The following is a 144,179-nucleotide window of genomic DNA, read 5'->3' as shown; positions in this document are numbered from 1 at the left end:
GCTGAAGATTGAGTTCAATCACCAACAGCCAATTATTTAAACAATCAGGACTATGCAATAAAACTTGGATTAAAAATCTGAAACCACAAAGCCAAGGAAGTTTCTGGATTGCAGGGGGTGTGGTATTTGACCTTCCATTCACATACAATAAAACCCAGTCACCTCTTTCTGACTTTCAAGACCCTTTGTGATCTGGCCTCTGTCTACTTATCGAACCATATAAATACCACACCCTCTTACTCATTAAGTCCTTGCCTCGTGGCCTGCTTTCTGGCTGTCTGTTTATTAAATCCAGAAAGCTTTTCCTTGCCTTGGGCTTTATACTTAATTCTCCCTTGGCTTGACATTTTCAACCCTGGTCTAAACAGGCAAATCTGAGCTATTATTCAGAATTTCGCTCCAAGACTCCTTCCTGGACCACCCAACTAGGGGTAGAGATCCACTATCAAAGCAGGCTGTTCTAATTCTCTGAATTCCTTATCAGCACCTGGCACATTTCATGTGTATTTATCTGTTTATTGTCTGACTATGCCCACTAGAATGTTAGCTCCATGAGAAATGGGACCTTGCCTGTCTCATCCATCATTCCATTCCCAGGGCCCATAACAGGGTCTGGCCCACTTGGCCAACTAATGAGCATTTGAAGATGCGTAGTTGAAGGAAACTTTCTTCATCCAGGAGGTAAAAGACGAGGGCTTCACCATGGCTGAATTGCTTGAGCAAATAACAACAGAGACCACAATTGCTCCCTGCTCATTCTGTGCTATCGCATCTGACTGGTGATAGGGATTCATATCAGGAATGAAACTATTTGAAGGATTTGCCCCGTGAAAAAGGCTGGTCATTAGAGCATCAGCAAATATGAACAATTTCTATAAAACCAAACGGGAGGGCCAGTATCAAACAAGGTTGTTGGCAGGTTTCCTTGTTCAGTGCAGGGCTTTTACTGCTGTTCCCATGAAAACCATTATTCTGCCAGGCAGTCGGCCTCCTGTCTCCTTGAGCACTAATTGCTCTGCTTGGTTAGGCAATTTAGGCAAATGCACCACTCTCAAACAACAAGGCATAGGGAATGGGAGAGAGGAGGTCTGGCATTTCAAAAGTACAATGCATTCTGATAAAAAGAAACCACAGAAAATTATTCCAAGGCAAGTGAATGCTTCTACGTGGGAATGAATGCCTCAGCTGAGACCAGGAAGGGGCTCCAGCCTTTGGCCTCCATGTTCTCCAGGAAGCCCAGAGTCCTATGGCCCCTGTGGGAAATAGAGAATTATGGCATTTCTTGAATCTGGCATCTGAAATAGCAAAAGCTTTCCCCTAAACAGACAGACTTTGATTGCCATCCCCTGGGTCTGCTGACTGTTTAAAAGCCAAGATTCAATTCTGTGTGGTTTCCAGCCCTAGCCGGTTTGGCTCAATGGATAGAGTGTCGGCCTGGGGACTGAAGTGTCCTGGGTTTGATTCCGATCAAGGGCACATGCCAGGGTTGTGGGCTCGATCCCCAGTAGGGGACGTGCAGGAGACAGCCAATCAATGATTCCCTCTCATCAATGATGTTTCTATCTCTCTCTCCCTCTCCCTTCCTCTCTGAAATATATATATATATATATATATATATATATATATATATATATATATATAGTGTGTGTGGTTTCCATATAATCATGGCCAGCTAGTGCCAACAATGAACTCCGCATATTTTGTCTCTGCCCTAAATCAATTCATCTCACAAGAGGCATCTCAAATTTCCAAAGGGAAATCCATACACAGTGTGTAGTTAAAGCCCTTAAATGGCCATAGCCTTTTATCCAATAATTCTACAACCAGAAATTCACACTGAAAGAAGCAATAAGGAATGCAGACAAGGATTTATTTTCAGAAATGTTCAAAATCCTGTAACATTATGAACAAGTGAATGCCCATCAATAGGGAAATAGTAAAGAAAAATTATTAAATGTGCTACGAGGGAATGTTATGTAGTCGTTAAAAATTATTTTTACAGGAATCTTTTAAAAGCACACTTGTGCTTTAAAGAATGCCACCATCCTTTCTAAGGTTCAGAGAAATACCAGTTAATCCCAAAGAATGTCTGGATTCCCTCATATCTTTTCTTTTTCTTTTCTTTTTTGAAATCAGAGATGTTGATACACCATGGCATTAAAACCCAAAGAAGTTAGTTGGAGAGTAGTGTGATCCTTATGTAAATCTATACACACACACACACACACACACACACACACAACTCTCCTGTCCTTGGAAGAGAGGAAGTGTGGTAGAGTCAGACTTTTGAATGTTTCTTCCTGCCATCTGCTGAATCTACACTTTTAAGCTATTTTTTGAGCAGCTGCCAGACAGCTGTTTCAGCCTCCTGAGATAGGCAGAGTGTGAAGAAATGAAAAAAGAATAAAAACTCGACTCACCCTCCAGAGTTATGCTAGTGAACTGTATGGAGACAATCATATTAATTTCCTTAGACAGAGGCCCACCCGGTTGGATAAATGTTTCAGTAAATCAGCTCGGTAGTTGGCCCTCTAGAGTCTATGGGTTTGGCTGACTTGAATTGCAGGCCCAGGAAAGGGGAGGGTGGGCAGGGTGTCAGGTAGGAGCCATGTGGATGGAGGATTAGCAGAAGCCTGGAGGATGAAGGATTTTGAGAGAGAGAGAGCAAAAAGATCTCATCGATCTCCCCAAAAGCCACCAGAGAAACCTGTTGTTCAAGCAAAGCTAAATTTACTAGACTTCCTGGAGTAAAGGAGAACAATGTTTGACAGAGCTTAGCAAGTGTCTCAAAATGGGGAAACCGGAGACACATATGTATGGAGTTTTGAAGCATAGGTGATTTTAAGATGGGTCTTGCAAGGTGGGGAACTGGTTGGGACTGGCAGAATTTATAGGCTAAACATTGTGTTTGGTGGGGGCAGTGAGGTGAGGATTTTTTGTTTTGTTTTGTTTTGTTTTATTTTCATTCTCACCTGAGAATATTTTTTCTGTTGACTTCTAGAGCAAGTGGAAGGGAAAGAGGAGAGAGAGAAAGAAAGAGAGAAACATTGGCCTAAGAGAGACACATCAATTGGTTATCTCCCACACGTGCCCCGACCAGAGCTGGGGAACCTGAAACTGAGGTACATGCCCTTGACCGGAAATCGAACCGAGACCCTTCAGTCCAAGGGTTGATGCTCTAACCACTTAGCCAAACTGGCCAGGATGAGGTGAGAGATTTTGAAGAGAGCCCTGGAGAGCAAGCCACCTAGTGGTTCACAGTCTTGTCTTCCAGAAGCAAGAGTTTCTGGAGCCTGTAGCTAAGAGCTCTGTTGCTGTGTTTTGTTTGTTTGTTTCACTGGATTGTTCTCGGTTGTTGTTTCACACAAAGACAAGAAGGTATATCTGACCCCAGGTAACACAGGGACAGGAAAATAGGTTTGATCTCAGTACTGCTTAGCAGAGACAGGGATTGATAGTGGTTTCAGTCCATACAGGAATTTAATGCGATTCCTGGCTGTGTAAGTGACCTCCTCTCCTATCTCCCTGAAAAGCTTTGGTAAAATCTACCTGCTCACTCATGCTCAGCAAAACACTTCCTTCAGTGGCTCCAAGAAAATGTGATGTCCTGTTCCCGGCTGGTGTGATGGTCAGAGGTTGCCTTTTTAACCCTTGCTTTTGTCAGGATGCACTGTGTCTTCCATCACCATATGCCCAGTGCCTAATACGATACTCAACATACACAGAAAATCAATGAGTAGAGAGGAAAACATATAAGGATGTGCTGGGCATTTACAAGTGATACCAACAGTAAGAATGCAAAGATAGTAATACTTGCTACCTTTCAAGTAGTGAGAGAGGACTGAAGAGCTTACAATCATCATTGATCCCAGGCAGAATGAGGATGAAGAAAGGCAGTAAGGTAAGAACAAGCAGGGTTTGTCCCTGGAACATTAAGTCCATTCTCAACTAAGTGAAGAGGTTATGCTGCAGAAATAAGAATTCTTGGAGCATGAAGCTAGACCTAAGGGCTCTGGAAACCAGACATATGGATATAAACTGAGAGTTTTTGAATAGCCAGATAAGAGGAATTTCTTTTAAGAAAGCATGTCTAGCTATTATTCAGCTTGGAACAGAGAGGAAAGAGGAAGAAGCCAATTAGAAGGCTGTTGCACAAGGTAAATAAATCTTGGATAAGGGCATTCACAAAGTTCATGGAAAAGGGAATCTAGATACCAGACATGAAACAGAGGCTCACAAGCTACAGCACTGGAAGCAGACCAAATAGGAGTTGTCAGACATAATGAGGAGTCTAAGAGAACTGCAAATTCCCAAGCCTCTTGAGTGGGAACATAATGATACCTTTGGGAATCGGGAACATGGCACACAATGGGAGAGAGGAAGGATACGCAGAGTTTGGGGCAGGTTGGGTTTCTTCAAACATGGGGATATCTAAGTTATGCCTCCGGAAGGCATTTGAAAATATGGGGGTGATGCTCTGGTGAAATGACAGAAGAGAGATTAAAACAACCACAACATCTCAAGTGCGTCCCACAGACCAGATATTGTGCTGATGCCCACAAGTGAGATCTCTGTCAGCCTCGCGATGGCAGGAAGAGCAGGTGGACACAGTCCTTCCTGGGAGAAAAACTGTACATTCACACACATGCGAAGAGTGAAGGATGCGTGAAAGTATGTTTACCCTTCTCCTAAGGGCATCTTCAGTCTCTGGACAATGGGGCTCCCATGACCTCAGGATGTGTTCCTGGGGACCATCTCATTCCCCCTCTTTCTGCCCTTCTCATTTTACTTGAGACAGACAGTGTGCCCCAACATTTGCTCTGGGACCCATGTCCCTAATTCCATCTTGGAGTTGGGGTTCTCATCTGTCTCTCATAGGAGTAGATAGAAGTCTTCCAGACTCTTCAACGTGAAGCAGTGACAACATAAGCAAAAACCTTTCTCTGGCTAATCTCAAAGGATTCTTAGCATAATTTCATGCTTTAATATGATTTTGAAATACCCTCTTCTTCATAAAGGGCAAGGGGGATAGATGGGAGACAGTACAAAAAGTTGGGACTAGGAAATTTGTTTTTCCATTCATGAAAACATTATTCCCTAAAATGACTTACTTTTTTACCAAGGCCTGTTGTTATTGTTATTGTTGTTGTTAATCCTCACTTGACGATATTTTCCTATTGATTTTTAGAGAGAGGGAAAGACAGACAGAAACATTGTTGTGAGAGAAACGCATCGATTGGTTGCCTCCTGCAGGAGCCCCAACCAGGGCCTGGGCCGGGGAGGAACCTACAACCAAGGTACATACGCTTGACCGGAATTAAACCCAGGACCCTTGGGTCCTCAAGCCAACGCTCTATCCACTGAGCCACACCGGTGAGGGCCAAGGCCTTTCTTAAGGGTCTCAAATTTCATTCTAAAAAGAAAGCACTTGATCAAGTTAGAGAGGGAGAAAGAGAGAAATTCGCAGGGCAAAGGAAGCAAAACTGGTCAGGAAAAGGCAATGTGCTGGAGGGGTAATTTAGCAGAAGCCCTGGGGAATAAAGCACATGAAAAGCAGACCTGACAGTGAGAGAGATGGTGACCTTCATAAGAGGCGTGTCAGCAGAAACAGGTCGATTCAAATCACCCAAAAAGCCTCCCGTCTGAGCCTGTGGCTTCCTTGACCTAGCTTGCCCAACTTCTCATATGATCATACAGCAGATTCCCCAGATTTTATTGGCTAACTCAAGAAATCAGAATAACACTTTATGTGAGTAATAAAGCTGTGGGTTTGGTGGAACTTGTGATCATTCAAAAACCACATATTTTAACACGTGCACAGAAAATTCACTTTTAAGAAGCACTTGTGGTCAGTGTTCTGCTCTCTGTCACATGGTGGTTCCAGGCGGAGTTTCTTCACCGAGGAAACCTTGGTTTTTGTTGTTGTTTTTTTAATTAAATCTTTATTGTTCAAATTATTACAGTTGTTCCTCTTTTTTCCCCAAATAGCTCCCCTCCACCCGGTTCCCACCCCACCCTCTGCCCTTACCCCCCCACCCCCCACTGTCCTCATCCATAGGTGTACGATTTTTTTCCAGTCTCTTCCCACACCCCCCACACTCCTTCCCCCCCACTCGAGAATTGTCAGTCCACTCCCTTTCTGTGCCCCTGATTCTATTATATTCACCAGTTTATTCTGTTCATCAGATTATTTATTCACTTGATTTTTTAGATTCACATGTTGATAGATATGTATTTGTTGTAAATAATTTTTATCTTTACCTTTTTCTTCTTTTTCCTCTTCTTAAAGGATACCTTTCAGCATTTCATATAATACTGGTTTGGTGATGATGAACTCCTTTAGCTTTTTCTTATCTGTGAAGCTCTTTATCTGACCTTCAATTCTGAATGATAGCTTTGCTGGGTAAAGTAATCTTGGTTGTAGGTTCTTGCTATTCATCATTTTGAATATTTCTTGCCACTCCCTTCTGGCCTGAATAGTTTCTATTGAGAAATCAGCTGACAATCTTATGGGTATTCCCTTGTAGGTAACTAACTAAGGGAGTACCCATAAGATTGGTTTTTGTTCTTAAGGCCACCAACAGATTGGATGACTGTAGATATCAACCACATCTCCAAAATACTTTCACAGCAACCTCTGGGTCAATGTTTGATTAAGTAGCTGCTACTATAGCCTAGCCAAATTGGACATATAAAACTAACTGTCACAATGTGATAATTCTACAGGTCCACAATAGCATTATAGTTTCAGTATCAGCAAAGACTGTATCAGATGGGAGAGTATGTTATCAAGATATGAATAGCATGGCTCCTGCTTTGCAAGTAAAGATCAACTAAGTATAGAGACTGACAGTCATGGAAAATTGCATAAATATATATGTGCTGTAATCACACAAGCCATAGAGAGATACCCTGTAGGTCTGAAACCCAATGCCAGTTGATTCATTAATTTTAACCCTTTTATATATTTTTATTGTCAAAGGTCTTCACCATTTTTTCAAGCAAACCATGCCACATTAATAAAAGGCATTAATTATCTTAGCTGAAAAAGTCTCAGATTATACAGACTTTAATTTTATGCAGGTTCATTTTCTGTTGTCAAAGTATAAGATTATTTTTTAACTTGACAGCATTATATAAGTTAATTACAAATCAAATTCAGATTCATCAACTTATTGAATATGCTTCCCTAATGGTTCTACCATATAAAAGTGCTAAAATTAAGGAAATAAAAAAGAAATGAAGGATAAGGAAGTTGCTAGAATGATTAGAATAACTTTTCTTCTAGTTGCCATATTTCTTTTACATCCTAGTTTCACTTCTTTTTTATTCCCTTATATCTGAAAAAAGAAATTTAGAAAACTAGAACTATCAAAATCAAATATCTTATTTTGAGCTTTCCAATGGTTAATCTTATATGTCATCTTGGCTAAGCTTTGGTGCCCAGTTGTTAGGTCAAACACCAGTCTAGACGTTGCTGTGAAGGTATTTATGGATGTGGTTAATTTTTACATCAACAAACTGAGTACAGAAGATTACTTTCCATAATATGATGGCCCATATCCAATCAGTTGGAGGTTCCCAGTAGAGGAAGTAATTCTCAAGTCTGTGACATAGAATTTTTGCCTACTTCTTAGATACTGCCCTTCAGAATTCAGACTCAAGACGGCAGCATAAACTCTTACTCGAGTTTCCAGCCTACCTGTCTGTCCTACCAATATTAGAATTGCCAATCCCAGGAATCATGTAAGCCAGTTTCAGTCAATTGATCAATCAATAGATAAGTAGATTCTAGATAGATAAATATATATCTATGTACATGTATATATATGTGTGTATATATATGTATACAGAAATATATAGACAGAGATATACTGATTCTCTGAACTAATACAAACCTTCTTCCTTAAATTGCTCACATTTTAGACAAGAAATACAACTATTGTAACAAAAAAGTCAGTTTATATACTTGTTTTTATCATAAATTAAATAATTTATTTCAGTGGTATGAGGTCCTTTAAGTTGTAACCTGAAAGATTTAAAATGTATTTATTTTACTTTCACTTTGTTCTGCCACTTCAGGAACCCACATACCTGCTCATTCACAGACTGTGATTGGCAAAACTGAATACACTCTTTCTCCTTCCAAACACTGCTTTCTATTCCCCAAGGCTTGTGGGCTCTACATGGATGCCAGGTGTTCAACATGGAACCTGCATGCCTATGCCTGGGAGGATAAGAACTGGCCATGATGTGACTAGGAAACCCAAACAATGTGGTATCTTGGGGTTGGCCAGTGTGACTGCTAAGGGTCATTCTAATATGATGCTTTCTTAGTGTCTCCTCCCCTGGAGCCATTTGGTCATCTGACATTTACCTAATTAGCAGTCTGAGAATTGTGGTGGATAAGGAATGGACGAAAGCAAAGCACACATTTAATTATGTGACCATTGGTCTCTTATGAGACTGCTTTATTGATAAGGTTTTACTAAAATGAGTAAGATTTGTCCTGTTGCTAAGGCAACCTGCCTACAGGAATAACCAATCTATACATCATTCCAGCAAGTGGTCCTTGCAATTTAATAAAGGGAAAACTAAATGTAGCTATAGAACCACATCAGAGAGAACAAAGGAAACTGAAATACAAAAGGGAAAAAGATTATATGTGACTGGTGGGTGTTGGGTTCAACATTAGAGTTAAACATGTTATCTTCCCAGAAGAAAGCCAAATCTATAAGAAATACAAAAGATATGTGGCCTCGACCCTCCATTTGCTCTTTTGTTCTCCTAGGAAACTTTTCCCTTAGATATGCACATGACTCTCTCACTCCCATATCCTCCAGATCCTATCACAGACCCCTTCCCTGGCCACCATTCATAAAACAGCCTCTCCCCATCACCACCACTGCCCTTCTCCATCACTTTAACCTATCTTACTTTTTTCTGGAGCATTTATTACCATATAATATTAAGCATGCATTTCTTTCTTTATTCCCAGCCTCTACTGTTAGAAGGGAAGCGCCTTCGGAGCAGATGATATGAGCTTGTTCACTGCCTGTCATCAGCACCTTGAAGGGTACTTTGTTTCTTGTACAGCAAATTAATATTTGTTAATAAATAAAGTTATGTTCCCCAAAACCCAGTTAGGGAGATAAAACTAAGACATAGTCCATTCAATTAAACAGTTTTGGACAAAAAGACAAGAAAGCTGTTAACAAGGAATAAATCTGACAGGAAGAAAATGGTGTTACACAAGCCAGGTATCATCTGAGAATTTTGGACTCAACTGTCACATGCCATGTTTGGCCCTCCAAAGAAAAATATGCTTCGTTAAGAACCGAGGTTAAGGTCTGGAAATTTGGAACCACAAACAATCCTACATCTGTGAGTGTGTGTGTGTGTGTGTGAGAGAGAGAGAGAGAGAGCGAGAGAGAGAGAGAGAGAGAGAGAGAGAGACTCACATCAGAAAATACCTTCCAGCACTTAGAGTATAATTCCAACAGGAATTGATTTGTTATTCAGTGAACAAAGAGAAAGTCAATATCTTCTTATTGCTAATAAAACCTTGAATAAGCTACTGATTTGGAACTGGGGACATATCAAAGTGAGGAACTGACAAAGATTTTATTCTTAGATTCTAGAGAATATTAGGGGAGGGTTTTCAGAGGAGGTATCCCTGCTTTATTTCCTTTGTTGAGGCACCACCATGCTGCTCTTTAAACATGGATGCCTGTGGCTTCGGAAGCCAACCAAATTAGATGGTTCTTATTGTGAGAAATTACATTATTTGCATTTGTTAGTTGCTAACAATGGCAAATTGGCTATGTAAGCAGAAAATGGGTTTGGTCAAGGATAATAGGTAGCTCTCAGAATCTTCAGATGAGTCAGGAAATAGGTTTATAGGTTGGCAATGCAACCAAGCACAAAACCTAAGTTACACCACCCTGTGACCCACAGGCTGCCGACATTGTCCCAAAGCAAGGCCCCCACACAGCAGCTCACACCTCTAAGGCCAGCCATGCTCTCCACCTCTGCTCTCTCAGTTGCCAGCTACTTAATCAAGCCAGCATGAACACCACACTCACGGCCCCCACTTCACTTGGCTGTTCTTTCTAAATCCAAGCCCAGCACTAGTGCATCCCACTGTACTGTCTAGGGCACATCCCCATAGGTTTGCTGCAAAGGATACCGCCATGCTGAGCCACTCCGATGCAAAGGGGAAAAGAAAAAAATCTGTAATGTCGACCTTGTCTTTAAAATGTTGTCCATCGTTGATTCTGGAAGGTTTTATTTTTTAAATATTCTATTAAAATATTATTTATCGTGATTGCTGAGTTTTTGTTGCTCCCTTAAATGTTCCCCCTGAGTTGAGTACCTTACGCTCCTCGCCTTGGTGCCAGTCCCAACAAAGGAAGCTGGACTGAAAGGTGACGTGGAACACAGAACAATGGCTCTCGGAGACCCCACATTCTCCCCATGAATGTGTTGCCTTATATGGCAAAAAAGGACTTTGTATATTTGAACAAAAATCTTGGATGGGCAAGTTCTCCTGGATGATCCCGGTGGGCCTTATCTAACCATGAGATTGTTTAGGAGGGTCAGAGTAAAGAGAAGATGTGACGATAGAAGCAGAGGACAGAGAGAGAGATTGGAAGATTCCATATGGCTGGCTTTGAAGACCGAGGATGGGGCCTCGAGGTAAGGAATATAGACAGTCTCTAAAAGCTAAAAAGAAAAAAAAAGCAAGGAAATGGATTCGAATTTCCAGAAGGACTGCAGCCTTGCCGGCACTTTGATTTTGAACCTAGAGAGCCTAATCTAAGACCTGTAAGAGAATAAATTTGTATTCTTTCAGCTGCTGAGTTGGAGGTAATTTTTAAACAACAGCAATGGAAACCTAACACAGGGTGCTCTCCAGACATCACAAGGTGTTCAAAATGCATGACGCATCAAACAGGATGACAGGTGCCCGACCCCTGAAAATTTTACATTTTTAACCTATTCTTTCACATTTTTACTCAAACTTCAACACTGACATATGGCTGTGGTTCTTATAAGCGGGCTACAGGCAAATAGTAGTTGTCAGGTAAAATGATGAATTCTCCACTTGGCATCTAAGCATCGGTTCACTAGGAGTCTGAGTCGCGTGTGCAGATCTGTTCAGTTTTCCTAGGTGGATCCGCAGAGGTTTTGTCTCTACTGCGTTCCAAACATTCAAGACCAAAACACGGAACCCGACCCTCCGTTTCCTCCCAAGAACAATAGCCACAGCATGGCAGAGTAGTTTTTCTCATGCTTTTTCTTTAAAGAAAATAATGACTTTATATTATTATTAAAAATGGTTTTACCCTGCTCTAATATAAGTCTCCTTATTGGAATAATAACAATAAAACCTACTCTAACTGCTTGCCTTGTGCTTTGTTTTCCATGAAAACCTAAAGTATTGTAACATTATACAAGATAATTTCCCTGTTTCTTAGAAAACAAAATGTGTTCTTCACCCCAGGATAAAGAAGAATCCACTGTGTTTTCAGCAATTAACTGAAGGTCATATTCTGCATTTAAGAGATAAATATGCTATCTAAGGATACCAGACTCTGTTCCAAAATTTGTTTGTGGGTCAGTCACTTGGAATTCATTTTGTCATAGCAACAGTATGATTGTTAACATGTAACAACCATTGCAGTCTCATTATAACAACACAGAGCAAGTTTTGTCTTTGTAGAAGTTGGTACATGAGATGAGTTCCCTCTCACTGAGGGCTGCCCTTTGTTCAGAAGGTCATTTGAAGAGCACATGCCATGATGTGCTCTAAAGAAATAAACAGAATTGTATGACCAAGTGGGCTGAGCGAGGTGAATCCAGGGTCAGGGCTATGGAAGGAAGTTTCTCTTAATGTCTAATGAGAGAGGATAGGAAAGGACAAATATCTTCTGGGGACAAATTTTCTATAAGTTTAATATATTTTACTAATGCTTTTGGCATGGGTGAGTTATTGGGGGCGGGAAGGGGGACCAGGATAGCAGGTATTATGCGCCCTTTCAAGCCTGACAAAGGGCAACAGCAGATCACGTGGCCATCACCACACTGCAGGGTGACATTCTTTCATAGCCACGTTCAGTCAGGACAGATGAGAGCCTCAGTTCTGGGCTCCGCATCCCACCTGAAATCTGCTTCTCATCCTTGAGACCTGAGCCCCAACCTCTTCCTTTGTTTTTATCATCTCAAGTAAAGGCGCTCATTGGGGGCTGGGGTAGTGGGTGGGGAGGAATAAACCTAAAGCCTAGTGGCTTTACTAGAAAGACTGGTGAACGTACACACACAGCACCTCCTCCCGACGTAACTCTGCACTGTCAGTGCTGGAGCACAGCTTCATAGAACTCTACTCCAGGGGACAGAATGCTAATGGTGGCCCAGAGTTGTGCAAAGAGGAATGAAAAGAAATGAACATTGGAGGTGGGTGGGAGGATGGGAAGAGATCAACCAAAGAATTTATATGCATATATGCATAACCCATGCATACAATAGGGTGGTGAAGGCCTGGGGCAGGTTATAAGGGATCAATGGGAGAAAAAAGGGGGACATATGTAATACTTTCAACAATAAAGATTTTTTTAAAAATAAAAAATAAAAATTCTGAAAGTAAAAAAAAAAGAAATGAACATTTTATTTTCTCTTGAGGAAATGTGAGCATATTGTGTGTGAAAAGGGCAAGTAAACAAAAACTTGAAAATTGTTCCATCCTCAGTCCCCAGCCAAGAAAATACTACAGGGCTGCAGGGCTCCCTGGGGGCTGGGCCGTCCCAGTCTTAGCCACCTGTGTTCTCATGGCCCCACACTGAGTCTAGAACAGCCCAACTTGTCAGCAGGTCTTGTTAATACTACCTTTGAACCTTATCCTAAATGCACCCCCTGCTCTCCATCTCCACTATTACCACCAAATCCAAGTCACCAACCCCTGACACCTAGACCAGTGACTTCCAAACTTTTGGGTCACACATTCAATAAAATAGCTTGAGCACACATCCTCCTATTACACATGTTGGCTTATTTATGAATGATATGTGGATTATGTTGTCCATATATTATGCGTGTTATAATATAGAAACAACGTTTTAAAGAAAATTTTAAATATATATGAACATGCGCACATATACATGTATACATATATGTGTACACAGTATATACATATATACATGCACACACACACCCCTAATGTTTTTTTCTCCATGCTAAGAGATTATCCTGCATACTCTCTGGGCTGTGTGTACTCGTATTGGGGCCATTGGCCTAGCCTACTATAATTCCCTCCTGACTGATCTCCCTATTCCCACTCTTGTTTCCTATAATCCATTTTCCACAGAAAAATTAAATTAGGTCATGCCATTCTTCTGCTGAAATCTCTCTAATGCCTTTTCATTGTACTTAAAATTTCGATTTCTTCCCCTGCCCTGCACAGTTGTCCTTGACCCACTTAAACCCGTCCCACTTCTCTGAACCTCTCCCTCTTGAGTTTTGTGACAAGAAATTTCCTTTTATTCCTCCAACACGCCAGGTCCATTCCTAGCTTGGGGCCTTTGAGTCAACTCTTCAATGCTCTTTCCTAGGTCTTCACAAGTCTCAATCCTTCTGCTCATACAAACCTTGGAGAAGTGGGTCCTCCCTAAAGGGGCTCGCTCTAGACCCCTCCAGTAAGGTGTTGACCTGGTCACTGCATAGCCCATCACCTTGGGGGAATCCTCAGCCTGGCACCTGCCTGCCATGTGGTGTTCATGAGGGTGTGCATGTCCATATGTGTTTGTCCACTTGTGTATTGTCAAATTAGAGCAGAGAACATATCTATTGCGTTGACTATGGCTTTTGACTCAGAGCAAGCCTTCCCTGAATATTTGCTAAAATATGGGAATTAATTCATTCATTAATAGAAATTTGATGCAATCTTGATTTGAAGTCAGTTGAATTGAGCAGAGTAGAGTTTTATGAAGCTCATTTTTACTTAATTCCTTCTTGAAAACAATCTACAAGGAGTAATGTAGGTGGCTTTGTAAAAATAGCCTGACAGAGGCTCAGATTTCTTTGAAATACCTACAAGCAAAGGAGTGTGAGGCTAACAAGAGAATCACAGATTTCCAAAAATAAAGAACCCTTTAAAAATAGGCAACCCGCCATGCTTTGTAAGGGAGCTCTAAAACCCCATTACTGAGCCTTTCTAGGAAACCTCGGTGATGTGTGTGTGTGTGTGTGTGTGTGTGTGTGCGCGTGCGTGTGCGCGCGCGCGTTATTCAACCATCTCTAATTGGCAGTGCTCTTAAGGGGCCTTAAACAAATAACAGGCCTTATCTGATTTGAACTTGATCCAAAAGTTGTCATTTGAAGGGGATAATGCTCTAGTGACAGATATCACATGGGGAAAGGAATGTTGAACTTGTCTCTGCTATTTCAACAAGATATTTAAGGGTGGGGGTGGGGGGTAGTTAACTGATGTGCTTATTGGAAAAAATTAAGTTTTGAGAGAACTAGCCACAGAATCCAGATAAATTGTTAAAAATAAATTGTCAAAGACATAAATATTCTGAGAGAGTCTAATGTCTGACTCTATGTCATTATTTTGCAAACAGAATTCCCATTCGAAAACATAAATTGTGCTTGGCATGGAGTAGAATTAGAATTGAATGTCATAATCAGCTGTAAGCAAAATTGTGTATTAGGAAGAGTTTGAGGTTCATGTTCCTAACCTAATTATTTCTCTCTCTCTCTCTCTCTCTCTCTCTCTCTCTCTCTCTCCTCATTTAATATTTTTAAAAAATTAGCCCTGGCCAGTGTTGTTCAGTTGGTTGAGCATCGTAACCATGTACCAAGGGGTGACCAGTTTGATTCTATTCAAGGCACATAGCAAGGTTGCCGGCTCAATCCCTGGTGGGAAGTGTGTGGGAGGCAGCAGGTCAGTATTTTGCTCATGGATGTTTCTCACTCTCCAAAAAAAAAAAAAAAAAAAAATCAATTAGAAATATTTTTTGAAAAACCAGGAAAGTGTGTGAAATGATTTATTAACATTTTAATATGAACTTACATCAGTGCCCTAACTCTTGCAAAACATTTTGTCTTTCTGGCAAAGGCATTTTGATATCGAGCATGGAGTTAAAGATGTTATTTTGGAGTTAGAACCCTGACTCTTTCCTGAATTCACACCATTTGAGTAACCATGTACTCGTCCTAAGGGTGGCATTTTGGAAGAACAGCTTTCCACATCCACAAGAGAGTTTTGCCCTTGCCATCCAGTTGGATGGAACTATTAACAGAAACACAGACTCAGGAACTTCCACCCGTCGTCTGGAAACACAAACACACCCACACCCTCATCCACCTTCTTTTGACTAACAGTGCAGATAATGGTGCTGAATTCGGTATCGATTTCTTAATTATTCCTTCTGACTGTGCTTCAGTGAAAACAAAGACATTTTTATCCCCTTTGCTTTCCCACATTTCCCTTCAAAAAGAGATTCTGTCAGAAACTATTATGACTTGTTAGAAGGAAATCTAGTGCTTTGCAGCAAGCTAGGTGCTACTCAGAACACAGCCTCAGAAGAGCTTCTTGTTCAAGGAACTGGCATCTTAAAGAAGCAGCTGAGACAGAACTAGGTAGACCCAACTGAACAAAAAGATAGAGGAAAAGAACAGAATTTTGAAATAGATCCACAGCCTGCCTCTCACAATCTACAAACTCACCCCCCTGTCATTGTCCTCTGCTACTGTGCAGAGCTGCTTGCAGGCAGAGGGTCTTCAGCTTTGGGTTGTTTCAGGCCTACAAATGAGCTCCCTAACTCTCCTGTCCCCTGCTATACCTTTAGCCAAGACTCTGCTTTTTATTTTTGTTTTTGTAACTCCGGCACCCACCCCCAACATCTGTCACAGTGTCAATGCCTGGTGAGGGTTGGACAAAGGAATGGAAGCTGATTGGTCCAGGCTGAGCCAATTAGAGCCCTTCCCTTAAATTTTAGAATTTGAAACTACACACAATTGTTACTTGTTACACAGTACAGCTACAAGATGTACACCAATAGCTGCCAGAAGATTTAGTGGTCACCATGTGAAAGAAGACAGTCTCAGTGAAATAGGCCAACACAGAGAGAGTAACAGAAATGAGAAAAGAAAAGTCCTGGTGAGATTTGTGCCTTCTATCCAGTTGTGTCCACATCCTTGCTCTTCCTTTAGCCTCACAGGTCTTTTAGGACATCCCCATTTTTGCCCAAGCTGTGACTAAGTTCCATTTCTATAATTTGCCATGAACAGGATTATAAATACTCTAGTGTGTGTTCTGTCTTCTCCATCGTATCATAAAGGTCTGGAGGATAAGAGGGTTGTTTTCAAATCCTCCATGATACATACTATGGCATTTGGTACACTAAAGGCATTCAGGCAACATATTGATGCTTTCCAAAATATGTGCTCAGGGTCTCTCAGTGTCATGTTGGAGCAAGACAGATGTAAGAAGTAATTAGATAGGCTTGGAGCTGGCAGCGTTGAACAACCAAACTGGAGTAAAGATTCCTGTAGTGGCCAGTTCATGGTAGCCACTTCCTCCAATGATCTCCACTTCCAGATTTTCATATATTTTATAGTCCCTTCCTACATTGTACCAGGGTTGGTCTATGTGACAATGTACAGCAGAAGTGATGGGTTGGCTGTCACTTCTAATATTCTTTAACAAAAGACTGCAACTTCCATTTAAGTACTCTCTGGCTCACTGGTCCACTTTCTGGGATATCGCTGGCTCTGTGGAAAGCCAGTGTGGGGCCTGCTGACATCACATGGGTGAGCTTGGACATGGATCCTTTCACCCCAGTCACATCCTGAGACAACTACAGCCCTGGCCAATATCATAGCTACAACCTCCTGAGCATCCCTGAGCCAGAACCCCTGAGCTAAGCCACTCCCAGGTTTTTTACCCTCATAAACTGTGAAATCATAAATGATTTTTATTGTAAACAGCTAGGTTTAGGAGTAGTTAATACCTAATACAGCTTCCATGGTTTCAACAGTCCAGAGGGGTCCAAGATGATAATTCAGTATCTAAGGATTTCATTGCCCCAGTTGTCAGGATTGACACAGGAAGCCAGAAAGTAAAAACAAAACAAAACACAACCAAATAGAGAGTTGAGTTGATGGGAGCCAGAGGTCTTGGAGATGAGTGCAAATGGAAAGAAATCTCACTGTCATTTTTGCTATGAGCCAAACAAGTTTTTTGAAACCAATAAATTGATAATACCAAAGTGAGAAAGAGAACTCATCTCTTAGTGGCTCAAAATGGCCCTAGAAGGGCATGAGCAATCAGAATATAGAAAATGCTTCCTCTCACAATGAGAATGGTTTTCTCATTAAACTTTGTATTAAAGATGTGTGACTTCGTGCCTCCCAGAAACCATAGCAGAAAGTTACAACTTATGATCAGTGTGTCATTTACTGATAGGGCAGAAGATGTGGACCTTCAAGGCTACTCTTTGGCATTTTTTCAGGAATTGACATTTTCTACCTCTCTAGCATTTGTCACCCTCCTAACCTCACCAATCCCATATATCCTCAGCACAGACACTTCACTCTCATTAGTATATCAACACATTTCCTCTCGTGTTTTCCAGGCCTAGACACCCATTTCCTCTTTCTTGACTTCTTCAAACTTTACTCCTTGTCTTAGACTCAGTTTAAGCCTCTTTTCAACCGTGAGATTTTTGGCCAAGTCCATGCTGGTCTTTAAGTCTCTAGCATTTAGAATGTGAACAACAGAATTTGATGCTTGGTTACATGTTGTATTGTTGACTTTTCCCCAAATGTTTTGCCTTCTTCCAAGACTGAAAGATACAGTTCTTTGGTAGTGTCAAGGTCCATATCCAATCACATGTCAAAATCACCACTGATGCCTTTTAAAAGGCTTCTTTAAAAATGCAGATTTCAAGTCCCCATGTCATATTTATTGACTACAAATTTGGAAGAGTGAAATCCAGGAGAATATCAAGTTAACAAGCTCCCCAGATCAGTATGTTAAGCTAAACCTGCACAGTTCCACAGAATTATTCTGGAAACATCATTAAATAGTCAAGAATAATTTTGGATAAACTGAAATGACTCTTCTAATCTGTCCCATTGGTCTTACTTAGAAGTGATAGTAGATTCTGCAGAAACAGGAACATAGATCTAATCAACTGGAGCTCATTGTAAAAAAACAATTTGGTCATTCCTTGCATAGTTAGAATTAAATTCTTTACACATTCAGGGCATAGGGATGGATAGATATGTGATAAAGCAAGTATAGTGAAATGTTAATTGTACAGTCTAGCTGATAGGTGTATAGATGCTTACTTGAAAGTTTTTTAAATTTTCTGTTTGAAATTTCTCATAATAAAATGTTGAAAAAGTAAAAAATAAATTCCTACACATTCAGAACATCTGGCCTACCCAAATTTAGTCTCACTGGATTAGATTTTTCCTTCCTTCTTTCCTTTATTATTCTCACTCTTGATTATGATCACTAAAAATAATCTTAAAAGAAGGAGCATTGGTCATCAAGAGTATATCTCCTTGATATGAGCTTAGTTAAATATTTAATGAAGAAAACATTTTAATCTTGCAAACCATCAACTTTGACATGAGCTATACATGCTGCTTTTGATGCTTTATTATAACAGCCAATCTACATAAAATAATTCCATACTAAAGGAAAAAATTATTTTAAGTATTTTGAGTTCAATGAAAGATGTGACACAGTAAAGAATATATGAATTATTCAAGTTGTTCAATGCTATTTTAGCATCAGCATCCCCCAAAATAATAAGCTAAAACAACAGTAGATATATTTTAATAGACAATTACATTTAATATGATATAAGATTTACATATAGATCTAAGACTGAATATTTTCTATTTCCAGAACAATAAGTATGTCCAATGGGCCTAAAATAGACAGTCCAAGAATTCAAAAACTTTCAAAATATAACTACTGCATGACATCTGATTAGCTTGGAGGCCCATTCAAAAAATGAGTGAAGCCCAGCTGGTGTTGCTCAGTGGCTGAGCATTGACCTATGAACCAGGAGGTCACGGTTTGATTCCCAGTCAGGGCAGGTTTGATTCCCAGTTGGAGTTGTGGGCTCAGTCCCCAGTAGGGGGGTGTGCAGGAGGCAGCTGATCAATGATCATTGATATTTCTATCATTCCCTCTGTCTTCATCTCTGAAATCAATAAAAAATATATTTTTAAAAAAACTAGTGAAGATGTGAAGGGATTCTCTGGAGACTTTAGCAAATTCTGTAGCCGTATCCTCTCTTGATTATATTAATGATTCGCTCATATTAACGACCATATTACAATAGTAAAGAATCAAATATGTACTCCCAACTAAAATGTTAGTGGTTATATTTTAACTTCACAATATGGTTTTAACAAAACGTATATATGCTAACAAGTGTCTACTCTAAAATGAGTCTAATGCTAAATATTCACCAGTTGAGTGCTTTCCTTCCAACAAACTAAGTTATACACGATTCCTCTCACAGACCTCTTACTTTCTTGCCTCCATATTTCTAGCCTTTTTGTTTCCCCTCCCTAATACCTGGAAACCCTTGTACTTCATCTCCACCAACACTTTTTGTACCCAGCCCAGTGATTGCTCCCTGTGAAGCCTTCCAGACCATTCACAGCAGAGCCACTTCCACTCCTGCAGGTCATTGATACACATGCTCTACAATGCTTACTTGGCAATGAATGAGAATTTCTTTCTCTTGTATATTTTCTAATTCATCACTTATTTAGTATTTGTCTTGTTGATTGTTTGGGAATCCTTTGAGAGAAGACTATCTTACATTTCTTTGTGAGCCCAACAAGGTCTTACAACTGGGAGAAAAATAATTTGCTGCTTGATCATTTGTTTATTTATGGGAAAAAGGATAGAAGAGAGAGAGACATAAAAATAAAAGCTAATATGTATGGCTTACTGTCTGCCAGGTACTTACTCTTCATGCTATGGTTTGCATATCATCTCATCTTCTCAATATCCTATGAAATAGATTCCCTTATCATTCTCTTCCTTTTACAAAAGAAAGCATGTTCTCTAAGGAAAATGTGCTTCCCAAGCATCACTAAACCCTCCCCCATCCCACTCACCCCTAGGGTTGAGTTCACAATTGCCCTGGGCTTCTGATGTATTTCCTGCGATGCTGTCCTACCTGAAAATCTGGTTGAACTGAAAATGGTCTTATCAGCCTTGTTTCTGAGCCATGGGGCACACACAAGCAGCTGGGGCCTACTTGTTCCCATTTAAAGATTTATGGTCAGAGACAATAAAAATATCAATGTTAACAATAGGTAGGCAAACAAATTCAACTTTTAAGAGAATGAAATATAATATATATAATATTTTTGTATAAGACAAAACACGTCAAATTACTGAACCCAAATTCCAGAATAACCTCAACTTTTTTTAAAAAGCATACATTTATTTGATTGACAAATAATGTGTATTTTCTGTAGTAACTGATATAAAAATGAGAAACTCCAAAGCAATCACAACTTTTGTTAGTCTGGTTTGGGGCCACAGCCTAAAAATTCACCCAAGGAGCTTAGACTATTCTAAAAAGCATAATAATGACCATTAACCATTTCCATCTTAAAAGCAGAGCTATTTAAGGCTTTAGAAAGCTGAATAAGAAAGTGAAGCTCAATTGTCGCCACAAACAAATGGTTACAAGAAGGGTCTCTAAAAAATAAACTGCTTTAAGTGGATTGATCTCTCCAGTCCTCCTTTAGGGAATAACTAGGACATTCATAACTTATACAGAAATTAATTGTGAAACAATGCATCCAGGAATTTTCCTAGATTCACATAAAAAATTAACATTAATAACAATAGTGTTCCCTTGTACAGCACCTGCCTCTGATCAGCCCAGTTAATTAAAGCTTACACAGTGGCTTTAGCCAGAGGCAATCCTTTGAATCATATTCCCTACCCTTGTCCTCTGTGCTCAAAGATGTTGTGCTGCCAGTTTTGTTTCCCTGATGAACTGAAGTGGTTGAACTGAAGAATACAAAGCAAGCGCCCTCACCCTGGCATTTTCCCTTACAGCTGTCCTCCGATGAAAATGTAACCACTCTCTCAGTCTGGCTTAAAAGAAATTAAGAACTAATAAAAGCACAGATTAATAGGAATATTTGTTGAAGTGACAATTTAGAGAGGGATCTTGGGAAATAATTTTAGAGCCAAAATTTTAGCTTATGCTTAAATAATACATTATGTTGTTGCAGTTTCATAATGGTTAAGTGGAGGAAGGGAGGGAGGGAGGGAGGGAGGGAGGGAGGGAGGAACAGTAAGGATTTCTGTTGACCTGAATTCCCAAACTTTGTTCTCATATGATTGTAGTCAACACTTCAGGGCAGCAGGCCTCTGAAGCCAATTCTGTCTCTGATATTTAAGGAGAAAGTAAAAAAGATCATGTCTACAACAGAACCTAAGAACTTTAAAAAGAGGGTAGAAAGGGAGAGATAGATCAACCATATACCTAAGAGGAACCAAGTTAGAGATACTTGTATGGCACCAATGAGGTTGGTATAATTTCCAGTCTTCTAGTCGAGAAGACTAAACAATAGCCATGGTAAATTGACCCCTGAAGGCATCACTATATCATCCCCCAGTACTGTGAACTGACTTAAATCAACTCAATTGCTCAGCTGCTACCAGGTTCTTTCAGCTAAAGTTAAGCAGTACTTCGGTAATTGTTATTTTACAAACACTCAGATACCCTAGACTGGGACACAAGGTAGTATTATGCTTCCTGGCACACACGTGGTGGGGTGAGTCATGTGATCAGTTCTAGCTGATGAATTGTGAGTTGATTAATCAGCAGGGTGCTACCTGCCAGGGCTCTTTCACATATATGCCCGAAGCAGTCATGCTTCATCAACCTGGGTCATGACCATTCTCACAGCTTGAAAAAAATAACAAGTAGGGACTGACTCTAGATTTATATTCTTTATTCTGAGCATTCAGATAAAACAAAATAACACACAACACTTCTATAAAGTCTACCTAGCAAATATTTTCAATTACCTATAACAGAAATAAAGCCCAGAATGTTAAAAAACTAGCCAAATCAGATGTAACACATTTCATTTGCTAAATGTCCTCTATTTAACCTCTAGGAGATGATCTCTGTGACTAACCACTCTGTATGATTTAACAAGCTTAGTGATCTATTCGTCTAGCCCACGTAAGATCTGAGGCTGCAGATTCGAAAGCGGGTATGGAGGGGGGATGGCTAAAAGAGGTCTAATTTTAGCAGAAAGAAGTGAGAGATCACAATGTGCCAGCATGAATGAGAGAGAAAAACTCTTCTTAAAAACAGACCCCAGGATTTAGGAACAAAAAAACCTGGCAGCAGCCCGGAGCCATTTAGTGAAGGATCCATTGGACCTAGAAAGAGCGTCAGCAGAGGCTCTCGGCACAGAAATGCGTTAGATCTCTTAGGTTTCTCAGAACAAGCCTGAGTTATCAGCATGGCATGCCATCTTACAAAATGCTCAATAAGCGGGGGAAGTATGTTCCGGAGTTGTAAAGATAATTAAATGTGTGTTTTAATGCTTACCAGGGTAAGGTCCCTCAAGACTTCACTTAACGGGAAGCCCCTCATTCCCCAACTATGCCAAATAAATGAAGTGTTAGAATATTATTAAATTAATTTTATGCTAATTAGTATACTGAGAAATCAGAACTCCTTTTACTCTTTTTTGGGTTTTTTTCCTCAAGGGTTACAAAGATTGAGAAAACCTTAACACCAAAGGCAACAACCTGCTCAATTCATCACGCCCTTGGTGGTCCTGCCAACAGCCCACAGGAGATGATTTGAAAGAGGAGCATCATAGGCAGGATTTTCCTCATCCTAGAATTTGGAAAATTTAGCTGGCAAGCTCTGTAAAAGAGGTCTGATCCTGCCTAAGGAATAGGAGAGAAACGTGTAATGATAAAGCATTTCACTCATCAGTTCGCATTATGAGGTCATTCAGAGAGTATTCAGGCCCTGGCTGGTATTCCTCAATGGTTAGAGTGTCAGCCCGAGGACCAAAGGACCGTGAGTTCAATTCCTGGGCAAGGGCGTGTACCTCAGTTGCAGTTCAAGCCCTGGCCACGATTCCTGGCCCCAGTTGGAGACAACCAGTCCATGTTTCTTTCTCTCTCTCCCTCTCTCTCTCTCTTTCTCTCTCTTTTCTTCTCCCTCCCTTTCACTCTCTCTAAAAAAAATAATCAATTGAAAAATATATCTTCTGGTGAGAATTTTTTTAAAAAGATAGTATTCAGATATCAGAGTCAAGTTTTAAAAAGTCACTTTAAAAACTTCAGCCTTAAGAATAACTTCCTTTTCTAAGTGAAAGTTAAGCCAATTTATGTGACCCTACAAGTTTGCAGATGACCTAACCCCTTTCAAAGGAGAATATGAAATCATTTTTTTGGCACATATACATCTCCACCACCCCCAGCCCTGAGTGTCCTCAGCCAAGAATTAGATCCAGGAACTGATTTGATAACCATCTCTGCGTATCATAGACACTGGTGTCTTAGGTAAGTACTTCATATTCCCCCGGGGACTCTATTGGAATGAAGAAACTGGGTAACTAAAGGGCACAGCAATAAAACAGAATGTTTCTCATCTCCAGGCTCCTGATATTTCTCCAGTAAACCCAGATGCTAGAAAAACAATGCTCCATGTTTCCAAGCTTCAAACTCAGAGGAGAATAGGAGTGAAAATCAGATACGAACCTTGTGTACAGATGGGGATTTTCCTACAGTCCTTCTACTCGAGCTTGGGCTCTTCCCCATACTGTCATTCCCCAACATGCTGCTGTCAAGTCCCTTCTACAGCAATGGGTTTGACATGGCATGCAATATTGGGGATTCTTCTATGCAACCAAAAGCTCTGGTCACCAGGAATACGCCAGTGGATAAGCTCCACATCATCTTTGCCCTCAGAGAGCAGAGAAATTGAGCAAGGAAAGAGCAAATCACAAAATGTGAAATGTGCTCTGACAAGAGTAATATGGGGTCCTGTGGGAGTTTATAGGAGGAGCTGCGAAGAAGGGTAAGTGGGAGACAGCCGCTAAAGGAGGGAGCTGGGCAGGACTTACAGGAAAGTGAAACTGCAGAGAACTTGTGATGAGAAAGTGGCTGGGCATTGGCAGCAATGAAAGAGGTGAGTTCCCTTCAAGTTGATCCAAAGAGAAGGAGGAACTTTGAAGGGTTATCAGTGTGCAGCGTCATCAGCAGGGCTGTGTTGGGGAAGCTACCTCTGTCTGCAGCTTTTAATGAGTCTGGAAAGCCTTAAAAGAGGAGACTTATTAGAAGGCAGTGGACTCTCTCATAGAAGATCCTCATAGCATCAGAGCGATGGGGAAACACACCCTGGGTAATATGCTGACTTCTCCTGAATTCGGCTCCGTGGTGAGGGATCTGGTGTATATCTATTAGGCAGGAGTGTCAACCTGACATTCCTGCAGGTCAAACCTAGTGGTAACTGAATTTCCTTGGCCTGAGCAGTGATTATTGTAATAAACTTTGATGTATTTTTTAAAGCAAGACTTGTCTTCTCTACCACTCTCTATGGTAACTGTGGACATTTGCGTTTGTGAACCTCTGAGATAAAACAGGAAACTCTTTTTACATTTCATCTATGAAATCATCATCCATTTGGGCATTTGGGCCATCATTTTATGAATGACCTTAGTGAGAGCCAGGCAGATATTTGGGGTTCAAAAAGTATTAGATATTATTGCTATCCCCATGGAGGGTTTACCTTTTGTGGAAAAAGAATAAAAAGATAACCAGCAACAGATTTGGATATACATTTTGAAAATAAAGTTATACATTGAAAAAAGGCTCAACATCTTATTCATTAGGGAAAAGCAAATGACAACCACAATGAAACACCACTTCACTCCAGCTAGAATGGCTATCCGCAGAAAAGGGATCACAAGTATTGAGGAGGAGAATGTGCAAATGCTGGCACCCTCACACACTGCTGTGGGATGCAGCAAAGTGCAGCCACTTTGCAAAACAATTTGGCTGCTGCTTGCAAAGTTGCACATGAAGTTACCATATGACCCAATGATTCCCTCTTAGGAAATTATCCAAGAGAAATAAAAACCTATGTCCATGTGAATGTTCATAGCAGTTTATCCGTAATAGCCAAAAGAATGGAGCCAATCCAAATGGCCACTCACTGGTAAATGAACAAGCAATCATGAAATATGCATGCAGTGGAATACTATTCTGCAAGTGATACATCAGTACATACCACAACATGGGCAACCTTCAAAATACATGTTAAGTGAAAGGAGCAGTCAGAAAAGACCACATATGATATGATTCCATTTATATGCAAAGTCTAGAAAATGCAAACTTGTAGCATAGAAAGATCATTGATTAGTTGCCTGGGGCCGGAGATAGGAACAGGGAGTGACTACAAATGGACACATAGCATGTTATAGAGATAACAGAAATGTTCTAAAATTGGGTTGTGCTGATGGTCACAAAACTCTGCAAACTCACTAAAAATGATTTAATTATATACTTAAAATGAGTGAATTTCATAGAATATAAGTTAAACCTCAATAAAGCTATATAAAATGATAATCACATATTAACAAACATAGTAAATGTCAAATCAATGGTTTAAAAATGGCCTTCAAACTCTTTTTTTGTTGTTGTTAATCCTCACCCAAGGATATTTTTCCATTGATTTTTAGAAAGTGGAAGGGAGGTGGAGAGAAAGAGAGAGAAAGAAACATCCATGTGAGAGAGACACATCAATTGGTTGCCTCCCATGCATGCCCTGAACGGGACCAGGGACCAAGCCTGCAACTGAGGTATGTGCCCTTGCCCAGAATCGAACCTGGGACCCATCAGTCCACAGGCTGACACTCTATCCACTGAATCAAACCAGGGCTGGTCTTCAGACTTTTAATATCATATTATCATGCACCCCTCTCATTAAAAATACAAATGGTCATTTTTAATATACCATGCATTTAGTTCTTTACAAATAAAATAAACTAATGTGTTAGTATGTTATATAAAGCATAAGATATACCCGAAAACAAAAAAATGCATAAATAGATATTTTAATATAAAACTATTGATTTGATCACACAGTTTTTAAAATAAAGGAATCAAGGGGTTAGAATTAGTGAACAAAATGAATCCAAGAGTAATAAACATGTAATGTGGGGAGCTGCCAAAATAGACTGAGGGTTCTGTTATGGACAAGACCACCCATGCATAATAAACCCTTGGAATATTCATCAATTTGAAAATCATGTCCAAAGAGATGCTGTGTTTGCCTCTTGAACAATGGAACATCCATCAAAATAAGCCCAGCTGTTCGGAGGATGGCAAATACTCAGAACCATAGGGCTGCACACGTCATTAATAATGAATGTCTAAGAGGAGAGTTTAAAAGAAGGGGACAGACGGAGAAGCTGGAGGAAGGATTAATATGAAGAGGAAGCTTTCTACACAGTGTGAACTTTTTAAAAAATATATTTTTATTGATTTCAGAGAGGAAGGGAGAGGAAGAGAGAGAGATAGAAACATCAGTGATGAGAGAATCATTGATTGGCGGCTTCCTGCATGCCCCACACTGGGGATCAAGCCTGAAACCCCCGGCACGTGCTCTGACGGGGAATCGAACCGTGACCTCCTGGTTCATAGGTGGACGCTCAACCACTGAGCCATGCCAGCTGGGCTACACAATGTGAACTTTTGCTTCCAGGTGGGATGGATTTAGTCACATCACTCTGTCTAACGATCTATTATGACCTAAGAGTTAATTCTAGGAAAGACTGTGCCAGGTTTATGGAGTTATAACAGCTATTAAATCTTTAAGTAAGTTTGCTACATCCATTGTGTTTATCCTTTACCTTTTTCCTTAGTGTTTAACATTGCAAAAATAATGATATCTGTTGGCTTTGATGTTTACAATGTGATACTTGCTGCAAGTTTCAAATAATAAATGAATATAACTAAAGCAGAGCTCTTACTAGTGAGTTGTGAGAACCAGTTAAAGTTGGATAAGGAATTAAGGAGCCGATCCCAAAGAGCATTCATACAAAATTATGGAGTTTGGGCTTTTTCTAAGTAGCCATCATAGAGGCCACTAGATGTTTTTGAGCACAGAACAGTCTGAACTGTGTGGCTTTTGAAAAAATTAAACAAGTGCCACACAGGATGGACAGCTCTGTGGAGAGATGAGAGGCAGTATTCTAAGTGATTAGAATTCTAACAATACACAGCCCAGTATAGGCTGGAACTGAGAGCATAGACTAAGATAATGGCAATGAGAATAGCAGGAAGAGAACAGCACAAAGTGAGAATTTCTAGATAGTGATGGTGATATAGAGTTTATAAATCTTGGTGCCTAAAACTCTCCAACACCAGGCCAGAGGGCAAGTTCAACTGAAGTGCACAAAGGTCATCTACAAGCTAATGCTCCACCGGGTTTCTCTGGGCTAGATGTGTGGTCTGGGACACTTTGGAGCAGGCCCAAGACCAGGACCTGCTCTATCTTTTTAAGTTTAAAATGTATCTACATTTCCTGTTCTGCTTCATTGCTTCTCAACAGCACTCTTAAAGAGGCAGAGGAAAGTGTGGAAAGACCTGTCATCAATAATTTTTAAGTAGTAAATAAGAAAGGAGGACTTCCTCTCTATCCTCAAATATGAGTAATTTTATAATGAGGATTCAAGAAAAAATTAAAAGATCCATAGACCCTTTATCCAGTGACTTGGACGTGAGTGTGTTGTGATTTACAATGATCTTCAGCCACTCTGGGAAAAACAAGATTATGTTATTTTGGTGATCCTGTTATCTACATATCTGTATGTGCATGGAGGCTATAGCCAAGGGACCAAAATAGATACAATAACCCCTACATCTTGTAGAAAATTTTAAAAAGCTAGTTGTCTTCCCATGTATTCCTATTTTCACTATAGAATCATTCTTGGGGAAATTTACTTGGAAATCTGTCCTAATATTCCTTTTTTTTTTTTTTGCATACATAAAAACTCAAAGATTTGGATTTTGTTAGTTAACATAAAGTTAATGTTTCTATATTATCTGGTAATATAATTCAAATGTTTAAGATAAAATTATCTACCAGATTCATTCTTCCACCTTCCAACATCATTGTATTTTCAGGTTGGTTAATGATGGTCACTCAGTCAAATTTTAGAGCTTGGCTTCCTTGATCTGAGTAGGCATCGTTACCAAACTTTTGGCTTCCTATAGAGTCTATCTAAAGATAACAATCATAAAAGTCACCTTCATCATTCACTTCCATTAATGAAGTGTCTCTTTGTTGGTCTAAGAAACATTTTCCCACTTGGAAGACCAACAGAAGAAACCACATCTTCTGGTTATTAATCAGGTCATTATTTGATCTCCCTGGTTTGGAATGGGTAAAGCAACCCTTTTTGATCAATGTAGAACCTTTATTGCTGCAAAAAGTTTTGAGCATTTGGTACATGGCCAGATGAAGTCAACACTTGTTTAACATTTTTTATCTTAAAATAATTCTTGGCATGCAAGCTTGTATATCATCATTACATAGAGGACTGTCCTGTCTTTTAAAAGATGCATCCTAAAGTACTTATGAGTCAAGGCTTATGATGTCTGCAACTTGTTTTCAAAAGGCTTAAGAAGAGAGACATGGAAAGATAGATCAATGGATGGATGCATGCATGTACGGATGGATGGATAGAATGAAATGGGTAAAGAGATGGAGAGATAGACAGAGGGACAAGAGATGTTTAGAAAGATGGATAAATGGATGGAAAGATAGATGAGATTAGGGAAATGTTAACTATTTGTTGAATTTATCTGGGTGGATAGATAGGTGTTTATTGAACTATTCTTCCAACTCTTCTGTATCTTGCAACTTTTCATTACAAAAGTTGCAAGAAAAGTAATCTATATAAATCAAACAAAGACCTGCTTCTCAGTCCTAGAGTCTTTTCTTCCAAAAATCCCTATGCTTTCCCTCCTTTTCACCTACTGCTGCCCTATTCTTCTCTTCCCAGACAGCAGGGAAGAAAAAGTAGTTTCCAACCTTCTCAGTGGGAACTTTTGGAAAGCTTCTCTTTATGAGGAAACAGAACTGGACTATCTAAGATGAAACTTTTACTAATAATTAACCATGATTCTTATTAAAATGTAGACCCCCTTTTGTATGTGTTACCATTTGGAATGTCCATGATGCTCCTCTCTTACTCTTTAGTGCTGAGTCTAGGACTCAGCCAGCCTTTCCCTCTTTATACGAAGGCACATGGGCACGTACACACACACACACACACACACACACACACACACACTCCCTTCCTCCCTCAACACTGAATCAAAGCCCAGCTGGCCCTATTAAAATCAGTGGGGTGATGAAGCAAACCACGCAGGTACACTAACAGTGGACCCTTGGAAGGAATTGAGAACTCATTGATATCTCCCCAGGAAAAAGATAAAGTAAAATTGTGTCATTTTCAGACACTCACATAATTAAATTCATATAAAATTAAAACCAAAATGAAATATTCCTCTTCCTGTTCAAAGTAGTTCCCTTAAGTAGTCCATGTACAACTGGCTGCTTCTTCAGCACATTACTAAGTGATTTAAAAGATTTATTTTAACACAAATCACAGTTTTGGTGATTATTATGTCAGCATTAAGCATCTAACACACGGCCTCAGAAGGAAGCTGATGGTTGCTGGGCAGAGGGAAAGAACAGAATCATCTTGTTTGCCAAAGGCAGTACAATGGGACTCATTCCTTGAGTCAGCTTGCAGCATGCATGTGTGTCTTTAACTCATGAAATATTAAGAGAGCAGCCTTTTCAGGAAGTGAGAGTCTGAACTTGAGAGACATATAATCTCATTGAGAATGACAACTGCCACGTTCCTAAACCACAAGTATTCATTTTCATAATTTGCAATAATCAGCCACATGCATGCCAAAGCAGTCTCCACCAAACTAACAGCAGCAGACCCGTCTTCTGCCCCACAGCCTTTCCTACTAAACCCAGATCCATAATCAAATGCTAAGAAAATAGATGCCCTAAACCCTGTAACAACAATATGAATGCAAAGGATAAGGAAGTAAAGTTCACCCCCAGCAGATATGTGTAAATCAAGTTTGCATATGGAAATTGAGGTGGCTTTGCTTCCTTGCACAACAATATGGTAAAACAAAAGTTAACAGACCTGGCCCTGTGGCTCACTCAGTTGGTTGGGCATCATCCCTGCAGGGAAGTGTTGCTGCATTGATCGCCAATGTTTCTCTCTCTCCCCCTCTCACCTTCTTCTCTCTCTAAAAATCAGTAATATATACTAGTATATAAATTTTTTTTACGTTGACAAGCTCTTTGAACCTGAGTTCCACTAGCAGATAGGAGACCATCAATGGCATGCTAGTCTCAGACCTGGCCCAAAGAGGAGGTGGAGGTGAAGTAAGATGGTAAAGGAACAAAGGGTTTAGAGCAGGAGTGAGCAAAGTCTTGCTGGAAAGGGTCAAGTAGTATACTTTTAGGCTCGATGGGCCATTTGGTTGCTGTTGCAACTACCCAGCTCTGCCTTTGCAATATGAAAGCAGCCACAGGCAACCTGTAAGTAAAGGGGCATGACCATGTCAGGATAAAACTGTATTTATAGGCAGGCAATGAAACTTAAATGCTAGGTAATTTTTTACGTGTCACAAAATAGTATTCACTTTTAACCATTTATAAATATGTAAACCATTGTCTGCTCATCAGCAGTGCAATATCAGGCAACAGGCCAGACCTGGCCCCAGGAACATAGTTTGTGACTTCTGATTCACACAGCATTAAATTTCAAACTCAAGCAGCATCAAAATCACCTGGAGGATGGAAAAAAAAAAGCACTGATCTTGGGCCCCACCCCAGAGTTCCTGATTCCTAAAACAAAAACTACTCAAAGTTCTAATGTGCATTTAAAACCAATTTATTTTAAAGGGATTTTTGGCTGTTGTCTGCCTTTCATATGGTGGTGGCCCTTGGATATTGAGAAAAAAGTAAATATGCTTTCCAGTACCTCATATTGTTTGGTCCAGGTTAGAGCCGTTTCCTTAGTCCAAGGAAAGATTTCATTAAAAACAGCTTGCACTGTGTAAACATAAATGCACAGCGTTTCCTTCAGAATGTATTCACTCTGACACAGAAGCATGAAATAGCATATTCACAGTGCTCTGCACAAACACACATGAGCTTTCAGTCAAACACACCAGCGGATGGGGCACCCATTATCAATCGTAAGAGTGGTAAAATTCCAGGTCGAGGATATTAACTCTTTCCCTCCATCTGAGTAGCACTTTTTTAGCTGGGAGCAGATCATAAAGGAGTGAATTAGAAAGAGGTTAACCTGAAAGAGTTCATTTCCCTCCAGGCCCTGTCAGTCCCTAAAACTGCAGAATTCTTTGGAATTAAAAATACTTCATCTAATAGGAGAGCAGATACCACAATGGACTACACAAGCAGCCAGGCTTTCCACATGAGCTAATGTAATGTTCCCGGGGACTTGGTTTCACGAGGCGGGTGTGTAACATTTCTAAGGAACCGCCCCAGTTCTGATTGTGTCACACCAGTGTGTGTACTGTTCGCATGTGGCAATGGCAATCTCAAGTGTTGCTTGTCACCACTCAGCTCCTAATCCTTCACTTCCATTCAAGAGCTGTTTAGTAGAAACTCTCTTATCTTTCCACTTGCAAGCTTCTCAAAGAAACATGATCAGAGCAAACATGACTTCAATGAAGGTGGTTGTGTTTTGGGGTTTTGAGGGTTGTCGGAGGTTTTCTGGCAGTTTCTTATTTCTAAACTGTCTTGCTCTCTGTTTGGTGTCACTCGAGATCTTCCAGGGATGTGGTCGTTTTGTTTCAGAAGTCACATAGATGATGGGTGTAGCTTGGTCTCTAATTCAATCTCCAGTGGAAATTATCCCCTCTGTGAATCTCCAAACAGATGGGCTGAAGTCTCTGGATTAGTTCAATTCATCAGTTTATTCTTAGGAAGTATTCAACCTAGCAAGCAGGCGTCTTTAATACCGTTATTACTGAATAATATGCAAAATACTGCCCTGTTAAACATTTTATCTTAGGCTACCTCAGACCTGTAATTAATCTATGACCTCTATTACAATCCTTTAGATACATTTTGCATGTTCATGCAACTGAATAAACATTCAATGTATGCTAATATAGGGTCAACTTAATAGACTGCCGCCCATCAGCCATCTGTGCCATATTGCCATCATTCTTCCTGACATGTAGGAATTACAACTCAACCAGGGGTTCCAGAAATGAATCTAAGAGGTTAATTTTTCATATTTTACTGCCTATAAATTTTATATAAAAGGACATTGCGGCCTAGAGAATTTAACTAACTTGCACAATTGAACAATAGTTGCAAGAATTATAACCCAGTTCACACTCTCACTCTGCTTATTTGATCAAATTGAAGAACCATATGGAATATTCAGCCAGATTTCATGTAGGTGGGGGATGTGAGAGAGTGGGGAGTAAATTCTAGTCCTGGGGAGAGAGGGAATATAGATACAGATATAGATATAGATATAGATATAGAAGATATATAGATAGATATAGATATAGATATAGATATATAGATAGATATAGGTAGATATAGATATAGATAGATAGATAGATAGATAGATAGATATAGATATTATTATAAATAGTATGAAACAAATTATAAAAGTTAAAGGATGGTGAAAATTATGCATATCTCATAGAATGCAGAAAGATGAAACAAAATTACATTCTATATGAAAATAAGGCCAAAATTTTTTCTAAAGGGAGAAAAAAGAACTAAGAACAAGAAATTAGTCATATGCTAGTTATATTTATACAACGATATTTAGACTTTTAAAAAAATCCAACCCCATTTTTGTTTTTATTGCAAAACAATATGTGTCCCAGAGTATGTACTCAATAAATGTTTGTTGAATTGAATTTAAATTACTGTAGTTTGGCAAGATTATTTATTTTTCACAGTGCTCTGAGGGGAAAAAATCATTAAATGGATTTTTAGCCAGCCTTTCATAAATGTCTCCACAGTGCGGCCCCAGTTGATGTTTTTCTTTTGCAAGATTATGTTTTGCTTTTTATCTGTTATAACTCCCTTCTCTGCTCTTGTACTAAAACTGAAAGTAAGAGAGAACTGCTTGGTTACTATTGTCAAATTTCAAAGATTTCAGCAAACACATTAACTGTCTTGAAGCCAGTATCTTCAAGGAGCCAGCGGAACCCTGACTTTTATTAACATAATATTTCTGTTGCTGTTCCATTTAAGCACTTGTCAAAGAGAAGAACAGAACTTTTTCTTGGTCTTCAATTCCATGTTTGCATTTATTTGGAGTTTGCAAATGCTTTGTACATTGTTATAAACAAGAGAAATCTTTGGGGAACTTTAGTACTTTAATTGAACAAATCATTGCAATAACATCTTTCAATGCTGAGTAGATATAAAGATCCATTTAAGATCCTAACAACCTTGAAATCTTTTTAAATGCGGTGTTAAATGCCCTTGAAAAGTTTACATCAGTAAGTCAAACTTCATGAACTCACCCCTTTTCCAAATAAAGGACTGTTGTCTCCAAGGGCTTAGACTATGTCTCTGAACTCCTTCTCACCCACCTTTCACAAAATTATAACTAACCTACACTATTTCACCTTTGGAAGAGGTTTTCTTCAGCTTTCTTCTTTAGACCTGTCATGTGATCAGTGGGGGGAGAGTAGCTGAAGTGATAACTGTCCCTTTTAGGGCAATTTTCCATTTAGTTAAATGCATAGCACTTGTTACCTCTGCCACACACACAATGTGCATAATAATTAAAGTTTAAAATGGGTAGGAGAGGCCATCTGATCCCACCTTCTAAATTTACTGACAAGAAAATTGTGGCCCAGAGAGATTAAAATTCTCTCCTGAGAGGAAGGAAAGAGCCAGAATTAGAAATGAAATTTAATGACTCCCAGATGATTCTTTCCTCCACTATAGCATCATATTGTGCTTCTGCATTGTCATTAACTTTTTGTTCACCTATGTCTCATCTTGCCTACAAAGTTGTCTTTAGTTCCAAAACTATCCAATGAGCATCATCTCTGTTCTAGGTGTCATCCTAGATGTTGCAAGTAAAAGATAAGTGACACCTACCCTTCCCCCATGAATCTGATGCTTTTGTGGAAACCCAAAATGTTGAAGAAAATCAGGAATCAATACTGATGTTAGTTCATGTGTTTATTTGCCAAATATGTATAATCTCCTTTTCAAATATGTGTTATTTTACTTCTTTTTCCTGTCCCAGGCATTGTTCTAGGTACAACAATGAATAAAAATAATAAAATTCTTGCTCTTGTAGAGGTAACATTCAATTGAGAGGATAAGCAGAAAAATTAACAAGTATATGCCAGTTGATGAAAAGTGCTATATAGACAAACAAAGGGTAAGGGGGAAAAAAATGATGAGGGCACTGTTACAGCTGGGCCAGAAAGGCCTTTCTGATAAGGTGATCTTGACCTTTGAACCAAGACTCGAAGTAAATGAAACCAACCCAACTGCTCAGCTCATTTCCAGTGGGCCTGTCATAAGTGCTGAGAGTTGGGAATGAAAAGATGTGAGAATAAGTGCTCTAGGAAATTAGATTCCTTTGGCTTGATTCTAGGTTTAGTCTTTTGAAATTATTACTGAGATGAAATTCACATAACATAGAATTAACTATGTTAATGTGTACAATTGAGTGGTATTTTGTACATTCACAATGTTGTGCAACCACCACTTATACCCAGTTCTAAAAAATCATCACCACCCCAAAAGAAACCCCACACCCAGTAGCAGTCACCCTATTCCCACCTCCCACAACATCACCACTGGTAACCACTGACATGCCTTTTGTTTCAATGGATTTATCTACTCTGAATATTTCATATAAATGAAATCAAACAATATGTGAAACCTTTTGTGTTGGATTTCTTTCACTTTCAAAGTTCATTAACATTGTGGCAAATAGCAGTACTTCATTCTTTTTATGGTTGAATAATAGTCTATTGTTTGTAAAAACCTCAGTTTATTGATTCATTCATTGATCAACATTGGCCCGTTTCCACCTTTTGACTATTGTGAATAAATGTCCCTATGGATATTTATACAATTGCTTGAGGATCTGTTTTCAAACTTAATTTTTCTTAATCCCCTTCTAAATCTGTTCACAAGTCATATTTGAAACTTTGAAAAATGTTTCAAATGACCCCACAGTGATAAAGAGCCAAATTTACTTAAGCCCTTAAATGATGCCTGGCACATCAAAAGCCTTCAACAAATGGTAGTTGTTATTATCAATAACAATTAAAAGAACACTATAATAGCACACAGCTAAATGCAAACTTCATAGAGCATTGGTCCAATCTGGAGGGCAGGACTGAGCAGAGGACCAGATCCTTACGAGGAACCAAGCATTTCACAGCCTGTCCTAAACTCTTCATCTCCTCAGAACACTTCCCAGTGGTTGGAGAAAATGGCTGGAATTGTTCCCAGCATTCATGTCTTTTATCTGCCCTGCTATAAAATATTCACTAGTCCTCAGATTTGACAGTGGACTTGCTCCGGGTTTTGCCCTGAAGTTACACAAACCTTGTTGTGAAAAGCAAATGGAAAGAGATTGTTGGTTTCTGATTATGTACTTGGCATTAAACGAATCTCTAATTTATTTATTTAACATACAACTGCTGACATCACTGCCTGAAGCAATGTCAAGCAGGTCTGATCCCAGCTTGTTTGCCACCCAAAGTCAACACCATTTCAATGAATTGTGACAATAAAAATTTCATTTTTATCTGGAGCCAAATATTTGATCCTTGGTGATCATTCACAGTGTTAGGGTTTTAGAGATGTACTGACCTAGAGCTTAGGAGAAATTGAGATATTCCTCTTCTTTCTGTGACTTGTTCTGTGACCTCTGAGAGCACACTCCCTGCATTATTCTACTTCCCCATGACATTAAGTTTATTTTATCTGACCCTATGTACCTCTCCAAAGGTGGTAAGACTTATCCTATGTTTATGTTTACTTAATCTGATCAATTCCATCCAAGTGGCTATGAGTTGTACAAGAAACTGCTTAATGAAGGCCATATTTAGATTTCTAATGTCAATATGCCTTTTTTATTTCAGCTAAAGCTTTCCTCATGTATTATAATATTAATCATGTAGGCAAGAGAGAATTGTGACAACTGAACTAACTCTGCAATTTGCCGAGCCAATGCCAGTTCAATATTAAGGGCCAGTTGTCAGAAATACATGTCTTCCTCAAGTAAATAAAACCATTCCTTTCACAATCACCCAGAACTTTGTTCATATACTTTCACTTAGGGCTCCTCAACTTACAGAAACAAATTCTAGCCATTTGTAGTCACTGTATGGCTGTCCACCTTCTCAATGCCTCAGTCTGCAGACAAAGGAAGGTTTCATAGAACTCGCCCCAAACGTTAAAACAGAACGATAGCCACAAGGGTCCTTCACTATCTCAGAGCTCAGTGACCCAACTGAGGGATCATCACAGTTTAGGCCAAAGTCCAAACCAAACAAATACCATTATAAGCAAAATTTCTCTATAAGAAAAATATTTCCAAACCTTGACACCTTGTTGCCATTGACTCAGTAAACTATGCCATGCAGACAACCAGGAGGCCTCTGAGACACTGAGTCTGTGAAGCCCCAACCTCCCCCTTCCAACCAGAGGTCTTTCAGAGCAAAGATGTGTACCGCTGGTGCCTGTTAATTAATGTTATAATGCTGAATGCATATGGAAATGAGTAGGTGACATGTTAGTTGCTGAGCAAATATGTGCAATAACACCCGCCCCCCTTCCTAGAACTTGAAAATTCAAGGAACAGGCAGCTGTCAGCATTGCCAAGAGACTATCAGAAATATTTCAACCCTTTATTTGAAAATATTGAATAGATTGTTCTGAGGGAAAAGACCAATCATTTTGTAAGAAGAAGCCATTTTCGTTTATTTCAAACCTATCCCACTGTCCGTGTGATTGTCCAAACTATAAATTGTTTCAGGGAAAACACTGTCTTAGTCATTTATATAACTGCACCAGCTAGCACAGCACCTTGTTCTATATTCATTTCTAAAACTGTTCTGTTATTGTTAAACTAAATCTTTAAGGGGCTGATCATGAAATAAGTAAGTAAAAATAATTACCTCCTGCCCTAGCCAGTTTGGCTCAGTGGATAGAGCGTTGACCTGTGGACTGAGGGGTCCTGGGTTCAATTCTTGTCAAGGGCATGTACCTTGGTTGCAGGCACATTCCCAGTGGGAGGTGTGCAGGAGGCAGCTGATAGATGTTTCTAACTCTCTATCCCTCTCCCTTCCTCTCTGTAAAACAAAATCAATAAAATATTTTTTTTTTAAGTAATTACCTCCTGACTAAGAATTTTGCACAGAAGCAACCACAGTCCCACTGAATCTTGTTGAAGGCACTCCTTCCCATCTGGAGTAAGTGGAATGGAGAGGGCCTGGGAGATTTTGGCCACTTTCATTTAGAAAGGCCAAAGTTTTTTTTTCAAGTTCAGTTTCCATGTTGTGCAAACTCAGAGACATGATGTCCTGTATTGGCTTCTCAGTGGAATTGAGGTTTCTCAATGTAATTGCAGTGCTCTCCCTTGAAATAAATATAATCACATTTCCCTAACTGCAAGAGATCTGCTTGGAATCTTTCTAGGCTAGGATTTCTGAGGCAGAGGATGTTGCCTACAGACATACTTTCAGATACCAATCCACCCCTTCAGCCATTCGGGTTAGTATATCTGACTGACCTTAAGGTAGCCCAGTCCCTCTGGACCTACTGAGAATGGGTAAGGCCTACAGAGAAAAAGCATAGGCTGAACCCACACCAGCAATACCAAGAAGGGAAGGAGAAGTGGGGGAACTCCTTTGAAAGTGTGCTGCTATGTTTCCATAAATATAAGGAAAGAAGGAAGGAAGGAAGGAAGGAAGGAAGGAAGGAAGGAAGGAAGGAAGGAAAGAAGAGGAGTGTTAATAGATCTGGTGCTCATTGAACTGTCATAAATAAGGCAAGGCGGGCTATACTTACTTAAAATTTCTGAGAAGGGTTTATTGACACATGGATGACATGGCATGGGTATAGGGACATTTGCTTTAACAATGTTTGACCTGCTCAGCTGGCGTGGCTCAGTGGTTGAGCATCAACCTATGAACCAGGTCATGATTCGATTCCCAGTCGGGGCACATGCCCAGGTTGTGGGCTCGATCTCCAGTGGCAGGTGTGCAGGAGGCAGTCAATCAATGATTCTCTCTCATCATTGATGTTTCTATCTCTCTCTCTCCTTCCCTTCCTCTCTGAAATCAATAAAAAATATATATATATTTTTAAAAAACAACATCTGACCAAAATTTGACAGTTCCTAAAGAGGACAATGATTAAATAAATTATACCAGGTATTCCTTAAAAGCACGAGATAACTCAACATGCCCTCGGTACGGTGTGATCTCTAAGTTATATTGTTGAGTGTAAGAAAACTGTGATGCATTTCAACCTGCACAGTATCAACCCAAGGTCCCGAGGGTGCGAGCATCTCAGTCAAGGAAGAAAAGATTACATTGTCTCTTCTATGACTCCCTACAATCCCATGGCTCTTCTGCCCCACCCTCCAGCACAGCAAGGACAGAGGGCTGTGACAATCATTCTGTAGTGCTCTCAGACCAGCTCTCCGCATGAGTCTGGGCTACTTCTCCAGTGTGGGAAGCCCTCTACATAGATTTTCTACATGGGAGGAGCTCACAAAGAGTATGTTTCTCCAGGGAACAGTTTACTCCAGATAAATACCATAGAGCAATAACAAGAAAAGAGGACTCCTCAGCAAGAAGAGCTGGCTGCAACAATCCAGTGTTGTGAGACTCAACAGAGAAAAGTAGGTTTCAAAATAGGAATTTTCTTGGGTTTCTGTTTATGAGTTTTCATGATAAGATGGGTGTACTAATGCATTCACAGATGGTATTGTTTGATCTTCACAAAATATACTTACGATATTTTACTGGTTAAAAGAAAAAGAAAGCATTTCTTTAGAAGAAAAAGCTAATTTTTACTGTTAGAAATGTGCAGGGGTATGGCTACCAGAGTGCTTCAGTTCTTAACTGTTTATGATTTTAACTCGGAATGTCTACTTATGGAGGATTTTTCCTCCAGTTATGAGTGATCCAAGATAACAAATATATTTTTCTCAATAGCTAGAAAATGTATACTAAAAACAACTCTGGTAGGTCTAATCTTGCTTCCATTCTTAGTGCTCCTCTAGTTTCATGGAAAATATGCAAACTCTTTCTTTCAGAAATTACCATGAGGATAGCAATAATTCTTATTCTCCGCCCTTTCAGGAGATGTCACTCCTGTGCTGCACTGAATGTCATTCACCCCTTCACAGGACCACTCACGCTCGGTGGTTATTGTCCATTCCTTCAACCTGTTTGTTTTCCACTCCCTATATGCACCTACATTCACATGCAAATGTACTTACAGAGACATGCTCTCCACCAACTGCCACCTGTTTGTCCACTTATATACTTAACATAACCTAAAGGTTGAGTCTAAATCTGCAATACCTCAGTCCAATTTTTCTTTGCTCTTCCTATCTCTAATAAATATGGTGTATTAGCCATGCCCTTATCTGAATCCATTATCTATAAATAATAGCCCCTCCCAAACCATGTTAGTACGTCTCCAGTAATGTTACCCTTTTAGAGGTCTGATTAACTAGACAAACAACACCTGGAACTCCAGCCATATTTCCAGCACACACATACAAATAACCTTTTGTTTTAAGTTATGATTTTTTTCAGTTAAAACAGTGAATATATAAACCTTTCATGACCAAAGCATAATTCCTCAAGGCAATAATTGAGTAGCATCTCTCTTGTTCTGTAAGTCAGACTTTTGAAAAACCTAGCCTCTTAAACACAGATATGAAAGTAGAAATAAATTAGGCAACAGTGTGGAAAAATCCAGACTAGCAAGTACGAAAGTATGCCGAACATTGTATTCACTTACCAGCCGCTTGCTGAGCGAGCACCAAACATGTTTATGCCCAGTACTCATTGCTTTCCCCTTGCACTAATTCAGACAAGAGGAAAAATTACTTTTAAATAAAATGGCAGTGTAACCAAAAACAAGTACGATTTTAGGGCAGATTTAAACTAAAATCCTATCCATAAATCCACGGATAATTGGGATATTAGAAAATAGCATTATAAAAACATATGGATGCTGTAAAGCATCCATTTAAATTGAGATTTCTATAAAGTAAAAAAAAAAAAAGCAAAAATTCGAACAACTCTTAGCAAAGGCCTGGCACTATAAACCCACTCATCCCCACAAGAACCCCCATTTTACAGAAGAGGCTGAGTAAGTCAGGATTATCAACAATTAGAGTCAGAACTCAAACCCAGCGAGTGAAACCCCAGCATCTATTATTAATCACAACATACAACATCTGCTTTCAGAGCAGGAGAAATGTCTTTTCTTTTCACCTGACAGTGTGTTTTTTGTAAGGACTTTGAAATGTTAAAATAAGGCATGTGGTGCCTTCCTAAAAACACATCTGGCCTCCTGTCCAAGCCTTTATATTTTGCGTGCAGGCCAGCTTCCCTCCTCTGGTGCATAAGTACACGAGATGATCAGGCAAAGACGTCAGCCATCCCTGCAATGGGACTGTAGCATCTCCACTTCCCCAAGTATCTCTCCCATTCACCAATGACACTGCCTAACATGGCACTCCCAGAACCCTTGTGGAAATAGCCACATGTTCACAGTGTGAGGTAAATGTGTCTTCAAAATGATTTATCCCATCCCAATTATTCCACAGCAAAGGGCACCAGAATGATGGGATGTCGTGGTGGTGGTGGTGAATCCTAGAAGGTCGTTTGATCACCCACTCTTTACCCCACTGCTAGTGTACAACTTCCCAATTTTGGAGGCTCAGGATCCTTCCTCTAATCATCAAATAAAAGGCTCAGTGCAGGGTGCACTTCTCATTTCATTATCTCCTTGGTCCCCGCAGAGGTGATATCAATCAGGCTCACGGTGTCAATTACCTTCTAAAGGATATAGACTTCCATTTCTGGCCCAGCTCTATCCTTTGAGATCCATGTGGCTACTCAGTCTGTCAACTTCTATGTCTATAAAACACCTCAGATGGAATATATCGAAGTATAAAGTCTTGACCTTCCCTCTCAATCCTGACTATTTTTCTCACTCCCAGGGAGAGGGGTAGTGACAATAAAGGTTGGAAAACATTAGGGTATGATGTCTGATGGAGGGTTGAGAGAGAAAGTTTCTCTTAGTTTCTGACTCATCAAAATGAATGGGTAACCTTACCATTCACTTGCTATTCTTACAGACAATGGGCACGGGAGAGGGGAGGAAGATAAGCAAAGTATGGGTATGTTTCAGGTAGGTTATATTTGTTCTTCCTGAACAAATAAATATGAGTTCTGCAAAGTCAGAAAGAACAGTACACTTAAAGGGTATTTATTAACTGCACATTAAAGTTGTTTGTAGTTTTTATGGTTCTGGTTCAGTATAAGCAGTTTTTTTGCGTCAGTGTGAAGGTGATGGAAGGGAGAAAAGAAGGCAAAAGGAAGGAAAGGAGATTATCACTTTAAAATTTAATTAACTGACAAAAAAATAGAATACTTGATGGGAAAGACAAAATGTCCAGAAAACAGAATAAGGAAGGAAATAAAAGACAAAAACATTGTAATAAAGTTCCACTAACATCAGAAATGTAAGCAGCTATTTTCTGAGGGACTCCAATTAGTTTGTCTCCTAATTATATTATTTTTGGTTTTGTACTTTTACTATTTTGTGTATGTGTGTTTTATTTTGAAAAGGTAGAATCTGCTCTGAATATCAGAGAAAGTTCCACTCCTGCGCGCGCACACACACACACACACACACACACACACACACAAAACCACCGTGGGGAATTTGCATACTAGTCAGACTTGGTGTGCTGCCGGGGGTGGTTCCGGCCCAGAGGCAGCTCTATTCTTAGCCCTGCGCCAGGCAGAGTAGCTGAAAACTGTTCACTGCTGCTCCAGGACCTTCTCCTCAGCAATTTTAATGGGGTTCACCTGTCAGATCAAATCACCCAACCCTGCGTAACAGGCTCTTATGATCAGACATGCCATCCCCTTCTTTTCACGGGAAATCTCAAAACAGAGCTTTCTGTCAGGAACGTGCCAACATGTAGTCTTCCCCTTCCATTAAGAGGATTGCTGTCCTTTTAAGGGTGGAGGGTTTGGGTTTCCATTTTCCTTCCCCATTCTTTTGATTATCAAAAGTGTATTAGAAGTGGATATATTTTCCCCAAGTTTACTCTCTTAAATCCTGGCCTATACAAGCAAAAGCATATGTGAAGAAAGCAAATATGTTTATCTCTAATTCTAAAATTGTGCAGGTAGCTCCATCATTTTGTCATTTGACCATTTACCTCAGTTAAAACAAAAGAAATGATACATTATATCAGGCCAATTAATTTATAAGTGAATGTTATTAAAGGTGAAATTCCTTGGTCTCAGGAGGAAACCCGGGGGAAACAAACAAACAAAAAAAACACCTTTAAAGAAAAATGAGGAACAAAGGTGATATTTGCAGTCTTGGGAAAATCTGAAGGTCAAGTGTAGAGGAGATGGAGGTATATGATATTGTTATTTAATTTTTTTCTATTTCAATGTGTTCAGTTAAACTCAGTATTCTTTTTCAAGATCATAGGTCTTTTTCAAAAAGATATTCGCTCTAGGAGTTGGCTGAAATATGTATGTGAATGGAAGTGTACAGCTTCAGAATGCAAATTGCTCTTAAAATGAAGACTGAGAAAACCTGGAGAAATGTATGGGACCAATGGTTCCTGGACTTGGAGATTTCATACACTAATAAAATTTCTATCATTAAAAAGACATGAAGCATATAAGCTCATGATAAGGCACAGTTTTAAAAATCAAATATATACCTTAATCAAAAGCTTCCTATATTGCCCTTTTTACATTCCCATTAGCAGAAGGTAAAAAAAAAAAAAAAAAAAAAAAAAAAAAAAGACATCCTGTCCGAACAGCAATCTCTGACCTAAATATTTAAAATATTAAGTACTTAAGTACTTGTCAGACCAAAATTCAAGCAAATTTTGCCTCCTTTTACAAGGATGCATATAAAAGTTCATCTGACTAATCCCACAACTATTATTTTATATATATTCTTTTATTTTATTTTTTTTATTGATTTCAGAGAGGAAGGGATAGGGAGAGAGAAATAGAAACATCAATGAAGAGAGCGAATCATTGCCCTGACCAGTTTGGCTCTGTGGATAGAGCGTCGGCCTGCGGACTGAAGGGTCCCAGGTTCAATTCCGGTCAAGGGCATGTACCTTGGTTGCGTGCACATCCCCAGTAGGGAGTGTGCAGGAGGCAGCTGATCGATGTTTCTCTCTCATCAATGTTTCTAACTCTCTATCCCTCTCCTTCTCCCTTCCTCTCTGTAAAAAATCAATAAAATGTATTTTAAAAGAGAGAATCATTGATTTACTGCCTCCTGCATGCCCCTCTCAAACCCACATCCCAAGCATGTGCCCTTGATTAGAATCACACCCAGACTCTTTAGTCCTCAGGCCGACACTCTATCCATTAAGCCAAACTGGCTAGGGCTGATATATTCTTAAAATGACCTTCCAAGCATCTAGTTTTCAATATTGTGCCAATTAGTTTAAAATAAATCTCAAAATAACTGCACTGTTATACTCAAAAAGCGAAATTGAAATCAAAGGAATGAAGATTAACCCCATCAATACTGAGACAGGATGTTGGATAACACCAAAATAGTAAATTGTACAAATAGATTTTCCCCCTCATAAATGATATGAAATTGCTGTGCCCTGTAGGTATAACAACAAAAAATAGGTGTACCAGAACCATATCTGACAGTGGATCTGTTTTGATGAAGACATTGTTTCAATATTCCTCGATATTTCATTTAATGAAAATTAAGGCTCAGGATGCTTTGTGAAAACAAACTTTGTGTAGTTGCTGGCACCTAATAATTTACCCAACTTAGGCAGCTGAAGAATGTCTAGATCAAGTCCCTGTTGTCCACTAGACCTGGGTCTGGAGACTCTCCAAGAATGGTGAATGGCACGCCCCCATCGTGACCATATGTGACCTCTACCTTACTGGCTAGGGACAGCTGAAGATGTCTTCTCTTAGGGCTGACCCCAGGTAGGGCCATCCTGGGGTTCATGGTGCACCCCAATCCTTAAGGATTTGGGTCCATCCCCATCATGCAGAGTCAGTGTCAGCTACTGGACAGCACCTTCAAGGTGGAAAGACAAAGCTAGTAATGAACAAGCTCATTCCGATTCCTGTTAATTTCCTCCTCATGGTATGCTCACAAGCACTTCACAGGTGTTAGACCCTGAAACCCCTTTATTCTTCATAGAGATGTATACCTGTGAGTTAGTAGGTCAAATGTGGTGGGTTCCCAAATAATGCTGACTTGCCTGTTAAACACAGCCTATGTATTGCCTTCCCTTCGTTTTAGATCATTCATGAGGAAGGCACAATCTAGCTTAATCCAAAATTAACTTGAATGCCCAACACTGTTTGAACCTATCACCCACGCATATGACATTCTCTGTTGAATATACAATTTCAAATTACATCTGTTTTTCTCAGGTGTGGTAGTATTAAATGTCATGAGCCATGGTTAGGTTAAAATTCTGATTTAAATATTTTGGTGACCACATTTATGTACTCTTGTTTGAACACCATTCTAATAGTTATAAAAGAAAAAGTATATATAGCTCAGATTTTAATCCTCCTATACCCAACTCAATAATTCTAAGTGTAAATAAACTGAGAAAAATGTCTTAGTTTCATTCATCCTTAAACAGTAATTTACAGCAATAGATGTTAATCCAGGAGGCTGATTTGATTGTTGTAATCACCAAAATGTCTAGTGAATTTTTCTAATTAAAAGAAGTGAATGAAAAGACAGTGGATATATCACACTTTACTTACACCAAGCACATTTACTTGCAAGAAGTGCATGCTATTCAATGTTAGTAACTGTATAAATGTTCTCCATGGTTCACTGAATCTGTTGTCTTCCCACCACCAACCCACCAACACACCCCCAAGCTATTTTATATATGCTGGGACACACTGGTAATAATCTGGACAGTCCTCTGCTGTTTTTCATATCTAAAACAGTTGCTTGGTGGTTTTGTGTTTACATATTTCTCATATGCTGTGCTTTCAAGCATTAAGAGGTCAAATTTATTTCACTATAGAAACAAGAACCAAAAATTCCAAAAGGTGATCATAGTCATGAATTGAACCCCACAGGTATATCTGCCTAATAATGTTTCACTTCTTCTTTCCCCAGTATTACCCCCTGGCAACTTAGGTATGGTAAGACTGCAGGTCACTCCAAAATTGGAATTTTTGTTCCCCTTTATTTAACCATGTGTAACGTAATGCATAAGAGCAATTTCAGATTCATCCTCATCTACTGTATTGCTGAGGTCCTTTGGGGAATAAGTTTCTGTATAGTGGCCCTTCTCAAATTCTATAGAAAATTCCCTATGTTCAAGTATGAAAACTTCCCATGTTAGAGTATCAATTGTTTGAATTTATCACTGGGCGATTATTGCCTAGTCCTACTCTCCCCAAAAACCTGACAATTAACTGATTCAAGCATGAGCAATCTTTACAGTGGCTAGGCTTAAGTTCATGTTTAAATGCTTTATATTCAAGATTTGGTTTCTAATATCCAATTAGAAAAGACCATAATTACTACCAAGATCTAAGTGACAATTCCTTCTTTTCTTACATTAAAGAATTGATGTGCAAGCCTGGCCCCTCCATAAGCCACTGCTTATGCCGATTCTCCTACCCTTCCCCATCTACAGAATCTATGAAACCTGAGCAAACTGAGCAGTTTGGGGGATAATCAGGGTACGGAGGTGATTATCTGTTAGAACATACATATCCGTCAAAATATAAAATTGCCACCAGATTTACACACAAACAACTCAATATTTCAAAAGTTGAAAGGAGTCTTTCCTAAGAGGTCATAAAGCCTTTGCCCTCTTGTAGATAAAGCAGGGAAGTCTGGAGGTTAGAAGTGGCTTAAACACCATACGGGAGTGGCAAAGCCTGGATAGGAACCTGGTCACCATAAAGCCAGCTCTGTGCTTGCTCCTCACTGCCTGCTCACCACTCGGGGCCCCTTTCCAGGCTCTATCACTAATAAATATGATGAATAAAGGGATACACCACCACTTACACACATACGATGTTTCTGTAAGATCTTAGGACTCTTCTCTTCCCAACCTTCACAATCAAATCTATTGTCACTCGCTTGTTTTATTCAAAATATTGCTTTTGAAGTAAATTAATCACACCCATACTTCTATAGGGTGCCTACCCATAGACATAGTAGCTTTTCAGTTTATCCTCTTCCAAGATAACGTAATGACACTGATGCAACTGATTTTTAAAACAAGTAATGTTCACAAAAATTTGAGGAGACCGCCTTATACTTCTATGCAAATATATTCCAGAAAACGCCGGATACATTGCTCTGTGCTCCCCGGAGGTGACCGAGGAGGAAGGGGTGGCAAAAGAAAACCAATCGTCACCATTACTTCTTTTTAATTGTTTAACTTTATTACTGTTGCACCATTTATACAATTACATATAATTTCAATGCATCCATTGTACATTTTTTTGTTATTTTTTTTTAATCTTTTTCCCATTTTTCCAATGAGTGGTGTGTTGGTGTCTGTGACACAGGATGGAGGAGAAACTGGAACTGCAATGAACGCAGACGTTTTTATTTTATTTTATTTTATTTTTCATTTCCACTGACCAATAAACAGAACTACAGGTGCACCCAACCACGGACATGCATTAACTCGTCATGAGAAATCTAGGGAGGCTAAGTTGGATGAGAGAATGTGTGTTACTCCCAAAAATACCTGGGGAGGAGGCATGGAGTCTTGGCATGGAGATACATGTGGACAGGCTCCGTGGGCTGTCTGAAAGGTGGCATTCATCCACAGACATTTAAAAAATATCAAAAGAAGAAAGGCGGCAAATTTAAAAAAAAAAAAAAAAAGGAAACACAGAAAATACTGCTTTCATAAAGATCTGATTGCCTTTGGAAGGGCCCTGCGGGCAGAATCAAACGCAACGCTTCCTACTCCCCCTTACAGAATTCGGTACCCATCTGAGTTGGCGGCGGAGTACTTTCAGACATTGACCTCGAAACGCCAGGACTGGTTGGTAGAGTTGACTGAAGGTATATTAGATATTTCCCCACAAAAATACTATTTGGATTCTCCCCATCCCCCCTCCCTCCTTTGATGGGACATCTTTTTCATTTCATTTCTTTTTCTTTTTTTTTTTTCTTGGGCAATACATATCATGACTTCCAATTTGAAACAAGTTAGTATAGGAGAGAGACAGAGAGACAGACAGAGAGAGAGAAACAGGTTGTGTCTAAGCTGTGATCTCTTTTCCCATAGGCTGTCCTTGTTACTCTTTCACCGCCACGGTTTGATCGGAATTCATGGCCGGGGCCTCGGCAGGTTTGACCTCGTCTGCGGGGGCTGCGGGGGCGGCGGGGGCCTGGGCCTTGGGCGTGGAGCTGGGTGCTTCCGTGGCTGCTGGGGTCTCCTTGGACGATGGGGCAGCCTCAGTGCTGCTGGGTTTTGAGTCTGAAGCTGGGGCCCCGTCACTTTTCGTTTCCTGCGAGGCAGGAGCCGCGGGAGCCTCAGTCTTTGCGGGTTCCCCTCCCTCCTTGCTCTTGTCATCCACCTTGGTGGCGGTCGCGGGCTCCGCAGGGGCCTCGGCCTCGGGAGCCTTGGGGGCATCGCCTGCGGCGGGGCCCGAGGTGGCCGCCTGCTCCGCTTCCTTCGGAGGCTCCGGCTTCCCCTCGGCTGCTCCCTCCGTCTGCTCAGGCTCTGCCTTCGGAGCATCCGCCTTGGCCGCGTCTGTGTCTTTCTCGGCTTCCTTGTCTTCGGGCTTGTTGGCAGCATCCTGGGCATCCTTCTCCGCCTTCTCCTCCTTGCCCTCCTTCACCCCGGGGGTCTCCGCAGCCGCCTGGGTCTCATTCTCCTTCGGGGTCCCCTCCTCTTCCGTCCCCGCTCCTTCGGCCTTCTTGTCTTTGTCCTTGGCCTTCTCATCATTCACATTGTACCCCTTCTTCTTCTTGCTCAGCTTGCCTCCCATCTTGGAGTTCTGGAACACAACACAAAACAGAACAGAACGGTGTTACTTGTGGCTCTAGACTGAATATCTGTGTGCACCTCCCTCCCTTCCCCTTCAGAGGTTGAAACCCTAACCCTCAATGTGATGGCATTCGGAGCTGGGGCCTTTGGTAGGTGACTAGGCCATGGAGGCGGGGCCCTCATGAAGGGGAGGAGTGCTGGCACAGAAGACACCCCCAGGGCTCCATGCCCGTCCCCAAGTCCCCACATCCCCATGTGAGGACACGCGGAGGAGCTAGCCATCTACAAACAGGAAGCAGAGTGTGCCCACACCTTGATCTTGGGACTTCCCAGCCTCCAGAACTGTGAGAAATAAATTCCTATTGTTCAAAAGCCACTCGGTATATGGTGATTTGTTACAGCAGCCAGAACGGACAAAGAAGCTTTTCAAGTATGAAAACTAAAAGGCTTCACTTTACAAAGAGTCCAGAACACTACTGAACAGTACACTTTCAAATGATCGGCATGGTGGAGTTTTTACATGTATTTTGCTAAAATTATAAATAAAACAGTGAATGGTAAAAAATAATAATAATAAGAGCTCAGTTACAGAGTGTCTAGTCACAGCAAGTTGAGGAAATAAGCTGGTGTCAAAGATTCAGTGATTAAAGACTAAGCCTGTCCGTGATAAAGAAGTGGAGCAGTATTTGTTTCTTATCTGTCCCCCATGGCCAACTCAAATACCCAATACTGAACGTGTGTACAAAATGGCATTAGCAGCCAATTCAGACCAGAGCATAGCCAGCAAAAGACTTAGTAGTTTTAAAATGCTTTCCAGAGAAAGGGTACATTTTAACAAAGCACAGTTCAAAAATTTCAAGAAAATAATCTCAAACTACAAACTTCTTTCAAACGCCATTATTCATGTATATCTATCTATATATATAAAAGCCTAAGCGACCGAATGACCAGTCAACATGACCACCAGGGAGCAGATGCTCAAAGCAGGAGCTGCCCACTGGTGGTCAGTGCACTCCCACAGCTAACCTCCCGTGGTCCCTCCCCCTGGCCAGCCACCACCACCACCACCACCCCACCATCGGCCCAGATCGCTGGCCAGGCCAAGAGGGACCCCACCCATGCACAAATTCATGCACTGGGCCTCTAGTGTTCATACAAGCACACACATCTTCAAAGAACAAAGTCAAGCAGGATTTGGTCTAGCTCATTAACTAGGACCAGCTAAAGGGAAACTATCCCCCAAGAAACAAAAAGTATAGTGTTCCCAGTTACATTTAGGTTGTTAGTTGTGTCAGATTTGTATTCATTGTTTTTCAAAGTGTTTTTTGGATTAAAAGAAATAGTCCCATAACAATATAAAAGTGTCCTTCATTACCAATGTTCTGATTAGGGTTCAAACTAGATACAGAAGTTGAATGCTCATTAACAGCCTTGTTCACTCAAAGGTAAGTCTCCAACTTCTTAGATATATAGTGCAATATCCTCTTTCATCCCCACAAATAAGTCCGAGAGAGAGAGAGAAAAAAAGAGAGAGAGAGAGAGAGAGAGCGGGCGCTTTGACCTGGGCCCTGTCTGATTTGGTTCCAGGTCAGGGTCTACTCCTGACAAAATTATAAAGTACTCTTTGACCAGTCATTTTTAAAAAACCATCATTCATTTAAAAGAGGAAATTTGCTGTTTATTCATTATACTCCTTGAAATTATAATTCATGACAGTTAAATAGCCTACATTTATTCTAAAAGTCAGGTGTTGGGTAGGAGAGTGCTAACTGAAGAATTCTGACTTTAGTCAAGACTTGTCTCCCCACTCTATATGCTAATTTCCTGTCTGGAGAGACTTCAATAGTTGGGGGAGGGGAAAAAAACAATAAACCAAAAGATGTCTAAAATACTAGTCTCTATTCCCAAGAAAGACCTTTATTATGGTATCAAAGAATTTCTCTTACATATCTTTTTTTTTAAAAGGAGTGATTTTTTGTCATAACTGAGATATGCAGTGTGCTCTATTTGACTTAATCTTTAGCTATTTCTCCCTCAGAAGTGGGAAAATCAGATGTAAAAACAATACAATTAAATCTACCTTTATCCTATATGCAATCACAAAGGCAATAAATCAAAATATAAAGGGATAAAATAAACTAGATCAGTATTTTAAATTAGTTAGAACTCTGTTATTGAATTCTTAATTAGCCAATATGCACAAATGGTGTTATGTCAAAATAATTTCAGCTCTTATATGTCACAATACCTAAGAAATAGAAACCCTGACAGGCCTGCCTTTAGGATGGCCTACCAATTCCATAATAGCAACCCATGCACCAACTTGGAGATCACAGAAGAGCAGACAAAGTGTACATTGTGAATGTAACAGGAATGCGGCGTTATGACACACACAGCATGAAATTCTATATAGCTATCCCAGAGGCTGAAAGTCATGCTGGTTTACAAACCTAAAATCTGCGTTACTAAAATTGGTTTTCTGAAACACGGTTAGGGCCATTTTCTATTCTTTGTTTTAAGCCCATCTGTGATTCCTTTCTGGGTAGGAAATGATTGTATATAATCCAGTTGTAAGTAAGAAAGTGTGTTTCCATTCCTGTTTGCTTTTCAAATGCAAAGTTAACCAACACTTCTACCTTTTGCTAGTTTTTTTTTTGTCTTAGTTATAGTGAGGTATCAGAGAAGGGACTTATAGAATTCACCAGAACCCTGAAAAGGCAAGATAGCTGGTTATTTCTCAAGACATGGGTGAAAACCTTGCCTACACCCAAAGGTAAATTAAAATTATAATTTCAAATTGTTTCATGGGTTTAGGCACAATCCTAATCCTAAACACAGCTATTTTATTTAATCTCTTCAACAGTACCATAAGGTAGTAAATATCCCATCAGCATCCTCCTTTTACCCAAATGGAAATTCTAGCTGATTTCATGGAGCAGTTCAAGCAAAAGGCTGAGTCCAACAAAATTAGGTGAAGCAGGAAGGCACCATCTTGGAGGTCAAAGGGAACTCCACTAAGAAGCTTGCAAATGGGCAGAGTTCCAATCTCAGGAATGTTACCCACCCTGGGTTGGTACAGATCTGGGGTGACTCAGAACTCAAGATATTGACAAGATAATGATAAAATTCAGAACTTCAGGTACTCTCTATCCCTAAACATTTCATCACCCATTTGCCAGTGCAGCTTTGTATCGTGATCCTTGAGCAATTACAGAGCATGATGGGCACATTCTAATTATTGTTCTCTTTTTATGACTTCTAATTTTGAAAGAAATCAGTTGGTGTAGAAAGTTGGAAGTTCTAAGTTTTAAAAAAGTAGCTAAAAAAAAAAGACACAGAAACTAGTAATCCACCCTGGAAATCCCTTAAACCTAAATCTGAGCTACAGGAAAACAACAATCTTTGCGTTTCTCCACATTTTGGTCATTCTCTAGCCACTGAGTGGTCCAGCACAAACACCCAGACCCACGCTGATGCACTGAGTTCTGTGTTGATACAATAACTAAAGTAGGACACATCCCCATTTTTACAGAGCTATTGGGATGTGACATTTTAGAAGATTTTTCGAGGAGTTTATAAGTTGGAAGAGAGCTTCAGGCCAGTGATGGGTTTTAAATGCCAACAGCTTAGCTTTGGGAATATCAACACAAGGTCATGGTGACTTTCAAGCACAGTAAGAACAAAGATTCATTACCCTCATATAAAGGGGAGAAGAGAGAGCTTCTCATTTTGAATAAAGTCTCCCCAACTATTGCTTCTTCTGAAAATCTACTTCTCCTCTGGATACAATCTTTTTTTTTTTTTTTTTACTTATAGAAACTGAAGCCAGTAGTCTATCCCACAAGCTTATTTTACACTCACAGAGGCACACACGAGTGACATTATCCAGCAGAGTAGGATTGATACCTTGACCCCATTCTGCACCAAAGCTCAAGCAACTGTATTATGAATCAGGAAGCCCACCCGAAAAATCTCCCTTTCTCCAGTGCTAAGAGAGGAGCCCAATTTGGCAGACGCCAACTGCTATGGTGAGTGGAGCCACTGAGCTGAATTGGTCCTAAGTAGTCTCTTTAAAGGACAGAAAGTTCTGCCCCTTCCAGGGACGGAGGTTCTCAAATCCTATGACTGCTACCAAGTGAAAACACAGGGCTCACTCAGCCCCACTGCCTTTGGTTTCGGTCAAGAAAACTGCCAGTATTTTAAGTTATAGGAAGGCACAGCCCTACATACCCAGATAGTGTCTAATCAATATAGAAGTTATTTTTATGGCTTTTCATTGAAATGTGAGGTTTCTGGAAGCTATCATTTACTGTTTCCTTTCTTTAGCCCCTGACATATCACACTTACTAAATAGTCTAGTTGAGTGTAGGTGAGAGAGAAGAGGGGGACACGTTGGATCAAAAGGAGTTTGAGTAGGAGAAACAAGAGCATTGTCATCACCAATTTTAAGATTTCAGTCCTTTGAGGCAGGGCTAAGTAGTAGCATGCCATCAGGCATCCCAGAGATCTGGGTCATCCGGATGGCTTTAAAGAGCCATTCTGCCTCTTGGTAGCAAGCAAAACTATTGGTAACTAACAGCCCACATACAGAATTTTAAATGTTTTGGTATGTAAGCAACCACCACTTGTAATGTTAAATCTCCATTTTGATAGCACTTCGTTGGTTATATCCATTAGTTAGTGTTACCCAAGTCTTTGGATGAAAAATGCAAACCCCGGCTATAGCATTTTCCCCCTTCAAACAAATGCAGCATTGCACAATGACAGTTTGCAGGCATTAAGTATTCTAAAACCACGAGGGCTTATACTCACTGTGCTCTGCCTACAATTATTACGTACTCCATAACACCTCTCCATTCTATTACAGTCAGTAAGCAACAACAAGATTTTGTGACAACGAAAATTATTGGTGTGCATTAACTGGTGTATAAAACAAAACAAGAAAATGACTGATTCAGAATTTCTCCTATGATCCCATAGTTACTATGTGTATGGCTTCACGTGCTATTTTTATGTCTTCTGCCTCTCACTAATAATTTCTAGGTGCTTACTATGCAGGACAGTTTGAATTACACCAAGATCCCATCCATTGCCAAATTTCCACTTAGAAAATACAAACCCGGATTAATTAACTATTTCAACTAGAAACAAGAGAATATAGTTCTTAAGGATGATATCAAACAGATGATAATAAAGATCACTGCAAGTTTATAGAAAAACCCTACATGAATATGCAACAGTGTGCGTGTCAGAGACTAGAGTGTTATTTCTGGTTTGACTGTTGCTTCATGATGCGATCAAGACAAGAAATAGTGTCCTTTTGCTTCTGTTTCCATATTACAAGCAGAAGAAAGCATACCTCCTCACAAGGATGCTGAGAATGAGTCAATATTTCTTGAAAGTTAAATATGTGGCTGCAGCATATTAACTGTGCCTTGAAAAAGCAATTGTTACTGCCAATTTAGGGCTGCAAAGCTTCATGGATTTATATACAAGGCCATCTATATTGACCTTTTAAGAATAACATACAGAGTTAAAACTGACTCATGAGTTACATCCACAGGCAAACTCAACACAAACAAAGTGGGTTTATTAATTACTCAGGCCAAAAGAACCCAAGTTATTGATCAAACCTAGTTAAAGCACATGTTGCGATAAGACAAAGAGAAAGAATCTTTTTTTTACCTTAAGGAAAGAATTTACACAGATTCTTTTCACAAAGAAAAAATAAACAAATTCAAGAAATATTTTCAATAAGAATGGAGGAAAAATTAAAACATTTGGTTATGTCCAACAATTTCTATTTTCAACAAATGGCTGGCTTTTCTTCTTTTAAATGGTCAAGACTTTTATTCTAAAGGAGGAAAATGAAATAAAGATAATGTAGCCTGTCTGTATTTTTGGTATTCCTACAGGGATGTGTTCAGTCACAATGATTTGCTGTCAAGTTTCATCAATGCCTGGTGATCATTTTCATTGTTCTCAGCATCTGATTCAGTCAAAGCTTCTATTCAGCAATTGTAACATCACCAACATTTAGATGAGAATGTCCTTTGGGGAGAGAATTGTCAATCCTGAGTTTCTGAGGCACACCTATTAAATACCATGAGTAAAATTGTAGAGAAAACATTCTCAAGCTAATTTATTCCCTTGTCACAATAAAAATGTTCACTCAGCATTGTAAAAAAAAAAAAAGTACTTTAAAAATGGGTAAGCTATATTTTAAAAAGAGGGCACATACACTCACACTTCTATAACCCAATTTTCCCAAAAAAGTTTCATTAAGTTGACTTGGATCTTCAAGGTCAGAAAGCCCTCCAATACAATAGAAGATTAATCACAAGTGACCCCTCCATTTTTCTCCTTCAGGAAAGCCCAGGTTAGCCCTATAGAAACACTGTCAGAGTGTCTTTGGGGATCTCTCATCAAAATCTAACATGCAGAGTGGCCCCAAGAACTTCAGATGTTCACAAATTATTCTAGAAAAATAGAACTTGATCTTAGTGGGAAAAGAACCTTTTTGAAGTGGGTACTAAATGTAAGCAATGACAGGGGATATAAGTAAGCAAAAAACTTACTCCCGTTTAGCAGGAGGGATAAGACGTATAGAGACCATTAAAATGAGTCAGTTAAGTGTCATAATAGAGTGAAAAACAAAAGTTTTCCCAGAAGAGATGGCCTTTTGTTAGATTCATGGGATGTGGAAAAAGTTTTATAGAGAAGGTGGACTTCGAGATGGTTAGAATATCAATAGTGCTTATACCCGCAGTACTTATTCGGCCTAAGACTGTCTTACTGTTTAGTCTTTACATTTTTGACCCATTAACAGTCTCATCAATCCTACAAGGAAGGGATTATCACTATCTCCACTTTAACATGAGGAAACTAAGGCATGTTGGAGATAAATAATTTACCCAAGACCATGCAACTAGTTGCCTGGAGATGTGGGGTGAACCAAGGCACTCTGGCTCTTGAGTGAGGTCTGTTAACCATCATGGTAAAGTGCCTTAAAAATGGCTAAGCTATCTACAGATGAAGATGAGGAAGTGGAAAGTGTTTATGTCTGGGTGAACCAACAGGAAGGGTCTAATCAGGATTATAAGACCATCCTGTTTACATTTAGGAGACAGGTGAGGGCACATTGACCTGGAGGAAGAAATGATGGAGGATCCATCTATAAAGTTTGCCTAGTAGAATGCATTAAGGTGGTAGAAAGCAGAAAAACAGCTCTTGAAGGAGTTAAAGGGAAAAAAGATGCCTCAGAAATCAAGAGAGAATTTTAGAAGCATCTTGAAGAAGTTATATGGTGCTGCCATAAGGTTAAGAAAGATGAGAACAAAAATTGTGCAATTTGATCTTGTGATGAGCTGTCCACTACTGACCCTGTAGTGACGCAGGAGGAAGGGTGAAGACATGCCTCCCTTTGGGAAGGCTCAAAGAGCATACGAAGAGCCAGAAAAGAGATCCACATAAAAGATTCACATAAATGATTGTAGGCAAAGTGAAGGCAAGAGTCAAGGTTCTGGAAGGCTCAGAAAGTACACCAAAATTAAGCTTGGTAAAGAGGGACATACATTTATTATTCAGATGGTGGGAGGGGGAGAAAGGAGCGATGTAAATTCCAAATTCACCCGTTATCCCCAGACTCCATGTCAGCATCACTCTCTTTCAAGTGAATATGGTCATATCTGAATTATTCCAGACCAAAGCCTCGCTATAGTAAATGTTAGATCATGTGTCTTTGAAATAGTCCTTTATCTTTTAGTACTTTATGTCTTTATTTGTCCAGTTGTTTATCGTCCCAGTTTCTTTCATATTTCAACACTTAGGATCTCTCAAGTACTGGGAGGAAAAATACAGACATTTCATAAACTAAAATGTTAGAGGATTAACATAGTGACCCAAAGTGAACCTGGAGAGGTCTTCTTGTGAAACAATTTGATGTGCAAAAGTAAAGCAGATAGGCTCATCACATTACAAAGGATTTAAGAGACAAGGGAATGCACAGGTACTAGCCATGGATGCTCAGTCTAAATAGAAAAGGAGCCATACTTCTTAAGAACTCCTTTACTCTCCTTGTCCCTTTCCTTATTATGCAATCTCGTGTAATCTTAGACAAGCCATCCAGCTCTGGTTGTTTATCTATATCTTCATTGCTTAACCCTCGTATATTCTGTTGTATTGTACTGGGAGTTTTAGCAGTAAAATAAACCTAGCCTCACTCGAACATTGACCAAAAGCCTTTCTTCAGATTTATTCAACATACATCTGATAACCTCAGAACAAAGATTTTGTTTTATGGTTATTAATGCACAATGGGTTCTTGATAAACACTGCAGACTCTGAAACATGCAATTTCCAAATTATAAACTTGTAAGAGTCAATACAACCAGGACTGTAAACTAAGTTATATAAACTCAGCTTTCAGTTAGCAGTAGAAATAAGCAGGCTAAATTATAACTGAAATTTTCATTCCATTGAATGAGACATGGCCGAGTTCCAGGGATCATCATGATGGCCAAGTCTATGGCATGGGACCCATCACATAAAGATGAGACGGCAGACATTGCTATAGTCATATTAACAAGATATTTTTCCTTAAAGTTATTATGTGCATATTGTAGACATCAATTTTTCAAAGTCTATCTCCTGATTGGTTCTTCAGGTTTTAACCATAAAACTCTGAATTGATGCTGCTGCTTTAAATCTGGCATGTAACAGTTAAGCTTGTCTTTGACTATAAAAGGAGACTGAATGCAGACCTTATGTAGAGGGGAGATTTACCCCATTTAAAACATCCTGCCACATGAATCAAACACTATCAGAAACATGTATTAACATGTATTATTCATTCTCATCAATACTCTAATATGCTTTTAGAGTCTTCCGTGCATTCACATCATTATTTATTTGTACTTAACGGGTAGTCCTTTCAAAAGCCCCAGCTGCAGCATTCTAACATATGACTTTGTGTGAATCATCTGCTCTTTTAGTCAATAAAGTGAGCAGGTGAACCACAACCAGTCCAGGAAATGCAAGTTGCCAAGATCACCTCCTAACCTTCCTCTCTTCCACAGACCCAGGAAACTAATGTCTTATCACCACAACTAATTTAGAACTCTTAAGACAGAATTAAAATAAAGCACAGGGGAAAAACTTTTAGCAATTGAGATACTTTTACTGCTTATACTAATGGACTAGACAGACCATCATGGGACTGGAGCCATAACAGACCTGCACAGGGTAGCCCATCCAACAAAGACAAACTGGCCAAGGAGGAGGGAGGGGCCACCTACATCCAGAATAACTGCCCCTTTCTCATGATGTGACCTGGAGTGGTCAGTCATATTCTCTCATTTGTCAATATTTTGATGCATCTGAGGAGCTGGTTAACAGTGCAGATCAGGGGTCTCCTTCTAGAGATGAACGAGTCTAGAGCAGGTCCCCAAGAATCTATTTTTTAACAAGTTGACCAGGTAAAGCTGAGGCCTGTGGCCCAGGAGCCACTCTGAGAAATGCAGACACATGGAGTTTTCAGTGACGTTGAGTCAGTTGATGCTTTCGCATTATCTGTAACAACTGCAGCATGAAAAACACTTCAAAACCAATTTGTTACTGGTGGTGACAACACTGAAAACAAGCATGGAAGAACCCCTGGCTGTGTGGGACCTGGAGGTAACAGTGAGCAGAAACCCAATGGAACCTTATCAACTAATGCTCCATTTAGTCTGAGTTCTCTGCTACCAGAATCACAAACACGTTAGAATTACCTGGGCTTATTCTTCCTCCCAGACTCCCCAAAAGCAACTGCCCCCACTACCTCTCTACCACCCTCCTCACCTCTCCCCCAACCCAGCCCTCTCACTAGTGCCATTATTTAGCCAAGGAATGAGAATCACACAAGCAGCCTGCATAGAAGAGCAAGTCTCCTGACCAAAGAGCAATTCCACCAGCTGCTGAGAAGCCCCCATGCCTACATCAGCTCTTAGGTGACCTCCTTACTCCAGCAACTTCGGCCACTGGTGGGGAAACACAGTATAGTGGCTATTCACCTCTATAAACTCCCTTTTTACATAATGTGGGGCTTCAATTGTTCAAGATTTACAGCCGGCTCTGTGAGACAATACTGTTTTCAAAAGCATCCATTTTATGTAATTAGAGTTCACATTTCAAAAAACAGGTTTTTCTCTTTCAGTTCAAATGGAACTTTGATGGCTTGCCAATGAGTTTTGAGCCCTGATCTAATATACTCTGTGGGAGAAAGCATATGGGCAATGGGGCCAGCAGGCCAAGTTCAGCTATGTGAACTTGGTCAGGGAAGTGAGCCTCGGCAATTCAACTTCACCTATAAAAGAAAAAGGAGTGGAAAGAGTTTAATAGCATTAAGTGGAGTATTTTCAGGAAAGTGGAGTATGGTTCGGCTCATGACATAGTATTCGGTAAATTTTCATTGACCTTTCTTTACCTAAATTCATTTTTCTCAGTCCTATTAATATGTAATAGAGAGTAAATCTGAATTTTAAGATTAAGTAAACATATGGGTGGAACAAATTACTGCATTCAAACGGGCAAGCAAACGGAAATGGATTCAATTATATTCAAAATAATACTTTCCCTATATATCAAAATCCTAGATTAGGTCAAAAATTATAATACCCAGCTCTAGCCAGTTTTACTCAGTGGATAGAGCATCAACCTGCGAACTGAAGGGTCCTGGGTTCAATTCTAGTCAGGGGCACATGCTCAGGTTATGGGCTCAATCCCCAGTAGTGGGCATAGAGGAGGCAGCCGATAAATGATTCTCTCTCATCATTGATGATTCTAGCTCTCTATCCCTCTCCCTTCCTCCCTGAAATCAATAAAAATATATTTTTAAAAAATAAAAAAAGTATAATATCCATTATATAATCTGTAGATTTTAAAGGGAAGTAAATGTTACTAAATGGGCAAGTTCTTATAATAGTATGAACAGAGGGTGAAGATGAATGATAATCAGAAACACCAAATGCTGAGTGACGTCAGCATATATGAAAAAACATTACATAAAAAAATCAAAAGGGAGAACATGCCTTTAAAGCAACCTTTTGGGAAAGAGACTCTTTTCCAAACTCTATTTCCATCTTATTTGCTTAGGTAAATTGCGAGGTTGTGGTAAAAGGCCGTGCACAATAATACTCTGTTTTGCCCATTCCACCTGTTTGGAGTTCAATCATAGTTTTAAAATTAAAAGACCAATAGACCTTTTCCCTAAGAATATTTTATTTTTTATCTACAACTATTTAAACAGCATGTTCAAACATAAAGTAAAGAATTATCAGCCAGCCTTCCTCAATTTTAGCATAAAATTCAGGTGAGAAGTCAGTCACATCTCTATTTTTTCCCATAGGCTTAGAAAAAGCAAGTCAAGAAAACCACAATCCATGAGCACTTTTCTTGGAATCAGGGAACCAGCCACTAGGGAATGTGGCATTGCATTCCAAGCCACACCAATATCACCTTGGTACTACAGTCTGGTGACAAAGTGCTAAATACCACCCCAACATGTGGAACTTAAAACAGGGTACTCATTTAAGGCCCCAACAGCATCCCTCTCAGGGTACTCAGCCACTCAATGCCTCACCTGAATTACTCTCCTTAGAAAAAGAATACCATTCATTAGCCATGCTTTTGTGAATTTGAATCTTTAAATAATATCTGTTAAACTTGGACTTGAATCTCACCATAGCCATTACTAGCTGCTTATGTTAATCAAGCCACTTTTAACTCCCCAGTGCTTCCTTATTTCATTTGTATATAAATGGCTATAATTGTATTGCTTTGGTCTATAATTTTTAGTCTTCATACAAATCTGCAGTAATAATGTATATATTTAACTAGATTGTATTGAGCACTCAAATTCACTCATGCATTTATTTCAGAAAGGCCACAAACGTCCAGGCATTGTGTTAGACCCAGGGCACCCAATGTAAAACAAGGTTGACTCTGACTTACCCACAGACCGTTCAGGTCTAAAGTGCAGGAAAACAATACCTCTTAATAATGTCAAAAATAACAGCAAATACTAGCCAGTAGGCTAAATTCTGATAAAGTGGCTTAAACTATTTTAACAAGTACACTACAACAGAAACTCAATTTATTTTGTAAGAGTTAGAGCAGAAAACACATAGGTAGGGGCCCAAATCTTTCCTAATAAGGCCTTTTGGGTTCTCCTTGATGTCCTCAAATGCTTTATGCACCTTCTGAGATGAGGACCAAGAGTGGAGCTGCTAAGAGTGGGGTGCTGAATGGCAAGAGTAGAAAGTCATGCTAATACCAGATAAATAAGGAATAAATGGAACCTCACATGTCAATAATAGACACCTCAAGATTCGCTCAATCAGGTACAAGTTCCCTCTGCTTAGTAGATCAAGGGTCCTATCCTATGCACTCAAACATGTGGGTGCCTGCAGCTCACTGTGTATAAATGTACTCTGATATGTAGGACATTGCCAAATGGAATATACCAGTGACAGCGTGAGTTTTGCATAATCCTGGAGTTGTGACAGACACATGAGAAGAGGTGCATTGTCTTAATAAGAAAGGCGAAGGCAAATACATTGCCCATGTAAAACAGAAGGTGGAAGTGAAAGATGTGTTTACTATGACAAACTTTACCTGACTTATCCAACCTCAGTAGAGCTTCTGAGGGTTCCACTCATTCCCGCCACCAACCTTGCCCTCCCACAACTTCCTGTTACAAATTACACTTCCTGGTTGACACTAGGCATCAGTGTGGAGCAAGAGATTTCAAAACACACAGCAGCCTCAGGCTGGCCAAGATACCACAGGTTCCATATGACTTTTAGATGTAAAGCGAGAATAGAATACAAGCGTGTAAGGCTATGACTCATGAGTCTCTTTTATTGGTAATGGGAAAAAAACCCTAGTGAACTTACTTTAGTATTGGGTTAGTAAATTGTTTTACTATGTTGTTCCCACCAGTCCTAATACAGATTAATTTGAATCAAAGGGAAAAAGCATCTTTGTTAGAATAGTATCCCCTAGCTTTCATGACTGTATACCTGTCCCTCACATCTCTGGACCTACAAGGATTTTCTACAAAACAAAGGAATTGAGCTATTTCATCTCGAAAACCCCATGAGTCTAAAACACTAATTCACACCAACATAGAAAATTTCATGTCCCAAACTATTTACATGTGTGCAACAATAGGTTCAAATAAATAGATCGATATGTCGCTAGTCAGAACAAATCAAAGCTGTCCCTTAAGTCAGTTGGAAGGTTAAAAAGCAGCAGTGGGTAAACTTAAAATTACAGAAAACCACCCATAAAAGAGGGCGCATTTATTAAGATAAAGATTAGTGTCAGAACATGTTACTTCCTTTGATGTCAAGGTGTTATCTAATGAAATGAGGAAATCCAACATAGTGCTTTAAGTTGTACTCTTTCCATTTTTATGTTGGATCTCTTACTAATTTAAGCCTAAAATGTCTTAGGGAGCACTGCCAAGCACAGTGGATAGTAAATATTCTTTATTCTAAATCACATGATTCAGTTTGTGGTAACTCGAACATGGGATCTGCAATTCATATTGAATTAAAAGCTGAGGAATAAATATAGTTACCGAAAACTCTCATTGAGTTGATTACATCCTGAAGATCTATGGCAAATGGAACATTTTATCAACTGATCTCGCTTTCCTTATGCACACAATTAATTCCATTTATAACGTAGCTTTGAAAGGAGACCATCTTAAAATCCGAACCATCCTCTCAGTCAGGCAAAAGTGATTCTTTTTACTTGGGAATTAGTGAAACTTGACTGTCGTAGATGACTATCATAGATTCATAGGGTTCCCCAAACCCAGCCAGATCTTCTCAGCTCCCCCAGTCAATCTAACTTCAAAAGACCTTTTGCAGAAGCAGAAGTATTTTATTTCCTGTAAGTCATGAGGAGAGCTAAAGGTCAAACAGATAAACACCACTCAGCAGCAGAGAGAGGTCCATTCGCTAAAGGTGCATCCTGTGCTATGGCAGCCTACCCGGGAGGGAAAGGGCGCTTCTAAATGAACACAAAGGAGGAATTACAGTTAGTTTAGCAAAAAGTTTGCTTTTTCCATGCAAATGAGAGCTGCCAAAATGAAGACAGAACCTGCTTATGATTCTTCCACAAATTAATTATGCTCCTTTGTCATCACCTGCACTGGTGCTGAAGTCCTCCTAGTTTGTTCTTTTATGAGAAAAAAGCTTTTGCCCCCAAAACTCCAATCTAGTCCCTATTCCCCAAAACTCAACTACAGTACAAATGCAGATTTGCAATTTGAACATATTAGGAAACTCGAAACATGCAAATTCCACTTAGCATGCTTCTCTAAGATTGCTATACGTATCTATTGAACACAAATAATAAACACCAGATAGTCACTAATGTTGAAGGGTTTTTCTGTTCCATAAAACCTCCTGAATGTGCTCCGTCTTATCACTGGTGAGTAGGATGCATGAAACTTCTCTGATAATTCGAGCAGCTAAACTTTCTCTGAGCCACAGATTCCAGTCTGTATACCCCACAGCCGTGCATATTCATGGTGATCAAAGCAAACCTCACAGCTCAGCTTGGAAATCAAGGCTCCCTGTGATTTCAGGGCTGGTGTGAAAGATATGGATTATGTTGAGACATTTGGGAGAATCTTGATAACTCAGAATTCCATCCAAACTACACAGGAGAAAATAAAACAGAAATGGGGAATCAACGTTCATACTTTGCCACTGTTCTCCAGAAAGTGTCCTTACACTCATAAAAAAATTATTATACAAATAAGTCAATGTTAAAAACAATATTAGTCCTGAAAAAGAAAGAAAAATGGACTGTTTTCACAATTTTGTCAGATGATTTTCTTGCAGGATTAAAAGCAGAAATTCAAGAATTTAGCTTTCTTTTGGGCCAGGGGGTCAGCAAACTGGGCCACCAGTTTTTGAAAACAAAGCCTAATTGGGACACAGCCAGGCCCGTTCATTTACATAATGCAGCTGCTTTCATGCCAGAGTTGAGCAGTTGTGACAGAAATTGTCTGGCTGGCAAAGCCTACCGTAGTTTCCACCTGGCCCTTCAAGGAAGGTTGCTGACCCCGTCTAGAACCTTAGATGAACATACTTAGCCAGCGACTCATTTCCTACTGTCGGATGACTGTCTGATTCAAATCTAAACGATGCTGCAAAGATTAGTCAGGCTCTTTCTGGTTTGCAGCAATATCATCAGTAAAAAAGAATGTCACATGGGGATGTTTTAAGATTAGGAACAAGATAGTTTTTTTTTTAAATTCTTATCACCTACTCTGTGTATTCTGACTGCCTGAGAACAAAGAGACTTACGCTGTGTAGCATCAATACAGCACTTACCACGACAAAAACTCTAATCCAGGGGTCCTCAAACTACGGCCCACGGGTCACATGCAAATACAAATATTGTATTTGTTCCCGTTTTGGTTTTTTTTACTTCAAAATAAGATATGTGCAGTGTGCATAGGAATTTGTTCATAGTTTTTTTTAACTATAGTCCGGCCCTCCAACAGTCTGAGGGACAGTGAACTGGGCCCCCTGTTTAAAAAGTTTGAGGACCCCTGCTAATCTCTCAGGAGACATGATGCCATAGCACAAAGTCCAGACCAGACCCAAAAAATGTTGCTCGGGTTCCAAGCCCGCGTTCCATCCCTTTCTGCTGCATAGCAGAGTGAGTTGCCTAACCTATGTGTGCCTGTTTTTGGTGGTGTGTTTTTTTTTTCCATAAGCATAAAATGGGGATGATAATAACTTTACATGAGACAGAATTTATAGCAACTGAATAAGATAACGAAGACTGCTTCAATGCTCCTCTTGAGCCAAGGGTGTGCTCTAGTGGCGCCCTTCAGATTAGATTGCGTCTGACCTTCTCTGAAGTTAAAATGCTCATCTTTGTGACACTTTCATAATATCAACAACAGTCCAATGGTGAAAGGGAAGCTAAAGAAAACACAGCTGTTCCTTCCCTGTAACTATCCCCAGACCTGTCTTTCTCATTTTCAAGCCCAACCTCAGCTCACTCTTCCGTCCATGACTTCCTTCAAAGGTTCCTGGGGCATCACCCTCAGGTCCACAACAATTCAGTCACCTTGCTTTTCCTAAGAGATACACCCACTTGCACAGTTTTAAGAGCCTTGTAAGATGCTGAACATCCCTTTGTCTGATGTCAACAGCTTACTTATAGTCATGTCCTAAGCTTCAGACTTCTACAGCGTGAAATACCACTGACCCAACATGGATATCCCTGGGGTATTTCAAATTCATGATTTTCCCACGTGGGCTCACTGCTGCCTTTCCCACCTACCTAAATCTATCTTTTTCCTGTATTACCATCCAAGAGACCAGAATCACCACCCGCCCCATTGCCTAGGCAGGAATATGAGGGTCTTTTGTGGACCAACCTGCACAACCACCACCACCACCACCACCATCATTTTCTCATCCAATTGCTTATGTCCTTTTCCCACTTAAAATCTGTTCATAATTCCACTGTTAGGTGCTGGCAAATATGATCTAATGTGTTGTATGTGCTTCTAAAGCAGCAGTTCTCAACCTGTGGGTTGTCTTTGGCAGTCGAACGACCCTTTCACAGGGGTTGCCTAAGACCATCCTGCATATCAGATATTTACATTACGATTCATAACAGTAGCAACATTACAGTTATGAAGTAGCAACAAAAAATACTTTTATGGTTGGGTCACAACATGAGGAACTGTATTTAAAGGGCCAGAAGGTTGAGAACCACTGTTCTAAAGGAAGACGGCTTGGAGCTCCAGCAGCCATTTGAACCAGAAGGACAGATATCAATACTGAGAATGGAAAGATAGGAGCCTGGTTCCTTGACAACACCACAGAACTGCCACATCAGCCCTGGAGCCCATTCCTGGGATGTTATGTAAAAGAGAATTACACTTCTCTCTCATTTAAGCCTTTAAATTTTGGATGTTTTGTTCTATCTACACAGCAGAGAGTAAATTTGTTCTATCAGAGAGTAAATTTCTCAAAACCACTCCTCAAGCACCAAAAATTTCAAATGTCTCAACACATCTGTCAATAAGCCATTCTTATGAATTCCCCCAGCTCCATGACCATCTCTCAAACACATACATTTCTCAATTATTAGTGTTCAGACTATGAGAGTACTTAAAAATACCAAGTCTGCTCAGGATTTTTCCACGTAAGATATTATTGATGCTGTAAAAAATAAATAGTAACAAAGATTTAAGTTGATTTTTAGCACTGACTGTAAAGTCAATGCAGCTAATCTCACAAAAGAATAGACAAGTTAATCAAAGAACACACTTTCTGTAAAGCCCAACAGTTTTATAAAGAACAAAGTGACTTTTTATAGTCAAGGAGAACACAGTCAAATTAAAAGAGATATATTTTAGTATAGATGGGCAAAACAGCTCTAGCAAGAGCCGTAGCAATTAAAAACAAAACAGACCCTAAAAACACGTTTGAATGAGAAGCCTTAGGGATGGTCAAGAAAAAAGACTTGGGTTAAGCTGTGGGCTGAAGAAAAATGAATGAGGTAGGAAGCACAAAGCAAGCAAAGATATAGAAATGTTAGTATGTGAAAAGGAGCCATTCATAGAGAACATGATAGAGTCTAAATCTGGGGTGGGGAACATCTGGCCCCGGGGCCCTATAAGGCCCTCGATATCATTTGGCCTGGTCCTGCCAAGGACTAGGGGTGAGTTAATTGCATATTTGACCAAATATAGCAGGCTAATTTTTAAGGTGATAATTTTGTGTGGCCCATGAATGATGCTTCAGATGGCCCTTGGCAGAAAAATGGTTCCCCACCCCTGGTCTAAACTGTAGTTTAAAGAGGGAGGGAGGCTGTGTGTAACAAGTGATTTTATGTTGGGTTAGAAAAATGTCTGATGCGAAAGTGCCTCCACACTGATAGAATGAGACGAAAGGTCTGTGGAAGTAGTCACCGAATCTGGCTATTCAAATTCTGAGTCAGATAATCACATCCTCCAGACTGTTGCTAGCCACACAGCTCAGGAGGGTAGTCCCAGCAGAAGGTCCTGAACAAGGCGATAGCTAGGGCTGGCTGCTGCAGGGATGCACAAGAGGAGCACGTGGCTTCTCACCTTGGACCAAATTTTCTTCTGAGTTAAGAACGAGGCTTGGGGAAGGCTGACATGTACTGCACCCCATCCAGGCCTGCCCTGCCCATTCAGAGGTGAAGGACTACAAGGCCAGCAATAGGAATGGTTCCTGGCGCAGGCCCAACCGGCCTGGGGCAATGGTCTCTGCGCTCACAAGGACCTTGGAAAGTCTAAAAGTTTGGGATCTTCTAAATAAAACAGTGCTTCCAAAATACAAAAAGAAAACCTCCAGATTTTAATTAGCAGTGTTGCAATAGACTGCATGTTTGCAAACCACCCCCTTCCCAATTTATATGTTGAAACCTAATCCCCAATGTGACGGTATTTGGAGACAGGGCCTTTGCAAGGTGTTAGGTCATGAGGGCAGAGCCTTGATGAGTGGGATTAGTGCTCAAATAAAATAAAACAGGCCCCAGAGAGCTCCCTGCCCTTTTCACCACCACTGACATTACAGCAATACTCAGTCCTCCAGGAACCAGAGAGGCCTCACCAGACACCCGAGCTGCTGATGTCTTGATCCTGGACTTCTCAGCCTCTGAACGAAGCTCAGTAACATTAATATTTACTGTGTAAGCCACCCACTGTATGGTATTTTGTTAAAACAGCATGAACGGACTAAGGTATGTGTCTATAGTAGTAGTTATGCCAAAGAGCTTCTACAGCTCAACACCTACAGATTTGTAGTTATGCAAGTTATCTTTAACTTGTGATTTCAGTGTTTTAATGTTTAACATGATGACGAGTAAGGCCTCCATAATTAAGAGACGCCAGAGTCATGGAATGATGGTATGTGAATAGGAAAAAGTAATGGAGGAGATAAGAACAAGAGCAACAACATATAAAAGTGCTTTAAAACCTATAACAAAGTGCAATTGCAATGTGACATGTATTTTTATTAATGATTTTTATCAACATCATGGTGTTAAGAGATATCCAGCCCCCATAAACATGCTTGGTTTAGGATGCCGTGCCATACTACGGACTGAAAACTAGTCACACCCTACAGTGGACACATTGCCTCCTTCTTCCCAGTTTGAAAGAACACTGCTGTGTCTGAACTTGGTCAGCAGCTGAACTTGGTTTTATTAGTCCTCAAGTTTATGCAATGAGAATGTTCAGTTGTAGAATAAACATCGAACTGCCCTTATGGTGATGATTACCAAACACCACCATACCCCCAGAGTCATGCCAACTCAAGCTGAAGCAGATCTTTTTTATTGGTTTTGCTGAAGTGTCCTCCCATTTAAATTTACACATCAGAGTCAATCACAGAATTAATGCCACATATGCACCAACATTCAGAAATAATTTTTAGTTGCAAAATCCTCAACCAGCACACACAGCAACAGTTTATGAAGAAAAAAAAACAAACACAATCTTTTATTTTAAAGTATGACACAATTGTTTTCACATCAAATCAGCATATTCAGTTCACAACGGAGGCTGCCCTAACACGTACACTTATTGGTCACTTTCTCCAGGTAATAGACACTGGATGTGAACTTGGTCCTTTCATTGCAACAGTTTACAAACAGCAGCTCAATGTAAGTTTGTGCCAGAGAGATGGCTACAGTTAGAGCTGAGGCGAGAATTCAGAGAATATGACTACAAACAACCATATAAACTATATTTACTAGAATAGTATGAAACCATCTGTTCATGATCCCCAGCTGGAGTATTTGAGTGTTTGGACTGAAATCATGATAAGCAACAAAGACAGAGGAAGCCTCATGATGCTGGGGCAGCTGACCAGTAAATGCCTAAGAGCTTCATGGTGGCCCAGATGCGGATATTTCTCTGCTCACTGGTTCCCCTTTTCCAGGAAACAGTGGGGCGCCCCTAAAGAGACTATGCTCTATATTTTCCAAATCCTCTGCAATACATTTATCCCCCAATTCCCATAGTACAAAGACCAAGTCTTTTGAGTTAAATCTGAAACATCTGAATTACCAAATTCATTTACTTCACTCCTGCCACTGTCTTATACTAAAAGGGATCCAATTTCTTAAGTTTGGGGGTTGGTCCATCAAAGGCAGACTTCGTGCTGGCCCAGGAACTTTATATGGGCCACATCAAAGTAGATTCCCAACCACTGGTGCTGTTTGAAACAGCATTCGTGTTAAGAATTACAGCTTCGGATCCATTTCAAAAGCCTGAAAGTATATGGCACACACATCCATTGGGCAGTCTGGTATTCAACTGATTTCTACTGTAGTTGAAAGAACACATGGGAACATTTATGCTTTCCTATCCCTAACCTAAATGAAAACATCACAGTAACATAACATAGCTGTATATGTGAAGTCAGGAGCTATATCCTTTACCACCTATCTCATGGAAGGGTGGAGGCAGTATGCTACAGGTGTTCCAGAATGTTCTTTCTCCCTTTACACACATGATCCACTTTCTCATACTTCCGTATTAAAAAAAGGTGCAAATTTATGGGGATGGGAAGGTTTATAAAAACATCACTTATTTAAAGATATAGCCTCCTCTCCCAGCCGCCCACGCCCCCCCCCCCCCCGAATTATTTCTTTTTGAAGGAAAAAGGTGCTTGCCTTTTGTTTAACTAAGTTGTTTTTCCTAAAGTTCCAGTCCACAGGATATTAATAAGCTGAGCAAATATGTACTATTATAAATAATGTTAGTCATTTTTTGCTATTTATAGATTTATAGGTTTTTAAACATCTTATTGATAGTCATAGAGACATAATAAATACTTATAATCTCTTAATTGCCCTTAAATTAAATTAGAAGTCCTGACTTGAGCATCTATTAAGAGACAAAGTTATCACACTATAATTGTCAATGTCATAAAATTGTCCAAACCCATAGAATGTACAAGACCAAGAGTGAGTCCCAATGTAAACTATGGACTTGGGCGATTATGTGTCAATGTGGGTTCATGGATTGCAACAATGCCCCACTCTGGTGGGGGATATTTGGGGCGGGGGGCAGGGAAACTGTGCACCTGTGGGGCAGAGGGTGTATGGGAAATCACTGTCTTCTGTTCAGTTTTGCTGTGCACCCAAAACTACTTTTTAAAGAAAGAGAGAGAGCACCACAGAATCATTTTCACCCCCATACATTGCAGATATGGGTGTATACTCAAGTTTCTCCTCTCTTGCTTTTCTGTTAGCTGAGTAATCAATCACATTTAAAAGAAAAAAAACTATGATTACACTGTGGTTGGTAGTAATCACTAAAACTATGAATGGCGCCTCAAAGGATGCCTTCTTACTCTTCAGGAGCAGCATAGTGAGGTAGCGCCTTACTGCGATGTTAGTCCTTTCTGTCACTCAAGAAACCAGAGAGTGTGAGCGATGACGGAGGCCTTTTCTTCCAAGTAACCAACCACTCAGCCTTAAAAAACAGCACACCTCAAATTTTGTGAGGAAATCACAGTATGGTTCAATATCTCTGTCAAGAGTCCCCTGATTTAATATTTTTAAAAAGCTTAAGTTTGAATCTCAGAAAACCCCAACTTTGCATGCTGTCTCCATGTAGTAGTTTTGCAGCCTTATCTGTCCCCAAATCCATCAGCTCCTGGTGGGTCAGTGGGTCAGGAGCCTTTGTTTTGTTTTGGTGAATGACCCACAGCCTGACACCCACCCAGTGCAGTCCAAGGGACAGGAGAAGAAGGCGTCTGGGAGCCTGTGGCCCTTGGGAGCTCACAGGAAGAGCGATCGCTGTGCACGCTGGCTCTGCTCCAGTTAGGGAACTGATCCTATGAAAGCTTCAGAATCTCATTCATTTCCAAAAATCGCAGCTAATGCATGGCACTTATTTTTAAAAAGTCAAAGAAAAGTTACCCTAATTGGAAGCAATAAAGTAAGTTTTTTTATTAACTGGGAACAATTCAAACAAGTTAAGAGCATGGACTGTGGACCAAGAAGGGCTGTGTCACACTGGTTACGTGACCTGTTACTTATTTCTCTGTGCCAAAGCTTCCTCATTGGCACAATGGGGTAACAACTGTACCTACCGCATCAGCTTGCTGCATCTCAAAATGTTAATCTTTGTAAAGCTCAAGAACCCTGCTTAGTACAGGGTAAGCCTGTGTTCAGTAAACTAAAAGGTGGGGTTTTTGTAATTTATAATTAAAAGGGATTACAAAATGCTGTGAAATGTCATTTTAAAAATAAATCTTTGCATAGTTTCACCTTCCCTGTAATGATGGTTTTATGTTTTCAACTTAGTTCAAAATAACAACCATCCAGGCTTTTTATTTAGTAGAGTCTTTGAAAACACATGTCTTAACAGTTCCAACTACAGGACTATAGATTGAAAAAGAAAAGACAAACACCACTACCCTACGGGGTGGCATTTCCAAAGACCTGACAACCGGATGCGGTTACCAGTAAAGAGGACTTTGAATAAGTGCAAATTCACAGATTTGGGAGAAATCCGGGCTAGGAGAGTTTTGCTGCACTATTTGAAGCTTGTATTTTCAACCACAAGAGGACATTATCAGATGAAGAAATGCCACACATATAAATTCCTAACTGGGTACCACTAGGATCAACCTGATGTTGCAAGGCCCTGGGAAGGTCATGGAAGCTGTAACTAAGATCAATAACTTGGGCTGTCTCAACACATCTTGCAGGAAGGACACTGAGGCCCAGACCCCAGGGGGAGTTCAGGGTCAATGTTATCATCAAATATACAGCCTTCTGTTACCTATACAGTAGTCCCCACTTATCCACAGTTTCACTTACCCACAGTCAATAGTGGTCTGAAAGTATTAAATGGAAAACTTCAGAAATAAACAATTCATAAGTTAGAAACTGTGCGCCATTCTGAGTAGCATAATAAAGTCTCACTGTCCAGCTCAGCCCTACCCAAGACGTGAATCATCCCTTTGACCAGCATCTCCCCCACCCATTAGTCACTCAGTAGCCCTCAGGTTATCAGATCAACCATCTGAGTATCGCAGTGCTTGCATTCAAGTAACCTTTACTTTACTTAATAATAGCCCGAAGCAAAGTGTAGTGATGCTGGCTGGCACTTTGAATCTGCCAAAGAGAAGTCATAAAGTGCTTCCTTAATGTGAAAAGGTATAGGTACTCTCTGAAGTTTCAGGCATCTTCTAGGGGTCTTGGAACATATCCCCTGAGAATGGGGAAGGAGGTGGGGATGACTACTGCACTAACGTTGACCTATTTTACTTGGCCCCTGACTTTGGTGACTTCAAAAAATGATTGACAAAGAAAAAACAAAGTGAATGAGGGGACTTTTCATATATGCCATGCCTTCTTTCAGAAAGAGCTAAATACGGTGTGTGCTATTTAATCAAGTTTGATTGATTATTCAGGGAGGGATAAAGATTTGTGTAGCTTTACTCCCCAACTCATTTATGTGTTATATTGAATGAGCCAGCTAAAGTGGTTTCTTAGAGGGCTAAAAGGAGCAAACATTAAATCAATACTCATTTTCTAGGCACTTACCAGGAGCTGGGCAGTCTTCAATTGAGTGGAAAGATACTTAAAAGCTTACAAAAGATAATCACATTTGAATAGAAAGCAGGAGATTAATAGCTTACCCTCAAAAAGAAATTTACACATATTCTTTGAAAAGTCATTGTCATATCTATATTTCAATACAATCCATAATGAGTCCTATTTAAATAGTCATAGCATTCTACACTTCAGATATTGACCAGGAATTATGAACAGTTCATGGTGCTGGGCAGTAGGATGACAAATTGAAGATGGTGTAATGCAGGAAGAACAGGTGGCAGCAGATGAAGAAGAAAAGATGAGTCAAGTTCAGGCACTACAATGGCGGTGGCTACACTTTGGTACATTCAGGTGAGACTATTTGGGGGCCAGGCAAGCATTTTTACTCCAGGCTTCCACGGTTTCTATAGAAACCCTGACCTTAGAGTATCAAATGCTCAACACAGACTATTAAAGGTTTCTGCACACGGTTCTAAGGCTTGACATTAGTCTCCATTAACACTTAACTACATGTTTCATCAAATAAACATCAAATTAGTTCCAAGATAAACATCGGTAGGTGTGAGTTGAAAGGGAGAGCAGGGAGGCTCCAGCTTCTTCGGTTTCTTTGAAGTTTTATTTTGGTTTCAATAAAAACTCAGCTAGCCAGCTATGGAAATTGAGTGGGTTGAAAATAGTGACCACTTTTACTGGACAAGAGACTGAGATGCTGGGGAGATCCGAACGAGCCTGGAATGACTGCAGGGAGAAAGTCCAGTGCTGTTCTGAAAAAAGAGGGCAATTTAAATGGAGAAGAAATAGAAAGGCACCTGGGCAATAGGATAGGTATAGTTCACAAAAACATTTCAAGTTCCAAACCAAAGAAAGTGTCTGTGGAAGTGTCAACACCCCAAGGAAAATGTGACAGTTAAAGACAAGAATCCCCAAATAAGCGCCTACATAATTAAATAGCCCCCCCCACACACATCATGATCCGTACTACTTTGGTGACACTATACTAGTAAGTAGCCTGACTTTAGAAAGCAACACCAGGGAACATGTAAGGTCCAGGGAACAGGATCCTCATGTGCACCCCTCACTTCCAGAGCTCCACACCTGGAATGCCTGTAAGTCCATTCAACCACAGGCTGAGGCAGTCTTCCTTCTTCAAAATAAAAACCATTCAAGTCACTAGTGTTAAGAACAGATGTTTTGTCTGTGTTCTCATGCCAACAGCAGTCCAGATGAGCTCGAGGAGGGTTCTTGATGTCCCTGTCAGACAGCCGGACATCTGTCTTCCTTACACCTCCATGAAGAATTCTTGGTTGTTTACCACAGCCTGGGCTGGAAGATTCCACTAACAAACTTTCAAGATATACAGAAAAATTCCAGCTTTTGAAAATTTCAGGGGAATTACACAGCAACACAAGCAGCTCCTTTGATACACAGAATTGTGCTGTATTACCATCAAGACTGCCTACTGAGAATTTTTTCGTAAGATATGCATCGAATTAAAAGTGTGTATTACTCACCACACTTGAACTACTCAACTTCTAGATATTGGGGTCTATGAGAATTTGATAGAAATATTTAATTCCTATTATTAAAAATTTATGTTTTTATAAACATTGAATGAAAACTAAACTCTGAGGACATGCTCTCAATCATGAATTCCATATTCTCAACAGTGTTATGTACATAAAACTAAATGATAGCCCATTGAACTTAGAATATCTCACATTGCTTAGTCAAGTCAAAGAGGTGGATCTGACAGCAAAATAGAGAAAGAACAGGGGTAATGACCGATCCAAGTAGTTAGTTTAATGACTATCTGCTGGTTAATACCTCTATCCCATGTTATCTACAGACTAACACTTGTCTCACTGTAATTACTGGTGTACTTGTTTGCTTTCACTGACCATAAGCTCCTTAAAAGGAAAGAAAACAGGTCTTGGCATCCATCTCCCAGCTCATTCAATAAACAAACATTAATTGTGTAATATCCTAATGTGGTTTGTATTTCCCCACATTGCATTTAACAGGGAAGAAAACCCCCACATAGTTTGCTCACTTGAACTGCTTTTAAAATGCTTAGTCCTAGAAATATGCTTACAAAAGCCACTGATCTTTAAATAAAGAATGAATTCATCACAAAAGCAATACTTGTACCTTTTAACTATGTAAAGTAATTATTTAGTTATGACTTCAAATGAATAAGTGTACATCACGAGTGTCCAACCCAATGATGAATTTATAGAGCAGAAGTAATGCCAGAATCTAAATATCTACACCAATCATGCCTTGGGCTTCCTTATTGCTGCCACAGCAACTTTTCTGATTATATCTTCCAATTTCAAAACCAAAATAATACCTTTGCCCTAGCAAGTCACATCAGAGGGTTTAAAAATAATAATAAAGGAAAATATCCTCTAGTAAATTGCTTGGAAATACACATCAAAAAGCATATCAGTCATCCAGTTATTCATTTGTGTCATAAATGGCTGCTCAACCATCGATACCATGTCATTCCGGCTAATTACATATTCCAAGGACACGATCTACCACCTGAGCCAAGGCTTCAAAACAAAACATGAAGTTCGGTATGTGAGAGATCAGCGGTCAGTATGGCAAGATAGGGAGGCTGAATAGTACATAAAATTAAAAAATTGCCAAGAGCTATCCATCACTGTCCTTTCTATTCTACTTAAATCACACTGACTTGACCCCATGGAGTAGATGACCCACCCCTGTCCTGATGGCCAGCTCCTTTAGATCCTATGGAAGTGTCATTTTATATGTTGGGGGAGGGGCATCAGGGGAAGGAGGAGGAGCTAAAGGAGTCACAGCTGCAGACAATGCCATCCATAAACTGATTTCATTTTAAAATGAGACCACTTTAGGTACTGATTTAACAATAAAAGTAGCAAGTGTTTATGGTACATATGATATGAGATTGTCTTATACCCCAACACATTTCACAGATGTAGACAATAAAGACCCTGCAACCACCTCAACTATAACTAGTTTTAATATGTAAAAAAAAATGCCTACTAAAATAAAACTTTTACAAATAAAGCATCAATATCTAGAAATGTTTTAGAATGAATCAATTATATTGCCAAATTAGACTTGCTTACTGGAACTCTGCGTTATTATTTAACTACAGGTTACTTTAGAAACCAATTTCACATTACAGTAAAAAACTACATTTTTTTAAATTTAATAAGAATTTCATCAATAGGAACTGGCTTTAGAAAACTAGACACTAATCTGTGAAGGCCAGTAATGTCAACGGTGAGACAATGAAAGTTGAATACTGACCATCAAGAAGTACATGAGCCCTAGCCCGTTTGGCTCAGTGGGTAGAGCATCGGCCTGCGGACCAAAGGGTCCCAGGTTCAATTCTGGTCAAAGGCACGTACCTTGGTTGCAGGCTCCTCTCCAGCCTGGGCCCTGGTCAGGGCTCATGCAGGAAGCAACCAATCAACATGTCTCTCTCACATCGACGTTTCTATCTGTCTTTCCCTCTCTCTTCCACACTCCCTAAAAATCCATGGAAAAATATCCTCAGGTGAGGATTGACAACAACAAATAAAAGTACATGAAAACATGGGGACAAGATGGGGGAGGGGGGGTGGCGCGCTTGGATCACAAATGTTGTTTTAGTTGTGTTCCTCCCCACCCAAAAACACTGCAATGTTTGTAAAAGGTTTATTATAAGCTGGTTCCTGGATATGAAAATAAAGGACAACACTCGGTCACATGCATTATTTGTATAGCATGATGCCAAGGGTCACTATGAAAACCATGTCGTTCTGTACCTTCATCCCAATACCGGACCACAGGTTCTGCCTGGGAAACTGACATCCAAAGATGAACAAAGCAAGGTCCTGGCCTGCAGGAACTCACAATTTAGAGTAAGTGCCACAGCACAGAACCAGGACTAGATCCCTATTTATTTGGTTAGGTTTGTAACTGACTAATGCATACATTAGATTTCAAACCACAAGCTCATCTGGGGGCTGAATACTCCCGACTTCACAAATGCTGTCATAAAAATGCACTGGTCTGCAGAGGACCCAAGGTGTTCAATGACCTGGAAGAGGGCTGAGGCATGTTAGGACAATGCGCCCAGCTTTCACTCCTTGTGGCTTACTTCTGAAAAGATTCCACAGTGCAATACTATTTGTTTCCCACAAATAATATACAACTCATTCTTCCTTTGAGACTCTACCTTGGGAGGAAGCTTAGATGCATGAGCCATTAGTACTAATTACTCATAATGTCTCCGGGATTTAGAACAATTACTACTAAGGTTATGGCCTGGAAACAGAATAATTACACTAATTGGAATTCATCAGCTATCCATCTTCATAGTAAGCACAACTGATGAGGTGAAATTTACTATCCATAAATGGAAAGCATCTAAACTTCCAAAGGTGATTTTCAAAAGACATGAGCCCTCCATGAATATAATGTACTGTAGGCAACCTTTGACACTGAACAAATGTGGAGAGCTTGTATGTATCAGGACTGTTACAAAGCACTGTCATGGTCAACAAAACTAACACATCCCTGCCTCCTGAGTCTTTTTATCTAGAGACGTTAAATAATCACATCAGTTTTGATAAATGCAAGGACAAAAAAAAATGGCAAGTGCTATGAGAGGTGTGGGGACAGTCAGGAAAGGGATCTCTGAGAAAGTGACATTTAAGCTGTGGAGTACTTGGACAGTGGGAAAAAGAATATTCCAGGCAGAAGGAATAGTAGGAAAGACCTTAGAGCACTGTGCAGGTGGTGTAGCGAGAGAACAGAAGGTGGATCAGAATGAAAGGGGATGCAAGAGGGAAACAGGAGGTGAACATGCAAGACCTTGCAGATCAGTGAAGGATTTTATTATTTTATTCTAAGGGTAACAGAACGTCATTATATAAAGTAGTGGTTCTCAACCTTCCTAATGCCGTGACTCTTTAATACAGTTCCTCATGTTGTGGTGACCCTCCAATTTCATTGTTACAAATTGAACATAATTAAAGCATAGTGATTAATCACAAAAACAATATGTAATTATATATGTGTTTTCCGATGGTCTTAGGCGACCCCTGTGAAAGGGTCGTTCAACCCCTAAAGGGGTTGCGACCCACAGGTTGAGAACTGCTGATATAAGTCTTAGGCACAGGAATGTCAGGCTTAGATTTAGGTGAGTATTGAGCAATAATCAAGGACAGGAATAGAGGCTTTGACAAGATTCATGGCTTAAAGTAGTGGGTGAAGGGGAGCAAAGTCCACTACCCCAAAGTGCCTCTTTCGGGTACTGGTTATTTTATGCTGGTTAATTTTAAGAAACAGTAGGTCTGGGAGAAGCTCTAAAAGTCAAGTAGAAGTTATCCTTTGTAAAAGGACCTTTTTGCAGAAATCTCCATTTGTAAGGGTGTTTCCCTCATTGTATTAGAAAGGTATCTAAATCCCTAGAAACTGTTATCAATCAAAAAGGCATAGACTTAAATCTGAATAACAATTTTGCCCTTGTTACTGGTACTTTTTCTGGTAACTTCCCATAACTCACTCTCTACACCCAACATCTTCTTTTGTCTTTAGTTGAAGGTAGTATACCTATTATTAAAATTGAATTTTAATCTGTCTCAATTTGATTAGATGAGCCAGAAGAACCTTGAAAGGTTTAGGAAAAATTTCCTCCCCAACAAGGGAAATGGACATATGTGTGAAATAATTATAAAGTAGATTTGATAGACCTTTGTTACCAGGAAGAACCCTTCTTTCTGGAATAAATGGAAGAAAGTGCTATTGACCAAGACAGTGAGCACTGAAAGTAGACCGTGGGCATTGGCTTGAAAATAAAGGCCATATAAATTAAAGAGCAAAAATAAGATATTCTACAGTAACTCACATGTTTCATGCAGAAAATTTGACAGTGAAAAATTTTATGAAAGATATTGAACAGTATCAACTTGCCATTATTTTTAGGGCCAGTGGTTTATCTGGTCTAGTAAAATTGAATTGTTACATTTAATTAGACTGTGGAATAATGAAGCAATATTTTTATTGTCATAGTTAACACAATGTGACACAATCTGAAATTTGAAACAGAAAGCAGTAACTGCATCATTTGAGAAGGCACCCTTGAAAATTGTAAATTGCTTTTTTTAAAAGGGCCTCTCAAAAGAGTCCAGTGTGGACATACCCACATCCGCATTTGTTGAGAATGCCCCTCAAAGAATCCCTTAAGTATCACTATTTGTTTTATTGCCTGGAAAGACCCCAAAATTCATTAGCCTTGACTTTTATATCATCCAAGACTCCTGACACATGTGATTCCTGAAACACCTTCCTTCCCAATACTTAGTGTCACACTGTATAGAAACCTAGACCTCCACCCATTCCTCCCACATGTGCTTCTGTTAAAGCGTCAGTCTTCTAATGTCTTCAAGTCTCCATCCAGTAATACTTGCCCCCTAGTAACATTCTGTATGGTGAATCCCTACCAATAAGCATGGATGCTAGAATAGAATTTTAAACAGGCCTGCACATGTGGTCAATTCTTCCATTATTGGATGGGAGATTTTAAAGCGGCCTTTCTCAGAATAACTCTATTTACTCAACACTAGTTTGTTCTTTACTCTGGATGTACTAAGTCAATCCTTCTCTCTTCCTTTATGCACGCTCTTGTAAAATTCAGCTATCTAAAAAAAAACCTAATGAAAAAACTTTTAGGCAGAGGAAAAGCATAATATACTATAGAGCACTAGAGTGAAAAACAGGTTTCACTATGTTAGTGTCTATTGATTGGTGGTGGCTACCTAAAGCACTGTGTTGAGAAGGATCCTCAGCTTCGTCCATGTACCCATGTCCATCATGAGTACAAGAGAGGGAATGATGCCTGCACACACCCTTTGCACCTCTGGGGGACACTGGAGCCACAGAAACATGGCTTTGAATCCCACGCCAGGCTCTAGCTCGTCTAGCAATGTGAACCTTAGCAAAATTAACCTCTCTGCCTCTACTGTGTCAGATGGGGTCACCTACGCTTGCCCCACCTGTATTCATGAGCATTAACCCAGGGACTCAAGGATTGGGATTTCCCCCACTTCCTTCATGAGACAGGAAGGCATGAAGCAGCATTTTGCCCAGAAGCTTGAAAATGTTATTCTGTGTAAAATACCTTCCTTGGCATAAAACATAAATTGTGATGAGCTGAGTGGTATCCCCCCAAAATTCCTTTGTTGAAGCCCTAAACTCCAGCACCTCAACATGTGCCTGTATTTGGAGAGATGGCCTTGAAAGAGATGATTAAGTTAAAATGAGGTCATGAGGGCAAACCTTTCATCCAAGAGCATGGTGTCCTTATAAAAAAGAGATTAGGACACACTGGAAGAGACACCAGGCGTGTGAGTGCATAGATGAAAGATCGTGAGAACAGAGCAAGCCGTAGGCCATCTGCAAGCCAAAGGGAGAACCCCAATGAAATCACACTGTCAACACCTTGATTTGGGGTTTCTAGCCTCCATAACGGTGAGAAGATCAATTTCTGTCAAGTAGGCCACCCAGGCGGGGGTATTTGTAATGGCAGCACCAACAGACTACCAGGGGAACAAAGCACCAGTGTCTTCCACCAACTCTATTGCTGCATATGCATCTGGACCCTCTCCTATCCATTCGCTTCCTCCTCTTGCCGGGCAATGTTCTTTTCACCCTGAGAACACAGGAAGGGAGCCCTGGGGCTCAGAAACAAGAGGTAACGTGGACTGCTGACCTAGAATAATGTAGTTTTGCTTCCTGTATTGTACTTACCAGAAACCCTGCCCACACAAGGGGAATACAGACACTCCTGGGAACAGAAAGGAATGGTGTTCCCCTCTCTCCATCCAAACACAGGGCTGCAAAATTACCATGCTGAACTTCCCTCAAGCTTGGCCATTTCCTCCTTTTCGGGGGTTTTTTTAAAAACCTCAGTATTCAATAAGAAATTCTGTTGCTCACAGGTGCCCCTCCCTCTCTCAAGACTGAACTGTTTAATTAGGTAGGGAGGTAGTTAAATGTGTCATCAGAATCCAATTTAAATGGAAATACGTCCCGGCCAATTAAACCTCACACTAACCAGTGCATGCATATTAGTGCTCTAAAACATTTGTTCTAGCAGTTAGATATTTTCTCTACCCAGGTAAGCTATGCAAACAATTGCCAACATGTCAGGGCCTGCTGGTTTGCCACGTGGCATGCTGCTCATGTTAAATACCCTAAGAGTTTGGGTGTCATCTTGCCTTTTAGATAAATCTCCTCTAGTTCACACCCTCTTCCAACAGGATCATGCCCAGCTCAAATTTAGCTTGAGTTTTTTCACTCCCCTGGGAAACAGCAGTAACATTTCTTGCAGTCTGACATCATCCTGGACTTCTTTGCCCTTTAGCTGAGATTCTTGGCTCCCACTACAGAAGTGATAAAGGATCCTCCTTTGGTCATCCGCCCAGCCAAGGGGAATCAATACAAGAACGAGACCCGCAAGTAGTGTCTCTTGGTCTAAAGAAGGCAAGTGAAAGGGTTTAGCATGAGTGCATTTGTCCTGATTTGCCAACTGTTTCCTCTAACCACCACTTCTCCCCTGAATGTTCTAATATTTGTTGCTGGGAGCAAAGATACAGTAATTTTTAAAAAAAAAAAGTGTTAGTATTGACAACATTAAAATTTAAAGTACAAAAAAATGGTATTTTTTAAGTAGGAAGGGCTAATTAACATCGTTATTTCAATGAGAGGAAGGGATGTGAAGACTACTGAAAATTCATTTTTTTTGTTGAATTCATTTTTTATTACATTCTCTACATTCAGAGTTAGTAGCCAATTAAACATAGTATCTTAGAAATATTACTACAATGCTTTTCCCACTGAGAGTGCATTGCATTGAAAACTACAACTCTTACCTTAGTGAAATCTTGTGCTGTAATTCCATTGTATAGTTAACTCCTCTCTGCATTGTGGCCAGTTGCAGTCTCCTAAGACAACCACCTACCCAGGAAACCTTAGTACAGCTGAAATCAACGCTAAGCTCTCTGGATGGTGGAAACAAAACCAGTTTGAATAGAAAGGGTAGAGGTGAAGAAGGTGAGCTACTAATGTTTGTCTCTTACACCAATGAAACCTTCAGCGAGACTTTATTAGTCAACCATTGGACTGGATTTGGGAGAAGAGTAACATTCAGATGTGAGTCACACGAAGAAACACACACCTGGGAAACCATTATCCATCTTGTCTTGACAACCTTTTCTAGAACATTGGGACAAACACTTGTTGCTATTTGTCTGAAAATCAACACTGAAATTTCTGGAACCTGGTTTCTGAAGTCCAGTTGGGTGAGGTCTCAACAAAAGATCTCCAGGACTACTGAGGAAATGCTCTTGCCACAATAAACCTCCTGTCAACAGGGTGGTATCCACCAAGGTTGGGTTACCACAAGAAGACCCAGGAACTACTTGTAACTTCCAATTGTTAACTAAGATCCTTGCTTTTTTCCTCTGGAAAATGAGTCATTCAGAAAAGATTCCAGAACACCTTGTTTAACCAAAACAATGTATCTAGTAAATACCCTAGCAGTCACATAACCTTACTCTACCTTCTTACCTTCTTGATGAAATGCAGAAAAAAGGGAGAAAATCACTTCAAATCTCCCCACCTGGAAATCACTGATTTCTCTAGATTTTCCTTTTCCCGATCATCTTAAATATGCCCAGGGCAAATATAGGAGCTCTTTATCCTCTGATGAAACAGCTGAGAACATTTTGTAAAGGTCAAAGACAGCAAATATTCCTACAGCCCCTACTGTTTCCAAGATAACCTCAGAAAAGCTTAAGACAGTGTTCTGTGAAGACCCAACAATTCTAAGGAGAACTTTTTCTATATATCCTGAAGAAATAGGAGTGTTCTGACAGTTACTAAATGGTTGCTATTGTTTTCCCTTTTAATATACTACTTCCACAATTAGATTTTGTTACTATTTGATTTGGCTATTACATTAACCTAGGTAGTAATGGTGTTTTGAATGGCTGTCAACAGGCAAATGATGTGGGTCTTTTCAAAATCACTTTGCCAAGCAATTCAGGGAAACTTGTAATGTAGAAAGCTCAACCAGGAAAAACTATTCTCTAGCATCTATTCTTCAGAAACTTAAAAAAGAGGTTTTAATTAGAACTTATTTTAGGAATACATCTTTTTCTGAACGTGCAAAATTGTAATAACTTCAAGCATTATAAACACTGGGAGGTCATCAAATTCATCAAAGCTTATCCTCTTTTGAAATGTCTAATGATGATGATTTAAAAATATGAATTAAACTTGTGTCTTATCTAAACTTCACTATCAGTTTCACCAAATACAAATGTAAACACTTAACATTGCTAACATCAGTTTCAAACATCTAAACAATAATTTGCAAAATGTTTTAACATGTACCTCAGTTCCATGTTTTAATGACTACTTCGGAAACTCAGAGCCCTTTAAGTCCTCTAACTCAGCTCAAATACTATAAATGATCATTCCAAAGAAAAAAAGATTAAACCTCCTGTATTATGCAGCTTTCAAACCAAGAAGCCAGATAACACTGGTAATCAGCATAAAAGCTCATGTCCACCCATCACCTCCCACAGCGCAGCATGCTGGATTTCCCAAGAGTTCCCCGGAGCATTTCTAGGGCCCAAAGTTTGATGATCCCACTTGCTCTGTAGTCCCCTAGTTAGTCTAAAACCAACTGGCTTATTTTCAAACATGTAACCTCCACCCACAGCTCCCAGCCTTGGACCACTATTACTTTTAGGTGGAAAACAAAAGATATGGCACGAAGATTTCATTGTATGAGTCAAGTTATTTAATACATGCCATGAATTCTTTGGCATACGAAGGAAGTCACGGGCCTATACTGTAAGAAGCCCAGGTCAGTTGAGAAGAAAGATAGTGAATAGATAAAGCGCAGGTGGGCACTGGAGACAAGGGGCACAGCGATGTATCAAAAAGTAGTTCTTTCTCCGGGGGGGGGGGGGGGGGGGGGGGGCTGCAGCAGAGAGAGACACATAGACTTAAATTTGGATTTTCAAAAAAGTGGGAGGAATGCTTTTTTTATGTTGCAGACAATGAGTAAGAGGTTGACTCAAATTGAAAGGGAGGGACAGTAGGAGCGCGGCTTTATTGGGAAATAACCTGGGTGTCCACTCAGCCACTAAGCAGCTCACGGGACCTTGAGTAAGCCACTAACTCTCCTAGGGGCCTTTTAAGTTCCAAAATAAGTGTTTTAGTCATGAGTTTTCAAACGTTTTGTTGTGATGACATGAGTATTTACGAAGGACTTCTGTTGCAGTTAGGATCGTATTGAAAACAGCCACCGAGTTTCTGCAAATGAATCCTGCATGCACGGAGGCAGAATGAAAACCAGTGAACCAACTTAGGGCTTGGTTTATTTCTAATCAGGCAACTCGACTACATCGCTGGGAGAGGGTTGACTGATATCCGATTGGTATCTCGAAGTTAGAATTACCGGTATTTGAGTGGTTGCCTCCACCTATGAGGTGTAATGGGAAAAGTGAAGGGAGTCAGGCAAATGCACGACATTCACCCACAGTCTTTATTAGGAGCAGCCATCATCATCAGACTCAAAAAGGTCTGACTTAAGGATATTAGCCCGTGTCCACTGTGATAAGAGCACATCTAATCTATAAGTGACTTAATGTATCTACTGATCAAATATTTACTCCGCCCTTCATCTTTTCTATAATACATAATTATTCATTGAAGAACTTAGCACAACTCTCTGTAAATAACATTGAAGATGTTAATACATTAGCAAGCTGTCCATATTACATAAGGTAAAATGGCCAAGGCTTATGGGAGCCCAATATAGCATTGTGGAGAGGAATAGGGCCATCAGACAAAGATTTAAATTCTATCTCTTTCTATTAGCTCTAGAATATTATGAACATTATTTAACCCTTATGGATGAAGAAAAAGGGTCCACATCCTAATCCTGATAAGCTCAGGGGTGGCCTGTATGGGATAAAATTCAATGAGAGCATATGATATACAATAAACAGCCAACAAATGTTCAATTTCATCCCTTAACTTCTCCAGATTTTAAAAAAAACAAACTCATCGATAGAGGAAGTTTTAAAAAAGATACAACCACCATGTCCAAAACCTATTTCTACAGTGAACACCTGACAGATAAGTAAAATGTCATTTCCCTCCCAAATCCATGATTCAAAACATGTTTAAACAAACTATTAAAAATGATTTAATCAAAATAAGAATGATTTCACCTTCCCTCAACAGCATAAGCCAGTGTCAGGAAGGCCAAAAACAAGCCATGTGGACAGATCCCTGAGTTAAATGCCTGAAAGGTTGGAACTTACTGGAAGAGGATGGATCAACACCAAATATCTGAAATTCCAAAGAAACAGGTTTGTTTGTTTTTAAGAGGCCATAGTGGCCAAAGTCTCCATGTAGATATTTACTTGCAAAGACTTTGTCAACAGGTGACAACATCTTTACATTCCGACCTAATACAGTTTCGCTCCTAGAATGGAGATAGTGGGGATGTGGGAGGGTATACCATGTGCATCCTTAGAATTTTAAATATATAAATTGGTTTATATCAATCTTAATACTAATGACTACAACACTCCTTTCAAATGCCAATTAATGCACCTTGAATCAAGACCCAACAAAAGCCAGTACTTTGAGGAATTCCCTAACATCATCCAGTGAGCCTTTCTCTGAGCTCTCTCAAGTTCCAAGGACTTTCACTTTGTTTTTCTTCTTCATTTTAATGCCAATTCAGTATGGAGGCTAGGGTTGTATTAACCTACCCACTTTGAAACTAAGACAAGTGTCCTGGCCATATATTCAAGGTATCATAGGACTTGACTATGCAGCCAGGATTATCCTAAACCTCAGACTTTAATGTCCTACCATCTACTCTCTTCAAGGCACCACCATGGCCTGTCTGGCAACAGGACCTCAGAAACAAGCCTATGAACAGCTAGAGAGGTGGGGGATGAAGCAAAGTAAGCTGGGCTTCTCCCCACTTTGTGGTGAATGTGCTAAATAAGATGCACTGAATAGGTGTGAGGGATTTCACTTAATCCTTAACAACAGCTCCATATTGTAAACCTCATTTTACAGGTGGGGATTGAGGCACAGAGAAGCTAAGCAATTTGCCAAAATTCACACAAACAGAAAATGGCTGAGACAAGATACTTAACCCAATGAATCTGGCTCCAGAGTACAACTCCACACACTTCACCCTCCAGCCCATGCTTTCTAGATATCATACTCCCTTCACAATGTACAAATAATAGCTGAAATACACCTTTCAGAGAGACATCCAAAAAACAAACAAATGAATCCTTCCTCACCCAAAATGAACAACCACCACAACAAAATCAATTCAACAAAGTTCAAACAATGTTTAAGTGTTAATGTGGAAATACTGTGTAAATGCTTTGCTTCCCCACTGAACACCATTTTCCTATATTATCTTGAAGTGTTTCCTTATGCCCTGTGTCCCTGTGGTGCTAGCAGATGGTTTCTATTTCTCAATATCTAAAGCTTTCAGGAATTTATTCCTAGACTACGAAGCCTGCTCAATCACAACCTCCCCTCACTGATGGACTTGACTTAGCAAGAAATCTCTTTCCCTGTGTTTGTTCAAAATAAAATCGAATGCCTTTGGAAAGCCTGGTTTTTTAATGTCATTTAAATCCTTACGATTCAGAAGGAAAACACCCTATGAGACTCTCTCAGCATCCTACTTCACCCCATTTCTGATCCTCAGAGGAAAAAGAGAATGCTGTTTAATCAGTCATTTTTGGGCTTGTGTCTCCTGAAAATTACAACTTAACCATATCCTGGTAAGAATTTGGCTCTATGGTTGTATTTTACTCTTGATAAAGTTCACTGGACAAGTTTTCTCACGTGACACTTACCTAGGTCTGCCTTATCAGCTGTGGAGGAAATGGCATTTAACAGAATGGCATTTCCTTTGGCAGGCAGGGAATTTCCGTGGTTTTAAGACTATCTCTATATTTTCTCAAAAGAACTCAAATTGCCATCTCTTGAGTTAATAAGCAGCCATGGGGAATTCAATGGGAGTGGTCATCCTGTCTCCATTCAACCCACTTTCAGCAAACTCCCATGCATTGTCTCAGAATTTCAAATATGTACATCCATAAGGCCAGAAATTCTGGATTAGGAAATATTAGCATCTATGAGAATGAGATATCCTATTTCTGACTGAATGCACCCATAGCCCTCAGGTCTTGATTAATCAGTATGAAACAAAAACATAGCTCAATATACAGAAATTAGTTAGTGATGTCAAACACACAAAGTATTTTGAAATGTAGACTGAGAAGTCCAGGGGCCCCTAAGAGCCAGCTATTGTGTTCATGCACTTTTTACACATATATGTGTGGTCCTTAGTACAGCCTGAAAATAGGAATTATTATCCTATTTTTAAAACAGAAGAAAGTAAAATCCAGAGAGGCTTGAAATATTTTGCCCAAAGTGGCCCAGCCAGTACTTAGAGATTTTTTTAAAACCAAGTTGCTTTCCACTATTCCATAGGAAACCTAAGTAAGTAAGTAAATAAATAAATAAATAAATATTTCCCCAAAACACATCAAGAGTGTACTCTTTTTTAACATTCTGACTATTCGCAACTTCAAAGTCATTTATTGATATATTAATCCACAATCATTAAGCCAGAGAGTAAAGTTCATGTTGCATTAGGTTATCTCAAGTCTTAAGAGAAAATAAATTATAAAGATTCAGTAAATTGAGAAAACTTGATAAAATGAAGAAGATTCCACATCATCTCCCTGTGTCTATACGTGTAAGTTGTTTTGCCTGGTTTCCAGTTTACCAGCTAAGACTATCATTAAGAAGATGTTAATCTTCTGATAAAGGAGGTGCAACAATGAGAAGATAAAAACTACACATAAGAAAAACAAAAGCCTAAGCAAACCAAAGCATGTCTTTCAACGAAATCTGACACCAAAGGCAAATGCTTTTAGCAAATAATAACTGACAGGCCTTTTGGGGACATTTTCCAAACAAAAATGTACAAGAGGTCACAAAAATAAGACAAAACAGTTTTTATAAATCCTTTATTTAGAAGGCATTGTTTATTACAGTTTTTAAAATTCAGTAGAGTTTAATATGAGTTTTTAAGCCTCTAAATGAACATCTTCATTTTAAATGTTCAATGAAACCCATTTGTTTTAGGGTACACTGGTAGAAATTGGAAATGAGCATGTTAGTAGACTAGCTAGTCTTGCTTCCTTTTACATACATATTTAAAAAGAAATTATTTTCCGAAGACAAATATGAAGCACTATAAAATAATATTCTAAACCAACTGGTTTAATTTCATATCATTAATAAGATACACACACACACACACACACACACACACACACACACACACACCTGGCACCTTAATTGCTTTAAAAATGGTTTTGAGGTTTGCAATTTTTTTTATAAAACTACAATGAAAATCAAAGACATCTATTTTACAGTGATCAAGTCTCACCTAAATGTAAGTTTTTCATACTCCACTTATTTTGACCATGGAAGGAAAATAGTTTTAAATTGTTCTTGATGTGAATTAAACACACACACACACACACACACACACACACGAACAGGGAGCTGAATCCCTTTGAGCTGAGCTCGTCCATTGGACGGTTTCATTTGAGTGATCTGGGGAGAGAACGGGCTCTCTTCCACGGGCCACAATGAAAGCATGAGCACTAGTTAAAGAGAAAAATGCCACTGTCCATATAGTCACTATTGGTGAATTTTTGTCAAAAGGCCCAATTAGCTCCTTTCTCCACCTGCTAAGGCTTGGCAAAAGTCAAGCTAGCTACAAAGTAAGACAACTGATCTTTTTAAAAAATTCTATTTTAAAATTATTTTGCTCAAAAAACTAAGACTCATTGAACTTGGGTTTTATTGGTATATACTTGCTATTGAATTTGGTCTATATTTCAACTCACCTCTCCCTTAAAAACACAACCAACAGGAAAGAAAAAAATAAGAGAGAAAACGTACAGATGGCCATCTAAATCATAATCAATCATTCAATACTAAGGAATAGAGCGGGTACCAGGTAGCTAAACTACCAAATATAGGCTCTTTTACATAAGGTCCAAGTTTCTATTAGAAGGAACAAAAGAGGTGATTTCCATTTTCCTGCCACGTGTTGTCTCATCAGGGTGTGCTGAAGTATAAAATTCCTATAAGTATATTTATCTGCAAAAATATACTTAGCACTATTTTATTATACACAATTTCTCCTTTTGGATGGTAAACAAAGTAGCCCAAAGAGAAATCTAAAATGTCATAACCTGGATAATTCATATTGGAGGGAAAATCAGCCAAAGGTATATGTGTATTATGGCTTCTGTTAAATATTGCCAGAGGAGGAGGAGGAGGAGGAGGAGGAGGAGGAGGAGGAGGAGGAGGAGGAGGAAAGGAAGGAAAGAAGGAAGGAAGGAAGGAAGGAAGGAAGGAAGGAAGGAAGGAAGGAAGGAAGGAAGGAAGGAAGGAAGGAAGGAAGGAAGGAAAAAAGAAAGAAAGAAAGAAAGAAAGAAAGAAAGAAAGAAAGAAAGAAAGAAAGAAAGAAAGAAAGAAAGAAAGAAAGAAAGAAAGGAAGAAAGAAAGAAATGAACTTCCTTCTTCCTCCCCAAGAGTGGATTTCCATCTCCACGGGGTTTGCCTTTGGGGATTCCTACTGAAACAATGAGGTAGGAAGCAAGAGAAAAATAAAAGGGTTAGGATCCTGACAACCATTTTCTCTGCTCTGGGTTTTGTAGGCCATCTTGTTTCTATAAAAGCCAGGATGTCTCAGTTTTTCCCAACTAGTGAGACCAATGTCCCTTCATCAAATGACCAGCAGCAAAAAAAAATGTCAGAGAATTAACTGATGCAAATTCAGAGTGACCATCACTGCAGTGCTATGTTATAGGAAAAAGAACAATGGACAGTACTAGAAAGTAAAATAATAGCGTTCTATTTTTAAAAACTTCAATCCACACATTTGCTCTCATTATAAAAGCTAATCTTATTTTTGGTCATTTTAAATCACTAAGAAAGAAAAGATGAGAGATAGCCTGATAAAGAAACATACACACGGGGTAGGGGTGGAGGGGAGACTGTCATTTTTACCCAAGGGTTTCATGCAACATTTAGGGCAAACGCCTTTGTTCCTCCACCTCGTAAGGGAGTGGGTGGGTGGGTGATGGAGAGATCAGACGCGGCTGCCGGGGCCCTCCACACCCAGCTCTCCCGCGCATGCGCGAGGCCAAGACAAAGGAATAGGTAATTACAGTCCGGATTCATTCATTTTGCCCGCAGCACTGGGGATCCGTTGGCCCCGGCTGTAATCCCGAGGGAAAGGGGCAGAGGGTGTTGGTCCACACCCCTGTGGTAGAAAGACCACCTCGACGCTGCCAATGTTTGATTGTTACCTGCCGCGGACGTGCTACTGGCCTCGCGGGAGACCGAGGTGTGTCAACCCCGTTCAAGGTACTAAAAATGCGCCATGTGCGCTGTGCTCATTTCGGCAGGATGGAAAGTACACAAGCAAGGGCTGTCCACGGAGACCGTCTCAAGGCGGAAATGTCTCTGGGGAAGCAGCTCAGGAGCCGAGCCAAGCATTCGATGAATATTCATGAAAAGAATGCGGTTGGTTGGTAGCCGCACGTAGTGGGTGCGATCCGATCCAGGGATTCTGCAATTTACATTTTCGGAGGGGGGTGGGGGGGGGAGGAACAGGAACCGGGAGTCGGGTTTCAGGGTTCTTGAGGCAAAATCTGCCAAACCCTAAATCTGTGCTCACAGAGGGGCTGGGCCCCTTAAAGGCCAAGCTCGGTCAGGTTCAAGCTCACACCCTCCGGGCCGGGGCCATGAGTGAAGGCACCCGGTGCATTCTCTGAACCGAATACTCCAAAATATTAAATGCTCAGAGGGGCCCACAGGAGTGGGAAAGCAATTCCGCCCCGTCCGAGCCCGGGGCTTTGATCCACTCAGATGTGCTTCTGGGGGCAAGTTGTCCTGTGACCCTCGCATTTCTTGGCCACTCGGAGCCAAGACTCAGGAGTCCCACTGGCCAAGGAAACCCATTTGATAAAGCCCACAGCCACCTCCTTCCTCCGATCAGACCAGATTCCCCATGTTCGCTCCCCGTTCACTCCCGCCCCACCCCACCCCCACCCTCCATCTTTCACTGCTGCGCCCCTCGCACCAGGCGCTTTCTTCCCGCGGTGGAAGGTTCCGATGACAGAGACGCTCCCTTCAGCCCCACAAAACCGGCTCTTTGGGACTCCGTGCGCTCAAAGGGTTTCGTTCATTCGGCAGTTTTTTCAATTAGCAGCTTCTCTCCCGCTACCCACCAGCCCCAGCCCCAGCTCCGTTTATCAGACTCGCCATCTCCCTCCCACCCCCCACCCCCCATCCTCTCCACCAAGCGAGTGGCTGAAGCCTCACCTGAGAGGGGGGCGGCGGGGGTTCACCCCAGATCCCCGAAGTGCGATGGAGCCCTCGTGGAGGGACCCCGTGCCCGTGGAGGGATCCCGAACCCGGCCCTGCACGTCCACCACCCACCCACCCCAGCTGCAGCGCGGAGCTGGGAGGAAGGGCCCGGGGAGCCGGGCGTGGTGCCGTAGGGGAAACGGAGACCCCGGGGTTGCCGGCACCTTGGGTCTGCGGTGGCGACGGGGCCAGGGCCACCCGGACGCGCCTCCTTACCGGCTCTGGGTGCCTGTGCCGCCCCTGGGTGAACGCGGTGCCGCCGAGGGGCCCGGGTCGCTGGCGTCGTCCGGCCGGGTGGCTGGCCGCTGGCGGAGGCTCTCTGTCCCGCTGGACGGCCGAGTCCGAAGCGAGGAGCCAGTTGGAGCGCTGCCGCCGCCGCCGTCGCCGCTGCCGCTACTGCCGCCGCTGCTGCAGCCACTGCATTTCTTGCGCTCGCGCTCCCCCTCCCCTTCCTGCCCAGCGCCCTCCCCCGCCGCGTCCGCCAGCCCAGCCTCCCTCTCCGGCTACCCCGCCCGCCTCCCTCCCCCTTCCCCTCCGTCTCGGTGCCCCGCCCGCCTCCCCTCAACTCCCCTCCACTTCTGTGCGCTCCCGAAGTCCCCTCGCCTCACCCTAGCCCCTTCTATATCCCCATCCCGGTGGTCCCCCCTTTCCCCTGCTCTCCATCCCTGTACCCCTCCTGCTTCTCTGGATCTGCCCACTATCTGGGTTTCCCACTCCCTGCCCACCACTCTCCATTCTGGGGCCCACCGCCCGGGTGCCTCCCTCCCCCGCTGCGCTGGGCTGCCCGTGGGTGGGTCTCTCTCTCTCTCTCTCTCTCTCTCTCTCTCTCTCTCTCTCTCTCTCTCTCCTGGCTAGAAGTGCTCCAGCTATCGCTCAGACTTAAGGGGCTGCCTGGAAGTGATGAATAATGCCCCCCTGCCACCTGCTACCCAGCTCAGCACCCCATTCCCGCCAGCTGGCCACATCGGGCTGAGATTCTGACACCCTGGCAGACAGTGAGGTTGGGGGTGACCTGGTGCTTCCCCTCAGCCCTTAAGGACAGATGTCCGCGAGGTGGAGGGGGCCCCCGTCCCCTGGCACTTCTGGGAGGCGCCCAGCGGACCGGGCGCCCTGGGTGGGCGGCTCCCGCGCACACTGGGTTGAGCCAGGACGGCTGCCGCCTCAGACCAGCGCCACCGCCAAGGTCCAGCTGGCGGGGCGGGCTTCGTCGCCCTGCGAGGATGCTCTCTAGACTTGAGAGAGAAGGGAAAGACAAGGACCCGAGGAAAGAAACCGTCGGGATTTTGTGTGTCTGTGCCTCTGTGATTTAATGGAGGCAACCAGTTCTCGGGAAGACTGGGTGAGCCGAGGCAACGCGCACGGGAGCGCACAAGTCAAAACGGGGCCAACTAAGGCGTGTCTGGGAGTCCTGGGGACTGCCACCTGGTTAACACCAACCAGGACACAAAACAGCCACCCGGGTGGGGAGAGATGTTCACCTTGCTTATCTGTTGGCAAGAAGCAAATACAAAAGATAAGATAACGTGATGTCTCTTACAACGGTGGCTCTTTCATTAGCCAATTTCACCTTCCCGCAACACGCGTGCGAACCTTTGGAACTTTCATTTGCGGCATTTTGGCGCCCCCTGGCCGTGTTTGGATTGCTCTCGTGCTCGCCTGTATCCCAGCAAAGAAAAGGACTGAGTTGCAGGTTTCCCTCCCGGGTGGATCTGCCCTCCTGACCTGGGCCTCCATTCGATCAGGGGCAAGGTTGTCCTCCAAAATCGGGACGACAAAACGCATATTGAGGGGGACCGACGCCAAAGGCAAGTGCATCTGCATTCAACCTGGAAAAGGTAAGCCTATTTTTGATTAACAGGAAAAAACCTTACCTGAACTTAACTGCATTTCAGTGGGGTGGCCATGTCAACCCAGTTCTATGCCAGAGGTTTTATGGTGAAAATACCCAACGGAGCAGGTATTTACAGCTTACATGAGGCTTTACCAAACGAGACAAACGCATGCGAGCTGGAAATGTTCACATTTTAACCAAAGGGCAGTAAGGACAAAGTAGGGATTCTCTTGGTTTGTTTTTTTATTCTTTCCTCTTTTTGCCATTTAAATGAATAGCAAATAAATATCATACAAGAACAGGAAAGCAACTCGCAACTAGGGTTGCCTCCAAGCTATTTACTTGAATATAAATACTTATTCAATAATTTAAAATGTTCAATATGTGTCCCTCATTCCAGCACACCATCTATGAAGCTAGATGCAGGGTTTCTCAACTTCCTGCTTTGGGCTGATCATTTTCTGTTGCTGGGTGGCTGTCCTGTGCACTGTGGGGTGTGTAACATCATTGCTGTCCTACCCACTGGTTACCAGTAACACACACCACCACCACATATGTTCCACAGTTATGACAATCAAAAATGTTTCCTGACATTGCTAAATGTGCCCTGGGAGGCAAAAATCACCCCAAGTCGAAAAATACTGGGCTATAAAATTTTAAACCATTGTGAGCAGGTCTCTAAGTTTTTACCCTGTCCAGTTAGGTGAGCATTTGCAATTTTATACTCAAGGCATTTATTGAGTGTATTTGTTAGGGTATCAGAGTAGTTAGTTATTTCATTTAGCATTCTGTTTTTTAGTCCTGTGCTCTTACAGACACATAAATCTTCTTAAAATTAGTAAATATATATATGGTCTCATTGTGTTTGCATGATAAGCCACTGGATGTTATGTCCTGTTTTCTCTTTCACCAATTTTTCAAAGAAAAAAAAGACAATAAAAATTAATGTTTGGTGCACCTTCGGTGCTTCTGGCTAAATTTTCACGACGGGGAAAACAAGCCTTTTCAAGGGTGTGATTGGAATACAGATCACGGTTTCCATTGAAATGAGAGGCAAAAGCTTACACCAGTGAGACTGGGGTCTCCTCAATTTTGTCTTCCATCAGATTTAGCTGTTCTCTTAAAATATTTTTAAGGCATTCTGCTTAAATTAAATAATGAAGAAATGGCTGACAATGCTATTAGCTTAAAGAATGGAACCTTTTCCAGAACTCATAAACATGTATCAAATGGTAGCCAAAATGTTTCATTGCAGTACAGTGCTATATAAAGTCCAATTTGGCGATGTTTTTAGTTGTTCTTCTAAGATCTTTTGAAACACACACCTAAGGAATTCAAATGAAGCTCTGCAGTCTAGAAAATTGTTAATATTAATATTAACTATTGTGGATGTCACTGGCTGTTGAGATTATGGACCTGGGAGCATATATTAAAGATGCAAATTCTAATAAATTAAATTACCTTTTAACATTTCATCATGAAAATAAAAATTGTTTTACTCTTCAAATGAAATAAATATATTTTTAATAAACAAAGCTGGACTTTCTTGGTTGTGAAATGAATTCCATGGTCATTTTCAATTACCTACCTAATTGGTTTCAGTGAATCCTAACCTGCACTATGAAAATATTTATCAAAAGGATACATTATTCAGTGACTACTGATTTTTGCTAAAGTATTTGCCATAGAATTACTTGCAATATGATGGACTTATCATCACCTAAGCTACTAGTCAGTTTAGCAAAACTTTGGTGTGTGTTCACCTTTTCAAATAGTCCCTGTTATGTGTCAATGGGAGTCCACAATAATCCTTTAGAGCTCATCTCACCTCCAAAACTCACCCACAACTCCCCTTTCCTATCTTCCATATCACCCACCGACACCTGGCATCCTCCTCAGTTCCCCATACTTGCCTCCTAAATAGTAAAAAGAGGATTAATGTCCCCAATAAAAGATGCAGACCAACATGAATGAAGCAAAAGCCTAGTGACAGCATCGTCACCCCAGTGATACCACCGCCACCTTTGCTGGGCATCGTCCTGGCTGGCTCCTGTTTAAGGCCACGGAATTAGCCCAAACACCCCGAGACCCATGCAGAGAACTTAATAAATGTAGCTCTACTGGTAAGCGTTGGCTAGAGGACTGAATTGTTAGTTTGCTCACAAGATCTCATCTACAAATTGAAAGCTCAATCAAGACCAGATAGCCGGCATTATAGTATGAAAATGTACAGCTTTTCCCCACTAAATATATTTATAATTTTTAATCAAGACAAATATTGAAATCTGTAGTCTTTATTTCATCTTTCTCCCTTCTTACACCGTGCCCCCCCCCCCCCCCCCCGCCTCCATTATTCACAGAGCCCGGAGAAAAGACTTTCTCAGGTTCACTCAGCAGTCCCCAAGCAGGACAGTGGTAACATCTGGAGGCATTTGGAAGGAAGGGGGCATAAGAGAGCAAAGTACCACTCGCCTCTGATGGATAAAGATCAGGATTGCTACGCAACATCCTACAGTGCACACAGAGCAGCCCCTCATCAGGCAATTATCCAGTCCAAAATGTCAAAAGGAGTGTGAGAACCCTGCATTTCAAAGCCCACGCCGTGGGGAAATGCCTGGTTTTTGTGCAGTGCTGCCAGGGGAATCGCCTCTCGCTGTGGTTCTTCAGCAGGCAGCTGGTTTGGAGGCACAGAGATGAGCAGAGTTCTCCTCTGGTCAGGGCCTGCTCCATGCCCTGCGCCCTGTACTGACCCCCTTCCTGGACTGGAGCCCAAATCCAGGCAGTCACTGGAGAGCAGAGCCAAAGATTAACACCGGGGATTGTGAATTCCACTCTCGGTTACTACACTCTGAGCCACTGGAGGAAAACAGATTAACTTGGGTTCCCTGTTTCACGTCCCTCTTTATGTTCTGTGAAAGGATAGCAGGGAACCTGAGAAAACGTGTGTTTACTATGAAGCGTTGGCCTTGAAATGGAAGGAGCAACCTGGCCTTGGCACGAACACTAGGAACATTTTTGCCCAGGATAAAAGGAGGCTGAAAAGCAACCTTAGACTCTGCCTGAAGAGTTCTCATTCCCAACTCCATTCTCCCTGTCGTCGACCTCAATTTCCAAAGTACGCTCTCTGCTCTCCAGCGCTTTCTATTCAGAAAACGCACAAAACCAGTGACAGACGATGTTTCCTCACTAGCCAGCAAGGGCTCTTTCCAGGCAGTGCCTACCTGTTTCTACAGACACGGGGCCTGGGATTAGAGTGAGGGAGCTCAGTGTTGGGAAAACAGTGCTTAATACTTTGGCTGCCCTTCCCCCGTAATCACCCACTAAACCCTTCAAAGAACAAGTTACTTTACAGTGGCTAAAGAATGTTGTAGAACAATTGTTCACGTGGCTCTCGTCCTGAATACATGAGATTGTAGAGGCTCCAGTGCTCGATAGCGCTGTCTCGCCCCATTCCTTGTTACTACCCTATTCTTCTCTCAGATCAGCCCCTGCTGGTAATGAAAATGGTTTAAACTTAACTCCAATGCAGGGAATGGCGCCCAAAATAAATTGGTAAATGCACGAGCAAGTTGCCAAACAGAATGCAGAGGATGCATAATTTTTGCTGTGAATTAGTGAGGGGTGCTGTTTTCCCGATGACTCCAAGTGCAAATGCTGTCCAACATTTGCTTAGCTCTGCTCTGTGGTAGACTCCCAAAGACTCGCAGATGCCAGAACCCAACTGCACCCCAAGCCCAGGAGCCTCCTCAGATAAGCTCAGCTCAATGTCAGAAAGGACTTCTCTCCAAACCAAAAAAAGTAAGACAATGAGAAAGAAGAGAGCCAGGCTTAAAGTGTACTAAGAGAAAAGCTGGCATAAACAGTTGAGGATATCTAAACAAACAAAACCAAAAGAGAAAAGCAGCTACTGTGTCAGCAGTTTGCGGGGTAACCCAATTCCATCGATGAAAATGAGGCAGCCTGTCACCGTGATGGACCATGGTATTTGACACAACAAGAAAATCACAGTTCTTGTCCCTGTTCCTGAAGGACTTGGAACAAAATAAAAAATAATAATAAAGCAATTTCATTGCAATTAAAATATTTGATCAAAATCAAACAACAAAGAAAGATATCAGAAACAACTTTTTAGGTGCCTAAAGCAAGCTGGTGAACAGGTGGTATGAAGTTGTTTCATTGTGCTCTAAATCAACACACAGGGGAAATGTTTGCAGGATTTTAGCCTCATCTGTCGCTCTCACTGAGAACTGGAGTCATGTCAGAGGTGGGGTGGAGGTTGCTCAGCCTTCCAGCACCATGAATGAGTGCTTTTGCAATGACCATTCGTTACTTTGAGAAGAATATATAATTTTGTGCGTTGTTCAGGAGACCTGTTCCGGGCTGAGAAATCACTGTTTAGGGATTGCCTCCTCGTCAGCTTTCTCTGCACTCAGTATTTGAACTCCACACTTCTGTTTCTTGCATTTTTCTGCTTCTTCGCCTTTAAATGAGTGGATGAAGAATGTGGCCCTAGCCCTGGCACCCTTTTCGCTGTCTGCCTAGGTCTCAGAGGCATCCCACTCTCATCCACTTCTAATGCAAAAGTCCTCCCCACTCTTGATGGCAAGAGCAAGGAGATGTTAGCCTATGATTAGCACCTACTGTACCAACCATATGTTAACTTACTTTTTGCATTGATGGGCCAGTGGTCAACACAAAGTTCTGTTCTCTATACAACATTGGTTTTTGTCTTTCTCGGTCTAGCTGAATGATCTAATACACAGCATTGCTGCTGAATCAAAGTCACTTAAGCATTTTATCTTCTACTGAAGGCCAATTAACTTCCTTTCTGTTTTTTTGACTTCTAGTCACGCTGCTGTGACAGCTTTAAACACATAGTTCTCATCTTTTAAAATATTTCCTCAGTTGAAGTTTCTAGCAATGGGATCCATCAATCATTGCTATGCTGATTTTTATGGTTTCTGTCCTCCATTGAGATTTTAAAATTCTGTGTAACCAGAAAAATTTAACAAAACCTGTTTCCCCAGCAACACCACCAGTACATGTCACATAAATGTTTAGGTGCAAAATGGTTTTAAACTGCATATATTTAATTACCGACAAGAATTGACTTTGTTTCTCCAATCTGGCTTCACTGTTTGGGTTTCGTCTGGGAAAACTGATTCCATTCTTACAGATTAGTTCTCTTTGACATCTGTTGAACTCCTTTGGACTATGACTAGGGGAGATAGAACATCTTAGTGGCTGAGTTGACAAGCTTGGTTTTTAGTTAGTAATGGTTTCAAATCCTAATTATGCTTCCACTTTCTAGCTTTTTTATTTTGAACATAATCCTTCCTGATTTTTAGCCTTAGTCTTTTTCATGGGGAAAATGGGAAAATTCCAACCTCACTGCGTTGTTCTGAGGATTCTGTAAGAAAATGTATTTAAAGCTCTTAGCTAATTCATAAAACACATTCAGCAAATGTGTCCTATGAACCTGATTGTAGGGCGCCACCAGTAGGACCACTAAGGAAGAGATAAAATAAGAGTTGAGTACTGTATCAGGAATTGCAGGAGGGCACAGCTAGTTATAATGAAACACCTGAATAATACAGCCATGTTTGCCCAAGGAATTTAACTCTAAGCTTCTTGGCAGCCAAAAGAAAAGATGAAAATATGTGGACTATTAATTTATCTAATAAAAGAAAACATTTTCGTGTGTCAGGAGGGACAAATCTTCCTAGCAATCAGCTTTAAGAGGAATGTGTTGCTAGATTCCTTTATGTAAAGGACACTGAATTTCATAAAGGACAATTTTCAATGATTATTTTTACTGCAACTGACTTCAAGTACTGTGTTGACAGAAAAATAATAAGAAATATTTGTATTTTAAGGTCTTCTTCTCCCTCTCCTCCTCCTCCTCCTCCTCCCCTTCCTCCTCCTCATCCTCCTAAACTTAACTTGTGTTTTGGCCCAAGTAAAGGGTTCCCCCATTTGTGTCTAAAGGGGTGCCATGGGAGTCTGGCAGTGGACACCCCACATCTTGTTGGCAGCTGCTTAAAATCAGCTCGAGGGCCTGCAGAAGGGAAGCCCCAGGGGCAGGAATCAAAGGAGCCATAAGAGGCTCCTGGGAAACAAGAGAGGAGGGGAGAGGGAGGTGATAGGCATGAGGTCCTGCTGTGCACAGCTCCCTCTAGGGAGGAGTGAGGGGCTTGCTGTAGCGCCAGGTCTGGGAGAGAAGCAAACACAAACCTTTCGCCAAAAGCTGAGAGAAATAGGCTTGACCTCAAGGATAAATGTAACAAGTAGAAAGTTTAAAAATACTACCCACTGCATAAATCTATTTTCATACTATATTTTTAAAGTTGTTATCTGATCATCTCAAAGGTAGTGATACTTTTTTTTAAAAAAGAAATTTAAAACTAAGGTTAAACATAGAGCCCCTGCCTTCAAAAATATACAATCTAATGAGACACTTATAACTTAGAAAGGGCCAAATAGTGACTAGTTTAGGCCATGGGATTTCTGTTGGGCACTAGGCAACTCTGCCATTATCTGAAGAAAGCAGCCATACATCATGTGAAAACCAATGGACATAGCTGTGTTACAATAAAGATTTATTTACAAAAAAAAACACGTGGCAGGTCAACTTTGACACAGAGCTACCATTTGCCCACCGCTGGTCTAGATTAATAACAATTTCCTCCTGCTAAAATCACCAATCCCTATCTTTTCTTTTCACTAAGCTAAACTCTATACCTTCTTTCAAATCTTCAAATCCATTCAGATTTTTTTTATCTCTTCAAAACATTTATGACTGTCTGACACAAAAGGTGATGAAAATTTTGTATTTAATCCCGATTTCCTTTAAAAGAAGCTTATGCTTTCTTCTGAGCTTTATTTTATTTAAATCTCATAATTTCACACTTATTATGCTGTAATTGAAATCTAGCTTGAAATATTTGTCAGTCTGATCTGGAATTATCTTTTTGTAAATAAGCAAAATAGGGGTGGGAGTGCAAGTGAAGTCAGCCAACCAGAAGAGAATAAGCCGTAACACATCTTTGAGGGAACTAAAATATTTACGCATAACAAATACCAGACTTGGTGCAGACACTTTTCTGAAAGGAGCAGTTTTAAATATTATACAATAAGAAGCTTTTCCTTCATGATACAGGATATCGGATGAACTCTGGGTAAATACATAGACACAGATCTGTTTCCATTTATCTTAGACTCTTTCCTGGAGATTGTGGTTTATAATTTTGAATCTGAGTTTAATTCCTGCTCTATTATTCAATGTTGAGGACTGTTCGGAGGTTAAGTCTACTTCAAATCTAAAATGCAGTTGAAACAAGATTTTGAGACTGTGTCTTTTCTAATCGCTAACATTTAGAGCAGGAGGAAACCACGTGACCCAGGAAAGCACAGCCAACACCACCTCCTGCGTCCAGGGTGGACATCACTAATCAATCAATATCATTCAGTCACAGCATTTTTTGTAGCCAACAAATTCTTTGTAACATTATATACCCAAGATACCTCTGCCAATTAGATATCCCCCAGGATATCTTCTGTGATATGGAATTGTCATTTCCAGTGTAGTCCAATCCTCCTTTTACAAACTGGGAGATGATAGGCTAAAGAATCTTCCCAAGTGCTGAGCACAATTCTCATCAATTTAATGCCCTTTCTACCTCTATTTTCCGAATACCAGATTACCCACAGGACATGGTGGGGTGGGTGTCACCATTATTGCAATATGAATTCATATGCAAACTAAACATACGTATGGAGCACCTGCTAAATGCCAGAAACTATTTCTGAGTGCCAGGGATTCAGCAATCAACGAAGCAGATGAGGTTCTTGTGGGCACGAGGGATAAAAATAAAACTTTTGAGAAGTTTTTTTGTGACGGGAAGCAAAGAAAGAATTTGGGAATAATGAAAATTTTTGTTGTTGTTGTTTTTTAAAATAAAAGCCGTTGGTACAAGTGTTTATGTCTAATGGAATGGGCAAGGGAGAGGAAGCCTTTGGGAATGTAGGAGAAAGAGGGGTGATCATTACAGATGCAAAGTCCTCGAGCCCCTGAAATGGCAAGAGGTGTTTCCGTCCACTGAACAGGAGAGAGAGGAGCTGACCTGTATAGGAGCAGGGATAGTTCACTCACATGTAGCCTACAGGGCAGATGGGCACACAGGTAGGGAGGGTATTAGGTTAACAGGTTATGAAGGTGAACCACATTTCCAAATTTTAACTTATATACACGGTCCTTCTGTTATAAAGCATATGCTCCAAGAGGTTTGGGATTCTTGTCCACTTTGTTCACTATTATAAGCAAGAACAGTGTTTGGTACATATTAGGCCAGTGATGGCGAACCTTTTGAGCTCGGCATGTCAGCATTTTGAAAAACCCTAACTTAACTCTGGTGCCGTGTCACATATAGAAATTTTTTGATATTTGCAACCATAGTAAAACAAAGACTTATATTTTTGACATTTATTTTATATATTTAAATGCCATTTAACAAAGAAAAATCAACCAAAAAAATGAGTTTGCGTGTCACCTCTGACACGCGTGTCATAGGTTCGCCATCACTGTATTAGGTGCTCAAAAACTATTTATTGAAAAAAAAGCACTGTAGAGCAGTGGTTCTCAACCTGTGGGTCACGACCCCTTTGGGGGTCGAATGACCCTTTCACAGGGGTCACCTAAGACCATCGGAAAACACATACATAATTACATATTGTTTTTGTGATTAATCACTATGCTTTAATTATGTTCAATTTGTAACAATGAAAATACATTCTGCATATCAGATATTTACATGACGATTCATAACAGTAGCAAAATTACAGTTATGAAGTAGCAACGAAAATAATTTTATGGTTGGGGGTCACCACAACATGAGGAACTGTATTAAAGGGTCCCTGCATTAGGAAGGTTGAGAACCACTGCTGTAGAGCAACTAGTTTTGCCAAGTCTGATTTTCCAAATAACCACTAGGTGGCAGGCTCGTTCAAGAAAAGTGTCACCTGGCTAGTAGTGAGATAAATGCGAAATCCTGAGAAGTGACTTTTTAGTGAAGAGCCTTATAAACTAGAAACAAATGAATTAAAGCATTGGGATGTGTATGTACTTACTTGTCTTGTGGCAGACAAGACTTTATGCAACCATGAGAAAGAAAAAAAAATGCAAAGACTGGCTAGGTATCCATGCTTCTTATGATGTGAAATTATTTCCTCTTAAAATTATGTCCCCTTAAAACAATCACTTTTACTGCTTCAAGCTATTTCTCACATATGGTAAGTTTCAGAGTCACAAGATGAATGTAAAATGCTAAAGAAGCCCCAACGTGAAACGGGATCCTTTTTGAGGCCACCTGAACTTGAATTTCCTTTGTATAAGTAACATTAGAGTGGCCCTTTCGTAAGGCAATCTCTCTCGGTGCTATTTCTCATAAGATAATATCTTTTTTGTTTGTTCGTTCGTTAATCCTCACCCAAGGACATTTTTCCCATTGATTTTTAGAGAGACTGGAAGAAAGGGTTGGGGAGGGGGAGAGAGAGAGAAACATCAATGAGAGACACATCAACTGTTTGCCCTTCTGGGGCTGGGGATCAAACCTGCAACCAGGTACATGCCCTTGACTGGGAATCAAACTCTGGACCCTTTGGTGCATGGGCAGACACTCTAACCACTGAGTACACAGGCCAGAGCAAGATAATATCTTAATGTTTTCTTTTTCAATTACACCCTGGGATTTTAAAAAAAATGCAGTGAAGGTTAATTCTCTCTTTAAAAAAAAAAAGTGGCATACAAAGTTTGAATTTAACATTTCTGCATAATTAAACCTCTGACACCTTGCTTTGTTTTGTTTTGCTTTGTTTATGGTAGATTGCATTTTCCAAAACCTTTGCTGCCCTCCCTGGTGGAGGATTATTCTTCCCCACCCACTGATACCGGGCTGAGATGATCCTCCCTGGCTCATTGAGGTCAGGAGTGACCATGTGACTTGCTTTGCCCATGAATTGAAGGGAGACATGACATGCATCCCTTATGAACAGAAGTTTTAAGAAGCAGCTCATGGTTCGCCATCTCTCCTATCCCTTCACCTGAGACTACCAATTTCCACCCAAGGGCTGCTCTCCCTTCTAGGTACTCGGTTGTGCAGCCCATGATGGGCATGTCATGTGGGTGAGAAATAAGTGTGTTGCCATTAGCCTCTGATATCTGGGGGCTCTTTTTTATTGCAGCATAACTTACTTAGTCTAGGGTGACTGACATAATATCTTACGTGGTGGTTGTAAATATAAGTGAACTACAGCCTATAAAATACTTAGCCCTATGGGTAGCATAGATTAAGCAACAAGTTATTAATGTCCTTGATCATTATTCCATCATTCATTTTACCTCCCATATTCATGACAAAACATATTTAGGCTTTATCTAATTTGCATTACAAGGTGTTGACACCATTAAAAGTTTTAAAATGAGATTTAGAGTCCAATAAAGAGGCTAAGATAGCTTCTACATGGAAAGCTCTGGAGAGTGCAGGTGATCGAGTGCCATCATTGGAACACATACTCATGAATATTTATTGAACAGTGTTAATTTCCCTCGTGCCAGTACTCGGCTTTTGCAGCCTCTGTTATTCCGAAGGTACAACTTTCTTTAACTATTAAATACAACCAATAAAAAGAAATGACTTAACCTAAACTTTTCTAACTTTTATATGCCAATGCCATGAAATAATCTCCCACTTCTGATAGTGAGTTCTTGGCATCAAGGAAAAGAAAGTACATTCCCCTCTTGTCCTGGGGCAGATTAACAAAGCCAAGCTTCTTTGATACCAAAATAGCATTATTTTTACATCCCTTGATGTTCCTGCAGGAGTGCATTAGAATGTCCCAAAGAATACAAATTTCCTTTCAAACTGATGACAACTCAGTGTTCTTAATACAGTTTTGAATATTTGCCAGTTACCAACTAACTTGCTGAGTGACATCGATTCTGACCCGCAGTTCCTGCCGATTCTTTCAACCCAGATCAGTTGTCACGAATTCCACCCCATCAGACAATTCACAACACTATTTCTTAGATTAGCCCCTTTAATGAAAAAGAAAATAGTTTTAAACTGTAATTCTTCCCCAGGAAGGTTTGAAAGCATTTTCCCTGCAAAACCTTCAGAGGTCTAGGACTTAAAGGTAGGAGATACCCAAAGGCAGAGGGCAGTGCAAGGGATTGGTGGAAGATTTCTATATTTAGAATGAATGTACCTCCAGATTTACTCCCAGCCATTCAATAGAGGCCACCATTTCCATGCTCTCGGGCCCCACCCTTGGCTGGAAATGTGCCTTAGAGAAACTGACTCCAGGGGGCGCCAGTCTAATTGTTACTGATGAGCACCGAGAGGAGAGACACAGGCCTGAAGATAAGGGAACTCACTGGAAGTCGGCCTAAAGATGGTAGATTCTGAGAACCTGATGCCCGAAGGCCTTGGCCAGGAAGAGAGCCCCCAATAAGAGTGGAGGCTGCTCTGGAGAAATGGGTCCCTAATGAAAAGGCCAGTTGGCCCCCTAGTCAACATTTTAATTGGGCACTTATTGTGAAGCCCACTTGTCCCCAGCTCTACCCTCACACAGAGAGCTTGTAAATTGCTTTCAAGTGGTTAAGTCTTAATTATAAAAGGACAACCAGGGATTGTCAGGTATTTAAGAAAACTTACAACATGAATTAAAGGAGATTAGTAGGAAGGACTCCAGAGCAAACAGAGGTGGTGCAGGACCAGTTTTTTGTTTGGGGGTTTTTTGGTGTGTGTGTGTGTGTGCGGGGGGGGGGGGGGGGGGGGGGGGGGGCGGGGGGGGCGGGGGGCGGGGGGGGTGGTAGGGAACGTAGTCAATTATATTGCAATAACTATATATGGTGTCAGATGGGTACTAGACTTACAAGGTTGATCACTTTGTAATTATATAAATGTCTAATCATTATGTTCTACATCTGAAATTAATATAATATTGTAAATTGAAAAATAAATTTTGTAAAAAGACACAACCATATAAAAATAGAATAATAATAAAAATGAAAGTTTCAGCTATGGCTGGTTTGGCTCAGTGAATGGGGCATCAGCCTGTGGACTGAGGGGTCCCGGTTTGATTCTGGCCAAGGGCACATGCCTGGGTTGTGGACTCGGTCCCCAGTGTGGGGCATGCAAGAGGCAGCCAGCCAGTTGGTGATTCTCTCTCATCATTGATATTTCTGTTTCTCCCTCTCCCTTCCTCTCTGGAATCAATAAAAATATATATTTTTTAAAAGTTTCAATAGTAGTTAAAGACAGTAATTGACAATAGCTCACCAGGCAATTTGAGTAATTGCCAAAAGACTATTTCCAGAGTCAGAGCAGACTGCTCACTGCAGCCCCAAGATTATAAGGGTGAGGTGAGATCTGCCTGAGTTTCCTTGGAAAAATAGATTTGTCCATTTGAATGGGGGGAGGGCAGTTCAAAGACTCTTTAGAGCAGTGGTTCTCAATCTGTGGGTTACAACCCCTTTGGGGGTCAAACGACCCTTTCACAGGGGTCGCCTAAGACCATCAGAAAACACATATATAATTACATATTGTTTTTGTGATTAATCACTATGCTTTAATTATGTTCAATTTGTAACAATGAAGTTGGGGGTCACCACAACATGAGGAACTGTATTAAAGGGTCGCGGCATTAGGAAGGTTGAGAACCACTGCTTTAGAGGTATAAAGAAGTTGTGCTGGGGCCGGGGGGGTGGACAGTGACCAACTGTTTAGATTAAAGTCTAACTGTACACATCCAGTTGGGGTCCTGCAGGAGACATGCAACCATCAGACCAGGAGAGTCCAGTGAACACCAGGCTGCAAAGGGCGAGGAAGCCTGGATAAAAAGTCTGGAATTTTTTATTTGCTGTAGACAGTGGTCCCCAAGAGATGCATGTGCATCACGAAGGGGCACAAGATGGGAGGCAACAAGAACGAATGGAGTCTTCTCTTTGTCAGCATTAAATACAGAAACTGACACCTATATTCTCACTCAGCCTGCCTGTCAGAAGGCCAATGAGTGGTGTGGGTCTTCACTGCCCATTTATTGTCATGTTTTGCAGCACAGAGGGCTCGTGTTTTAGCTTGATTAACCCTCCAAAAATGGACACATGGCTAAAAAAGATTCCTGGAACGAAATGGCATATTGAACATACTACAAATAAAACAAGCACCGACAAGCAACAAGAAAATCAGAGCACCCACGTTGACACTTCTCCCAGAGGTCAAAGCAACAGAAATTGAGTCGCCACTGACAATAAGCTGGCCAAAACGTTTTAAATGACCAGGAAGATGCATTGTCCTGAGGGTTTGCACCCACCGTTATTAAAGAGCAACCACTCCCTAAATCAGTGGTTCTCAACCTTGGCTGCACATTAGAATCACCTGGGAATCTTTTTAAAATCCTGATTTCCGGGCCTCATCCTCCAGAAATTCTGTTTCTTTGTTATGGGGTGGGGCCACATTAGTAACAAAGAAACAGAATTTCCGGAGGATGAGGCCCAGAAACGAGGATTTTAAAAAGATTCCCAGGTGATTCTAATATGCAGCCAAGTTGAGAACCACTGCCCTATATGCAAAACATGCCTTTAAATGGCAGCTAATGGCGGGATTGGGCATCATGACTAGTGAGACATCTCACAATAATTTCCCTTTCAGTTCAAACTCATCTTTTAAATTTTTCCATAGTCATGTCTCTTATCATGTACATACGTTGAGTATGTTGGTATTTGTATATTATTTGTATAACATTTTAATTTTTTTCCCCTTTCATTGTGTGTAGGACCAAAAGAGCTTTGAGGCCACTGCTGTAGACAATGGGAATTTCATAAGGTTTGGGAACTGTGGAATGTGTATGCAAAATTCTTCTGGAGGGAAAAGGCATAATTAATCATATGGAGCTGGACTCCATGAATATTTACAGCAATGCAGGCATGAAGCAATAATGAGCTAGATGAGATTAGTCTATGAGCCCTTGAATTGAAAGGATGGGATGAATTTGAGAAATACTACAAAGGATCAAGAAAAGAGACTGAGTGGCTGGTGTAATAGAGGGCATTTGTCCTTACACTTTCTGTTAAATAGGAATATCAACAGCATGAAGCAGAATAGTTAGCACAAGCTTGTGAGTATGTTGTTCCTTGTTCACCCCTGGGTGGGTATATATAATTCTGCTCAGAACCCTATTTTCAGGGTCACACAGGGTTAGTACCCAGGAGCACTTTCTTGATGCTCTTACTAAATTATTAATAACCTCCCTATTTAATCCCTCCCTATTTTTAAGATGCTTTCGCACTAATTGGATGTTTAAGGTATCTATCTATGTAAAAGCCTAAGTGACTGTTTGACTGACCAGTAGCTATGATGTGCACTGACCACCAGGGGGCAGACGCTCAATGCACAGGCCTGGAAACATGGAACAGACTGATGAATCTCAGAGGAAAGTGGGGATGGGGGGGGTGGGGGGGGCAGGAAGAGATTAACCAAAGATCTTATATGCATACTAGAGGCCCGGTGCATGGATTCGTGCACTGGTGGGGTCCTCTGGCCTGACCTGTGAAGGTTGGGTTGAAACTGGCAGTCCGACATCCCCCAAGGGGTCCCGGATTGTGAGAGGGCACAGGCCAGGCCGAGGGACCCCACTGGTGCACAAATCCGTGCACTGGGCCTCTAGTAAAGCGTAAACAATAGTTAACACTTTTGTGGCTCTTAACATGCTCCTGGTGCTGTGCTAAGAACTTTACACACGTTACCTCCTTAATCCTCACTGAAAAATCTTATGAGTTGGTATCATTATTAGACCTATTACACAGAATAGAAAATTGAGGCTCAGAGAGGATAAATAACTTGCCCAAAAGTAATTGGCAAAGCTGGGTTCCAACCCAGGGAGGCTAGCTCTAAACCACACACTTACTACTATGATAGTATAATTAGTGTAATTGCTCTAAACCAGTGATTCCCAAAGTGGGCGCTACCGCCCCCTGGTAGGCACTGCAGCGATCCAGGGGGGCGGTGATGGCCACAGGTGCATTTGGGGGCGATGAGTAACTGCTATTAAAATTTTTAAAAAATTAATTTCCAGGGGCTGAGTAATATTTCTTCTGGAAAGGGGGCGGTAGGCCAAATAAGTTTGGGAACCACTGCTCTAAACACCTTTACATGACTCACATTTCCTTTTGAGTTATCAAACCATTTAATTCTATAAATTTCCCAGGCTTCTGCTCCCAAATTTGTGAATTAGGAAAAAAAGCCAATTTATTTTTGGTTGATTAGTAGAGAAAGAGAAGCCTTCCAATCCAGGCACAGCCCATAAATTGACATGGTGAAATGAAAAGAAAGGACAAGTGTGTGTGTGTGTGTGTGTGTGTGTGTGTGTGTGTGTGTAAAACACATTTATTCCTGGGAAGAAATGTGTTTTAATTATCTTTTGTATTAAATTGTTCTTTCTTTTATGAACTGAGGTGATAGGTGGTGGCAGTTTTATTATTAATGAACTTAAGTTCAGTGTCATTACATGAACTTTTATTGTCAATTTTTAATTCCCCATAAAAAACTTTATTGGAGGCTTGTTTGTAAGATCCAAAAATCTGGGAGTTGCAAATCAACCGAACGGCGAAACGACCGGTTGCTATGACGTGTACTGACCACCAGAGGGCAGATGCTCCATGCAGGAGCTGCCCCCAGCTTGCAGGCCCCAGGCCAGCCAAGGTGGGTGCCAGCAGGGTGGGGTGGCCCTGATCACCCCACAGATCGGCCCTGATCGCCGGCCAGGCCTAGGGGCCCTACCCATGCATGAAATTCGTGCACCAGGCCTCTAGTAGTTTTATAATTACTTTAGAGAACTCTTGAGCACACCCCCTAATCTGGGCCCCGGACAAGACAATACTTACTGGGATCCCTGGAGTTGGCCGCCCTGCCATCTCCTGGAAGCCACGAAGCAAGGAAGTGAGGCCAGGACCTTCACCTCTACCCCAGTTATGGACCAGGATAAGAGAGAGCATGCAGGGCAGTCGGAGGTCCTGGTCTTTGCTGAATCAGTTGGGGATAAAGTCACTGGCAGGACATCCTTATGCAAAGAAGTAAGGAAGTGGCCTTTAACTGGGGACCTGCTGTTTCCTCCCCACCCACTTGTCACAAGCCCTCTGGCACCCAATGGATGTCAGACTCTCACCAACAGAATTCATATCCCTGTCCTGCTTTAAATGGTTCTAGATCATAATAAGCTCAGTTTTAGAGCTTCGCTATAGTCATGTGTTCAGCACTTTAGTTTTCTAGATACATGTAGCAAGTTACCAACCACGTTCAATAGCCCTTGTGGTAACTTTCTTCTGTGCCCCTTTTATTACATCTGCCTTCTCAACCCTGTTTCCTAAAACAAGGAGAGGGGATGTGTAGAAAATTTCATGTGAACAGTCGGAGGATTATACATATACACACAATTTGGTCATGTGTTGAAATGAACGATAGTTGGAAGCCTAATACTTTAGAAAACAATGAGTTTGTTAAAATGCTTTCTTAGATGTCTGTGAAAACGGTACAACACATCAAAATATCCACTAGGGGGCACTGCGGTCAAAGCACAAAGAATGGATACAAAACCTTTACTCAACCGTGGGTAAACTCGGGTCGTTTGTTTCATTAATATTGTCAAAAGTGAATTGTTTTCACAAAATGAAAGGCCACTATTTTCACTTTTGGCTAAAGGGGAAAAAAATCAATTTTCTGGCAGCAGAAGCTAAAAAGTAGCTGACTCTTGTCATCCAGAATTGGCCCTACTCTAAGGTCAGTATACATGTGTTCAGGAAACCTGAACCAGCTGGAGATCGTGAACCAAGCAGGTCAGGCCAGAGATAACACCCGGGTCTTGTAAATGTCACACTGATGAAAATGGTCCTCCCTCCCACCTTACTCCTCCCCACCCTCCTCCCAACCCCTGCTGGTAGTCATAGACAAGAAAATTTAGGTGACTCACAGAAGCTTTAGAATAAAATGTAGGAGGGGAGGGCCTTGAATTTCATAATGCATCTGATATCACCCGCTGACTCCGGCTCAGTGAGGGCCTCATCTCCGGAGAGCCGAGGTCCTGTGCCACAGAGGGTGGAGAGGAGGCCTCATTGCCACAGCAGCAAACACAGAGGAATCAAAATGGGAATCAAAATGGGGTAGAGCGTGAGCAGCTAGAAACGTATGTTCTAATGCATTTTTTAAAACCATTTGATTTTTGTATTAAAGTAAGCCCATTTCTTAAGAGCATTTATTTGTTAAACTAAAAATAAATGTCTTGGGCTGGGAGTCGAAGAACAACTGAGGGTTAGGAGAGGGTATGGTGAGGACCCAGGAAAGAAGCTAAGGCGCATACAGCACAGTTCAGGTCCCTAGAACTCCTGCCTGCCCTGTGAGACCACAACCAAGTAGCCTTACCACACAGAGAAGTTGCCAGAGCCTGGGTCTCCCTGGCAAAGTGAAGATTGTTTTTTTAGTTGGTCAGCGCAAAATATAATGAAATCCCAACCCCCTTATATGTGAATGTGACCTTATTTGGAAAGGTCTTCCCAGATGAATCAAGATGAGGTCACTAGGGTCAGCCCTAATCCAACTCCACTGTATAAGAAAAGAAAGTCTTGACATCAAGATGGAGGCAATGAGGTGTGACCACAAAGGCAGAAACTGGGGTCATACATCTACAAGCCAAGGAACACCAAGGATTGTCGACAGCCAAATGGCTGGGGAGAGAAGGGGACTGGATCCTCCCTCAGAGCCTGCAGAAGAAGCCAGCTCTGCTCACACCTGGATTCCAGACTTCCAGCCTCCAGAACTGTGAGAAAATCAATCCATTTCTGTTGTTTTAAGCCACCAAGTGTGTGGTACTTCGTTATTGCAACTCTAGGAAACTCATTATTATGACCAAATTCAGAAACAGTAGGATGGAATTCTGGGAATGGCGATGAAGAAATACTTAACTGACTAAGCACAAGGTTTTAAAGAATTTTTGTTGTTGTTATTGTTTTCCCTTCTCTCCCTTGTTTTCTGTCTACCCAATACCAATATTCCAATATTTTAAATATGAAATATTATTTTGATTTATCTTTAAAATGCACAGCCCTTAATGATTTCTAGAAATATGGTCATTGTTTTCCCAAGTCCCCTCAAATACCCAAAAACTTTACAGTCCAATTGGCATTTTTTTTTCCTAATTGGCATTTTTAAAGCTCTTTGCTCCCTTGAGTTGCTCAAAGTATTAAATATAAATGTTCCTTATTCTTCATGACATCTTAAAGAAATTTTTTTAAAATAAAAGTTTTTTTAAACCTCAGAAAATATAGAGCCAAGTTAATCATATTGCCCAAGACACACAGCCTTTCAGTGGATGAATAGGTTCTGGAAGACAGATCTCCCAATTTCTCCTATAGTGTGTCTTTTAAACATCACCCAACTGTATTTCATTCTTAATTACCCACCTATTAGAGAAGAGTGAATAAATCCTGCAAAATTATGGTCCATTAACAGTTGCCTATTGAATATCTTTTCTATATTTTGAATACAAATTTCTCTGACACTCTTGGAATTTATAAAACCTCAAACTAAATGGTACAAATTGTCATGTTCTAATTTCCCAATCTCCACAGGAATTTGTCCTCCCTTCCTTCCCATTCCATTCTGAGAAAGTCCCTCCACCCTTTGGGGTGATAGGAAAGATCAGGCACAAGCTGAGCTAAACCTTCTCCCCACCTTTCCTGGCTCCAAACATCCTGGGACAAGAAGATCAGGAGTTTTCTGACTCCAAGTGCCAAGGTCATTCAGGAGCCCTCAGTCTGATTCCCTCTGCCATCACCATTGTGCCTTCCAAAGAGGAGTGTCACCTGAAAGGTCTGGCCCATGGTTAGACAAAATCCCTGCTCTTCCTGTGACTCAGGAGAATTGACATAGACTGAAATTTCCAAAAGAAACAACAATTTTTTTTCCCAAAGAAAATCATGGAAGCACAGAAATACAGCTGAGTTTGTCCCACAGCTCACAGGGTTTGTCCCATTCCTCATCAGAGCATAGACACCAAGTTCAGATGGTAAAGACCACCTGGTGTCCCAGCTCTGAGTCGCTGCCATGTGAAAGTCCTCCCACCCTCATGCCAAGCCAGTTTCCTAGACCATTTTCCCCCTGGGGTCAAATTCATTACTGGCCTAAGCGCCCCCCCCCCCCTCCACCCCCCGTCTTCAGATGAGCGGTCGATGATGAGATCCTTCACCTGTAGCCTGTGGTGGGCAATAGGGGGTGTTTAGCCTCACGGTGATCTTTATAATGCAAGAATTATTCCAATATACCTATAGAATAAATATGACATTCATACAAGATGAATGACATGGTCATCATAGCCTAAGTAGATGGCAGTGAAAAGAAGCCATCTGACCAAGAATGAGGGGTCCCAGGCTAGTGCTACAAAAGGACAAGGATATGGTGTTGAAGAAGAAAGGGACATGGCAGGGAGGAGGCTGGGGGTTGGGGTATGGAGACAGGGAGGTTGTCATTAGAAAGTGGGACAGGCATGCAGTGGAGACGCACGTCCTAGTTAAAGAAGGCAGGGATCTCTGGGGGGGCCAGGTTGGGAAGTTCCAAAGATCATTGACATTTCCCCAAATGATAGTGGGATTTGGGAAGGAAAGCAAGTCAGCCAAACACTCCAGCATTAACAACTATGGAGCTGTGCCAGAAATGTGCCAATCACTTTATATGGATCTTCTCATAACATCCTCACAGCAGCCGTACCCTATAGGAAGTACTATATTCGCATTTTATAGAAGAGCTAACAACACGAAAAATGTTCAGTAACTTGGCCAAAGTCACAAAAACTAGTAAGTACAAAGCAGAAATTAGTATCCAAGCCATCAGATATTGTAGCCAGGGTCTTGACACTATATATGCACACACACACACACATACACACACACACACTTACACACATACACTCCTGTCTTAATTGCATTGGAGAGGTGGGAGGAAGCAGCCACCAGCAGATCCCGTGGAGGTCAGCAAGGAGGAAAGGATGGGGAGAGGAATGACAAAATGTCAAGGACTCAACAGAGAGGGGATATTTTCCAAAAGGAAGAGTAGTAGATTGCAAGCGATCATGGGACATTGGTCGAATGCTGAATCCCTAGGTGATGAAATGCAGAAAAGGGGGAAAGCAGGATACTCTGGAGAGAGCCAGACTTCAGGAGGGGGAGATCCTTCGAAGACTCTGAGGACACAGAGGGGATTACCTACCATGGAACAAGGACCCCAGACAGCCCAGTGAAAAGGGTTGCCATGGGGGCAGAAGAGAGAGGCCAGGAGTCCTCAGAAAAGACCCATGGAGCAGCAGGTGCATGAGTACGGGGGAGCCATTACCGGAGGGGCCAGGACCTGAGTGATCCCTGGAGACGACAGAACACCAGGCAGGACGGGACTCGCCAGCCTCTGCGAGCCCCACACGTACCGGCTTGTCCCCTGTCCTCTGAGCCTCCAGGACACCATGGCCTGTGGTCATCTGGTGGCCGCCCGGGTGGAAGGGGACTCTTTGGAGCCACGGATAGGGTGAGAGGAGGAAGGAGCTGGGTTTCACCCAGCTGGCAGCTGGGAGCTGCCAGTCCCCACAGGAGAATTAGCTGGGCTAGGAGGCTTACCCTGACGTGACAGGGGGAAAGTAAGTAATCTGCCCAACAGACATTCCTTTTTCCACTGGGAACCTGAAACAGAATGGTTTGTTCTAAGCACGTACCTTCTGCTTGCCTGGAAGAGGTGGAGATTATCACGATTAAGAGCCTACAACTGCAGCCCCATATATCAGCCCCAGATACAATGAAAATACGTGGCAGATGGGTGGCTGATCTCAGGTCACTGGTTTCAGTCTATTTTTCTAATCTTCCAGTCAGATTTCTATTTGGAAACTATCTCAACCAGCTACTAACTGTATGTCAGAGGCTTTCTCTACTGTCTCGTACTCTTGCCATTTCTGACCCCTGGCAGCCTGGAACATGTTGAAACAATGTATGTTCTTAAGGTTCTAGGAAAACACTAAAAAAAGTCTCCTTAGAAAATGAGTTTGAACTAAATGTCATTCCTGCTTCCGTTTAGCTCAATGGCTCCTGCAAGCAGAGAACAGCCTGACACAAGAGCCAGGATCATTTGTCTTGGCCTCTGTTTCCTTTTCCCTTTTTTATTATGGAAAGTTTCAAACATACACACCCAGCTTCCACAACTACCAGCTCATTTTGGCCACTATGTTCAATAGAAAATGTTCCTTAAAAAAATAAAAAATCAGTAAAAATTCATTAAAATGCTGCGCCAAATTTGGAGCACGTTCCCCACTCCCTCCACATTTCCTCTTGCATTAGAATCCTGAGTGACATAGCTCTCCATACAAATTATAAACAATCTGTTTTTGCGAACTCTTCCCAGAGTCCAAATTTCAATTCAATTTCAGGTTATAAGAATTAGGCACCTCCTTAAAAAGGAATTTATCTCATCATAACTTCTTATTCTGAATGTGACTCTAAAACAAAACTGGTTATTCTTACCAAGCTCACATTTTACTTGTTGGGGATTTTAACCACATGCAGTAAATTCCAGTAAGAAGCTTAAGAAATTTCCCAGCTAAAGAAACACTGGTGGTGGCAGGATTGGGGGTGGGGGTCAGGCATGTTTCAGACTATTTAAAGAAAAAGAATCTGTGGGAAGTTGGCCATTTTGAGGTGAGTCAATGGTGACTGCTATAGGACTGAGAACTGTCCACTATTTTCCAATCAGGAGGAGGCAACCGACCTATCAGTTGGGAGTTTCTCAAAGGTGGCTGGGACTCCCTTCCGTTATCCCCGTCTTCCTTTTTGTGGTGTTTGTTTGCTTGTTTTTTTTTTTGTTTGTTTGTTTGTTTGTTTGTTTGTTTTTAGAGAGCATGCCCTTGTTGAGAAAAGAGAATTTGTATCATCAGTAATAGCCATCACACAGTCATTCTCCAATATCTTCTGTTTTCGGTCAGCAGGTGAATGTGAGAAGAAAACATATGAACACTAGATACCAATTCTAGCTCGAGATCTAGCCATGTTATTTATTCCCAGAGTCATTTGAAACCTTGCATTGTGGGATTTGGTGAACTCAAAGGACTGCCCCAAAATACTGACCACATATATCATAGCAAGGAAGAGATTTGGCATGAAATAGAGCAGGGCTTAAAATCTTGGCTGAAACATCTCCCCTTCCATGTGGGTTTCTCCCTGGGACAAAATGCTCAAGGCAGATATGTCTCTAAATGCAGTCCCATGGAGGTGATGGGGGATCCATAGCTTACACACACACACACACACACACACACACACACAGGCACATGCACACGCACCATACACAAATAGAAATGAGGAGACCCATCCCTTGGGGCATGAGCACTCTGGCAAGTCCCTGTCCATTAACTAAACATCCTAGAATGGAAGATTTTTCTTCAAGGACTCCAGAGGTGACTTGCATTCACCTGGGACAACTTTTCTTGTTCTTGGCCATCTGCACAAGTGCAAGGGACAAGAACACCCTTGGGAGAGTTAGTGGCCTGGTTTTGTCTGCACTCCATCAGGGATGGACGAGTACTTGGATTTGGTGAACTCAGAGGACTGCCCCAAAATTCTGGCCACATATATCACAGCAAACAAGAGGCTTGACATGAAATAGATCAGGACCTGAGAAAAAGAAGATTTATATCATCAGGATTAGCCAATACCAAGGTCGGAGTTTGGGGGCCTTGTTTCTTCAGCTCAGATGTAAGAGGAGGAGGCGAGCCAGCTGATGGCTGAAAGTCTGAAGGCAGCTCTAACCCTATGGTAAACCATGAACGCATGCAGGGGCTTGGCCTCTGCCGTGTCAAACCTGAGCTCCACACTTCTCAGCTGTGTGACTGTGGGAACACCACTTCATTCCTTCTATCAACTAGACAGAGGAATACCTGTGTCACAGGTTAGGATTGAATCCCTTAAATATATATAAAGCGCTTGACTATGGAATATGTCATAATGCTAGAACCTCCCTTTCTAAAATACTATGATTTCAAACATGAAGGAATCTGGGAAGTTTGCCTTTCTGGAACACAACTAGATCATTCAGTCCAAAATATTTCCTAGTCTAACTTATTACTCATCGGAGGACAAAAATTACACAAATCTGGGTCAGTCCTACTGGAAAATACCCATGAGATAAAAGAGTTGCATAGTCCCTGTCTTACGTGAGATAGTTTACTTTTTTTTCCCTTAGTTGTTCCAAGTCACTTGGAAATCAAAGAAACAGTATACATTAAACCAAGCTGGAAACGTGAAGCCTCCACAGAGTTTATATTGTTAATTAAATTAAGGTTTCTAGCAGATCAAGGACAAATTACTGAGTTCAGAAAAATATTTCCTTTGATCTCAAGATTTTTTACTTCAAAGACTAGCCAGCGGGACCTTGCAGACGGCTGTCAGGGGGGCCCACCCCTCTCTACAATGAGGGGCTCATGGTGAAAGAACTTTCCAGGGTTTGCTTCAGAGCTGTGTGAACACCTGCAGTGGTTGGCCCTGCCTAGGCCAGGCTGGGCATGAGGTGTCTCAGGAGAAAATAAATGGCTCAGGAGATGTGGGTTTGAGGCTTGGGGGCAGCCACGTACCCACATGCCATGACCTCCGTACTTGACCTCAGTCTTCATGTCCTTCCATGTGAAATGGAGGCACAATACCTCACCTATTTCTCTCATGGGTTTGACATATTGATAGTATCAGGTCTTTGGTATGCCAAATATTGGGGAGAAAAATAAGAAATAAAACCCCTGTAGGATCCTATGGCAGGTTCTTTTTTCTCCCAGGAATGGTTTTTCCTCCATTGTGTCTTTTAGTAACCAGCGCTCAATAATTCTTTGCTGAATGAGTGAAGGGATAAATGAAGAGTGTGGTGAGGAATGGACTTCCCTGTTGATTCACCCCATTCATTCAGTCCTTGCAACCCTTCCTCTACTTAGACTTAGGATGTAGTAAAAAAGAAGTACCAGGGTTGGGGGTAGCAGAAGACAATGAAGAGGGTCAGGGACAGAAGCTAGGAAGGAAGGAGGGTGGCTCTGGGGATGGAAGGGGATTTCCTGCAACACCTGCAAACAGGAGCCTGTGCTGCCCCAGCTTGCATACCTTCATGGGACAAGACATTTTCAGTATTATCCCCTTAAGTTCATGCTTGCTTCTGACTGAATGGATCAAACATTCATGTATCATCAAATATGCATACACCTGGAAAGTCAAATACTGTACTCATCAGTGAAATACAATGTCAAGTTGGCCTTAATTCTTAGTCCCAAAGAGAGCTGGGGAGACTTGAGAAACCCAGACATTGACTCCATGATGACAACATAATGAGTAAACTTTAAGAATATGCACTGCAGCCTTTCACAGATGTTTTCCAAGTCTCCCTATCTCTTTGAGCTTCTTGTTTCCATAAAACCTCTGGACACACTTTATCTATCAGAATCAGAGAAAATGGGCAGATACTGGAAGGCTAGGCTTTGCTGTAAGCTCTGGTCTGGGCCTGGGTGGACTCCCCCATGGGAGTCTCCGTAGGTATTTCAACATCAGCATTCCCAGGACTTAGACTGTTCTTCCTCTGATGATGGGACTGTTTCCTAATCCATAAGTGCTGTGAATCAGCCCTTGAGGGAGGAGTGATTCAATTGACTAGCATGGCCGGGGCTTCAGACGAAAGACCCAGTCAAAGATACGGCAGCTGTTCAGATGTTTGAGGTTGCAAGTCACAGGAAACTCAACCTAAAATGGCCTTAACCATAAGCATGTGTACTCATTTCACATAAGAAGTCTAGAGATAGGTGGTTCCGGGGCTATGCAATATTCTTGGTGCTAGAATGACAGTATGGTGCAGTGATGAGGGGCCCAGCCTCTGCCACTGGTTCCCCGGGTTCAGCTCCCAGCTTTGGTGCTTTTAGACTGTGTAACTCACATTACTTAACTTCTCTGAGCCTCAGTTCTCTCCTCTGTGAAACTGGAGATAACAATAGCACTTTCCTCCCTGAGTCCTTGTGACCATTAAATTAATTAGCATAATGTAGACTGCTTAGCCTATATAAGCGTTAGTTCTTATCTTTGTTTATTAATATCACCCTCTCATTGTCATGAGAGTTCCCAAGGCAACAAGTTTCACACTGCACATGACAGTATGAGGGCAGGAAGGAAAGTATGGGAAGGGGACAGGACAGAGGGTGAGAATGACACAGACTCCTCTTGAGCATCTCCCTTCTTTTGCAAGGAGAAAAATCTTCCCAGATGCCTCTACCTCTTTACATTGGAGCCTGTGGATCAGGATGGGGCCACATTAGACAATACTTGGCAAAGAGGACTAGAGTCTTTGTGCTATCTAACATGGTAGCCACTAGTCACAGGAAGAGATTTAGAGTTCAATTAAAATTAGCCCTGGCTGGGTGGCTCGGTTGGCTGCAGATTCAATTCCTGGTCAGGGCACATACCTAGGTTGTGGATTCAATCCCCAGTCAGAACATGTACAGGAGGCAACAGATCAATGTTTCTTTCTCACATCAATGTTCCTCTTTCTCTCTCTCAAATCAATAAACATATCCTTGGGGTGGATCAATAAAGAAATAAGATTAATTAAAATTCAGTTACTCAGTCACACAAACCACATTTCCAGTGCTCAATAGCCACATGGAGCTGGTGGTCTCCATAACAGACAGTGCAGTTATAGACCTTTCCCATTCTCACAGAAAGTTCAGTGAACAGCACTGCAATCAGAGTTCATGCATGAGGGACCCACCTTCCCTGAGCATGTTTCCTCCAGGTGCCTGAACAAAATTAGGGCTCTGTTCCCAAGGAAGAGGTGGCTGTTGGGTTGGTAATCAGCAAGGAAGGAGGAGCAGGAAGAAGGGCCGTCATAGATGCTAGTGAGACCAGCACAGTGGGTGTGAATGTGGTATTCAGGGAGAGACTCGGAGAAGTTAAAGAAGTCACATTAGACTTCAAGTTCACCATGCTGGCTTCTCTGCCCACTAGGCCTCCTTACACACAGGACCCTGGGTATCTCACTGTGGTGGAAATTGGAATTATCAGGAAGGATGTTTTTAGACCTCCATCTGAATAACTTCAGTGCCTACATCCTGGACACCAACCTAACGCTACAGAAAGGCTCTGCAAACCACCACACAGATGTTGGCTATTTTTATGACTGTCATGTAGTAAAAAGCATTTTCCACTTCGCATAGTGACCATGAGGCATAACATGATAGAGCAGAGCCCTCCTGAAAGTCCTGCCAATCTACCACAGAGCCCAGCACCGAGGTTGTCGCTGGCTTACCCCGGGGCCTTGGGGACCAGTCAGAGTCCTCTGAGCTCCTCTCAGTGTTAGAGAAGGTGTCGGTTGACTGCGGCAAGAATGCAGCTGGAGTCATAATAATAACGATTGTGCATTTATGCTGAACTATATGCCAGGTACTTGCCGAAGGTCAGGAAATAGCAGTGTGGGATTCACACCCAGATATTTCACCGCCAGCGCCAGGCACCCTGCCATACTTTCTCCCCAGAACTCTAGAGGACAGAGCTCTTTGGGGATCAGTCAGAGCAGTGGTTCTCAAATTCCAGCGAGCATCAGAATCACCCAGGAAGCCGCTTAAAACCCAGATCTCTGGGCCAGCAATGTGCTCAGCAGATTCTGCCTCTCAGCAAGGGAGAGCTGAGTGTGTGCATCTCGTCATAACTCCATGTTCAAGAACATCCCGTTGGTAACTTGAAATCAGTACCAGTGGGAGAATTTAAACCTCAGGAACCAGCAAACTCTGGAGACTTGGCAGTTCAACCTTCACCAGCACACCGCTGACTAGACCCCATCCACAAATTCTCTGATTTGGAAAACTGGGGTGGGGCCTGAGAATTTTCATTTTTAATACGTTCCCAGGTGTTGCTGAGTCTGCTGGTCCAGGGGCCACACTTTGAGAACCACTTAGAAAATCATTTCAGAGAGCCCCGAAATGGACAACAGATTCTTGTCCAGGCATAAGCCATCATTGGCAAGAATGCCGGTGGTCTCATCGAGGAATGTTGCCTGTAGATGACTCTATATCAAATCGATACTAATAAGGGCTAATATTTATAGTGTTGACGATAGCCGGCTGCTGCCCTAGTCACCTCATGCATTAGCTCATCCAATCCTCCCAACAACCCTAGCCATCAGGTTTTATTATTATAGCTGAGACAGAAGCACGGAGCAGTCAAATGCCTCATCCAAGGTTGTTCAGGGAACAGGTGGTGTCACTGAGATGTGAACCCGGGCAGTCTGGCTCCAGAGCCCAGGAGTTTAACTGCCGCACCGCAAATCACAGATGAAACCTGACTGTAGTTCTGCCAAATATAAATCTAGTAACAGTTCCCTCAAAAAAATAAAACTTCAAAGAACATACTCAGAAAAGGGAATTTGAATTTGTTCCTCCCAACTAGACTTTCCTGACTTAAGAGAAAATGAAGAAGTTTTCATTCCTCCCCTTATCCTCCCTCCAACATCCTGAATGTGCTGGGCTACACTACCAGCTGATGAGAAAGTCGTTCTCCTGGGTCAGGGGTCAGTGCACTTTTTCTGTACCGGACAAGACAGGAAGCAAATGCTTTAGGCTTTGCAGGTCATACAGTCTCTGTTGCAACTACTCAACTCTGCAGTTGTTTGAAAGCAGCTGTACAGGGTATGTAAGAATGGGTGTAGCTATGACCCAGTAAAGCTTTGTTTACAAAAACAGGCAATGGGCCCTATTCGACTGTGATGACCTCTCCTAGATTCATCTTGTTTCAAATTAACAAGCAGGAACTCCGCCTTCATTAAGTTCCGGCAGAATTTTAGCAAAAACAAACACACAGAACTATAAAAACACCATGTACAAACATAGAGCATTGGTTACAGACAGGAACCTGCAGATAATAGCACTCTCTGTGTCTAGTCTCTCACCAAGCCTTCTTCCAAGGATGAGAGGAGGGTGGTGTTGATGTGTGGGTGCTGATGGTCATGGATGTGGAGGTTCGTGAGATTAAAGATGAGTGTCCAGGAGAGTTAATAGCTACAGATGTCCAAGAACAGACAAGAGGGCAGAGGTGGGAGTAATTAAACTTCCCTCCTTGTAACCCAAAAGTGGTCCGAGGTGCCAGCGAAGGTACCACCCTCCTCCCTAGGAGAAGATGCCAACAAGATGAGAAGGGAGCTCTGGTTTCTAGAAGCCTGACTCCATCCTCATCCATGTCTGAAAGAGGCATAAAGATTGATACCACCTGGAAGAGAATGGGGAGACCTGTAGTTCATGTCCAGCTCTTAGGCACTCCGATTTTGTTAGGGCTCAGGAAAGAAAATTAGGCATGATTCACAGCACCAAGGAGATCAGAGTGGTGCCAAACCTTCCTCCCAGAGCACCTTCCTAAACCCGCACCTCAATTTGCACCCTACTGCAAAATTCGACTTTTATCAGAAGGCGAGGGGCGGGGGGAGGACAACTGAAAATGCCTTTTAAAAATCTGTTGTCTTCAGCTCCAGGAAGTTTCTAAGGACATGAAATTTCCACTTCAGATCTGAACCCTGGGTATCCAGGTGAGGTTTCTTTCTACCACTGAGCCTTCCACTCTACTAGTATGCTTCTGAAAAAATCAATGTCTTGCCCTAGCCAGTTTGGCTCAGTGGATGGAGTGTCGGACTGTGGACCAAAGGGTCACGGGTTTGATTCCTGTCAAGGGCACATACCTCAGTTGGATGTGTTTCTCTCACATCGCTATTTCTCTCTGTCTTTCCCTCTCTCTTCCACTCTCTCTAAAAATCAATGGGTGAGGATTTTTTAAAAAAATTGATGTGTTTGTGGTTGCTACCAAGAAATTTGAGTTCATTTGTAGCATTTTTATCCTAAGAAAATTTATTTCCATATGTATTTGAGATGAAAACTATATGGCATCCATTAAAAAATAGTGCTTGATAATAGCGCTATTTGAAGTTACAATTGTGTTTCTGCCCTTAGCGTGTCTTATCTTAAGCCTTGTGCTGTTGTGAATTAAAAGGAAGGGGCTTTCAAACCAAATGGTTCCTCTGAATAGCATTAATCCTGTCAAGAATACTTTGTGACAAAAGCTAAAGGTTGTGCTGTTGCCTTTTAAGCACAACCAAGTTAAACATCCGAACTATTTCTGCTGTCTCTTAAATATTAGGATGTAACACATTTGGGATATTTGTTGACATTTGTTATACTTTTGATGAACAATTAGCCTGCAAGACTATTAACAGGAAATTCCATTCATGAGATAAGCAGCTGTTCGTGCAAACCTTCAGCCAGATCATGGGACCAAAAATCTTCTTTATGCAACTAATGTTTGTTGAATAGTCAGCATTCCTTAGGTATCCAAAAGGAAATGCTTTGAAAATAACTTTTATGGCTAATTTCGACTCCTGTGCTCATAAGGAAAAAATAAGTCTTAAGACTCATTTGGACTCTTGTAGTTTGTGATTATTTAATAGTGTCCCTAATCACCGTATACATTTCAAATAGCAGGTACCAAGAAATGACTGACCCTAGTAATTTCCAACCTGTAATACAGAATCATACAGACAGTCTTAACAACCCTAACACCACAGCATATCATGGTGAGTTCTTATTTCATTCTTGAAGCAAAGGCTTAGAGTGCCTACCATTATATGGAACATTCCCTTATTCAAAAATATACATCTCTTCCATTTTTTTTTTACTACAGTTATTAAAACAATGTAATATTCCCATTGCAACATTTATTTAGGATCTACTAAATAAATGCTAGGAATACAGCTTCAAAATAGTGAAAGGCAATGACTGGTAAGTAACTAGTTAGATTCCAATGCCATAAAAGAAATGACGGCCATTCTGTGAAAGTACTAGAAAGGCAATACATTCTCCACTGGGGGAAGGGTTTGATCAAAGATTCACTCCCAAGCCATCAGTCACCAAATTCTAAATACCATTGCCAGCCCCCTCTTCCTCTTTCTCTCCAACTGCCTCATCTCCCCCTCCTCTCTACCCGACCACGGACAAAAAAAGGAAATCTAAAAGGGCCTGGCATTTATTTTAAAGTCAAAGCAAAAGGCCATAACTGTGTCCCCATCAGTAAAATATTTCTGAGCAAGCGTTCCCAGTGTGTGTGCATTTATTTATAAATTATACACATGTCCTACTCTGGACTAGCATATTAAATATCAGTAAAGTTTTTCAGATTAGAGACCACATCTGCCTCAAATTTTCTTCTAATATTTTCTTGCACTTTTTTTTGGCGGGGGGTGGGGGGGTACAGGCCTCCCCTGCACCTTGTGAGACCACTACTCAAAACAGCCACCAGAACAAACTTTCTGAAAAGATATCACATCATAATTATGACCCAATCTAGAGTTCTGCAATTTATGGTCTGTAGCTTTTACTTAGGGTGTGTGTGTGTGTGTGTGTGTGTGTGTGTGTGTGTGTGTGTGTGTGTTTAAATAAACAAAGGTCCCTTCTGGATTTCTTTTCTTGCCCATTATAGCCTCAGATATGGCTGTAAGGCTAAACAGGTACCTGCTCAGATAAACAAACCCCACACTCTCCCATCGTCACCCTCAGCTTCATCCCCTCCTAGCCAGCTCCCTGCTCCAGTCCTGCTGAACTTTTGGCAGCAAAGGAGTTAAGATAGACAAGAGGTTGCCTTCTCCTGGGGGTTCATGACCACCAGATGCCAATTGATTTTCTAGTTGAGAACACCTCTGAGGTTTAATTGGCCGGAAATCCAAACTACAACTTTTCAGGAGAGTTATGGAGTGTCCCTTTTAGTAAAGGTGGCCGAAAGGTACAAACTTCCAGTTATAAGTAAGTCCTAGAGACGTATGGACAGCATGGTAATACAGTTAATAATACTGTATTGTACATTTGAAAGTTGTTAAGACAGTTGATCTTAAAAATTCTCATCATAAGAAAAAAATTGTAATTATGTGGTGATGGATATTAACTAAATTTATTGTGGTGATCATTTTGCAATATATATGTATATCAAGTGGTTCACCTAAAAACAATACAATGTTGTATATCAATTATATCTCCATTTAAAAAATAAATATTGGAAACAGCCTAAATGCCCATCAACAGATGAGTGGATTAGAAAACTGTGGTACATCTACACAGTGGAATACTACGCTGCTATAAAAAAGAAGAAATTCTTACCATTTGCAGCGGCATGGATGGAACTGGAGAGCATTATGCTAAGTGAAATAAGCCAGAAAGTGAAAGAAAACACCACATGATCTCACTCATTTATGGATAATAAAGAATATTATAACCTGATGAACAAAAAGATAGATACAGAGGCAGAGAAGCATCGAACAGACTGTCAAATTACAATGGGAAGGCTGGGGAGTTTTGGGGCCGGGAGGAGGAAAAAGATCAACTGAAGGACTTGTATGCATGCATATAAGCATAACCAATGGACACAACACACTCGGGGGTGGGGTGAGGGCATGTGCTGGGGGGTAGGGGAGGCCGGGGGATGGTCAATGGGGGGAAAAAAAGGAGACATATGTACTACTATCTGTAATACTTTAAACAATAAAATAAAATAAAATAAAATAAAATAAAATAAAATAAAATAAAATAAATAAAATAAAATAAAATAAAAAGAAACGGCAAAAAAAGAAGAAGAAATAATAAATAGCCCTAGATGGTTAGGCACAGTGGATAGAGTGTAGGCCTGTGGACTGAAGGGTCCCAGGTTCAATTCTTGTCAAAGGCACATTCTCCATCCCCAGTAGGGGGAGTGCAGGAAGCAGCAGATCAATGATTCTCTCTCATCATTGATGTTTCTATCTTTCTCTCCCTCTCCCTTCCTCTCTGAAATCAATAAAAATATATTTTAAACATATGAAAAAGAAATAAAAATTAATAATAATTTTAATATTAATAAAAATAAGAGTTCCTTTTAAAGCATTTTAAAATCTTGACATGTGAAGTGAGTCCCGTTACATGACAGAAAATGAGCCCATGTATGTTCTGGTTCCAACTGCTGTAACGATTAACTATATAAATCTAAAATGTACCCCACTATGCACCCAAGACCTTCCCCATTCCACATTATTCATGTAATTTCCATCAGTTTCTCTCTCCCTGTATAGGCTAGCCCTTCATTCAGCAACAGATAGTGTCACCCTGAGGCTATTCACTCTGGAATGGGGGTAGGGGGGAATTCCCTTTCATCCCCTGAGACCCTCCCCAAAGTCACCTCCTCCTGTGACAAGGTTCAAACACTTGTAGACAAGGTAAGTTACATCTTTTCCTAAATTTTCACAGAATGTGTACAAATCTGTATTACTTAAATGCCAACATTCAATCTGTTTTCATGAGTATCAGGGTAAAAAAACTCATCATTGCCCTGACCAGGTGGCTCAGTTGGTTGGAGTGTCATCCCATACACCAAAGGATTGTGGGTTTGGTTCCCAGTCCAGGCACATACCTAGGTTTTGGATTCCATCCCTGGTCAGAGCATGTATGGGAGGCGGCCTCTCTCATATTGATATTCTTTTCTCTCTCTCTCTCTCTCTCTCTCTCTCTCTCTCTCTCTCTCTCTCTCTCGTCATTAACCAATTAACCATATCCTCAGGTGAGGATAAAAAGAAAACTCATTATTCCCACTTAACTCTAGTAGCTCACTTTGGGATGGAATTGTTTGTATGAGAAAATACTTGATGCCAGTTAGGGTCGAAGGTGAAGCCCTGAGGGTGTAATTTTGAAGCGAACTACAGAGAGTTCAACAGCTCTGCTCATTTAATGAAAGAGAATTAGGTGGATGGAGTGAGTGAGGTAGGGGAGAGCAGAAAAATGAGGCAGATAAGGAGAGAAGGAAAGGAGAAGAAGAAAGAATAGAAAGGAGTTCAGCAAAGGAGTAGAGAGGGATGGAATTAGAGTTGGCGGAAATGCCCAAGAAACATTTGAAGAAAGGGGGGTCTAGTATTCAATTTTAAAGTGATCACTCTATGGTTGTGCAATATAACCGTCCTTGTCATCGAATCACCAACAGAAATCTACTGCATACAGTTGCAGCATGTGCGCTGTATTTTAATGCAAGGACCAAATTTTTTGAAAATGGAAGGCTTATGTCCTATGTTTGAGTTGACGCCAAGGAAAAGATAAAGAAACAGCTGAAAGACATAGAGTGAAGGATAAGAAGGCAGTAGGAGCTGGAAGCTGAAAGCAGACGTGACTGGGAGTGTGCCATAGGAATGTACAGGAGTTTGGACAACAGCATTGAACTTCCAGTTGTCTGGTGGACAAGGGATCTGAGCAGATCTGACCTAGATCTAAGAAGTGCATGGCGGGTAGCCCAGCTGATACGTGGCTTACTCAAATATGTGACTCTGTTGTATCTGAAATCTTTGAGATCCTAAACTATGAACTCTTCCAGGACAGGAGGGTAAAGTATTTGTTTTCTCCTAGCAGAGCCACGTGCCTGCTTAAGTAATAGCTGATGAAAGATTAGTGCATCACTTTATAAACTTTAACTAATTGATAAGTACTGAGATGTCATTTATCATAGTTGGTGGTCTAAGATTCTGGGATTGCTAGCCTAAGCTATTTTTTATTTAAAGGCTCTCTGGGGTTTATTTATGTATTATCTGTAATAATAAAAGCATAATATGCTAATTAGATCAGACATCCTTCCGGACAAAGCTGCAGTGGCTGGGGGCCGAGCAGAGGCGGCGGCTGCCGTGGTGGTGGGGGTCAAGCCCCTTGCATGAATTTCATGCATCAGGCCTCTAATATAATAATAATATACTTATATTATTATACTTTGGAGGTGATTTTAAAATTCTGTATTGTTTGATGGTATCAAGCAGTGTGTCAACCCCTTGAAGTCAACATCATTCTTCAGTGTTGTAATGAATATCATGAAGAAGTTCCAGTCACAAGAACCTACCAGGGGCCAGAAGATGACTAGTCCTAGAGGGACTGTTGTGGGTTGAATTGTGCCCTCCCCCCAATTCGTATGTTGAAGTCCTAATACTGAGTACTTCAAAATATGTTTGTTTTTGGAGATACAGATGTGTTCGCACCCAGAGGAAAAACCAGGTGAAGACACAGAGAAAAGGTGGCCTTCTACTAGCCAAGGAGAGACACTTCAGAAGAAAGCAAACCTGCCAACATCTTGATCTTGGAGTTCCAGCCTCTAGAACTGTGAGAAAACTAATATTCTGTTGTTTAACACCCAGCCTGTGGTCATTTGTTTTGGCAGTTCTAGAAAGTTAAGATAGGGACCATATTTTCCAAACTAAAAATTAGGACACGTGACCTTACAAGTGATTTATAGAAGCAATCGACTGAAATACCTTATATTTGAAATCCAGCCATATATAACCCATAGTCTTACTTCCAAATAGGACTTGACTTAATCCTAGAAAAATACTTTTATTCAATTCTTTAAAAAAAAATCTTAGAAAGGGGGCTCTATTACCACCACTGGAAATGTACCAAATCTCAATTTTGAAAGTGAGGTTTTACTATCATGCATTATTTTGGCACCATTTAAAAACCAAATCAAATGTAATTTAGAGAGAGTTAAGGGCAGAAATCCATGGACTTTTTTTCCCTTAACATGTATAGTAAGTGTAGTCTAAATTACTGTAAGCACACGCATTCTATTTTTAGAAGAAAGGAAATGGAAGAACCCTGAATACCTTCAGGAGGACAAATCCTATAAGAGGAACAGCACAGGCCAGCATCGGCAGCCTCTTAGGCCAACCGGCTACATAATTAGAAAACACCCTGGGGGTTAGGGGTGGCAGAAAGTGGGAAGGAGTTTAAACTAAATATTCTTTAAGATCTAAATCAAGGAATGAATTGGACTCTCGCCATGGTTGTTGGTACAGTGCATATTAAACACAATGTCTGTTTTCTCCCTTAGAGCAAGAATAGAAAGGCAAAGCTCTTATTTATTAATATGATCTAACAAAAATGCTAACTTCTATTTGTTTAAAAGCCCATTGGGGATCCCAAGAACATAACAAAGCATATGGAATCCTCATCAAATGGAAGCCAGGTGTGATTTTTTTTTTGCCTTTACCAGAAAACTTCAGACTCACAGACCTCATAAGTCTGCATTTCTATTCTTTCCACAAGTTAGAGAAATGCAGCTAAGTAAAAAGGAAAATTAAATTATGAATATTTCTGGAAGAAATATAATTATTTTACTTTTGGGGTCAGATGACAAAATGGACCCAAATTATAAAATTGCTCAATTTACAAAAGCCAATGAAGAAAATGGAGATGCATAGCTTAAAAAAATAAATTTTATCAACTCTCCTTAAACAAATGAGGAGGAAAAACTCATATTGAAAAGTGTTACCCATTTCCTCAAAAAATTAAAAATGGAACTCCCACTTGACCCAGTAATCCCACTTCTAGGAATATATCCCAAGAAACCAGAAACACTAGTGAGAAAGGACCTATGCACCCCTATGTTCATAGCAGCACAATTCACCACAGCTAAGATTTGGAAACAACGTAAGTGCCCATCAGCAGATGAGTGCATTAAAAAGCTGCGATACATCTACACAATAGAATACTACGCTGCTGTAAAAAAAGAAAGAACTCTTACCATTCACAACAGCATGGATGGACCTGGAGAGCATTATGCTAAGCAAAATAAGCCAGTCAGAGAAAGATAAATATCACATGGTCTCACTCATATGTGGAATATAGTAAACAACATAAACTGATGAAAAACAGATCCAGAGACAGAGAAGCATCGAACAGCCTGTCAAACTTCAGTGGGAAGACAGGGTAGGGCATGGGGGAGGGTAAGAGATCAACCAAAGGACTTGTATCCATGCATATAAGCATAGCCAATGGACACAGACACTAGGGGGGTGAGGGCATGTGCAGGAGTGGGGGGGCTGTGGCTGGGGAGAGGTCAATGGGGGGGAAAGGAGACTACTATATGTAATACTATATGTAATACTTTAAACAATAAAAAAAAGAAGACAAGCTCTTATTTCTGAAGAAAACATTGAGCAATTTTGAAAGTTTGTAAATGACCAACTATGGAGAAGCGTATTTTAAAAACACAAATAAATAGTGATTTTCCCCAACAAAAAAGAAAAGTGTTACCCAGAGAAACCTGTGTGTTTCCAAAGATGGGAAGGTAGCTCCAACCCGCATATGCCCAGGAGCAGTATCAAAACCAAAAAGACGAGTGGGGAAAATGTGGGGAGAAAAATCTCCCTAATGTCTCCCAGCCCCAGGGCACAGGGAGGCAGCCCAGGGGACATGAGAAGTTTCACCCTCTCTGCTCGCGACTCCCCCGCCAGGACTATTCAGAGAAAAGAGGATGTGCATGAGGGCCCAGAGATGATTGTCTCCATTTACAAACGGGTTTCCAAGGGTGAAAGCCAAAACAGAAAATACATAACACAAAACTACTGAGATTTGGGGGGCCTGAGGCATGAAACTGCACAGAAGCCACATTTAAAATCCTCAACTTCTCTTCAGATTAAAACTGCCATCACAATAGTGGGATATAGAAGACCCTCTACTACTTATTAGTTGTGTGACCTTGGCCAGGTTACTAAAAGTCTCTTAGTTTCCGTTTTCTTATCTGTAAAATTAAAGTTATTATAATAGCTAAATGCAGATGAGTGCATTAAGGATAAAATGAGTTAATATATATGAAGCACATAGAAAAGTGCGGGGCACATAGTAAACACTATATTGGTGTTACCTATTACTATTATTACTGTAATTGTCACAGTCCATAAGCCTTCCTTTTCTTTTCTCCCTCTGGCTAGAATGGGTGTGGGAGGTATTCATTGTGGTCCAGGTATTACCTATGTTACTGCTGATTTAAAATAAAAAGATTCAATGCCTGGCCGAATGAAGTTCTCAATCTATTGTGGGAGAGGAAGAGCAAATGTATCAACAAATGAGACACCCAAGCTCCCTCAGTGCTTGCCCCAGTCTGTGCATGGCAGGTTACTCAAGCCCTGGGGGAAATTTATTTGAGAGATCCCTACAATTAACACCAGTCATCAACTCCATGAAGATACAGGGAATCCCTACTTCTCTTTCAGTGGCCAATTGTGTTTCAGTCATTTTTAAATAGTCTATGTTCTTGCCTGGCTGGCATGGCTCAGTGGTTGAGCATCAACCTATGAACCAGGAGGTCACATTTCAATTCCCGGTCAGGGCACATGCCCAGATTGTGGGCTCCATCCCCAGTTGGAGGGGGGCGGTGTGTGTGTGCAAGAGGCAGCAAATCAATGATTGTCTCTCATCATTGATGTTTCTATCTCTCGGTCCCTCTCCCTTCCTCTCTGAAATCAATAAAGATATATATATATATATTTTTAAAGAACATTAACTTTTAACAAAAAAAAAAGTCTATGTTCTTCCAACTCTTCCTGTTCTGGTGTAGTGCACAAACACCACCACCCTGAGCCAGCCCCCTCTTATCATACCTCTTGCACAATTTGCTACATAAGCATGGCACATCAAAGCACAACAAAACTTCTCTTAAGCCCCTGCATTACATTCTGACTTGGCCTGTACCCAGGTCCTGTCCTTCATTCCTCTGGAGTTAACATAGCACCCAGTGCATGCATATTCCACGTACTACATTCTTAATCTTCTTTTTATCCCTTCTCCATTCCTTTGATCCTTAAGAACAAAGAATGGAAAAACAGCTCAAAAACAGAGCCATGGTGTATGGCTGCACTAACTGTGCACCATTTTGTGAACAAGGACCCTAGAGTTGGTCAGTCTACAATCTGAACAACCCTATGCAGCCCCTCTGCCAGCATGCATTCTAACAGAATATGCACGTAGCACATTGGGAACACAGCAGATATAGTGCTCAGCTCCCTTTCAGAAGGTCAGGGAAAGCTGTATAAAACAAGTAGCTATTAACCATTCTTCCAAAAGTCTGGGGAGGGTAATGTAGGGAGCAGAAGCAGTATATGAAAAGGCACAGATGCATAAAACAGTGCAACATTCAGGCATTACAAGATTAGCAAGGACTGGGGAATATCTAGAGCAGAGGGGACAATGAGAGGAACAGCTGGAGATGCAGCTGAAGATACAATCGTGTGAGGACTTGCTTGTTATGCCAATGAATTGAGAGTATAGGGGTGCCTGTGTGTGTACGTAGTTAGGGGTGGTCTTAGAATTAGGGGAGTGGGGTACACTTGATCAAATTTGTGCTTTAGAAAGATCACTGAATCTATAGGGTCAGCTAACCTGGGAGACCACTTGGAGCCTCTCATCATAATCAGAGAACTAAAGACGAGTATCAATACTGATTAATGCAGAGATTCCAGAAGCATTTAACAAACAGATTAGACAAGACATATTGACTAATTGGGATGGAGAGCAAGTTGAAGAAGAGTGATATAACTTTCAGAACCCTAGTTCTGGTAACTGGATAGTACTTTTGGCCAGTGCTAATGGAGTAGGGGAAGAGCAGGCTTGAAAGGGTTGATATAGGTTCAAGTAGAAGAGCCCTTAAGACATGTAGGTAAATAAATATATCAAGTCCCCAGTTGGTAATTTGGGTCTGAAGTTCAAGAGAAAGATTTGAGTTTCATTTCAAAGTCACAACAGAAGCTGACAGCACATGGTAGTGAGAAATAGAGATTGCTAGTGCAGGGTATTATTGGGGACTTTGTAAAAAAAAAAAAAATAGACAAAACACAAGGTTGAGGAGGGTGCTTTTTTTCTAATGGGACTTGAAGATATTAATGGATGCAAGAAAGGAATATGGCAAAAGGGAGCAATCGAAACATGAGAAAGACGTAATAACTGGAACTAGATCGGGAAGAGCATTGATTAAGAGCACAGTTCAGGGTGTCATTTGAACAGAGACCTTTCTGAGACTCCAGTTTCATTGAGATGTAGGTTGGAAAATGAGCTTTCACATCTGAGAACGCTTTATTCTCTAGGAAATAGGAAAGTAGTCATTCATTAATTGTCATTCTTTTCAATAACTATTTTCTGAAAACCCACCAAGTACCCTCGCACCACAGTAGGCATTCTCCCTGTCCTCTTGGAGCTTAAAATCTGGTGTCATGGCAGGCATTATTTTAAAAATCATATAAATAAATGTAAAATGGCAACTGTGGTAGATGCTATGAAGATTTACATGGTACAATAAGAGTTTATAGTGAGAGGAATTGACCTACTAAGGTATCACTGAAGCCTTCCTTGCTGAAGTAACACAATTAGGATATGTCCCTTGAGGAAGAGACATGACTCCAAGCTACAAGTTGGAGTCAACTGGAGAAGAGACAGGAGGAGAGTCAGCATGTGCAAAACTCCAAGCCAAGATGAAAAATAGTTGATGTGGATGGAGCAGAAAGAGTGAGGTAAAGTGTGGCGAAAGATGAAGCTAGAGACATAAGTAAGACCAGACCAGGTAGGATTTTGCAAGACATTGCAGGAAGGCACTTTTAAACTGCAAAGTACTAGGAAGACATTGAGGAATTTGAAGAAGGGCTGGGGGTAGAGATCACATGATCACATTTGTATTTCATAAAGTTGATTTTAGCTGCAAGCTCACTGAAGGGATTAGAGGAATCAGAAGAGAACAAGATAGACCCATTTCTGTAATCCTGGGAAGAAATTCTTATAGCTCATAAAAGGTGGTGGTGGTGGTGGTGAAAATAGAGAGAGATGATTTCAAAGATTTTTATGAAGTGAAATTCAATAAGATAAGGTGAAAAGTGCATTGAGGTTGGCTCCTAGATTTCCAGTCCGCACACATTTGGGTGAGTTGCTGAAGTGAAGCACACTGGAAGTAGACTGGGTTTGAGGAAGGATCAAGATTTTTCTTCTAAATATATTGATTTTAATGTATCCTTGAGACATTCAAGAGTCAATATCAAGCATAATGCTGGACACATAAGCCTGGATCTCAAAGGAGAAGTCTGCACTGTAGATACAGAGTAGGCATCACTAGAGCAAAATTGTTTATGAAAATAATATAGAGGAAAGGACAGGGCCCAAGACAGACCCTTGAGAAACTCAAATATTCAATGGTTAGGTAGAAGACAGTGAGACTGTGAAGAGAAAGAAGAAATGGCCAGAAATGTAAGAAAGATTCAAAAAAAACTAAGGCAGTTTCATGGCACAGAAAATAAGAGATGAGAAAGTTCCAGAAAGAGGAAATATCCAAGAATGTTGCTAAGAAGAAAGATGAGAGTAGAAATGTCCTTTCAGTTGACATGAATCCCATGGGGGTAATAAAGCCAGAAATCACACTGGGCAGGTTGAGGAATGAGTGGGAGGAGAAAATGGAGACAGTGAATATAAACTATGCTACTAAGAAATTTATCTTGAGTCATGGACTGAGACTAAAAGGGATACAAATTGAGAAGGTGCCTTGAGGAGAGAGGGAGGACAGTTAAGGCAAGCAGCTGTGAGTTATTAAAGAGAGAACTGACCTAGAACAAGTGAAAAACTATAATGAACTGGGAAGACAGACTTCCCTTAATTTGTAGTGGCACCAGTTTGCCTGGGTGGGCAATTCTTTCTAGCTATCAAAGTCTGAACTGAGGAAATACCAAATTGTGGTTAAAGAAGAAAAAGAAAAGAGAGAAATAAACAACCAACGAGGAGACAATGAAGTAGAGAGGCTTGAGAGAATGAAGTTCAAATTGGCCATGGGACCCAGGCTCCATATGGAAGGAATTGTGCTTCCCAGGAGCCTGATAATTTAGCGGAAAATGAATGAGTCAAGGGATTAGGGACCTCAATAAAGACGAAAGACATATTTAGGGGAAATGCAGGGTTAAGAAAGCTGAGACGGTAGGTGAAGCAGATGCTGTTGAAGGCCCCCGAATCTCTGTGGCCATTCTTATTTCTATGCCCCTACTCTGGCCAGACTGTTGCTTACTTTTGGCTCAGGGCCTTTTCAGGGCCAGAAATTCTGGGCAGTTTATGTCCCTAAGAAGCAGCCTCAGCCAATGACTGATGGAAATAGGCAGGTAACTCCCCAGCTCCCCAGGGTGAGCACTCAGAGGGATGTTCTTCTTCCTTCTCTGCCTTGTCTCAGCCCCACTCCCCACTCCCCCCGACTGAGATTAGCTCCCAATAAACTACTTGTACTGGAATCTCTCCTCAGGGTCTGCCGCTTGTGAGACTCAAACCAAAATAGTAGGCAATTGCTGTTGAAGCTTTTAGAGGTGATGCTGGGGATACAAAGGGCACAGGATGTGATAGTGAGAGGTCTGCTCAAATGCCGTGGAGGTGAATGCTGTTGGTTCTGAGATCTTAGATAACCATGTTTGGGGTTACCTATAGGGATATCAAATTGACCTTAGACGTTTTAGATGGTGACTTAGACAAGACCATGAACCAAGTACCAATTTTCCATACTGTTGGAGAGAGATTAGAAGGCTAGTAGATGACAGTGACCCACAGGGGTGGAGGGTAGATTAGGTGGATGGCATGACCCCAAACAAAGAGGACTTTTAACCAAGGGAAGTGGAGTAATGTCTAGCCCCAGGAGAAGGGAGTGAGGACACATATACTCTAAGAGGAAGAGCAGCCCCCACTGAAGAGAGCCTAATTGAAGGAAAGCAATGTCTCTATGAGAGAACAACAGATTCATCGGCAATGGGTTAAAGATACAGAGAAAGTCTTTACAGGAGGTTTCAGATGGTTTAGGATGGAGGTCAACAGATAGGGGATAAATCAAAGAGATGAAATACAGGAGGTATGGGTTAAGGGGAGGAATAGAGGTTGTCCATTTTGATCAGTGCCTTGGAGTGAACCTTCCCAATCCCCTTCTGAGGCAGGATCCCGAGGAGCTGGTGTCCATAGTCACACAACCGTGTGTGGTGGAATTGAAGAAACTGAACCAGGCAGTTGGGCTCTAGAGACCACTAGCCACCATTCAGTGCTGCCCCTGAGGTTCAGGGCTCCAAGGCCTCTCTCAAAAGCACAGGCAGGAATCTGTACTTAGATTGTGCAATGCTTACACTTTAAGAAAATGGTGGTATGCAAAACATGATTATGTGGAAATATGCAAAATAATAAAACAATCAATTAATAATAACTATGCCTGTGCTCTGGCACCACTGTCTCTCTTTCTTTTAAATCCAGGCTTCTGTTTTTACCACCCGTCTCTATCACAGTAAACAGAGTTAGCATCCAGAAGACTGACATTAAAAGAATTATTATCTGTTCAGAGTTCATTCCAAAAAGGAATCTGCTATATAGCAACTTCTGAATTGGGTTCAGTCTATGCTCTTTGATGCACTACAGATGTTACTGCAGAACAGCTAATCTAATAATCTCCTGCCCGGCAGGAAGCAAGACTCCTGGAAAGCTGGGCTGAGTCACGTGGCTCAGAGCCCCCTCAAGAATGAAAGATCTCCCCCAGCGGCTGACAATGCTGCAGGTCCAAACCCTCAGTGTGTCGCCTCCTATGGAAAGTTCCATGGCTCTTTCTCCGCTCAAGGTCACTGCCCTTCCCTGGATGCTGCATCTGACGGGAGTCGGGAGAAGGGAAGTGTATATAAAGGCCAAGCCCTCTATCTCAAGACAAGTCAACTCTGAAGTGCCATCTCAGTTGCAGAGCTCCTAGTGGGGTCGGCTGAAGCCTTTATCGGGACTGCATCACAACTAGACTTCCCTTAATCTTGCTTCCTTCCTCTCTTTTTTTATAGGTGCCAATCTCAAAAACACGCCCTAATAAACATCCTTCATTTACTCTCCATCGCAGAGTCTGAAAAGGTAAAACTCCAGGAATCAGATCTGACAGTGCAACATTGGTTTACAGGAAATGTGTCATTTGCCAGGTATTGAACGGGGGAGGGGAAAGAGCTTATGCTAAGACATATGGACTGGGAATTGAATCCTCACCTTATATTTCCTCAGGGGAAGTTTATAAAACTCTTTGACTACAGAACTATTTTGTGCTTGGTATTTCTCTTAGAGCTCAAGGTAGGATAACAACCCTGATTTTCACAGGTCTTGGGAGGGGTGGGTTCTGGGAGGGATGACTTTTAGGACTATAACTGGGACAGCTCTGCTCAAACCAGGGTATTGGTCAAGGTCAGTAACTTTGGGGATGCTTGGAATTGAGAAACAAGGCTTGTTGACCCCCTGGAGAGAGAGAGAATGGCTAGAATCTGCTACTCCCATCCCTGCTACCCCATCCGCTGCCAATTTCTATGTATGGGCTGGGCTTTAGTCCAGCGTCCATAGGCTAGGATGTGGTGGGCCTGTACTTGCCCTGTTGTGTAATACTGATGAGTTGATATAAGAAGGAAACCCATGCTTTTCTGCCAGAGAAACTGAAGCTTAAGAAATCTCTGACCTACCCAAAGTTCCTAAAGAGGAATGCTAGAACCAGAATCAATATTAAATCAGAAGCATCCCTTAATTCCCTAGTTAACTTCTATTATAGTGACTGAAATCTGTAGAAGAAAGCAAAAGACCAACTTAGGTAACAACTCTGTCTCAAACCACTCAGACCTCCATACCCTGACTGCTATACCCAGATTAGCTTTGGAAAGTGTCTCACTGTACACTGGCATGACTTGACAGGCTGAGCCCCAAGACTGATTCCACAACAATCCCCCACACTCGTGTACATTTATGTTGTCAGGTCTGGAATATCAAGTTGGAATACATGTGCAGCCAGGGTGTCCCTAAATTGTAACTTGCATCCCCAAGTAAGGACTTTTTTTTTTATATATATAATATATTTTATTGATTTTTTACAGAGAGGAAGGGAGAGGGACAGAGAGTTAGAAACATCGATGAGAGAGAAACATCGATCAGCTGCCTCCTGCACATTTCCCACTGGGGATGTGCCCGCAACCCAGGTACATGCCCTTGACCGGAATCAAACCTGGGACCTTTCAGTCCGCAGGCCGACGCTCTATCCACTGAGCCAAACCGGTTTCGGCGGACTTTTTAACTCCATTGTAGATGTTGTGACTCTCAGGCCAGTGGGCGCCTGCCTCTGTGTGTAGACACGAGCACACACTGACTCAGAGAACTTGGGCTCCATGCATGGCATGCAAAGCCCACACTTCACATTCAGGACCCAAGACAAAGCCTTTCATGCCACTGGCCTGAATAAATAAATATTTTCTGCAATCAATGTAGCCGCCTACTTTGTTCTTGGGCTTGTCGTGATGAACTTCATAGATGTTTATAAGATCAGTGGCTAGCTACTAAGAATAGATTTAAACAGGGGGAAGTGCAGACAGCTCAAAAAGGAATGTTGGATTGGGGGATCCTGTTTTCTGTTTGTCCACCAAAACGGGAATTCTTCAGTAGCTGAGAGGTGTCCCAGGGGCCCAGAGGAAACGCTTTGTGAAAAAAATGACCCCAGATGAGTAATTATATCAGCAGCTTTATTTGTTGCAAGTATTCCATCATCTGCTTATGTTAACTTATCTAAACTGTGAGAAATTAACATTTAGGGCAACAATGGGTGCTCATGACTTTGAATAAGTCACATCTTACATACATTGACCATAGGCTGTTGGCAAGCAGCCATTAGCCAAAAGGACATAAACACCCATAAACTGAAAATAGTTCCCATTTTATTTCCACTCAGATGTGTAATACCCACAATTTCCATTGCTTTTTGTTAAAGTAATCTTACTCCCACAAGGTGCTTATAAAGCCATAGAATTCCCCGGGTGTCAGGGTTAGTAATAAGTCCTTCGTTATAACTCATACATTCAAAAGAATAAGCCAACTTCAAATAAGGATTAGAAGAACATTTACCCAAAGAACAAAAATAAAGACAGACAAGCACCTCATAAATTAGTTTGCTAATCTGACAGTTATGCTTAATGGTTTCATTGACTCTATTCCTAATTCATTGTTAGGTTTTGCTTAGTTCCCTGGTTAAATGGCAGCATGAAAGCATGGCTTTACCATAGGAGCCTCTGGGATATTTATTAAAAGGTGATACACGCATACACATACACACACACACACGGTTATTATTCCTATTTTAACATAAAATAAGTTAGCATGAGTATCTCATGTGTTTCTTGTGAAACTGTTTTTTGGTTGGCATTTCAAAATACATTTTATTTCATATTGTTTTATGATGAGAAGATTAATACTGCCGATGTGGAAACATTTTCTACACTGGCCAACTTAAATCGTTTTAAAGTTCAAAAGTAAAGGGTGACATATTTTTCACTTTGCCTCCAGGTTTGACGAAAATTAAAAGCAGACTTTATAAGCAGATACCATGATTTCATAATGGGGACAAAAGCATTTACAATGCAAAGAACCCCTTGGGAGCTCTTGAACTTTCTGAAACAATGGTCAGGGTGGAATTCGGTTTTCTGCATGTCTAATGTTTAAAAACAGCTGGTCTTTGTTTTGGTGGGGGTTTTTCCCTAAAAGAATCTCATTCCCCCTAAAATTTTCTGACATTCATAATGGCTTTTGCCCATGCCATTTGGGAAATGCACTTCTGATTTCCCAATTTATTCATTTATTATAAATATCATAAATAAATGAGGTGGTAATGCCCATCATTACTACTACCTGGTAGAAAGATGATTCTAATTCTCATATCCTGCCATAAGGAACCATACCCTAAAATATTCCTCTTTATTATTGTCCAATAGAGCACTGAAAATGTTCAGGATAATTTCTTTTCAGATTAATGAGAGAGAATCACCTGTAATTTTAAATTACTTAACCATTTCTAAGGTGACATGTTTGGACAGGTATTAGGTGAGGTCCTATGGGCTAAAATGTATTTCTTCTTTCTGGTGACTGATTTTTTTCTGCATTTGCAGTCTCTAGATTAAAAGACTTCAAGAGCCCTAACCAGTTTTGCTCAGTGGATAGAGCGTCAGCCTGCAGACTCAAGGGTCCCAGGTTAGATTCTGGTTGAGGACATGTACCTTGGTTGCAGGCACATCCCCAGTAGGGAGTGTGCAGGAGGCAGCTAATCAATGTTTCTCTCTCATTGATGTTTCTAACTCTCTATCCCTCTCCCTTCCTCTCTGTAAAAAATCAATAAAATAAATTTTTAAAAAATAAAAGACTTCAAAAAACCAACTGTCACAATGTTAATTCAAGGGTTTAAAAATTTCAGGGGTTTACCTTTGTGGTTCCTTAGTTTTGGGCTCTTGAAAATATAAGCTTTTTTTGTAACTAGATGTAATTCATAAGAGTAATACAATAAAACAATAAAATCTGCCCCCATCTGTGAGTTTGGGGAGTTAAGATAATTAAGGTAAAAAAAACTTGAAGTTCAGATTATAAAACAAGATAGTCTACATGCACATCATCACACTGGAAAAATTTTAATCTAATTAGGCAAATTAAAGAGAAATAAATTAAAGATAGTTATCTGTTTTGTTTTGTTTTGTTTTGTTTTTTGCTGCCTAGCAAATTATCTCAAACATAGTGTCATCCAGCCCTAGCCAGGTGGCTCAGTTGGTTAGAGCATCATCCTGTAAACCAAAAGGTTGAGGGTTCGATTCCCTGTCAGGGCATTTACCTAGGTTTCAAGTTTGATCCCTGATGAGGCATATATGGGAGGCAACCAATTGATCTTTCTCACCTCTCTCTCTCTCTCTCCCTCCCTCCCTTCCTCCTCTCTCTAAAATCAACAAACATATCCTTGGGTGAGGATTAAAAATCCTCACCAATCCCAATTCTTTTTTTTTTTTTTTTTATTAAATCTTTATTGTTCAGATTATTACATTTGTTCCTCTTTTTTCCCCCAATAACTCCCCTCCTTCCAGCTCCCACCCCACCCTCCACCCTCACTCCCCACCCACTGTGTTCATCCATAGGTGCATGATTTTTGTCCAGTCACTTCCCGCATCTCCTACACCCCTTTTCCCCCCAAGAATAGTCATTCTATTCCCTTTCTATGTCCCTGATTCTATTATAATCACCAGTTCATTCTGTACTTCAGGTTATTTATTTACTTGATTCTTAGATTCATTTGTTGATAGATGCATGTTTGTTGTTCATAATTTGTATCTTTACCTTTTTCTTCTTCTTCCTCTTCTTAAAGGATACCTTTCAGCATTTCATATAATACTGGTTTGGCGGTGATGAACTCCTTTAGCTTTTCCTTATCTGTGAAGCTCTTTATCTGACCTTCAATTCTGAATGATAGCTTTGCTGGATAAAGTAATCTTGGTTGTAGGTTCTTGGTATTCAGCACTTTGAATATTTCTTGCCATTCCCTTCTGGCCTGCAAAGTTTCTGTTGAAAAATCAGCTGACAGTCGTATGGGTATTCCCTTGTAGGTAATTGAGCCTCTTTCTCTTGCTGCTTTTAAGATTTTCTCTTTGTCTTTTGCTCTTGGCATTTTAATGATGATGTGTCTTGGTGTGGTCCTCTTTGGATTCCTTTTGTTTGGGGTTCTCTGCACTTCTTGGACCTGTAAGTCCATTTCTTTCTCCAGATGGGGGAAGTTTTCTGCCATTATTTCTTGAAATAGGTTTTCAATATCTTGCTGTCTCTCATCTTCTGGCACTCCAATAATTCTGATATTAGACCGCTTAAAGCTGTCCCAGAGGCTCCTTACACTATCTTCACACTTTCGGATTCTTTTTTCATTATGCTTTTCCAATTGGGTGTTTTTTGTGGAATCTTTGGTTTGATTATTGTGCTCCTCTGGTCTGCTATTGGGTATAATATTCTTTATTTCAGTCCGTGTATGCTTACTTTCTAATTTCTTTATCGTAGCATCGAGGGTCTCATTAGTTTTCGTGAGGCTCTGCACAAATTTATGGCAAGCCCTCAAAATTGCGATTCTTAGCTCCATATCCTCCATTTCTGTCATGTTTTTTTGTCTCCGCATCTTTTATGCTTTCTTGGTGCACCCCTTTGTGGTCTCGGTGCACAGTCTTGTTCTAGCCAAGCCTTAATTGTTGTAGTTAACACTAGAGGGATTTGACCTCCAGGCCGACTGGCTATAGGAATCAGCTATATGGAAAACGTCTGCCTTCTGGGGAGGCGCTAATCCAGCCTTTGCCTGAGGCGATCGGCAAATGGCTGTGCGCAGGGCCTGGGCGGGGCGGGATCAACAGGGCGGGCGGAGGGAGCAGTTATGGCCACGCTCAGTCCCGTTCCCAGAGGCTCTGCTTCTCAGAACCCCGGCAGCCGCTGCAAACCTCAGAGAGAAAGCTGCCCTCAGGTTCCAACTGATGCCGGATAATCCCGCTTCTCCCGTTTGAGTCTGGGTCCCTAGAGACTCGCCCGGATCCGGAGCCCAGAGTCTGAGACTCACTCCCGATAGAAAACGACAACCGCGCCCTCAGCCACCAGCCCGCTTTGCGCGCGCACCTCGGTACCTTTGTATTTTCCACACTGCGCCGCCTCTGAGCCTCGATTTGCTGTTCTCTTTCCTTCTAGTTGTAGAGTCCCTCTTCAGCCAGCCTTCCTGTGGTTCTGGGTGATGTCCGTTCCGTCTTTTAGTTGTATTTTTGAAATGGTTGTTTGCGGCAGCGGTCTCCGGTGTTTACCTACGCCGCCATCTTGGTCTCCTGTCCCAATTCTTTATTTAGCTCATAATTGTGTGGGTCAGTGACTTGGGTTGGACTCAACCCATGATCCTTCTGTGTTCTCAGCTACAGTCACTCATTTTCTGTGATCAGCTGCTGGTTCTGAGGTCAGTTGGTGGGTGCTCTAGAGGCTGGCTCATTCCTGTTGGCCTCATGTACATGTCTGGCAGTTGGCTGGTTGTTGACTAGGGTACCTTGGTTGTCTAAATGCCCAGGAGAGAGAGAGAGAGAGAGAGAGAGAGAGAGAGAGATTGATTCTGCTGCATACCATTGATCAAAGCATGTCACTTCAGCCCAGGTTCAAGGGATGGAGAAATAGACTCCATCTCTTGCTGGGTGGGGGGCCAAATGCAGGGAGGGACATTACAAGGGCACAAATGCAGGGAGGGACAGAATCAGTAGCCATTTTTATAATCCACCACAGTATCAAATTGCTTGTTTGAAAGCAAGAAGAAAAGCAGGGCTTAGAATGCTTAGAAGTGATGGCTAGAACCACTAAGTTTCCCTTGACTTTTGGCAAGTTGCCTCCCATACACACCCAGACCCAGGATCAAACCTGCAACCTGGGTATGTGCTCTGACCAAGAATCGAACCCGAAACCTCTCGGTGTACCGGATGATGCTCCAACCAACTGAGCCACACTGGCCAGGGCAGGTGGCAATTTTATTTTTATGAAAAGACTGAATGTGTACATTTTTACAGGTAGAAAATATACCTCGGCAATGTTTCTCGGAAAAGTAAGTCTCTGGATTACAAAGTGTAAAGGCACGTGACGACAGATGACCTCAGATGCTGTCACTGCATCATCTGATTCCCAGTCTTAGAAATAGAAATAATAGAAATAGACATGATAGAAACAAATGCATGCAACTTAGAGAATTTAGAGAATGGAGGAAGGAGGCGAGCAGCTTTGAGTGGATGTGAGCATGAGTCCCAGGAGGGCAGACAGAGGTAAAGAGAAGGGAAGTCTGTTAGATATAAGCACCCATGGGCTGTCTTCACAGGAAGTCCAGCCTCACAATGGAGCCAGAGAACAGACGCCAGAAGAAAGTGGCTCCAGGAACAGAAGAATTTGATAAACACCCTAGATATCAGTGAGAAAATACCAGTTTGTTGGAGCTAAAAAATAAGAAAATTGCATGACTTTCTGCATTCTTTGCCTAGAGTGAGATCCAGAGAAAAACAGACCCATTGGCCTGGGAGAGCGTTTTAGAAAGAGCATCTTAATGACATCCTTCTGGTATTGTTTTTCTTCAGACCTCTGATGCCCACTCCCATTCTCTCTTGGCAACCCCCTGCTACAGTTGGCCGCTGTGACTTCTGAGAACTTGCTATGGATGTGAAATCCCTCCTCTTTAATTTAAGTCCGTGTCCACTAATTTGGTCCTTCACAAAAGTGATGAAAAACTGGCCCGCATTCCCCACATTAAAACCTTTCATTTATCTAAAGATAGTCATTAAGCCTCCCTCAGCCTGCTTTTCTTTGGACCAAACAACCCCACATGCTTGAACTTTTCCTCATAAAACTAATTGTCATCCTTTACAACATCCTTTTGTGCCTCTGGTTTCTTCACATCAGTTTTAACAGCAGACACAAACAAGCCAAAAAAACACGTTTCCTAGCAAAATTGGACTAAGGAGGAGCATAAAGGAAGCGGACACAAAGGAGAGGGATTTCCTAAACCATCCCTGTCTTACTTCTGGCATCTCAGCATCATGCTGCTTTTTCCCACAGATCCACTGCATCTCTGAGGAATACTCATTTAGGAAACGGAGCCTGCCCCACCCAGGTCATGTTGCCGCTAAACTTGTACCTTGTCATAATCTCCGTGACAGCAAACAGTAATAGCTGCATCTAACTTTGTTGCCCTGTGCTAACCACTCTTAAGTGGTAGGTCTATCATTATCCACATTTTACAGCAAAGGACACAGGGGAGGTTTGAGAACTTGCCTGAGATGATCATGTTGCTCAGTGGTGAGGCCTGCATTGCCACCCAGCCGCTGGATCTCCGGGTCCCCGAGTTTGAGATATGTCCTCATGTCTATCTGTGGATTGTAGATAATGTTATCTCTTTTTATACCGACTAGCTGGATTCCTGTTTCTCAGCAAATACTTCTCTCAACAACACTCCTGACTTATCAAGGTCATTTACAAATGTATACTGGCTCTCAGTCTAGAGAATTAGCAAACTTCGGCTACCTAAATAACAACTGCAGTTTAGGTCAGTATCTTGTCATTAGCTTCATTCCCAATGTGGAAGCTTAGAAGTTTGACCTTTAAATTATGGATGTTAAAAGCAATAAGAGCTAGCATTAGGCACTGTTGTTGGCATGTTGCATACCTTAACTCCTTTACCCGCCTCTACAGCACCAAGAGATGGGTACTAGTGTTTCTTCCAATGTTACCAACTGAGGTACAGAGAGGATCAATAATTTGCCCAAGGTCACTCAGCTGGAAGTTCAGCCCCACATCTTTACAAGTAGCTTTGGATTTAAAAAATAAAAATTCTATGCATATCTTGTCACCAATTCGCTTTTCAACAAACAATCTCTAAACAGGAATGTTAGGAAAAAATTGGATCATTTACCAAATGTTACTATTTCTGCTAATGGTAATTTAGGTTTGAAACCTTCTGCTATTTGGAAAAAAATGTTTCTCCAAAATTATTGGGGTTTTATTGTTGCTGTTTCAGGAGACATATATGTGTAACTACCAAGGGCATGACAAACATCAAAATCAGGATAATGATTCCCTGGGGGATGGAGGTTGGGGAGGGGACACAGGAAGCTTCAATCATATTTGTAATTTTTCTCTTAGGCTTGGTGATAGTTCTATGCTGCCAATTTTTATATGATTTTTATGTCTTTTTAAAATTTTTATAATTTTTTAAAAGATGGGAAAGAAAATTAAATATAAATAAATATAATACAGTAGGAAAAAACACTGATGGTCAGGAGCTCTGATTTCCAGACTTTATTCTGCAACAAGCCTATAGTTGAAATCAAGCAAGCTGCTACGTCCCTGTGTTTTTGTAAATAATGTTTTATTGGAACACACCAGTTCCCAAAGTACAATTGCTTTCATTCTACAAGGGCAGAGTTGAGCAGTTGCAACAAAGACTATATGG

The 144,179-nt window shown here is 41.1% G+C and overlaps 1 protein-coding gene and 1 long non-coding RNA gene across 2 annotated transcripts; one reads left to right on the top strand and one right to left on the bottom strand.

Annotated features, from left to right (window-relative positions):
- Positions 1-46,812: 46,812 nt before the first annotated feature.
- Positions 46,813-91,020, bottom strand: BASP1 (brain abundant membrane attached signal protein 1). The gene is made up of 2 exons (XM_070411925.1): positions 90,826-91,020; positions 46,813-48,415 (listed from the first exon to the last, which is right to left on the bottom strand). The coding sequence occupies exon 2, from the start codon at positions 48,404-48,406 to the stop codon at positions 47,711-47,713; it is 696 nt and encodes a 231-aa protein (XP_070268026.1). The 5' UTR covers positions 48,407-48,415; positions 90,826-91,020; the 3' UTR covers positions 46,813-47,710.
- A 569-nt stretch (positions 91,021-91,589) lies between these two features.
- On the top strand, positions 91,590-135,507 carry LOC139008030 (uncharacterized). The gene is made up of 3 exons (XR_011471087.1): positions 91,590-92,444; positions 126,583-126,715; positions 135,202-135,507. It is a non-coding gene; the product is annotated as an uncharacterized lncRNA (long non-coding RNA).
- Positions 135,508-144,179: the final 8,672 nt, after the last annotated feature.

This window comes from Myotis yumanensis, unplaced genomic scaffold, assembly GCF_028538775.1.
Source record: "Myotis yumanensis isolate MYYU_CA2020_CCGP unplaced genomic scaffold, mMyoYum1.0.hap1 SCAF_4, whole genome shotgun sequence".
NCBI classification, from domain to species: Eukaryota; Metazoa; Chordata; class Mammalia; order Chiroptera; family Vespertilionidae; genus Myotis; species Myotis yumanensis.
Note: the sequence above shows the minus strand (reverse complement) of the source record. Positions and strands in the feature narration are given on the sequence as shown.

Coding starts and splice junctions, on each gene's coding strand:
- BASP1 (XM_070411925.1), bottom strand. CDS start 48,406: ATGGGAGGCAAGCTGAGCAAGAAGAAGAAGGGGTACAATGTGAATGAT.